The 144,179-nt window shown below is 39.0% G+C and overlaps 1 protein-coding gene across 1 annotated transcript; it reads left to right on the forward strand.

Moving 5' to 3' along the window:
• The first annotated feature begins 9,690 nt into the window (after nucleotides 1-9,690).
• On the forward strand, nucleotides 9,691-110,904 carry LOC150080047 (sperm-specific sodium:proton exchanger-like). The gene is made up of 9 exons (XM_090381643.1): nucleotides 9,691-9,918; nucleotides 24,731-24,878; nucleotides 39,323-39,463; nucleotides 58,904-59,174; nucleotides 67,905-68,048; nucleotides 71,980-72,145; nucleotides 81,198-81,279; nucleotides 90,206-90,387; nucleotides 110,803-110,904. The coding sequence occupies exons 1-9, from the start codon at nucleotides 9,691-9,693 to the stop codon at nucleotides 110,902-110,904; spliced, it is 1,464 nt and encodes a 487-aa protein (XP_090237769.1).
• The last annotated feature ends 33,275 nt before the right edge of the window (nucleotides 110,905-144,179 follow it).

The following is a 144,179-nucleotide window of genomic DNA, read 5'->3' on the forward strand; positions in this document are numbered from 1 at the left end:
AATGGTGGGAGGAGTTTTACCAAGATCCTTAATACACGAGTTGGATGAAAAATGGCATGTAGCAGGTCAGCTCTGTCCTTGGCTGAAGTGACAATTGAACCATTTGGTTTTGACAGAGGTGGGAGAAGAGATGGGCAAAAGTTGAAGTCAACAGCTTTGTCAAGAGACCAGAATGCTCGGCTACCATTAGGGCAAGAAGTAAGTTTTCTACTCTTAGCCTGTTCAAGGTTCTAGTTTGGACTGATTAATAACTGTTTTACAATTGTTGCGAGCTCTGGTTTTCAATTTCATTTTCTAGGCAGAAAATGAAATTGAAGAATGGGAAACAAGCCAATTACGATAAGTAACACTATTTTCTTGAACAGCCTTAGCACATTTATTGGAAAAGCAAGGTTTAGATAAGGAACGAGATATTAAAGTGGAGTTTGGCATAAAGGATTCCATTCCTACAAGAATAATTTCACTCACACGATCTGAGCAAAGGTTGATATCAGGAGTTTTAAAAAAAACAGTAATCCGAACAAGGAAAAGAAATCTCGCAAGTCATTCCATTCTGCCTTCTTGTAATGCCAAACAGCACGAGGTTGGGAATAGCCATGAGATAAAGGCTTCATTGGAGAAGAAACAATTACCAAGTTATGATCTGAGGTGCCTAAAGGACCATTCACTTCGACCGTGTACATAGAAGGGTTGTTTATGAGAAAAAGATCGAGCTTGTTGGCTGTATGGTTATGATTGTCCGGTATTCTGGTAGGTAAATTAACAATCTGTGCAAGGTCATTAGTAATTGCAAAAGCCACAGCATCACGACTAGCTGCGTCTGTGTGACTAGAAAACGGAAGTCAGCTGGAGTCGTGAACATTAAAATCACCAAAGAAAATTACCTCACTGTTAGGAAAGTTGGACTGGAGAAAGTCAAATTGCAAAGAGAGGAAGTCAAAGAGTTCTAAGTGATTAATGGAGTTGGGAGAACGGTAGAGACAACAGATGAATTTGACAGAATGAGGTAGGACGAGGTTAAGCCAGAGAAGATCGAAAAGGGGAGATTCCAAATTACCAAGTCTCTGATAGGGAATATCGGAACGGACATAAGCGCAAGTACCACTTTTGAGGCGAAAGGAATCATACAGCGAATAAGTTGGGCAACTGACATGAGCAGTAGATTCTGTAAGAAAAAGTACGTGGGGTTTGGCAAAAGTACAAGTGGAAATGGACTTCGTTGAGATTAGCAAGAGACCATGTATATTTGTTAAATGAACTAAGAAGTGTTTAGGCAGTTTAGATCTTTTCGCAGATAAGTTTTCTTTATGGGTTTGACAGATCATGGTGTATTCAGTAAGACAAGTGGGGGGAGGGACATGCAGTAAGAAGTAAAGTGTAAAGTGTATTTAGGGTCATACGGCACCAGGGGTTTCCCCCATCTCCGCGTTGTTTACATTGTGATGGGTTTGCCAGTTTGCTGGAAATGCCAGAGATTTAAAAGTATATGGATATTGTTCATGTGTAGTGTCTGGTCATTTAGCCGCTGGACCCCTACTGAGGCCCAACGTTGCCCCACTTTTGCCCCGTGGAGGCAGACCAGGTACACCAGTATTATAATTATTTACTCTGGCAGGTCCTGCCACCTAATTTCCTGAGATTTCAGTGGCTAGGACCTGAAAAAAAAATGCACATATACATACATACAAAAATGCATATACAGTAAGAAGTAATGAAATTTTTGGATATGGCGAACACATGGTAAGAATATACCCAGATCGTTAACATAACGTGGCCTCGACAATTTCCCCCATCCCCACATGCACACTACTCGGATCCCTTCACTCAGTATCTAGCAGAGTAGAGGCAGCAAGATTATACAATAACCGATCAAGAAGCCTCCTAGAGAGTTACCAACAGGTAGCTCTCTTGGAGGTACTAACTAGAGGCCGGCCTGCGAACACCGTTTCAGACCTGTACCTTCGAAACGTGTAAGGAAGTTTGGATCTCGCCATGGTGTTCATCATAACCTCAAAAGACATCAATCATACTGCATGATGGAAGAGATGGGGGAGAGTTGACTGGAACTTTGCTCTGGAGACTAAACGTGGGTTCTACCACTTCAAGCCTTAATAAGCAAAGTGGTGGTATTGCACTGGTTAATGAGAGTAATCTACCACCTAGTATTGCCTGGTAACACAAAGGGGCGGCGTTCCTCCATGTGGTGTGGGCGCCATACCTCGATCCATGCTTACCTTGCTTCACACCGTGGGTGGTCACCCACGGTGTGCTTGTGCATGGGGGTTATACTCAGGATTACTAACAGTCCCACCATCATGAATGTGCAAGCAAAGGATTTGGCTGTCACAGACTGTCCGTACTTCGCGGAATTAGGTCCACTTGACTTAACCCGAATATCAGTTCCATCAGCGTTTTAGACTCACAGGCAGCAAGTACAGTTTGTCTGGCATATCTGAGAGAATGTCTGCGACAGTCTCAACGGCCCAATTACAACAGGTATCGTGCGTCTATAAGCCGAATCCGCGACAGTCGAATTCAAGCTTTAATCCATGAATTCTTTAAATCTTAAAACTTATTTAATGAAATTAAAATCAATATTTCAGTAACAGAAACACTTAGTTTCAAATTTTAAAACTGTTTTAGAATATTTAGCAAAATAATTAAATTTGGTGTTTTTTTTTTTTAATTTAGTTTGATTAATTTAGTATTATTTTATTTCTACTGCTGTTCTGTTCTGTTCTGCGCATGCACGAGCATTGTTTATTTGATGCCTACACGCAAGACGATGTCAAGACAGCGACTATTTAATCGTTGATATTATTTATTAAAATGCAGTATTATGTTCGCAAAATTGCCCTTTAATATTGATACATTGAATGCATTTTAAATTAGATCCAAGACTGTGGTTGTATCGAAGGTGAAAATCGTAAGCCTGGTAAATATGAATGCCATTTTTTTTTACTGTTACTATCATATCCGATTGTTTACGTTTCGCATTAGGCCTAAATCTGCTCAAACGGTTTCAACTTCACTGAAAAGTACTTTATTGGTAGAATTAATTATTCAATATTGATGAATATTTATAAAAAAATGAATATTGCCGTTATCTATAAATTATCTCGAAGATATTGTAATATTGGAATATTAATAATTAAAATGATAATGCATTTTTAATAGAAGGTTCTCCAACTATCTGCTTATTTTTGTTTTGCGAACATTTATTATGTTTTTAATATATTTTGCGAACATTTAACGAAGTAAGGAAACGCATTTTTCCTGCATTTAAATTCTATTATCAGAGAAGCAAATAAAGCAGGATACCCTTATTTCTATTCCCTTATTCCCTTACTTCTGATAATTGAATTTAAGCTAATGAAGCAAGATTCCCTTATTTCTGCGCATTATGCATTATATACATTTAGAAAAACACATTTTCTTTTTTCCTTCGATGCTTCCAAATTTTGTAGACGAATAAGGCCTCTTTTATACATATTATTACAAATATTTGCATGCACATTCATGAAAAAGATATACGATACTTTTACAGTATCGTATACAGTGCTTAGTTTTTAGCAAATTTTGGAACAGTGACATTCTAAAAATAACAGTCTAGATCTTTATTTAGTTACTTGCAAAAGTATACATAACCAGGCAGGAGCGGTAACAAACCTATGTAAAAAATATTCTGTTGTTTACATTGTGGTCGTTTAAATTATGCGCCTAGGTAACTGAGAACATGAGGCACCAGTACAGTGCATCACTCATCTTTGAAATAAAGGAGCATGTATTTTACAGGCGATGTCTTTACATTTTCTAAAACGAACCCAAAAAACTAAGCCCTTGTAGCGGCGATTCGATGCCTAGGTTCGAGTTCCTTATAGAAAAAAGGAACAAAATGTAAGAGCCTTTACTCGCACCGTGGCCCAATAAGTCGGTCTGAGGCGAGAGATGCACAATCAATTTTTTTTCTTTCTTTTTTACCGGAAATTTGATTTTTCATCCAGAAACCAGATCATAGAATACGCGCATTCTACAAACACGATACACTGGTGCCCCTAGGCTTTAAAGCGGCGAAAAAACAAAATAACACCGAAAAGTTTAATTACTCGATATATTATGCGAAGTATTTTAAATTACTAGCAATTGTCTACGGGATATATTACCATTAATATTGAAGACGGTAACTGACTGCATCTGGATTATTCGAGAAAACACACTAAGTAATGATCCATAATGATTCTGATTACTATAAGATGTCTAAAGAGGAAAGACTTCGAATATGTGCGTTGCAGAGCTTGAAGACTAGGCACCTTAGAGGAGACTTGATTGAGGTGTTTAAGGCTCTGAGAGGCATAAGTAAAATGAATGAGGACGAAATTTTCACGGTTATTATTATTAGCCATGTGATGCAAGGAAGTCTGAGGAAGCCAGCCAAAAACATTTTGGCTGGTGCAGAGAGAGAGAGAGAGAGAGAGAGAGAGAGAGAGAGAGAGGTGGGGGAGAATCACCAAGAAAGAGGATGATGTATCCAGCTCCGGACCCTGGGTTTCCCAAGCCCATACGCACCAGATGTGAGCTCCTGGCTATAAATGATTCTAGAATTAGGGCCATAAATTCGTTTCTTGCACCTGTTTTTATGACTTGATTATAACGAATAACCAGAAACATCAAATAGAATTTCCCTTTCAAGAACGCATGCTGTGATATTAAAGATACCATTCCTATCGATATGTATTGTATTAGTATTAGGTACGTAGATCCAGGAAGCCACCAGCTTTTGCTGCTCTGGCCACAAAAAAATAAAATAAAATAAATAATAAAAATAGTTAAATGGAAATAAAATAACAATAATAAAAATGGCTAAATAGAAATAAAATAACAATTATAAAAATAACTAAGTCAAAATAAAAATATGTATAAATAAATGATAAAAATAAAAATATGTATAAATAAATTATAAAAATAAAAAATCTGTAAAAACTAAGAAGAAAATAAACAAGCTACGTATATATGTTTCCTTCCTCACATATGTAACCTTTGCTAAATCCAGCTGACTAACTTTCTCCATGCTGTCAGTCTCCCTGAGATAACTTATTCCAGTAATTAAAATCCTTCAAGTAAAAGAAAACTTCCCACAATTCAGTCTAAATCATCTTCCCTGCAATTTCAATTATGGCCTCTAGTTCGGAAATCATTTATTTTACTCCTCTTAGAGCGTTATAGATCGCAATGAGGTCTATTGAGCACTGTAACCTCACAGACCTAATTGATGCCAAGCTCTGTTACAAATGTCCATCATGTTTTTCGCACTTCTTTTGCGGACAGAAGAGACAGCGCATTTCCAGTCCAGGGGAATTGTCCCGTAGTCTAATGATTAATATCATTAATATTTTCAGCTGGCTGATACACTCGCATGCAGCGTTTTGTGGTATAATAGGGTGTTCCTACTGCCTGGAGATGCATTTTCCCTGCTCCTAAGTAGTTTTCGATAGATTTATCTCCGAGATCGCTATATCACTTATTTTACAAATAATCTGATTTCTTGTCAGTGTTTCCCATGATTTCCTTTCTGCTTTTGAAACGTCTGCTGAGTTTGCAGTCATCTGTATCGACATTAAATCGGCGTTCAACGCAGGCAACGTGCCTGCTTTGCTCTAGCCCTTGAAAAGCCGCTTCCTCAGTGGTGATGTTCTGCTCTTTCTCTCCTTGCTTCTTCATAAGAGGACAATCAAGCTTTTTAGCTAAAAAGAGTGCACACTGAGCGCATCAACTGGCGCGCGCTCATCTCCCCACCGATTAGCGACAGGACGGATCTCATCAGTTACTCCGGCGATATTAAGATACTCACGCCTATCACAGCCAAAGATAATCCTATACAGACAACAGATTCCATGAACAGAATTCTCCTTGACTGCCACACATCTGCAATTTGATTTGAAAATCAACCTCAGTAAGTCCGAGTGCATGCTTCTCTTGTTGAGACACATCCCTACCGCCAAGCAATCTATGCTTTATGGAGCCTCCATACCAATGGTATCGAGCCACACCAACTTCGGGATAGTGTTTGATCCCCAATTGCCATCTTTTCCTCACTCATGCTGTACGTGTTAAATGGATTGCCAAGCAACACCTTCAACACATTGACGATAGAGCAACCACAGACAACTACATTCAGACCATCCATCTCTTTTATACGCAGCTGAAATTTGGTCGTCTCCCTCTCCCACTACAATAAAACCCATCTTTGCATCGAAACTCTGGCTACATAAATAGGCTATTCACAAGAACAAACTTTCTTCCCACTGCAAAACAACAGCAATAGCTTAAACCCTCCAAATACAAAAGTTACTAATACATGCAGGCTCGTCGCTACAGTTAAGCTACGTATCAACCAAATTTCCACACCATCCTTCTCGAGTATGTGTTACTGGAGAGTTCCGCTTCCAGCTCTTAGGCACTCATGGGTAGCAGAATCGCCGTCCTTTTCACACCGGGTAGAAAAGACTTGAGTTCGAGTCCCGCCGAGTAATTTTTATGGGCCATTTTTACAACGTGACTGATATATAGCATGTTTTTTCACTCAGAAACTAGAGTTTTTCGTACAGCAAACAGAAAATCGATCACAAAACCCACGCAATTTACAGACAATATATACGGAGCAATATGGTCTTTAAAAACCCTACTACTACTACTACTACTACTACCACCAGCTCTTAGGGAAGCTCCCAAGCTCTCATAAAACTCGACTCCACCTTTCAGATTGTTTTCTGCCAGTTGAAATGCTTCCACTTGTCCAAGAGTTGGATGCCTACTTCAACATGTGGAGAACAAAATGTGTTGAAAAAACATCCTGAAACTTATTTTTCTTGAACAGTGTCCTTAATTGCTAGTTGCTACCAATTCTGCCGATGTCATTGGTCAGATATTTCTCTCAGTTTGCATAATGACATCTATGGACATTCTTGAAGATAAAACATCGCAGACTGACTCCATTCGATTCCATGTAATTCTGGCTGCCTTTCAGATTAACTGCTCAATCAATTTAGTTTTCTCTTAATGTTAAGTCATGCTGTGTAAATCTTATTTTTCTTTTATTTTTACGGATACGTAAATTCTTTTATCAATTTTTCTTTTTAATTGTGATGTGGACACTTTTTTTTTTTTTTTTTATGAAAACCCCAAACACGAAGGTATCAAAACCTATAGTACTTAGTACCGTGCGTGGGTTGAAGGAGAAGTATGGGGGGGAGGGGGATGCCGGAAACTTTGCTCTAGAGACTAAACATGGGTTTCACCACTTCAAGCCTCCAATAAGCAAAGTGGTGGTATTTCACCGGTTGATGAAAGTCATCTACCACCTTGATATGGAGCTCCGTCCTACCAAGTCATGTCAACTCTTGTAAAACGTCTGGCTTTTTGATCGTAAAGTTCAAACTGCGAAATATTTTGCCAGTTATATATAACATTTTGTACATATTTCAAGCAGTAAACGATATGATAATTAACCGTCATCCATTTCTTACTATATGAGTTTAACAATTGTTTGAAAAGCTATTTGGTATGTTTATCATTGGAGTAATTTCTTAAAACACAACTTACATTTAAGACAGTTTGTACAGTACCTTTCTTCAATTTTGTGTTATATAAGATAATTTTAACAGCTGTTGGCTTTTATTGTTAACCGTAAAGCACAATATTTGTCAGTAACTAATGAATTCTTATTCATTAATAATTTCTTTGCCATTCTTTAATTCTCCGAAACCAAAAACCTACGTAATTATGTCCTGTGCTCTTATCGAGAATTTTAGTTGCTTTAATTAGTTTAGTAATTGGAATATCTGTGTGCATCACCAGTAAATGTTCTTAGACTACGGCACTGCAGAGTTTATAGTTTAGTTATCTTAATGCAAACAGCAAATACCCTTGAGAATAATAGTGATTCTATGTGTTACAAAAAGCACCTTCGAGAGAAACACAATGCTTTAATGTTAATTTGGTGCAAATATAAACTAGCTTCGCATTCCAAGATGAACACTGTTTTCAGTTAATTGAAAGATAAGAAAATCGGATTCTTTCAGAGGCTTCTTATTTAACGGCCTCGAGATCCATTCTCAAGTAATTATAACTAGCTGGTTTGTGAATTTAGCGAATACTAACAGCTGTTGCAAAGACTGTTATAGATCCACACCATTCCGAATGTGCTAAATGCATTATTACAACTTGTTTAATTCTCTACAATTGATGTAGTGAAGGGAATATAACAGTCATATTTGATTAATTTGACTATATGTGTAAAAATATTAATGATTTGTTTATTATAAATAAGATATTTTCATTAATTTTCATTTCTCCAAGGTTAAAAGTGAAATACGATTTTTTAAATGTTAGTCAACGTTCCTTAATACATAATACTTAATGTTTCTTAATACATATATATATAGTAGATTCTTCCTTCAACGTTGCTATATACACTGTGCTGCCACTTTATTAGGTACACCTACCTAGTACCGTGTAAGCCTCCTTTAGCCTTCAAAACAACCTGAATTCGTCTAGGCATGGATTGAACAAGATGCTGAAAACGTTGTGCAGGAATGGAGTACCATGCAGACATGAGTGTCTCACGCAGTTCCTTGAGATTCAACGGAGGTGTAGGCCTGAAGCGAACAGCCCTTTCCAGCTCATCCCAAAGATGTTCAATAGGATTGAGATCCGCGGGCTGAGCAGGCTACTGCAGCAAAGAAAAGTCATTGTCATGTTCCCCGAACCATTCCATAGTGATTCGGGCTTTGTGCACCCGAGCATTATCCTGCTGGAGGTAACCATCTGACTGAGAATAAACTGTGAACATGAATGGATGCACTTGGTCAGCAATGATGCCTCGTGGCACACGTTGGACCCAACGTGTGCCAAGAAAACGTTCCTCACACCATTACACTGCCCCCACTACCTTGCACAGTAGTCGTCAGACATGACGGGTCCATGTTGTTTTCGCCAAATTCTGAGCCTTCCATCAACATCATGCACCAGGAACTTAGTGTTTTCTAATCCTCAATAGTCCAGTGCTGGTGTTGATGTGCCCACAGAAGGGGTACTCTCTTGTTCTTCATTGATGACAAAGGTACGCGATGTGGCCGTCGGCTGTTGTAGCCCATTCGCGACAAAGTGCAACTAGTGATCCTTTTGCAATATTTTGTTCTGCGCTCCAAGATTGTAATTCTGACGTGATGTGCGACATTGTGGCTCATCTGTTTGTTTGCACAATTCTAGCCATCCTTGTCTGACCTCTCTCATCAACAAGCGATTTTCTTCCACAGGAGTGCCGTTGAGAGGATGTTTTCTGTTCGTTGCACCATTCTCGATACACCCCTGAAAGTGTGGTGCATGAAAAGTTCAGAACTGCCGTTTCATAGATGTCCAGTACGTCTTGCACCTACTACCATGCCACGTTCGAAGTCCTTTAAATCACTCCTTTTCCCATTATTGCTACGGTTTATACGCTTAACTGATACTAGAAAGGGTGTTCTGCTGCATTTATATCCACGTGGTCATGTGACTTGCAATGTTGTGGGACAAACGATTTGTGTGCACAGCAGGGGTGTACCTAATAAAATGGCAGCACAGTGTATATATATCTATATATATATATATTACTCAGTGATCACTGAATAATTATGAGCACCCCCGTCTATAATGGACTTGTCGCATTGTTCGCAGTACAAATTGGCAAACAGCTTCCTGCGCTACAGCAGTGGTAATGTGCATCTGGTGATGAGAGTCGAAGTATCAGTTATAGGACGTAGTAAAGATATCACGGAGTTTCAAAAGCACATGATTGTGGGTTGTGGGAGCTCGTGCGTCGGTGCTTTCATGTCGGAAACATCATGTGTTATGGATTTCTCCCGACCCGCTGTGAGTAAGGTATACAAAGAATGGTGGCGAAGGGTCAAATCACCTCCCGCCGACACCACTGTAAAGGATTACTCAAAGTGGATGTTCCTCGTCAGCGAAGGGCACAGCGAGTTGTACGGGCAAGACAGAGAAAAGCACCTACTCGACAGTAAAGAGCAATACATTGCATTCTCCAAATTCGCAGAAGACCTCTACAAGAGGAGACGTACCCTCATTGTACAACAACCAAACCGTGACCAACAGCAATAAAACTAATTCAAGCTGAGAACTGAAAACGACAAAGTGTCATGACTGCCGCATCGTGGACCCTACAAGGAAACGGATTCTACCAAGAATAAAGGACACGGCTTACAACCATTAGAATGACTACAACCCTGGACTTTTCAAAGGAACACACCGACCTGGATCGTGCAGTTCACTGCCACCAAGCCATTTTGGCGAACAAAATCGAGCACCTGACTCGATTACTTTAAACCCAAACCCAGGCGGGAAGAGGGGAGACACCCTGTTCCCCCCTCTCTCCGCCGACCCTCCTTTTCCTTCTGGTGAGGCATGGACATGCCTCACTGACCACCTGGGGACATCTACTCTGTCGCTCCCATACTTCTACCTTTACCCCCCAGCCTTCTGCCTCTCCTCCCCCACTCTATCTATACACGATGGAAACGCCCTACATCCTAAATTAATCAAATCAAAAATAATTTTCGCCCAGTCTCGGCCTATCATATCCACTGCCCTGCTCTTGCCGTTTGAATGCATGGACGCTATGCGCTGTATGCAAACATTCAAAAATAAATTACAACCGCATGTGCATATATATATATATACACACTTATATATCTTCAATTTTTTTTTTTTTTTTTTTTTTAGGTCCTAGCTGCCGAAATCTCAGGAAATTAAGCGGCAGGACCTGCCAGAGTAACTTAAGTCAAGTGAGTTCCTGGTCTGCCTCCATGGGGCGAAAGTGGGGCAACGTTGGGCCTCAATAGGGGTCCAGCGGCTAAATGACCAGATGAACAACGGTACACGACACCACACAAATACAATTCCCACACACTTTTAAATCTCTGGCTTTTCCAGTCAACTGGTTCACCCACAATGTAAACTACGAGGAGATGGGGGAAACCCCTGGTGCCGTTGGACCCTAAACACACTTTCACTTTCACTGTACGGGCAAGTCACTGTGCGGCTGTTGACATCGCAATGTAATATGGAGAAGGTAAGGACAATATCCCAAATGAAGATGCGCTACCACTCATCCATATTAGAGTTCCACAGCAGACGACCAAAGCGACACCCCTCTGCTCACTGCTGATTATCGTTGACAGCGAATGCTGTAGTGTCAATAGTCCAACACGCTGATTGGACTGTTGACACCAGAGTCCTCTAGTGTTCAATATGCTAGTTAGACACTGGAAGATTAGAAATAAGTGTGCTGGTCAGATGAGTCCAAATACCTGGTGTAACACGTCGACGGCTACCTTGGGGGTGTAGTGAAAGAAACACGAGTCCATGGACCGATCATGCATGGTGCCCGCTGTCAAGGTAGGCGGCGGCGGTTGCTTAGTATGGGGCATACTAAGTATAGCAAGTCCCATACTTAGTATGGGACTTGCTATATGAGAAATATTTCCCATATATACAGTAGTAGCAGTAGTGGTAATGGCATATGATGCAAGAAAACAAACTTATAAGAGAATGAACCAAAAAAAAAAAAAAAAATACTACACACTTCATCCATCCATACCCTCCAAGGATTTGTTTGTTTAGTTCTTCCTTGAATTCATTCAAACCATCCACTTCCACAACAGATGAAAGCTTGTTCCAACAATCTGCCACCCACTGGCTGAAGGCAAGTTTCCTCAACTTGAATTTATGCCCCCTCATGATGTATGTAGTCTCAGCAAGAGGAAGAATGCCATTCAAATTCAGTTTATTCAATACATTTAAGACTTTAAGCACTTCAATTGGATCTTTCCGCAGGTGCCTAGTCTCCAGATGCTGCAATTTCTAGAAATGAAACCTTTCTAGGTAAGGACACCCTTTTGTTCCTTTCACCAATCTGGTTGCCCTTCACTGTCCCTGTTCCCACAGATCTACATCCTTCCTAAAGTGAGGACTCTAGACCTGTATACAGCACTCAAGGTACGGCCTGACCATGGCCTTGTACAAAGGGATAATCACCTCCTCATCGCTGCTAGTAGAGTTTCTATATATCATTGACAAAAATCCATGAGCTGTCCTGGCAGCCCGTCTGCACTGCTCAGAGAATCACACAGTACCTTGTGTTTGTCAACGTTAAACACTGTCTGCCATTTCTCAGCCCATCGACCCAATTTTCCTAAACTTCGTTGCAGTAGCTCGCCCTGATCACTGTGGTTAACCATCCTGCCAGTCTTTGCATTATCTGCATACTTAGACATTAAGCTTGATATACCTTCATCAATTTCATTAGTAAATATTGAAAACAAGGATGGACTCAATACTGAACCCTGGCGGAAGGCTTTTGATACTGTTGCACACTGCTCCAGTTTATACAGCAGTCTTTTATGTGCAACTGTACCAAAACCCTTTCTGAAAACCAAGTATATGATATCAAAATTATTTTTTGCATCCAGTTCCTTGGTCACTGCATCATAGTAATCTATCAAATTGGTTAAACAAGGCCGCCTCTTAACAAATCCATGTTGTGACTGCAGTATAATAATTTAATTCCTGTTCAGATGGACATGCAACAAGTTATAAATAAATAATTATAAGATTATTAAACATAGTAATTACAGTAAATAAAAGATCCCCCACCACTTATAGAAATTTTCAGGAATCTTTACCAGCCTGGACGCACAGTTACATTTTAACGTTTAATTTCAAACTATATACTACTTCTTTCATAAGCTTTTGACTTATCTGTATCTAATCTTCAGCATTCATGGCTGTTAGAGCAAACTCAAAAGCAAATTGGTAACCAAGTTGTAACTACTGTAAGGAGCGAATGGGATCCTTGCTGATGTTCAACAACTTCTTGCCATTCACCTTAAAATTCAAAATTCAAGATTCACCTTAAAAATCAATGTCGTCTGCCAACGAGTTGAGCAATAATTCAAGAAAAAGCCAGGAGTCTGAGCACCATAAAGGAGGGCGGAAGAAGAGTTCTAATGCCACAAATACAGTACTTTATTCCTTCAGTAATTTTTTCGACTTTTTACTTTTTGATAATGTTTTTCCAAGTCATTATTATAACCCATATTAGAATAATGAGATTATGCCTGGGTACGACATTAAGTTTGGTTTTATGAACTAATTAACTAGCCGCCTACAATGGGAACATTATCCAAATTATTAATATTGAAAAATGCTGTGACTGCATCTGGCTCCAGCTTCAAACCCGATTTTCAGGAAATATCATGCTAACTGTCAGGACTGCCTATAGGTTTAACTTACTATATGAATATCAGCACTCCTGACATTTAGAGGCACTAGGAGGTAGGAACCATGTTTTCTATCTTAAATCTAATTTCTTCTTCATTCAGCAAAAATAACTAGACACGTACCTATGATCCCACGGCAATAACAGTTTGAAGATTAGTAGTAGTGGCATGTGATGCAAGAAAGCAAGTGTATGAGCTTATGCAGCATCAGCCAAAAAAAAAAAAAAAACAATCACACCATTCCCTTCAAATGCCTGTCCAGTTCCTCCTTAAATTTATTCAATCTATCAACTTCCACAACGACAGATGGAAGTTTATTCCAGCAATTAACCACCTAGCTAAAGGCAAATTTCCGCACATCTATTCTACATCTGTCTTTTCTTAATTTGAATTAATGCCCCCTTAGGTTCGTAATCTGAACAAGTGGAAGGATCCCGTCAGAATTGAGCGTGCTCAACCCATTCAAGACCTTATACACCTCAATCAGATCACCGCGCAGGTGCCTAGTCTCCAGCCACTGCAATTTGCAGAACTTAAGCTTCTCTTGGTAAGAGAATCCCTTCATTCTCCTCACCAATCTTGTTGCCCTTCTCTGTACACGCTCAAGTAAATCTACATCCTTTCTAAAATGAGGCCTCCAGACATGTACGCAGTACTCAAGGGGTGGCCTGACCATTGCCTTATACAAAGGGACAATCACCTCTTTCTCCCTGCTAGAAAAATTCCTATATATCATTGACAAAACCCCATGACCTGCCCTGGCAGCCTGTCAGCATTGCTCAGAAAACTTCATATCTGACTGCACAATTACTCCCAGGTCTTTTTCATTTTCTACCACCTTAAGCGTAGTATCACACAGTTGGTACGTTTCTCTGGGGTTACTTCTACCGATATGCAGTACTTTGCATTTGTCAAGGTTAAACTTCAGTTGCCACTTCTTAGCCCATCTGCCCAAATTATCTAGATCAAGATGCAGAAATATCACCCCACTCTTCATTGAAAATCTTACACACACACACACACACACACACACACACACACACACACACACACACACACACACACACACACACATAAAATAGAATTATATATGTCTCTAGCATACCCCGAGATTAATCGTAGGACTTTGGGTTCCGTTTATCACCTATAAGTCTTTGATTAGCCTGAGAATGGATTATTATTATTATTATTACTCATATTATTTCTCCCTGATTGGGACTTCCACCTCATGACGGGTATTGCTACCAAGTACACAGGGTGGTTGTTGTTATGTCTGATGTTACTGTTGGTCGAGGAACTCTCTGACTATCCTACAGGTGTTCAGGATTGCGACTTTCTGGAGTTCCTTGTAGGTGTTCGCTGGGAGAACTATTGCTGCTAGGCTGTTATGTAGGGTCTTTGGCACCATACCTGTGGTTGACACGATGATCGGGAGGGTCGTTACTTGTTGCGTATGCCACATCTCTTTGATCTCCTGTCTTAGGTTTGTGTACTTCCATATTTTTTCCCACACGGGTTTTCTGCAGTTTGCCAATGTTGGGTACGGCTATGTCAATCAGATAGGTAGCCTTTTCTTTTTGTTCACAAGGATTTTGTCCGGCCTGTTGTACAGGATTGTCCTATCCGTTATTATGGCGCGATCCCAGTACAGCTTGAGGATTGGGCTCTCAAGTATTGCCTGGGGTTCGTACTTGTAGTACGGTACACTTTCTTCGATCAACTGGTATTTCCTTGCTAGCTTCTGATGTATTATCCTGGCTACCTGGTCATGTCTATGGTGTACTCAGTCTGGGTGATTACTTTGCATCTCCCGGTGATGTGTTCAATCATTTCTGAGGCCAGATAGCATCGTCGACATGTGTCACCGGATACTACAACTTTCCTTGGCGATGTATTTTCTATAGTTCCTGGTGTTGATTACCTGGTCTTGGATGGCGAGCATGAATCCTTCAGTCTCTGGGAAGAGCGTCCCGCTCGCGAGCCATGCATTGGAAGCAATTTTATCTATGTGATCTTGATGGAGATCATTGTAGTGTCTGCCATAGAGTGTCTTCTCTGCCCATCTTTCTAGATTCGTTTGTACCTCCTGGTTGGGGGGGAATCTCCTCGCTTAGGTTGAGTGGGCTATACCGCTTGTCTATCTTCCTTATGGCTTGGTGGAGTGTTGCTGTGTGTTTCTTGAAGTAATCCTTCAGGTTAACAATCGCTGTTTTATGTTGTTCGATTAGGTCTATCAGGGGCCCCTTCCTCCTTCTTTCCGAGCAATTGTCAGTCTCTCCACGGCTGACTTCTTGTGGTGTTGGCGGCTTCTGTTATTATTATTGTTTCTCTTATATTATTTCTCCCTGATTGGGGGTTTCCACTCAGTGACGGGTACTGCTACAGCTACACAGGGTGGTTGTAATGTCTGGTGTGTTACTGTTGGTCGAGGAACTCTCTGAATATCCTACAGGTGTTCAGGATTGCGCCTTTATGGAGTTCCTTGTCGGTGTTCTCTATTCAGACCTATTGCTGCTAGGCTGCTATGTAAGGTCTTTGGCACCATACCGGTGGTTGACACAATGATCGGGATGGTTGATACTTCTTGCATATGCCACATCTCCTTGACCTCATGTCTTAGGTTCGTGTACTTTCTAATTCCTTTCCTCGTGGATTTTCTGGACATTGTTAGTGTTGGGCACTGCTATGTCAATCAGGTGGGTAGCCTTTTCATCTTGTCCACAACGGTTATTCCAGTCTGTTGTGCGAGATGGTCTTATCCGTTATTATGGCGCGGTCCCAGTACAGCTTGTGGGTTCGTGTCTCTCTAGTACTGCCTGGGGGTCGTACTTGTAGTATGGTACACTTTCTTTGGTCACCTGGTATTTCCTCGCTAGCATATGATGTATTATCCTGTCTACCTCGTCGTGTCTATGAGTGTACTCAGTCTGAGTGATCACCTTGCACCCCGTGGTGATGTGTTCGATCGTTTCTGAGGCCAGGTGGCATCGTCGACATGTGTCATCTGACATTTCGGGCTCCTTTGCAACGTATTTTCTATAGTTTCTGGTGTTGATTGCCTGTTCTTTGATGGCCAGCATGAATCCTTCAGTCTTGGGGAAGAGCGTCCCGCTTGTGAGCCATGCATTGGAAGTAGTGTTATAGATGTGATTTTGATGGAGGTCACTGTAGTGCCTGCCATGGAGTGTCTTCTTTGCCCATCTTTCTAACTTCGTTTCTTGTGCCATCTGGGCAGGAGGGGGGGGGGGGTTCCTCACTTAGTTTAGCAGGGTATACCACTTATCTATCTTCCTTATGGCCTGGTGGAGTGGTGCTGTGTTGTTCTCGAATAATCCTTCAGGTTAATTATCGCTGTTTTCTGTTGCCCCTTCCTTCCTTCCTCTTTCCGAACTATTGTTAGTCTCTCTGCTGCTGATTTCGGGTGGTGTTGGAGGGTCTTGGTCATCATTGTGCTTGTCTTTCGCATGATATCTTCTAGCTCGGTGTTAGTCCAATCTATGACTCCGGAGGTGTATGTTAGTACTGGAGCTGCATAGGTGTTTATGGCTTTAACTGTGTTCCCTCCGTTCAGTTTTGCTTTCAGCAGGCTTCTGAGTCTCGGATGATATTTTTCGGTCAGGCACTTCTTGATTTCCTTGTGCTCTAACTGCTGAGCCTGCATCATCCCTAGATATTCTATCCTTCTGTCATAGCTTAGATCTATTTACCACTCAGCAGCTGATAGTTTCGGCCAACTAATTTTCCCTGATGCAGTGTGTGAGTCTTGCATTTATCTAGACTAAATTCCATCTTGATGTTCTTGCTGAATTCTTCTGTGATCCGGAGTAGTTGCTGAAGTTGCTTCTCGGTTGCCGCGTAGAGCTTGATGTCATCCATGTACTTTAGCTGGGTGAGGGTGTACAGGTTCTTTCTTCCTTCTTTGAGGTTATATTTGAGGTTATTTTTATTATTATTATTATTGCTCTTATATTATTTCTCCCTGATTGGAGGGGTTCTACTCCGTGACGTGTACTGCTACGAAGTACACTAGACATTACAACCACCCTGTCTGCATAGGGTGTGTTGTAATGTCTGGTGTTACTGTCGGTCAAGGAAATCTCTGACTATCCTACAGGTATTCAGGATTGCGACTTTCTGGAGTTCCTTGTAGGTGTTATTTGGGACACATATTGCTGCTAGGCTGCTATGTAGAGTCTTTGGTGCCATACCGGTGGTTGGCACGATGATTGGGATGGTTCATACTTCTTGCATATGCCTGAGACATGAGATCTCCTTGATCTCATGTCTCAGGTTCGTGTACTTTCTAATTTTTGGGTTTTCTGGACATTGTAGTGTTCGGCTCCGCTATATCAATCAGGTAGCTAACCTTTTCCACCTTGTCCATAAGGGTTATGTCCGGTCTGTTGTGCGGGATGGTCTTATCCTTTATTATGGCGCGATCCTAGTACATCTTGTGGGTTCGGGTCTTTAGTACTGCCTGGGGTTCATATTTGTAGTATGGTACACTTTCTTTGGTCAACTGGTATTTCCTCGCTAGCTTCTGATGTATTATCCTTGCTGCCTGGTCGTGTCTATGAGAGTATTCAGTCTGGGTGACTTGCACCCCGCAGCGATGTGTTGGATCGTTTCTGAGGCCAGGTGGCATCGTCGACATGTGTCATCTAACATTCCGGACTCCTTTACGATGTATTTTCTATAGTTCCTGGTGTTGATTCCCTGCTCTTGAATGGCCAGCATGAATCCTTCAGTCTCGGGGAAGAGCGTCCCGCTTGTGAGCCATGCATTGGAAGTAATGGTGTCGATGCGATCTTGATGGAGGTCATTTTAGTGTCTGCCATGGAGTGTCTTCTGTGCTCATCTTTCTAACTTCGTTTCTTGTACTGTCTGGGCAGGATGGGTTTCCTCGCTTAGGTTGAGTGGTGTATACCACTTATTTATCTTCCTTATGGCCTGGTGGAGTGGTGATGTGTTGTTCTCGAAGTAATCCTTCAGGTTAACTATCGCTGTTAACCTGTTAACTATCGTTATTATTATTATTATTATTATTTTTTTTTTAATTTTTATTATTCAGGAAGTTTAATGGAGACTGAACTGTTTAGTTTCTCATTGCAAGTTGGTATTTTCCAATGACAAAACTAAAGTGAGAATGAACAAAGAATGTACAAAACAGAACTGAGAATCAAGATGCGAACTACTATTACAGTCATATGTTGTGATAGTAGGATATTACATGTGTATATTGTCTGTAAATTGCGTGTGTTTTGGTGCCGATTTTCTGTTTTCTGCACGGAAAACCTGAGTTTCCGAGGAAAAAAACTATGCTAACCTCGCGTGAGACCGTAACTCAGCCACGTTGTGAAAAAGCCCCATAAAAATTCCTCGCGTCATCTACGAGACTCCAACTCAGATCAGGTCTTTACCACCCGGTGTGGGGAAGACAGCGATTCTACCAACTATGTTACCTAGGAGGGCTTATTATAGTCATATGGGCTGCTATAATAGGCACAGTGCCTACTCCTTTGTAGTGTAAAGAGTATCTTACTGAATAATTAATGCCGATCTTGAAACGTGGTAAATGTGAAGTCATAAAAAGTGTATTGGAGATAAAGAGAGAGAGAGAGAGAGAGAAACAGTGACGTTATCTGCCTTCGGCGATGGAATATCGTGTTCATTTGTACATTGAGACAAATTTACTGGCGTACTCTTGTAGTTGCCACAACAGATATTAGACTTCACATAGCTCTGTTCTGACATACATGTAGGACAATTTGTTGCGGAGAACTTCTGGATTAACTCACAGCAGCTAATGAAGTTAGTTTACCATTATGTATCCTAATTAGCACAAATAATTGCCACTTTGCTACAACGACTGATATGCAGATGAATTAGATGCGATAAATTTAGGGAAACATAGGTCTTTGGTGAACGGAGATGCGCAGTAATTTTCCCAAACTGTCCGGCGAATGGTATGTGACAATAAAGGACACTGCACATAATGATCGGCGCTAACGATGCAGAACTCGCACAGCCTGTGTATCGTTAAGGGCCCAAGAGTTGCATTACACTCCCGCAGAACAGCCGGAAACTGTCGCAATTGTCCGGTATAGTCATAGCGGGAGATTTGTTTATAGTGAGCTCCTGCTATCTTTTATCACATTGCGAACATTTGATTCGAAACATTTAATAGTCTTGAACAATGCGAAAATTCTTCTATTCAAGCTTCAGAAAGCTACACATTTAGCAGCTTCTTTCGCAGATCCCGTGACAACCAAACTGTACTTTAAATTTGGAAATATAACAGTTGGACGAAAAATCTAAGTTTTCGTGATTTCGTCCAACAAATCCATCGCGTAACGGTTTTTCTCTAGCATCCCTCACCTAAGACTGGCTAACTCAGACATTGTGTAAAATGTACAAATGCAAAATACTACAAAGTACAGCAGTAACCCCAGAGAAATGTATCAACTGTACGGTACAACACTCAGGATAGGGGAGAATGAAAAAGACCTGGGAGTAAGTGTGCAGTCAGATATGAAGTTTCTGATAGTGCAGACAGGCTACCAAAGCAGGTCGTGGGGTCTAGTCGATGATATACAGGAATTTTGCGAGCAGGATAAGGAGGTGATTATCCCTTTGTATATGGCAATGGTCAGGCCACACCTTGAGTGCTGGAGGCCTCATTTTAGGAAGGATGTAGAGTTGCTAGAACGAGTACAGAGAAGAGTAACAATACAATATTGGTGAAGGGAACAAAGAAGTGCTCTTACCATGAGAGGCTTAAGTTCTGCAAATTGCAGCTTCTGGAGACTAAGCATCTACGAGGTGATCTGATTGATGTATATAAAGCCTTGAATGGTTTGAGCAGGCTCAATGCAGATGGGATTCTTCATTTTGCTCAGATTACGAACCTAGGAGAGCATAACTCAAATTGAGGAAAGAAATTGTAGAATAGATGTCCAAAAATTCGCCTTTAGCCAGCGGGTAGTTGATTGATGGAATAAACTTCCATCTGTCGTTGTGGAAGTTGATGGCTGAAATAAATTCAAGGAATAACTGGACAAACGTTTGGAGCGAATGGATGGGTGAAATGAGAAGTGTTGTTTTTTTTTTTTTTTTTCTATGCCTCTACTAATGTTAAGTTCATAAAACTTCGCGTCATTGACGGGATTCTAACTGCAGCCTTTTCTACGCGGTGTGGGAAGACGATGATATAACTACTGTGCGCGAAGGCTTTTCATCCAAGCTTGGTTTTATCTTTTCTCATGACCACTCTCGTGTGCATAATCTATTCTGTAGCATGTGATCCAACACTGACCTTTCAACTAGATCTTAATCCATCGTTGTTAAAACAAAGTGAGCTCCGATGCCTGTGAAAATTTTCATAACGACAAGAAGAAATTACTTGGATCTGTCGTTTCTTATTATGCAAAAACTCTATGCTGTACTGGGGACATACTGTTATTTTGATGCGACCCGTTTCTACTTTGCTACGCTTTTATAGATTTTAATACCACTTTTATAGTCCAGAATTTTATAGCTACGGTATATGAAGAGCATTTGAACTAAAGGTCGAATATCGACTTTACAGCCAACACATGTACCAGTTTTAAAAGATTTAAGTTTACTTAAAGCATTGGCAGTCGCTTGCCTATTCGGAGGTAACTTCAGGGAAAAAAAATCTGTTTGCAGTCGTGCCGAGAACGTCGTTATTGGACATTTGAACAATGGAAAAGAGTTATCTGGTAGGACGAATCACAATACACTTTGTTTTGCAGTGATGATAGGCACAGAATGTAGCGATAATCTCAGGAAGCGAAGCACCCTGCTTGCCTTGTTAAGACTATCCAAGCATCTGATCGTGGTATCATAGTATGGAGAATGTTTTGTTGGCACGAACTGGGTCCGTTGATATCTGTGGAAAGTCAGATGTCAACCAAGGAGTACTTGAATTTCGTATCACATTTACTGTACCCGTACATGTTACACTTCACTTTTATCCCGAATGTGATGGCCACTTTATGGATGACAATGCAAAAGCTCACCATGCGAGAATCGTGTAAGGATGGTTCGGAAAACAGGACACGGATTTCCACCATCTTCCCTGGCACCCACATTCACCTGATCTCAACCTTAGTGAGAATGCGTAGGATATGCTGGAGAGAGCTGTTCGGCAACGAAGTCCTCTTCTTTCTGCATTGTCGCAGCTACGAGATATTTTACTGGAAGAATGGTTACAATTAGACCAAAACACAGTTCTTCACATCATTGACGCGATTCGAACCCGACCTGTTTTCAAACCGTGTGAAAAAAGGCTCGGTTACCAATGATGTACCCGCGAGGGTTTAATATTATGAATTTCAAGATCGGAGAAGAGTTAGCGAGACACCATATTATTGGAAAAGGACAGCTAAGTTTCTCTCTCTCTCTCTCTCTCTCTCTCTCTCTCTCTCTCTCTCTCTCTCTCTCTCTCTCGCTGGATTCTACTGACTTCTCAGTAATGGACACTGACAATTTTTAATGCAAGAAAATAGAATATATTACTATTGATCTGAAAGGACCAGGGTCGAGGCGGGGCCTTTTACAGGTTTGAGTACTAGTTCATTCCAGTTTTAATTCTAACATTTGTTGGTGGCATTGCTTAAAACAAGACCATGATAAATTATGGTATTTGAAAAATGGTTGTTTTCATAGTACTGTGAAATGTAAGGTTCTACATTTGGATAATAGCAATCCCGATTATCTTATTACTTGAGAAGAAACAAACTTAAGGCAGTTTACAATGAAGAGGACTTAGGAATATTTGTGCAATCGAAATGAATCTCTTTCAGTAGAGTAGAAGGCTGTCAGGAGAGAGCCTGTAATATTTTATCATATCATTTATTGTTAAAAATACATATACAAAATGTATATATAACAGGTATAATGTTTAGCAATTTTACCCTTCGAGGCTTAAAGAGCAAGGGTTTTACAAGAAATGATAGATGAATTGGTAGAGTGTAGCCCAACATCAAGGTAAAGAACTCCACATCGCGAGTAAAAAAAGAGAAAAATTAGATGTAAAATAAATAAAATAATATGTATATTATTCCTAAAAATAAACGATAAATATAAACAATATTTACACATCATAACTTAAAACTTAACATGAAGAGTAAACTAAATTTACTGAATATTTAATCTGAGCAGTCAGAATAACATGGCCCCTCGAATTGAGTCAGTCTGTGGTATTTTGTCTTTAAAGGTCCACAAATGATAACATTGTTCAAGCTGCGAGAAATATCTGACCAATGGCATCGGCAGAACTGGTGGAAACTAGTGATTAAAACGGACTCTGTTCAAGAAAAACGTGATTTTGGATGCATTTTCGATATATTTTATTCTCCACAAACATGTTGAAATCGGCATCCAGCTCTTTTTTTTTTTTTTTTTTTTTTTATGTGAACCCCCAAACACGAGAGGTATTAGAACCTATAGTACTTAGTACCATGCTTGGGTTGGAGGTTGAGAAGACGAAAGAAGATATTTGTTGACATTGGACTTGAACTTCTGTAGATTGTAATTTTCAGGAAATACGTATGAAGGAAGGTTGTTCCAGAAAACGGCAGTTGAATGAATAAATGAGGAAGATGAAAAGTTGGTTCTGTGGGTTTGAAGTTGCACAGTAAATGGATGTTGGCTGGTGGCGGCACGTCTTCGGACTGTTTTGAAAGAGAGAGCGGGAATTATAGAAGCCAATTCAGAAGAACAGTGCCCATGGAAGTATCTGTAGAAGAGGCATGCAGCAGAAACAGTACGTCTATGAGAAAGCGAGTGGAGAGACTCTGTTAGAGATGAATCATTAATTAACCTAACTGCCCTCTTCTGAATGGAATCAAGAAGCTTGAGAGAGGTTTTGGGGGCACCGCCTCAGATGTGGGAACAATATTCCATGGCAGGGCGAATTTGCGATTTATACAGAGTGAGCAGCTGTTTGGAAGAAAAGTAACGCCGAGAGCGAAAGAGAAAACCAAGTTTTTTAGATGCAGAGGAAGCAATATTTGTAATGTGCTTTTGTTCGTGGACAAGTGGAAGCGTATGAGCTGGCAGGAAAAGATCTGAAAGGTAGAGTCGAGTTTTATTAGCACATGACGTAAGACCTATTCTTGTACACAACAGATTATGTACAAGAGAAAAGATTATTTCCTTATATAACGCCTTTGTTTGCTACGCCGTAAGTATTATTTATAGTTCTGAGACTCATTTGAGGAAATATGTGTATTTGCTGGAAAATATGCGAGTTAGCCATTGATGTAAAGGAGTTATTTCTTCAGAAAGACCATTGAAAGATTAGTTATTCATATGTATAAGCTATTCTTTAGAAAAGTGATTAAAAGATTTACTATTGATAGGGAACGTTCTTCTTAGAGAGCGAGAGAAAAGAAGACCAGTTTTGTAGACGCAAGGTGTGGTGACGAGACGTCTGCGTGGAGGCTTAATCTAGGCATTTAAAGTTTCGAAAGGCGAGAATAAACTACAATTCTAAAAGATTAGATGGTAATTTGTTCCAAAAGTTGATTATCCTTTGGCTAAGATAAATTTTAATATATCCAGTCTACAGCTACCTTTCGCTGATCTCTGTTTTCTATTTGCGCTGTCTACAAAAGAAGGTTTCCCCATTATCAGGTTTACTGAAGCCTTTCAATGCCAACGTGTAAGTCAGTGCTTAAGCGCCATTTTTATGCGTAGCTAACCATCTCATATTCTGAAATCGTACATAAAAATATCTTTGTGCTTTTCAAAGCTTTAAATATTCAACCTAGATATCTGGTCTAGACTTTGTAATCCGCAAAGTTTCCACAAAGCGAAAATACATTTTGGATGTAAAAGTGAAAATAAACAATTTTTTATTCAAACATGTGATAAGGAATCTCATTATTTTCAACACTCTGCCACCGTGAAATTTATATATGGTTAAAATTATGTCTTTTGTTCCTTGAAAACACCTGAAACAATGAAGTACAGAACCACTTAATTTTAATTATAAATAGCCACTTTATAATTAATAAAAAAAATTCCATTTATTAATCAATTAATGAATTTCAATACAAATGGACATGCTCTTAAAAATTTTATATAGACAACCTTAAAGCACCAATTTTATACGATGATGACCCTTTATCAACTTCAAATTATTCCTTGTATTAAAGGTTGGAGAGCACTACTTTATGAGATTAAGAACTGGATACCGCGCACTTCACCAAACAGCATCGAGCCGACCCATTAGGAAAAACCTTACGGCTCTTTATTTTTGCTGGCTTCGGTCTCCCAGTTAAATTTTGTTGTCGCAAATTAAATTCTTTTCTGCTAATTATATAAAATTATAAACTAACGAATGCTATTTTCTTTGTTTTCAGGATAAAATGTTTGGTAATTTGACTGAGGCATTGCACAATAATAAGACTGTTCAAGAACATAATGGACACAGTGGACACGTTGGTACGCCTGACTATTACAATACTATTCACACACTGGCATTTTTGTTCACAACTATATCTGTGGGAGGTAAGGATCATATCACTAGAAGATTAGTTAGCAATTTCTTGTGAAAATAGAAAGTATCTGGTAACAAGGGGGGAGGGTTGATAACTGATATCACAGCGACCAAATATGAGATTTTAAGTACAGTTCAGTACAGTGAGCTGCTGTTGCATGCATACATTTGTTAAGTGTGAATGGGCGGTTCGAAATATTCAAAGTGAGTACAAGCACCTGTGCGTATGACAGAGAGAGAGAGAGAGATATGCTGAATATTGTTATAGCTTATGAATTCAGCGAATGGTTGCTGTTAAAATGTAGTCAGTGTGCCTATTGAATAATACTAAATGAATTCCAGATATTTGGATAAATTCTCTTTATTTTTCTTTCTCTTTATTCTCTTTATTTTCCCATGGCACTGCTATGGGACTTTTGTGATACCCTACAGTGCATTTACGGGCCAACAGGGATCATGGGGGCGAACTGACCACAGAGTACAATGTGGGACAGTCCACAGCACTTCAGGAGGACTATTCGACGTATTCTCCACCAAATAAGGTAGGAACGTCTGTTCGACATGCCCTACTTACTTGAGAAACACCTGCCTCTCAGGCGTTGCTGCTAACATCGCAGTTGATCAACAGATGACTGAGAGAGATTGTGGTCGTCAAACGAATTGTGTTTCATTTTGTATAATGCTGATGGAAGAGTACATGAGTAGCAACCAAAACAAGAATCGGTATACCCCAGATGCATAGTATGTACAAATGAGGCCTTCGTAACAGTGTTCTGGTTTCAGGAATGCCCCTGTGACAGTATAATGGTCTTGCCACTTGTACAAATATAATACACAATGGTGCAATATGATCTAAATCGCTCATAAGCCTTAAATCCAACAATAAATCTGGAGTGTTTGCCGCTGATATCTCTGATACTTGTGACAAAACGTTTGTAGGTAAGGACTTATCACACCATCACAGCCAACCATGAAAACACGTCGATATTCTTGTTGCAGCCTAGCAGTAACAGCGATAGCGTCTGCCAGCAGGATAAGATTATGTATCGTGATGCCGGCCATTGATGTGTGTATGAATAGTTTTCTGAGCACTCTGCAGACCATCTTCACCCTTTCCAAATTCCCCTGACTACCCTTATCGTATATCTGTGGTAGGAGGTCGAATGGGCTGGCAGACGTGTAGCTCCCCTACCCTCCAGTGCGGAACAATTATAGAACACATTACACATAACATGGTGATCCATATCTCCGGATGTGTTGAGAGACCATGGAGGCCAGATTCAATAATCGCTAACTGGTCCTATTGCAATGTTTTAATAATTAGTAACTGGCCCTATTTCAATGGCTATATTGTTCCCTACCAAAAATATTTGGACATTAGCATTAATAGTGGCATATGATGCAAAAAGTAAGCATATACAGTATCACCTTCCCATTTTATCTATCCATTTGCCCCGAACGTCTGTCCAGTTCTTGAATTTTTTAAGCTATCAACTTCCAACGACAAATGGAAGTTTGGTCTAGCATTCAACAAATCGCTGGGTAAATGCAAATTTCTGCAACTGTCTTTCCTCAGTTTGAATTTATATCCACTCAAGTGCATAATTCCTTTCTGTTGTTGGTAAATCTGCTGATCCTGGAGCTTTTAAAATTTATCAATTGTTCACTTCTACATTTTACTACAACTCACAAATATTTCCATGGTACTGTTCTTCAGAATTGGCTTCTATAATTTCTCCCTCTCTCTTCCAAACCAATCCAAACATGTGCTGCAATCAGTGAACATCCATTTACTGTCTTACTTCAAACTCACAGAACCAACTCCTCTTCCCTCTCATTCATCCTTCAACTTCAGCCCTCTGGAACAACCTTCCTTCATATATATATCTCCTGAAAATCACAATCCACAGAAATTCAAGTCCAGTATCAATAAGTACATTCTTCTGTATTTTAAACCTTCAATTCATGCACAGTAGTAAATACTGTAGGTTATATTACCTTTTGTGTTTGTAGTTTTTGTTTTAAAAAAAATAAGATTTTTTAAATCATTAACAATTAGCGCGGGAACCTTAATTATCAGAGTTATCTGTTAGGTTACCTGTCATCACTGCCAAGTTAATCAATGATTAAAAATCTGAATTTTTTTATATCTTACTAAATATGTTTTTATACCTTTCTAAATATAAAAAAAGTTTCATACCTTTCTGACTCACCATCGTGTTCACAACTATCAAGATTTGTACTTGAAGAATGGTGTCGTACCAGACAAGTGCTGATGCTGATGCTGTTTGTTTATAGTATTAGGCTACTTGTTTTTTTTTTTGTTTTTATCTCGATAATTCACTAGTGGACAGACTAGCGCCAGTGCATCACATGCACGCAGTGAACCACCAAAGTAGACAAATTGGCATCGCTCCAATGATATCTCACATTGTGACAACTCCTACAACGAGTCACCACACCACCTCGAACAAGCAGCGTCACCAATGGAGAAGACTTTTTGGTTTTTGGTTTTTTTTTTTTAGGAGCATTAGCAACTAAGGCCATATTGCTCCGAGATATGCGGTGGTCATTCCCTGACCTTTCCGCATCCTCAATATTTGGTGGTGACGGGCTCGAACCCCGGTCTAATCAAAAAGCGTGTGCTACGCACTGCTGCTCCTACGGAGGCGCCATGGAGAAGACTAATGTTAACTATTCTCGGCGGATACCACCACCCAGATGGCACCGCTTCAAGGCTCGTTAAGTTTTAAGTTATCAAGTTTTGAAAAAAAAAAAAGAGTTTTAATGAACAAATTAATAAAGTGTAGAATCACTTTGGTATTTAGCATTAGTAGAGGCATATGATGCAAGAAAGCAAGCTTATGCAGCATCATCCAAAAAAAAAAATAAAATAAAATAACTCCCATTTCACCCTTCCGTTCGTTCGAAATACCTGTCCAGCTGAGCCTTAAATTTATTTAGGCTATCAACTTCCACAACAAGGGATGGAAGTCTGTTCCACCAACCAACTACCCGCTGGCTAAAGACAAATTTCCACACATCTATCCTACATCTGTCTTTCCTCAATTTGAATTTATGCCCTCTCAGGTGATTGTTCTGAGCAAGAGGAAGAATCCCATCGGCATTGAGCATGCTCAAACCATTCAAGGATTTATACACCTCTGTCAGATCACCTCGCCGATGCCTAGTCTCCAGACGCTGTAATTTACAAAACTTAAGCCTTTCTTCGTAAGAGCAACCGTTTGTTCCAATCTCTAATCTTGTTGCCCTTCTCGTTCCAGCAGCTCTACATGCTTGTTGAAATGAGGCCTCCAGACCTGTATACAGTACTCAAGGTGTGGCTTGACCATTGCCTTATACAAGGGAATAATCACCTCCTTATCCCTGCTAGAAAAATTCCTGTACATCATTGACAAGACACCATGAGCTACCCTTGCAGCCCGTCTGCACTGCTCAGAGAATTTCATATCTGCCTGCACAACCACCCCCAGGTCCTTTTCATTCTCTACCACTGTCAGTGTAGTACCACAGAGTTGATACGTTGCTCTGGGGTTACTGCTTCCAATATGTAGTACTTTACATTTGTCTATGTTAAACTTAATTTGCCACCTCTCAGCCCATCTGCTCAATCTTTCCAGATCCTGTTGCAGCAGCATAGCGTCAGTAGTGACCTTAACAACCCACCCTGCCAACCTTTGTATCGTCTGCAAACTTGGACATTAAGTTTGATTTACCATCATCAATATCATTTAAAAATACAGAAAACAACAATGGACCCAACACTGAACCCTGAGCAACTCCACTAATAACATTAGTCCACAATGAGCAGTGTACATTGATTACCACTCTCTGTCTTCTCCCCCTCAACCATCCCTTTATCAATAGCAGCAATTTGCCTCCAATGCCACACTGCTCCAATTTGTGCAGCAGTCTTCCATGTTCAACAGTATCAAAAGCCTTTCTAAGATCCAAGTTATTCCCTGCATCCAGTTCTTTTGTGACTGCATCATAGTATCCAATCAAATTGGTCAGCAAGACTTTCCCTTAACAAATCCATGCTGTGTCCGAGCTATAACGGAAGTCTTGTCCAGATGATCCTGCAGTGCTTATTTAACCAGTGCCTCCATTAATTTTCCTGGAACAGAAGTTAAATTCACAGGTCTGTAATTACTTGTGTCAGCCTTTGATCCTCCTTTGTGAATTGGGGTCATATTTGCACATCTCCAGTCTATGGGCACCTCCCCTGAGTCCAAAGAAGCTCTCATAATAATGGTTAAAGGTTTGATTACTTCCTTTGCTGCCTCCTTTAATATAACTGGATAGATCCCATCCACTCCGGGTGCCTTTTTTATGTTTATCCTCTACAATTTCTCCTCCACTTTCCTCTCAGTTATTACAAAATCATCTAGCTCACTGCTGAGTTTACTTCCCCTCTGGCATTCCCCTTCCTGAATATCTCTTCATGTGTGAATGTAGATGCAGAATACTCGTTTAGTTTTTTAGCCACCTGAGCAGGATCCTCAACTGTTAAACCATCAATATCCAGTGGACCAATCTGATTCATCCCTTTCCTTCTATAGTTTACATAGGTAAAGCGCTCTTTTCTGTTTTTCTTTGCATCCTTTGCCAAGGATTTCTCATAATCTGCCTTTGCCTTCCTAATCTCCTTTGTAACTTGGTTACAGACCAGCTTATATCTATCATAGGCTTCCATGTCACCCATTAATTTATATGTATCCCATGCATTTTTCTTCTCTGCCATATGTTTCATTAGTTCATCTGACATCCATTTAGGCCTAAACCTTGTACAATATTCCTTAGTTGGTATGTAAAGCCTAGTAGCTTCCAAGATAAGTTCTTTGAATGCTTCCCATTTTGAATTTGCTGTTGGTAACATCATCAGTTGGTCTCACTGTATAGGATTTAAATGCTGTCTCAGACCATCATAGTCGCCTTTACTAAAGCAAAATCCCTCCCCTTTACCCCTTATGGTAGTTATCTCTTTGAGTAAATCCCACTTCAGCACACTGTGATCACTGCCTCCTAGTGGTTCCTTTATCTGCAGATTCTTAATGTATGAAGAATCACTACTGATAATCAAATCAAGAGTATTACTCCCTCTAATTGCCTCCCCCGAACAGGCTGATGTAGAAAACAATCATCCAATATATCCACAAAAGCCTTGCTAGTGTGTGAGTGACCAACCCACAAATTCCAGTCAATATCTGGGAAATTAAAATCACCCATTATAAGACTCTCTGATTTACTAGCCGACTCTATTTCCCTGTACAATTTCTTATTATACTCATCAGAGTCATTAGGCCTATAGCACACTCCTACTCTCAATTTTGATCTCCCAATGCTTATGTCACACCAAACTGACTCGACACTGCCCTGTCCAGCGATGTCGACTGGCTTCGATTCCTTGGATTTTATGTGTTTCTTAACTAATAACATAACCCCTCCTCCCTTCCTATCCTGTCTATCCTTTCTGTAGATGTTGTACTCCCCAAATTCCGGTTCTGCATTCCTTATATCTGTGTGACACCACGTCTCTGATATCCCAACAATATTTGCCTTTGATGTTTTGAGCAATACCTCAAATTCATTTACCAAACTCCTAGCATTGGTGTACACGCAAGTATACATGCACCTGTTCCTATTCTTAACTACCCTAACACAACCCATGTGTTTACTCGTACTGCAATGACTTCCCAGCAGTCTCTGAAATATCCTGCAACTTGTTTTCCAGGCTGCTGCTCATTCCAATAGAAGCAGTGCAAGAATCACTTTCACCTCTGCCAGTGGCTACTGTTAATCTATTGGTCCTTGTATCCCCCCAAGCTCGCAGTTTCCCGACGCACCCAACACTACTTCGATAGCGTCAGCAAATATTATTCAACCCTTTCTATTTAAGTGAATTCCATCCCTGTAGAAGCAGTCTCTCCTGTTAACAAGTACAGACCAGGCTGAAAACAATTCTACCCCTTGAGCCTTGCACAATCTTTCCAGGGCCGAATTGATCGACAAGGCTCTCATCATATACTCCCTCCTATCGTGTCTGGGCAGAATTGCAGAATTTAGTGACAGCACCAATGCATTGTGGAATACTTTCGACCAGTTCTTTGTGGCAGGCAGCAGGTTATTTTATATCCATTCCTCTTTCAGTGTTGTTGCCAGTTCAGCTGTAGAAGAGGGACGTATCGATCTCAGCCTGATCCGGTCTTTCAGCTCATCCGAAAGGCGTTCCATTGGATGTAGGCTTGCCCTCTGAGCTGGGCAGTGTTGTTGAGCATAATTTTCCAGAAACCAGATTTTACCGCAATTGTCTGCGCGTAAGAGCATTATAACACTGGAAGACTCATTTCTACGAAACTGCTAGAGTGTGGGAAAACCCCCAAATTATTTACAATGTCAGTATGCTACTTGTCAGTAATGGTTTTTCGCACTACAACCAACGATCCGAATCCGAAACCATGCGAAACAGCGGACAACATGACCGGATTTCGTTGTGATGTGGGGGGGGGGAGAAAGAAGAATAGTCACGGCGCCAATTGTTGAGGGGGAGAAAAGCTGAAGCTAAATAAAAGGAAATTAATTATAGTTACGGCTAATTACGGTACCTTTCATCGTGTATGTTCTAGGTAACTGGTCCACCCCCCCCTCCCACAGGTGTTACCTAGACCTTCTGATGTGGCACTTGCATTACGCCTTCGCACTTTAGAAAAGTGGGATGCTCCCAATATTTTGCACCTTCAGTGTAGATTCGGCGTAATGTGTTCGTCTCGTGGTTTTGATTAGGACCAGGTTTCGTATACTCTCAACATAGGAGAAAGGAGAGAAACTCACCTCTCTTAATGCCGCAGCTTGTACCTGTTAGCGTTGTGTAAATATTGAGGAACTTAATGAAATTAAGTTCATCAATATGCAATAACCCTTATCATTTTGATCTTATTCAAGTCTGGCAATTACTGGTGTGATTAAGAGCTTAGCAATGAGGCAAAATTTTAACATAACAAACGTTTATTGAATATATAAAAAAACACATATACACATCACTCACATTCTCTTCCTGATTAAAACTTCATTATCAAAACATGAATTCCACCAATACAAAGTATTACAATGATTCATTTGGTTATTTTATATCCTTTTCCAAAGGGTCATACCATTAACATAGTAATATAAAAACTCTTATATATATATGGCCATCGCCATTACTTAAGTATCAACATCCTACGTTTAACCTATCCCCTCTGTATAATATTTAAGTGATTTTTTTTTTTTTTTTTTTTTTTGATTTGGTAGTTGTTGGCGCACCGGCTTCTGTGGCCATATTGCACCTCCCAAGGTTTTTGCAGTACTTTGATCCAAGCCCGAGGCGAGAATCGAACCCGCGACCTTTGGGTTGCCGGGAAGGTACTTTACCCACTCGGCTAGCCCGGTCGGCCAATATTTAAGTAAATGGGATAATTAAACCTTTGTATTTACCATTTAATATCCATGCTATTCTCCAAAATTATGTTCCGCGACATATAATACATATCATGCTTAACATAATAAATCATAGGAAGGAATCTTCTTCTTTTAAAACTTAGTTATTCCATTACTATTCCATTTAAAGGTTTGCCCTTCACACACACACACACACACACACACACACACACACACACACACACACACACACACACACACACACACATAATAAAGCTTTTCTGCTTACCCCTCATCTTCTTTCTTGACTCTATGGGCTGGCTTCTCTACTCGGGCGTTTCCTCCTTGCTTCCTTGCTTCTCTGGAATGGCACTGGCACTTAGCTAACTCTTTACCGCGCTTTTCACTTCGACATTTAACACACTACCAAAAGACTGACCGACAACCTCTTGTCAACCACGCGCACAACTACCAAGAATAACTCTTTCTTTTACAACACTCTTCAACCCCTTCTCTCCGGGTCTCGCTAAGGCCCTCTTTTTAAACCTGGATTAGCTGTATATGTTTAGACAGCTACTCCCCCTCATTGGATGTTCTAAGTCCGGGGTCAGATCCCGAGTGTCTGAACAGCGCGTGATGGATAAGGAATCATCACCCCATCCTCCAGAAATTTCCACGACCATCGAACCATGGGTACGTCACAACTCTTTTGGTATAGTTACCACTGTGGCTCTGCGCATCACATGCACAATCTTGACTATTTTTGGCAAGCAAAAATGTTACTTAACACCAAAAACACTTACAGAGAGCTCAAGGTATTTGCTGTACATGTGGGAAAACAATTTTCCCCCACTCTACACCCCGCTCTGGTGTCATCCCATGTGAAGCTCTCGCATGTTTATAAGGGAAGATAGTCTTTCTTGACCCTTTCCTGATCTTACAACGGAAATCTACCGCTGTACTGTGAATGCAAACCTAGGCTTATGTGGCATGTACATCTACATGGCTTCTTCTGTACTAATTACGAGTGGGTGGGCTTTTTCTTAAGGTTATTAATATTTAACTCTAATTTTGAATAATATTTGCTTGATTCTACTGGTTTCCGGAATTAACAGATTATTGATTAAAATACAGGTGCTCGATTAATAATATAGATATCAGCAATAAAGGAAACCAGGCTAATATTGGTTTTATCAATTAATAAAGGTTTAATTCAATTAAAAGAGATAGGTGGGATTTATACCACTCGTAACAGTGAGCATAATGCGCTTTCCCCACACATTATTCTCCACACCCGCACTAGAAGATTTAATTTGACGACTGTGTAACTCGATCTGTTGTTCCATAACACCTACTTCTATTGTTCCGTGACCCAAGAATCGGCTAGACACCACTGCAAATGAAGTGCATGGGACGTGCAAGCAGCAGCTCAGCCATAAAAACCCACATCTTGCGCCCACGATCCCTATAGCGGGGACACACTTATGGACATCCCTTTGATTATCTGGAAGTTAACGTTTTTCAAGGATGTCCCTTAGTTCACTTTCGCTGTTTTCTTCACAGACCGACAGTTCCGTGAAGAAAGCAGCGAAATTCCTATCTGAATAGTTTTTTTGGGCTACCGGACCATTTACACAAATGTAAATCTTCCTCGATCCTTCATCTTTTACTACATCGGCTACGGTTCATTTTGCGAAGTTCAATCGTACGACTGCAGCGTTCCGCGAAAAAGTGTTGGGATTAATCCGTTTTGAAACACCATGAGTACCTTGCCGCGGCTAATTCCTGGTTTATGATATCTTTGCTATTTCCACACTTTTAAATCTGTTCCTGCTTTGCATACATCTCGTTCGCTGTTCAGCGATATGTTCATTGAGTAAATTCATTGTTTAATCAGTAGACGTTTATGTTGTTCATCTCGGGATTTTAGAAGCATCAGTAACTCAAGCCATAATGCTCCGTATGTAATACGTCTGTAAATTCTGTGGTCCATTTGCTTTTTCTGGATGAAAAACCCTAGTTTCCTGGAGAAAAACTATGCTACCCTCGCCTGAGACGGGCTACTTCAACCACTTGTGAGAAAGATCCATAAGTAGCCATCGATCGCTAGATGATGGCTACTTAAAGAGAACCACTGATGTCTAATGATTTATTTGTATAATTGTAAATTATACAAATAAATCATCAATTGTAAATTTAACATGAATGAAATTACGAAACGAAAATCAATAAGTATACACCGATGAGCCAAAACATTATGACCAGCGAGTCGTTATGAAAATTGAAGCAACTGCAGGTGAACTACGGCGCGTGCGCAGGTCGGGACACAGTGTAAAAAACATCTGATACTGAGCTCCGTTAATCAGTATTACTCTTGTTCTTCAGATGGGAAAGGCAGCGGACTTAAGCGAGTTTGACAAAAGCCAAATTGTAAGGGCGAGACGACTGGGTCAGAGCATATCCGAAACGGCACGGCTGGTGGGATGCTCACGGTCAGCCGTGGTTAGTAGCTACCGAAAGTGGTTCGAGGAGAGAAAACCAACGAACCGCCGGCGAGGTGTTGGACGACCACAGCTCATCGATGCTCGAGGTGAGCAAAGGCTCTCCCGGATGGGACGTGGCAACAGAAGAGCGTCTGTGGCGCAACTCGCCGGCAATTGGAATACTGGTGACGGGATTAATGCGTCACAACACACAGTACACCGAACCCTGCTTAAAATGAGGCTTGATAGCCGCAGGCCGCTCCGAGTGCCCATGCTAACCACGGTTCACCGGCTACAGCGCCTACAATGGAACGCGAGCATCGAAACTATACCTTGAGTTATTGGAAGAAGGTCGTCTGGTCCGATGAATCACGTTTCCTGTTGAACTATGTGGACGGCCGGGTACGTGTGCGTCGTTTACCTGGAGAAGTGATGGCGCCTGGATGCACTGTGGGACAAGCTGGTGGCGGCGGCGTCAGGCTTTCTGGCGATGTTCTGTTGGAATACCCTGGGTCCAGTCTTCCTGGAGGAAGACTTCCAGGTATTGCCCTGGCCTCCAAATTCTCTAGACATCAATCCCATCGAACATCTGTGGTTTGTGTTGGAACAGCAACTCCGATCTGCGGCGTATCAACCACGGATCCTACAGGAGTTAAAGGATCTGCTCGTTACGTGTTGGTACCAGATACCACAAGACACATTTAGAAATCTTGTAGCGTCCATGCCTCGCCGGGTACGAGCTGTTTTGGCTGCACTTGGAGGACCAACATCATATTAGGTAGGTGGTCATAATGTTTTGGCTCATCGATGTATTCAGCAAATGTACAAAGGACCTTGCTTAACCTTAGGACGTACGGTTTGATTTCACTTATTTATATTTGAAAGAAGATTACACTGGTTTACAGTGTATCTGGGGTTTGAGAAAAAGTATGTAGCAGTTATTTATGCATGTTTACTGATTACTAAACCGAACTCCGTTTGTTTTTGTCACGTAAAGATTTTTCACAATTCATTAACAAAATGTTACCTAGGTAGTATACGCAAATGTGTACATAACTATAGTTTCTGCAATGGTTTACAAGTTTTGTAACCCTATATTCGTAATCAGTATCAAATATTTGCCTCAAATACAACAGATTGTGCATGTATGTTTAACCCGTAACTACACACACTGTAGGGTAGGCGAACTTGACCCAGGAAGGTAGACGGCACCCCCACTCCGCTATTCCGGCCCATCTGTGATAAATCCCAGAATTTTAATTTCCGAGTGGAGTCTGGGAGACTCCTGTGTGTAGTTACGGGTTAAACTTGTCTGAGCATGCACTCACTTGCGTGTACAGTCCGCTGAACCACAGAGCCTATATAAGTGGCACATCCCTTATGCGGTCACAGTACTCCTGTAAAAACCGTCGTGAGCTCTCATTGTGTGTTAGTTTTCTTTTAGTATGACAACCAGAAAGAGTATAAACAGTCCCGACATATTTTGAAACATATGTGGTTGTTTTGTTCCTGTAAAGCAGAGGTGAAATATTACCGATTTTGTAAAAAAAATCGTATTATGCATACTTTTACATAAAACTAGGCGATCAGGATAAATCGTGGACACCGCATAAAGTATGCCATACATGTGTCGAACATCTTAGAAAATGGAGTCAAGGAAAAAAGGTGTGCTTGCCATTTGCTATTCCTATGGTGTGGCGCGAGCCAGTAAGCCATGCCGAATGTTACTTTTGTGTATGTGACGTTAAAGGTTACATTTCAAAAAATAAAAAGGACATCAAATATCCAGATCTACCGTCAGCCATAAGACTGGTTCCGCATGGACCTGATCTGCATGTAAAACCTCCACCAGAAACTTTGGAGTCCACATCTTCTTCCACCGAAGCAGAAGCTAAAGAGATTAGTGGGGAATGTTAACAACCAGAAAATATTTTAAAGCCAAGGCAATTCACGCAAGTCGAACTGAACGATTTGTAAGGGACTTAGGTCTTCCAAATTATGCTGCTGAAATTCTGGGATACAGACTTCAAACGAAGAACTTCAGGTACATCATTTTCCTGGTACAGAAATCGTGAAAGGGAGTTTATACAGTATTTTTCACAAGAAGGTCCTCTCATATATTGCAGTGATATCGCTGGTTTAATAAGTGCCTTAGGAGCTCCATCATATGTTCCTAGTGAGTGGAGACTATTTATAGACTCTTCTAAGACTAGTTTAAAAGGTGTTCTCTTGTATAATGGAGATAAGTACACATCTGTGCCAGTTGCTCATTCAGTCTACTTATAAGAAACTTATGACAATCTAAAGTTGCTTCTGGAGAAAATTAAATATCAAGATCACGAATGGCAACTATGTGGAGACGTAAAAGTGTTATGTTTTTTGTTGGGGCAACAGGGTGGGTACACTAAAATGTCACGCTTTATTTGTGAATGGGACAGCAGAGCTAAAGCGCTGCATTGGACAAAGAAGCAATGACCTCGGAGCCACAATCTTACACCGGGGTCAAAAAATATTGTGCACGAAAGTTTGGTGAAGCCAGATAAAATACTTTTACCCCCACTGCATATCAAGTTAGGCATAATGAAGCAATTTGTTAAAGCATTGAATAAGGATGACAACTGCTTTAAGTACCTTTGCAGTAAATTTCCCGGTTTATCTGACGCAAAACTTAAGGAAGGTATCTTCATTGGTTCCCAAATTAAAAAATTGGTTTTAGGCGATCAGTTTGAAACTACTATGACTGAGGTTGAAACGGAAGCCTGGATTGCTTTTAAAAGTATAAAGAAAACTTTCTAGGAAATCATAAATCACAGGATTATGAGAAAATTGTTCAAAGTATGCTCAAAAAGCTTCGCAATTTAGGTTGCAATATGAGCATCAAAATTCACTTTTTGCATGCCCATCTTGATTTTTCCCCCGAAAATCTTGCACAGATAAGCGAAGAACATGGGGAGAGATTCCATCAGGACATGAAGGAAATGGAGCAGAGGTACCAGGGAAGGTGGAATACAAGCATGATGGCCGACTACTGCTTGTGTTTAAAAAGAAACCTGGCACTGTACATAAAAGAAAAACGATTAAATGTTCTTTTCAAACAAAGATACGAAGGTGTGATTAATGAAAGTTTCAGAATTTTGATTAATACTTGTTAGTATTTACGTATTTTTTGATATATGAAAATGTAATCCTATCAATTAGTCATTACTAAATACAATACAGAGATATACTTTCGTAAAAAACAATACTTTTTTATTTCTTAAATTGTGATGTATCTGGATGTGATAGAAAAAAATCTAAGTCATATTTGAAATCACAGCAACATATTCGGCAGTAAGACCTGTTGAAATTCAAACCCCAGTGAACAAACTTAAATTTGTAAACTAGTGTTATTAAAGAAAGAGGTGGCTGCGTCTTCCTCACATATTTATGGTGTTATACAGTATAGAATAAGCAAGTATTTCGTTTTTACAGTGTATAGTTATTTATTATTATTTTTTTTAATCCATTTAAAATTTGTCTGCGCGACTGTAAAGAACAGAATATGTAACATCAAATTTGGACTACTTTTTTGAATCCATTATGCTTATTTATTTGAACACCTATTGATCAATAAAATAACTGCAGTAATATAAATTCTTGTAATCAGGCAATGCTTCGAAAATGTTTGGTATGTAAAACAATTTCTCATTGTAAATTCGGCCAGCACATACTAGTAATGCAATAAATAATAATAAATGAAAATGATCTACCACATATTTTATAAGTTTGTACTTTTATTTCTGAGGATTGTATGGCTAATATATTGTATTTATTTGCAGCGCTTGTGAGAAATTTTTCGAAGATCGTCAACCTTCCCTATACCGTAGTTTTGTTCATCGTGGGTATCCTATTTGGTCTCGTCTCCGCGAATTATAGATATCTTCAAGCGTTCACCAAACTGACCAGGTTAAGTCCAATGGCCATAATGCATATATTTTTACCTACTTTAATATTTGAGTCTGCATTTGCTATGGATTCTCATATGTTCATGCGATCGATACTGCAATGCCTTTTGTTAGCTTTGATAGGCCTGGGTAAGTGTTTATTCAAACTTTCAGCTTGAGTAACAAATTTAAGTAGCGCGCTGAAATCATGTTGAGAAAGACAATGCACTGCTTGCTGAACGTAACATTAAATGCATCTTAAAAAGATAAATAACGAGCGAAGCTGAACTTGTACGCTTATTATTCATGAAAGTCCTCAAATTATTAATACTGTAAGCTGTTGCAGAATTTAAATATTTTACAGAAAGATGCTAGAAATCTGCAATGTGTTGTTTCATAAAAGCTTTTTGTTTAAATTTTAAAAAATATTCGAATCAAAAATCTAGAATCTTATTTAAATATGCCTATTTTATAAATAAAACCGCTTCAAAGAATCTCCAAGATGCCGGCTTTGATATTTTATTTTTTGGGATACCTAATGTTGCTTTTACTTTCGTTTAAAATTTCTATTTTTGTATGCATAATGTATGTTTAGTTCTTGTTCTTCTATAGTTTTGACAGCTGTGCTGACAGCAGTATTCGCAGTGAATCTGTTTACGGTGTACAAATGGGACTGGTTGACTGCCTTGATATTTGGTGTTATTCTCAGCGCTACAGATCCAGTTGCCGTTGTGGCCCTACTAAAAGACCTTGGTAAGGATTTGAATACAGAGGTAATCTAAAACAACTAATGTATTTCGCTTTGAAAGCTTTACTGAAACTTTGATTTAAATTGCATTTTACTTGGAAGTTATCATTTATATTAATGCTTATTTTATATTATTTCATTAAATTTCTTCTCTCTCTGAAAACGTGTTAACGCGACATTCTTTGGTACAATATAAACAAATTTCAAACAATATTTCTTCATGAATTTATAATTTACATTTTAAACTTAAATCTTATGTTACTTAGGAACATATTCAATGGTTTTGTGAAAATTCAAGAAGTTGCGCTTGACATTTGAAAGCTTTTCATGGTTTTTAGCATAAAGATCTAAAAATGTTTTCATTTTATGGATTGCCGACTTTTTTATTATTAGAAGAAGAAATCTTTATTGTACTGTATTGCGTACATGGCAAACCACATCACATATATGGTCCTTATTCAGCAAAGATGCAATATGTGCTCGCCACAGCCAGGAGGCCAGGGACTTTACAAGGTTATGGAGTAACATTAGTATTAGTAACGGCCGTATGGTGCAAGAAAGCCTATGGCTTATGCTGCACCAGCCAAAAAAAAAAAAAAAAAAAAAAAAAACAATCCGAACAAAACAATGATAAACACAAAAAATAAATAAATAAATAAATAAATAAATAAAATAACTAAATAAATAAAATAACTAAATAATAATAATTAATAAATTAAAAACATAAAATAAAAAATAAATAAAAAGGAAATTAAACCTATCATCCTATGCGCTTCCCTTACCCGAAAGTACTATCCAGATGACCTTTGAATTTCCCCAAACTGTCGGCCTCTACCACCCATGAAGCCAACATATTCCAGTAATTTATAACTCGCTGGCTAAAATAAAACTTCCTGCAGTCCAATCTAAACATTTCCCCCCCGTAACTTGAATTTATGGCCCCTAGTTCTAGCATCATTTATAATCTTGAAAATTTTGTCCTCATTCATTTTACTGATGCTTGTCAGAGCCTTAAACACCTCAATCAAATCTCCTCTAAGGTGTCTAGTTTCCAAACTCTGCAACCCAATATTCGAAGTCTTTCTTCATAAAGACGCCCTTTTGCCGATCTCACCAGGCGAGTTACCCGTATTTGCACCCTTTCAAGAAGCTCGATGTCTTTCTTTAGGTGCGGTCTCCATACTTGAACACAGTATTCCAAGTGTGGTCTAACATAAACCTTATATAATGGGATTATCATGTCCCTATCTCTACTTGCAAAAGTTCGATAGATCATCGATAGGACACCATGGGCCTTCCTTGCAACCTGTTTACAATGCCCAGAGAATTTCATGTCTGACCGTATCGAAACACCCAAGTCCCTTTCCTCCAGTACTGGGTTTAGTTGAACTCCACCAAGTGAATAAGCTTTTTTGGGATTACTGTTTTCCAACAAAGTGCTACCTTACACTTTGTTGGATTAAAGCACAGCTGCCATTTTTCTGATCATTCCTGAAGTCTATCTAGGTCTCTCTGAAGAAGCTCAGCTTGACAGTGATCATTAACTACTCTACCAATTTTAACATCATCTGCAAATTTAGACATCACGCCCTCTATCCCTTCATCAATGTCGTTTATGAAAATTAAAAACAACAGTGGTCCTAATACTGATCCTTGGGGAATCCCACTTCTTACATCAACCCAATCTGATGAATAGCGTTTATCACAACCCTCTGCCTCCTGACCTGAAGCCATCCTTCTATCCATCTAAGGATTTTCCCAGTGATTCCAACCTGTTCCAGCTTATAAAGCAACCGCTCATGTGGAACTGAGTCAAAAGCTTTGCTGAAATGTAAATAAACAATGTCGAAATTATTCCTTAAATCCAGCTCGTAAGTGACCCTTACGAAATAGCGAACCAAATTTGTTAAACATGATTTTCCCTTTACAAAACCATGCTGAGTATCTTGAGAATTTCAGTTCGATCCAAATGATCCTGAATTCCACCCTTGATCATTGCCTCCATGATTTTCCCTACTACTGAAGTCAGACTGACAGGTCGATAATTTCCAACTTCACTTTTAGAGCCACCCTTATGTATGGGAGATACATTTGCACTTTTCCAATCCAAGGGAGTCTCCCCAGAGTCTAGTGATGCTCGCATAATTAGCCTCAATGGTTCAATGCACTCGCTTGCCGCCTCTCTTAAGATTATAGGGTATATTCCATCAACTCCAGGAGCCTTACTGGTCTGTAGGCTCGAAAGTTTTTTCATTAAATAATCTTGCGAAATTTCAATATCATTAATTACATATTTTTTAACTTCGCTCCCACAATTTCCCATTGCCACAAAAGGTTTTTCATTTGTAAATATCGATGCAAAATAACTGTTGAGTTTATCTGCAACGGCAGCTGGTGTATTTAATACTATCCCCTTTCCCTTACGTAAAGGTCCGATCTGGTTTGTCCTGCTCTTCTTGGCATTTATATATGTGAAGAATTCTTTATCCCCCCTCTTTGCTCTGTTTGCTAGTGATTTCTCATAAAGTGCCTTTGCCTGTCGAACCTTTTCTGTGGCTCTATTACACATCACCTTGTAGCTGTTATAGGCTTCAGTACTTTTTATTCCTCTGTAACCTTTCCATGACACCTTTTTCTGCTCAAGTAATTAATGCGGCAACTTCAGTATTCATCCAACTTGAAACCCTCTTCGTGGAGTATTTTTTTAATGGTATATACGCATTCAAGGCATCTGTGATTAATGTTTTAAAAGCATACCACAGTTGAAATGTATTCATTCTCTGCGCAATATCTACCCAGTTAATAGAGGCCATGTAGTACCTTAAGGCATCGTAATTTCGTTTTCTGAAATTAAAACCCATTCCTTTGCCTTTTACTTCTGCTACCTCTCTCGTCATCATCCACCGTAGAACTCCGTGATCACTTCCTGCTACTGGTTCCTCTACTGTCAGCCCTGTTATGTCATCTGATTCATGGGTGATGATGACGCCTAGGATATTCTTTTCTCTAGTACTTTCCCTGACATGTTGATATAAATAACAGTCATCTAGTTGATTTAAAAATTTTGCTCCCCATGTCGAGTTTCCTTCCCATTTACTCCAATCAATTAGAGGCAGATTGAAATCACCCATAATAAGGCATTGACGCTTACTTGCCCATTCCATTTGCATGTAGAGGCTTTTGTCATAATCTTCACAATCACCTGGTCTGTAGATTACTCCTACTCGCATTATACCTTTGTTTCCAACTATCTCACACCATATAGACTCTATACTAGCATGTGAAATGTCTGAATCCGGGAAAGCTATCGTCGCACTCAGGCTACTTCTGATAAGAAGCATAACCCCACCACCCCTTCTATCTACCCTATCCTTCCTAAATACATTATACAAGCTGTACTGAAACTCATCATCATCCCCAGTTTCTGGGTGGCATCACGTCTCTGTAAGCCCTATTATGTCCGCGTTACTTGTTTTAACCAGCAGTTCGAATTCGCTCATTTTATTGACGACACTACTAACGTTACTGTATAAACAATTAAGATTTACTGTTCTTGTATATTAACAACCCTAACACAACCCTTGAAGTTTTTTAGGCTCTCTTCCCTGATATTAACTACCCGCTCACGTGAAATGTCTTTGTCCCCAGAACATCTAGATAATACGTCCAGTTGGGGTAACATATAAGAACTCTTAAGGTATGTGCAAGAGTTACATTGACCAATCATCATCATCAGCCATTTTCAATCCACTGCAGGATGAAGGCCTCTCCAGCAACTTTCCAGTTCCTTCTGTTTTGAGCACTGGCCATCCATTTACTACTCGAAAACTCATGAATTTCATCTATCCATCTCCGCCTTTGTCTTCCAGGTTTTCTTCTAGCTCCTCTTGGGTACCATTCTGTTATTTTCTTAGTCCATCTGTCATCATGTCTTCGAGCTATGTGTCCTGCCCAAGACCATTTTAGTTCTTTAGTTTTGATAAGAATGTCCTTTACTTGAGTTTGCTGCCTAATCCATGTGTTTCTCTTCTTATCTAACAGTCTGATTCCCAATATAATTCGTTCCATTCTTCGCTGTGTAGTTCTTAGCTTCTCTTCCATTCTTTTGGTGAGTGCCCAAGTTTCACTTCCATAAGTCATGGTGGGGAGTATACATTGATTCATTATTTTACGTTTCAGACAAACTGGGATATTGCTCTTCAGTATGTGACTATATTTCCTGAATGCTATCCATCCAAATTTTATTCTTCTCTTGACTTCCAGCCATTTATCATTATTACAGCTGATAACTTGTCCCAGATAAGTATATGACTCCACCTTTTCAATTACTGCTCCTTCAATCATTATTTCCCTTTCCGTGGCATACTTGTTCATCATTACTTTTGTTTTAGCCATATTCATCTTTAGTCCAAAATCCTTACTAACTGTGCATAACTGATTAAGATTTTCCTCTAATTCTTTGGGATCGTGGCTTATGACCACAATGTCAACTGCAAATCGTAAATGGTTTAGGTACTCTCCGTTCACATTGACTCCTTTCTGCGACCAGTCTAATCTTCTGAAAGCTTCCTCAAGGGCAGCAGTAAACAGCTTCGGAGATATTGTGTCTCCTTGTCGAACTCCTTTCTCGATTTTAAATTTGCTACTGTCTTTGTCTAGTCTAATAAAGGATGTAGCACTCTCATATATTTTCTTCAAAATCATAATATATGGAGTATCTATGCCTTGCACTTTCCAGTGCCCGAAACATTGCCTTATGCTGTATGGAGTCAAATGCCTTTTCATAATCCACAAATGCCAGGCATAATGGTGTTTCATATTCATTTGCTTTCTCCATTAGCTGTGATATTACGTGAAGGTGGTCCATAGTTGAGAATCCTGTCCTAAAGCCAGCTTGCTCTTTCGGTTGATTCTCATCAAGTATTCTTTCTAATCTGTTAGTAATGACCCTTGTGAACAATTTGTAGATATGGGATAACAAGCTAATTGGTCTATAATTTCCAATTTCTGATTTATCTCCTTTCTTATGCAGCAAAACTATGATTGCATTATTCCACTGCTTAGGCATCACACCTTTTCTAATGCACTTTGTGAAGAGCCTTGCCAGTTTTTGTGTTATGTCTCTTCCTCCCAATTTTAACAACTCTACAGTAACTTCATCTTCCCCCGGGGCTTTCTGATTCTTCATTTTCTTCAATGCATGTTCTACCTCATCAGGAAGAATATCGGGTATGTCGTATGTGTTGCTACTTTGCAATCCATCTTCCCCACTGCTGGTATCATTCCCTCGCTCCTTGTATAATTCTCTATAGTAGTCTTCTGCTATTTGAATTATGCCTTCTCTGCTGTTTATAAGTACACCATCGCTATTCTTCAGTTTCAGTATCATTTGTCTTTCTGTATTACTGCTCATGGCTGCTAAATCCTTTGTTTTTCCTTAATGCTTGTTCTACTTTTCTTGTGTTAAATCTTCTTATGTCCTCTCTGAGTCTCTTTCTAATGGCTTTGCATAACTCAGTATACTCAATTTTCTCCCTGTCAGTGTTTTTCTTGCTCTTCATTTGTCGTCTTTGGTTCATCATGACAAGTGTTTCTTGACTAATGTTTTCTTCTTTGGATTTCTGTTTCCCTACATTGACCAATATTATCAGATAAACGCGTGTTAGTATTACCCACATCCCCCCTAACTAGCAGTTTCCCTGAACCTTTAAGGTATCCTCAATAATACTGGCAAAAACTTTTGCACCACCTTTGTTTAAGTGTATCCCGTCTCTACAAAACAAATTCCTTCATTATAAGGCCTTGAATGGATTGAGCAGGCTCAATTCTGATGGGATACTTCCACTTGCTGAGATTAAGAACCTGAGGGGGCATAGATTCAAATAGAGGAAAGACTTGTAGGATGGATGTGCGGAAGTTTCCCTTTAGCTAGCGGGTAGTTGATTGCTGGAACAAACTTCCAACTGTTGTTGTGGAAGGTGACAGCTTAAATAAATTTAAGGCTGAACTAGACAAACATTTGGAGTGACCGGATGGGTGAAATGTGAAGGGTTTTTTTTGTGGCTGATACTATATAAGCTTGCTTTCTTCCATCTTATACCTCAAATAGTGCTAATGCTAATACGTATTTCTTGAAAATTACAAGCTACAGAAATTCAAGTCTAATGTCAAAAAGTATATTTTTTCATCTTAACCTTCAATCCACACATTGTACTAAACACTATGGGTCTAATACCTTTCATATTTGGTGTTTTCATAAAAAAATCCTTAGCATTTGTTTCTGGTAACTTCTTATTAACTGCTGTTTAACGTAGAAAATAATTCGTATCACTTTTGAAAATTCAATGGCCAAAACTCCACAATGATGCGACTGCAAAATAGTGTTTTAAATTGATTAAATGTGTTAGGGAACTTGATATGAAATCTTGAGCGAACCTGGAAATCTGGAAAACCTATGAAAACTTTCATAGGTTTTTTAAATGAATGAAACTTTAAGCATATATCAGGAACTTTCTGCATGGCAAATCCTTTTTCGTTTTTCGAATAGTAAATGGCTTATTCATCTTTCATTACAAAATAATAATAATAATAAAAAAAAATAGAAATTAAAAGAAATAGGCGCGTTGAACCATGAACAAGAGGGCGAAGTACAAGATTAAAAAAAAAAACTTTTTATTGGCAATGTAAAATAGCATTATCTATTTTACTCCTGTAATAAACTTTTAGTTACGATAAACACGGTGTAACCTCTATGGGGTCTTATCTGAACAATAATAGCTAAAAAGATTATTATTTTTCTTATTACAATAATTTCAGATGAATTTCTCATATTTACTTTGATTCTTTATTTATTTTGCCTCAATTTTTAAGCATAACCCACGTATATTTAAATTAGATTTGTTTCGCTTTTTCACAAAATGATTTCTTTCACAAATGTAATAAACTCAGTTAAGAAAGAACTCTCCACACATTCAGTTCACATCCAAATGCCGAATATCGGTGAAAGATTTCCAAAACTAAACGCCATTTTCTCTCATTGCCAAAATCTAACAAATACTAAAATTTAAAGTTTCAGTCTCTCGGGAAAAAATACAACTTGCTTTCATTCATGTTCATGCAAAAATATTTAAAACTGAAATTAAATTTTGAAAAGTTGGGGGAAATCCCGATGCCGCTTGACAATATACACTATGTACCTTGTAGCACAGTGGTTATAATCACCGCCTTGTAGCACGGTGGTTATAATCACCGCCCTTCCCACATCCAGTGGAAAAGGCCCGGGTTCGAATCCTGTCAGTGACGTGAGGAACTTTCGGGCTTTTTTCACTCCGTAGCGGAGTTAGTCGGTCTGAGGTGAAGTTTTTTTTTCTCCCAGAAACTCGGGTTTTTCTTCCAGCATAACAGGCAAATCGACAAGAGATTAGCATTAAGTAAAGAACTCTTTGCTGTTTTTCTTTGCATCCCTTGCCAAGGATTTCTCGTAATCTGCCTTCGCCTGCCTAACCTCCTTTGCAACTTGGTTGCATATCAACTTGTATCTCTCATAGGCTTCTGTGTCATGTGTTAATTTGTATGTATCCCATGCATTTTTCTTCTCTGCCATATGCCTCATTAGTTCATCTGACATCCATTTTGGCCTAAACCTTGAACAATATTTCTTAGTTGGTATGTAAAGCCTAGTAGCTTCCAAGATAAGTTCTTTGAATGCTTCCCATTTTGAATTTGCTGTTGGCAACATCATCAGTTGGTCCCACTGTATAGAATTTAAATACTGTCTCAGTCCATCGTAGTCGCCTTTACGGAAGCAATAACCCTTCCTTTACCCCTAATGGTAGTTACCTCTTTGAGTAAATCCCACTTCAGCACACTGTGATCACTGCCACCTAGTGGTTCATTTATCTGCAGATTCTTAATGCATGAAGAATCACTGCTGATAATCAAATCAAGAGTATTACTCCCTCTAGTTGCCTCCCGAACATGCTGATGTAGAAAACAATCATCCAATAAATCCACAAAAGCCCTGCTAGTGTGTGAGTAACCAGCCCCCAAATTCCAGTCAATATCTGGGAAATTAAAATCTCCCATTATAAGACACTCTGATTTACTGGCCCACTCTATTTCCCTGTACAGTTCCTTATTATACTCATCAGAGTCATTAGGCCTATAGCATACTCCTACTCTCAATTTTGATCTCCCAATGTTTATGTCACACCAAACTGACTCCACACTGCACTGTCCAGCGATGTCGACTGGCTTCACTTCCTTGGTTTTTATGTGTTTCTTAACTAATAGCATAACCCCTCCCCCCTTCCTATCCTGTCTGTCCTTTCTGTAGACGTTGTACTCCCCAAATTGCAGTTCTGCATCCCTTATATCTGTGTGACACCACGTCTCTGATATCCCAACAATATCTGCCTTCGATGTTTTGAGCAATACCTCAAATTCATCAAATTTATTTACTACACACGTAATATATGGAAATTATAATAAACATGGGTCGATGACATCGTTCTCGGCGGCCCTGATATGATATTTTTTTGTCCCTTTCTGCTTTTACTTAATATATATTAACCCGTAAATGGTTAATGTAGATTGGGTTAGTGTAAGAAGTAGGGTTCCCCAAAGATCAGTATTGGGCCCACTGTTGTTTTTGATTTTCTTAAATGACATCGACGAAGGGATAGAGGGCTTGATGTCTAAATTTTCAGATGATGTAAAGATTGGTAGAGTAGTTAATGATCACTGCCAAGCAGAGCTGCTTCAGAGTGACCTAGATAGACTTCAGGGATGGTCAGAAAAGTGGTAGCTATGCTTTAATCCAGCAAAGTCTTACACCTGGGGAAGAGTAGCCCCAAAATAACTTATACACTTGGCGGAGTTATAAAGTCAGTAGTGGAAAAAAGGGACTTGGGAGTAGCAATACGGTCAGACATGAAGTTCTCTGAGCATCGTAGACAGGTTGAAGGAAGGCCCATTTTTCCTATCGATGATTTATCGAACATTTGCTAGTAGAGATTAGGACGTCATAATCCTATTATGTGAGGCTGTTGTTAGACCACACTTGGAATACTGGGTTAAAAGGACATCGAGCTTCTTGAAAGGGTCCAGAGAACCGGTAACTCGCCTGGTGAGATTGGCAAAAGGACGTCCTTATGGAGAAAGACTTGGAATATGTGGGTTGCAGAGCTTGGAAACTAGAGGTGTTTAAGGCTCAAAGGCAAAAGTAAAATGAATGAGTACATAATTTTCACGGTTATAAATGATTGTAGAACTAGGGGCCATAAATTCAAGTTATGGGGGGAAATGTTTAGACTAGATTGCAAGAAGGTTTGTTTTAGCCAACGAGTTATGAATTACAGGAATAAGTTACCTACATGGGCGGTTGAGGCTGACAGTCTGGGGAAATTCAAACGTCAACTAGATAGTAACCTACGGGAGGAGGGAAATACATAGGTTGTATATTTCCTTTTCTCTTGTTATTATTTATTATATTTAGTTTTATTATTATGATTTGTTTTTAAATATATTGGTTCACACAGTTGCAAGTAAACTACTCGAACGCTTCCTCTATGGACGAATATAGCAATATTATGACAGGGCTGACCTGGCCTCACCCAACCAATTTGGCTTTAGGAGGCCGTAGACGCCTTAACGCACAAACGTAAACAAACTCAGCCGTAGACGCCTTAACGCACCTACAAGAACAAGTAAGAAGATGCACCAAGAAGTATTTCCTTGTGATTGCCGTGAACTTTGCTGGGTCGTTCGACTCACTTTGGTGGCCGAGCGTCTTAGCGAGGTTTCGGGTTGCTAGGATCCCAGGCAACCTGTACAGCGTCATCAAGAGCTACCTCACAAACAGATCCATCAGCATTGTTGCTCCCTATGGGGTCCTCTCCAGGAATACATTTCGCGGCCGTCCACAGGGTTCTATACTTGGACCACTTCTGTGGAATGTAGTAATGGACTCCTTCCTAGCCATAGACCTTGACGAGGTAAAATCACAGGCCTTTTCTGACGACCTCATACTAACAGTGTCAGCGGACTCAAGAGCACATCTGGAGTCATTGGAAAACCAGGCTCTGGCCACCCTGCAGGAATGGGCAAAGCAAAATCAACTTAGAATATCCCCTGCAAAGACCAACTCCATCCTACTCAAGGGGTGCCTCAACCTCAGGCGGCCTCCACAAATCAAGATTGACCAGAAAACAATTAAATTCTCAAAGCAGCTAAAGTACGTAGGCGTGATCCTAGATCCGAACCTATCATTTCAGGACCACCTGAAATACTTGCGCACAAAAGTCAGACGTTACACCGTATTGGTTGCCAGAGTCACTCGCAGAGGCGGGCCTAGACAGACGGGTGCTACATCTTTTCTATGAAACCATTTTCACCACAGTAGTCACGTATACATCTGGCGCATGGTATCACAAAGCCACAACTGTTGTCAATAAAAGAAACATTGACTCGATTCACCGATCAGTCCTTCTGACCATTACTCGAGCTTGCAGCACAGTGAGCACGCATGCCCTGCAAGTCCTTTCTGGTGGCCTTCCACTGGACTTAGAGATCATTCAATGGGCCTCATGCACCACCTGGACAAGGGTATCCCACAGACATTTTTGGGATTCACCACCGACATCACCAATAGCAAGACTAGAAGAAGAAAAAGCCGCATGCTCATCTGCTGCAGGTGTGGCAGGATAGATGGGCCACCTCGCAAAAAGGAGAGATCAGAAAGTTTCTGCTCAACATTGGCCTGGTTTTACCAAACTCCCCACCCTGGTTCTCCCCGGGCCTACAAGTAACGTACCTTCTGACAGGACATGGAGCTTTGAATGCAAAGCTGTCCCTACTCGGAATACAGGAAGATCCCACTTACACCTGCGGGGGCTGGAGAGCTGGCAGTACCTCATGCATGATTGCCAGCTCTATGACGACCTCCGAAGAGCATTCATCACCAGAATACAGTATCTACCATACGGCCAGGAGCACCACATCTTGGACACCTGGGAGGAATATCAGGCTTTCTCCAACTATGCACTGGCCCTGTTCACAAGACGGAGAGCTCTTATCGCAGCGAACCGCAACCAACCACTGACACAATAAGGAAATGAACAAACCTCGAAGGCAATCGTCCCACAGAAGACGCTTGGAACCCAATGGCCTCCGATGATCAAGGCACTAAACCCTGAAGTGGACCTAAAATCGAATCAATGAGAAATTACTTTATAAACAACAGTGATGCAAATACCACATAGATGGGAAATAATGCAAGGAAGACCCCACAAACGCCGACAAACAAACCCGCACGTTCTGACTGTAAAGATTTTTTTTCTTTTTTTTTTGCCATTTATTTTCACACTCAAATATTATGTACAATCTCAAGAAACATATACAATAATTTATATACAATTTTATGTACATTTTCATTCTCATATATTTGCCATGACCATGCGTCGCACGTATGGGATATACCATCAGACGACCCCTACGACATCCTCTCCTAACCAAGGTTCATCGGCGTAAAAGACTCGCTTGGTGCAAGGAGCATGCAAGTTGGACGTTAGAAGGCTGAAAGAAGGTGTGCTGGTCGGATGAGTCACGTTATTGCTCCACATCGTGGATGGTCGTGTACGGATTTGGCGTCAACAACATGAGGCTCTTGATCCATCGTGCATGGTATCAAAAGTGTTGGCCGGTGGAGGTGGTTGTATGGTGTGGGGCATGTTTGACTAGCAGGAACTTGAACCCCAGGTGCATGTGGAACAACGTATCACTCGTCTCCGCTGTTATCAACAGCTTGCTAACTGTGTACACACCTCTATGTTTCACTTTTTCCCCAATGACGATGGTGTTTTCCAAGATGACAATACGCCGAGCCATGTGGCACTTGTGCAGGAACGGTTTGAGGAACACAGTTCTGACTTCCAGCATATCGATTGGCCTCCGCACTTCCCTCGTTATCAATCCCACAGAACACTTGTGGGACACTATGGAAAGGTATATCAGGCGTCTGGATACACCAATCACCTCCATACCAGCATTGCTGGCCGCATTACACAGCTTGGTTGGTCATACCTCCCGAACACTTCTGACATCTTATTGAATCAATGCTACGTCGGATGGTTGCTGTACTGAGGGCAAAGGAAGACCAACGGAGTATTAGGTAGGTGGTCATAATTCAGTGATCACTCAGTGTATATATACATATATAAAGTGTGTGTTGTTTATTCATGAATATGAAATAAAATATTAGCATTATCATATATTGTTTGCATAACTGCAAAGTACATTTATTTAAATAAAATTTTAATGTTTTTAGTGGCCGTTTTGATTAAATGAAAAACATTTTTTAGCGCAAACAGTTTCTGAGATAAGTTCTCCTAACTTTGTTTAAAAAAAAAAAAAAAAAAAAAAAACAATCGGTATGTCGGGCGGCAACGATTGAAATCATCACCAGCTGCCAATGTTGTTATTTAGCTGAGCAGCCGAGACGATCCTTCTATATGTCCATGAGAATTATCAGAATAAATGAATTGGGAAAATCGTAGAAAGATATAATTTCCCTTTGAAATCGCGAAATACTGTAAATATTTCTGCACTCTTAGCTTGTTAAGAAATTCTTCACGATTAGTGTCTAAATATGGGCCGTTATAGCATTTTAAACGAACTCTATTGATCAAAAGGCCCGAAATGAAGACGCGCAGAGTAGAATAATGAAGGGAAAACAGAAAGTAAAGAAGTAAATTAATGATTATCATGTGCTGCTATTCAGTGCTTTCCTTTTCAAGCAGTCTGTTTTATTTCTAGGCAATTTGCTTTGATTTACCACAATACACACAGGAAATTTCTGTTCCTCGAGACGGCCTATATCTAATTGATTGAAAGGTCTTCACAAAGGGCACATACTGTGAACTCTCAGAGAGAAAAAGGATTCAAGCAGTACAATGGTCTGCATTCTCGTTCAGGCGTGAATGGCATTCAATAGAGAACGGAGCACGCTCCAACAGAGCAGAGCACTTCATCCATTATGCTCCAAGGTCGAAAAGAGAGCAATGTCGCTGCAAGAGGAAAAGAATCTTCTCACAAGCGGGAAAGCCATCATGGGATTGTTCATACCCATCCGTTACAATGTAATCGGCGCAGGAAGACAACCGCTTAATTGTCGAGTAGTAGTCCCCATTAATGAACTAAAAATATCGAGCATCTTGCTGCAGTTCACTTGTTTCTATTTTTCTGGAATACAGCTCAACAAAACTTCTTTAAAAGTGGAAATCACCATTAGAGTACACCTGCCTGTAATTCTGCATTGTGGAATGAATGTTGGATACTCAACTCCCATTTTGTTGTATTTGGGCAGCTTTACAGATGGAATTTTATTATTCGTCACTTTGTGAAATTCAAATTTCAATTTCCTGAGGCGACAAATAGAATTTCTTCCGATATTGCTAATGAGACATCTTCGTGCTTCTTAATAATTCTTACTGCAGGTATCCTTTCACTACTTATGTCATACCGAATTCTATTACTTCCCTGGCCATGCTGCGTTCACTTTAGCCACGCCGCCTTCTTTATAATTATTTATTACCTTGTCATTCTCGTGCATTCCTTCGCTACTGATCTTTAATTCCGATGTATACATATTCATTAACCTCAATTATGTAACTCTTCGTGTCTTCTCTCATGTTCTTTCCATTACTCTTTATCAGTAGTTGTATTGGATTTTTCTTGATTAAGTTCTCTAAATACATTTCCGTTACACGATAATTCTCACAACAGTCTCATGCTATTATCATTTAGAATGAGCAAACCTCATTTTAATCTTCACACAAAAATTCGTTAATATTAAATACTTTTCCATCCAAGGGGAAACTTATGCAGTCGGAAATTGAAGAACATATCCTTTTCACAGCTAATACTTATTGAATTTCAATACAATTTTTTCAGCAAAGAGAGAGAGAATGAAATTACAAGAGTCCTAATCTTATTTTAAAATTAATCCTATTCTTTTCTTCTTTGTGGTTTTTTTTTTTTTTTTTTTTTTGTTTTTTGTCTTGACAAAATAAGTGCCTGTAAATGGGACTTTTGATTATAAATATTTTGGTAGGGGATATTCAATTTATAATGTGGGCAAATCTTGCAGTGAATTTTGATGATTTCAAATTACTTAGATTTATCTCTTTTTTTTTTTTTTTTTTTCACAGGGGCATCCGAATCACTGACAACACTCATGGAAGGCGAATCCCTTCTAAACGATGGATCGGCGATTGTTATTTTTGATGTGCTTGTCACTCTCTTGAGTTCCGAAGCCCAACACATGAACAGTAACTTTACTATTATTTTTTTTTTTTAATTTTTATTTCACTGAGGAAATTCAAAGAGATATTGAAATATCCAGAAATATACTATCCTGTTAAAAAGCATAGTATATTCATCTGATTACAGGATGTGAATAAGAAATGTTCAAATATTTTGACCTATGAAGGTCATCAGGAATTCCTTCCGAACGTACGTAGAATCCTAACTGTATTCAGCGTTCTGTGTACGTTCGAAACCGGCAACATGCTAATGAAATTGAAATGCAAAAGTCAAGTGACACTGAGCTCAGGAAATGGCCAGACAGGCTTAAAATACTTACTGATAGGAGTGACTCGCTATCAGAACCGTGAGAGTCGAATTTGAAGCAGCGAACGGTCACAGGCAAACCTGTGTTCCCACGACACCTAAAAAGCAGCATACTATGAATGTTCATGGAAGAGCTGCAGTCAACAAGCCTTTGATAACAAAAACAAGCGCACAACATTAATTAGCATGCCACACCAAACTCAGATAGTGGGGTCAATGGAATTCGGCTCTGCGGAGCGATGAGTCACGCTACACGTTCTTCCGGTCTGATGGACGTGTTTGAGTATGGAAGATGCCCACTTCCAGAGTACGCACGTATATAAACGTTTTTATTGTTTGTGACGGAGGATCCATAAAATCTGTTTTCTTGCTGAAATCAATTATAAACTGAAAGAGGTTGTTTATGCATGGGTATGGCACTTCCATCATTTCTACTACAGGTAGTATGAATGCATCGTTTATTCGAAGAATCCAGAGAAGTGTTTAGTTATCCAGAGAAGTGTTACTTATTCGAAGTAGTGCAATACCTAGGCAACTCGTTGTGAAGGTGTTCACAATATGAGATATGAATAAACGATATATTCATACTACCTGGGTAGTAGAAATGATGGAAGTGCTATACCCATGCATAAAACAACCTCATGCAAAGACATTCAGTCAAGAAATATTTTTCAGTTATAAACTGTGTCTACAAAGAAACAAGATGGAGATCGAGCTCAGCCATTGTTGTCCGAGTTTGGCTTGCAAAATCGGTAATTAACTGTAGTTAAGATCCGAAATTGATGAAATGGAATAAAATAATACAAAAAATTAACTAACGATAATGACTTTAATTCATTTTCGTGATTATTTTTTGAATTACTTTCCTATCATTTTTGTGATTATTTTTTGAATTACTTTCCTATCATTTTTTGAATTTTTGAAAAATTCTGATTTGATTTTATAAATAATTTCAATCTAATATAGTCGCGAAAACACTCACTACTCAGGATCCACGCAGTGTTCATATACACTCCTAAGAGTGTATACCTGTTTTTTTTTTTTTTTTTTTTCCTCTTCTCCTGATGTGGATTAGGTGAAATTCGTGAAACTGAAATCATCAGAGTTGCTGTATGCAACTCTGGTGACTTTAGCAAGTACGTAGTTGTTTTTGTTCCATATTTTCCCGCTCCCACCTCATTAGAGGCGCCTCCGTAGCCAGGTGGGAAGGAGCAGCAGTGGTAGCACACGCTTCTTGATTATACCGGGGTTCGAGCCCGTCACCACCAAATACGGAGGATGCGGAAAGGTCAGGGAATGACCACCGCATATCCTGGAGCAATATGGCATTAGTTGCTAATGCTTCTAAAAACCAAATAACAACAACCTCATTAGAGAGAGAATCTGCCACTATCGGTATGGGCATTCAAATATGATTCAATTTAGTTAATAATTGAAATATTTCCTTGATTTTTAACAAGGAAAATTTTTCATTTTTATACGTTTATAGAACATTGTCATATATTCATAAAATACGTTTATATAAACGTTCATTTATCATAAAATGCGTTTATAGAACATTGTCATATATTTTCAAAGTTTTTGTCATAAAATAAGACAATTTACAGTTATGCTAGAAATTGAAATGAGGTATTCAATATATTATGCATTCTTATAGTGATGTCATTTGATATTAGAAATACTACTGTTGTAGTTCACTATTTTCCCCTCAGTGTAATTCGATGATTTAAGCCTTCTGTATTTTTTTTTAATCTTGACTATAGAACATTACCAGAAACTTAACCCGAAAAAAACGCCAGATATTAGATTTTTGTGTGAGAATAGTAAAGAAATAAGCGACCATGAGAGCATTCTTTTGCTAACGCCCTTCTAATGTGTGATAAAAACGGTGCCATGTGATATGGTACTTATTAAGTTCATTCCGAACTCCCATACGTTTTTTTTTTTATATCTTATCATATTACAAAGGAGGAAGTTAAAAAACAAAGTGCACTGCTCCACTAAGTTTTGAATTTATGTCACTTCCATGACATTCTAAATTCTTTAATGCATATTTTATACGTATGATGGTATGCCCAATTCCTTGCTTGAAGGTTTCACGGAGTTCTTGAAAAACTTTCCTGAAAATAGCGTTCAATATCTGCCAATCAAATTTCATGCATCCGAAATTGCTTTAATAATCTCCCTTCAGGATCGATGTTTTCTGTTCAGAGAGTGAGACTGGCTTTTCACTTTTTTAGGAACAGGAAAAGCATTCAACTTTTTATTTTTAAAATTGGAATTACAGCAAATTCCAAGTTATAAATAAAAAAGACTGAAGGCCTGTTTACCTTTAATTTCCTGCATCAATATATTATACACTGAGTAGCCAATTTATTAGGTACACTACACCTATCCGTTTCATGAAATGAAGCGCTCCTTCTGCAACAGCATCGCCTTTTCGTACCACCATGCGATATAAAGTAGGTGGCCAAATAAGTAGGGATGTTGGATGTGCGCAACGCAACGCAAGAAGTGAAAATCTGCAGATTTAAGTGACTTTGAAAGTGGCATGGTAGTGGCGCCAGACGTGCCAACTACCATACCACGTTCAAATATATTCATACAATATAAGCATTTCTGGGGTTTTACGTACGACTATGTCTCGAATATATCGAGATTGGTGAAATAATCGAATATCAAGCAATGGGGATCCTGTGGCCGAAAACCTCCAATGCTAGAGGCCAACGGAAGCTGGAAGACTTGTGCGGATAACAGAAAGCTACGTTCAGCCAAATTAACCCAGCACAACAATGGTAACCAAATAGGCATTTCAGAACAGATAACTCGTCGCACCGTGGCACGATTAGTGTGTTGCAGCCTGTAAGGTTTGGATACTTGGTAGGGTTACAGTTTGCTCAGTAACAGTAACACTGGACAGGGAAGAAAACACATTGCCTAGTCTGGCGAATTCCGATTACTGCTGTTGCACGCCATAGGGAGGACCAGAATATTACGAATACAGCATGGGTCCATGGATCCATCCTGCCTGGTGTGAACAATACTGCTGATAACGGTGTAATAGTTTGGGAGTGTTTTAATGGTGCATATTGGCCCTCTATACAGTATAGGAACATTTCAATGCTGCACATGACCTGGAAATTGTTTCCAACCAGGCGTCCTTCCAACAGGATAATGCATCATATCATACATAAGATGAGAAATGTATAGAACTGGATCAGAAACATCACAGTGAATTCAGCCTACTGCGGAGACTGCTCCAGTCAACAGATCTCAATCGAATTTAGCACTTTTGGGCGCATTATAGCCTTAGTCGCTAATGCGCCAATAAAACCCAAGCAAGCACTTTTGGGATAAAGTGAAGCGAGTTCTTTGCATTAGATTTGCAACCATTTAATTTGTAACAACTTTGAGAATCAACATGAATCATCTCTGTTGGCACCCTTTTGGCGCCTCGTTAAGTTCATTTTATTTCGTTAAATTCAACGAAATTCAACTTAGGTTGAATTTGGTTGAATCTTTACGTTGTCATACTGGTACTGATATAGTTTTAATTTTTTTTCTTCATAAAATAGACTAGGTTCATTATTTAACAGTTATAAATAAACATACATATAATATTCAGGATATAAACAACAATACGTCTTATCAAATATCAATAGGATGGAAAGGCATGCTGTATAAGCAGCACAACTGTAAAATTTGGATCAACCAAAACTGCAAATTCTTGAGCCGATTATCATATAAACAGCCTACAATCCAATTATTCTGCAACAGAACTTAGCCAACTTGCACAGTCACAAAACCATGACTCTCAAATAGATTCGGCAATAACCGTAATGAAATTAAATTAAAATAATAAACTATTATTATATGAAGCTTTGGCTATTGAATGGTTCCGTCAGAATTCGCAAAATGTGATTCTCAATACGAAATTACCAGCTAACCTTTCGCCAATATGGCGTCTAACCCATATAAAATTTCCAACATGTGCTTTAGCTGTGCATCCTGGGAGTTAAGGTTTCTATAAAGACGCACACAACTTTATTTTCTTGAAATAACCAACTGACGACGTTTTATGAAAGTCTTCCGTTAAGAACCTTGGTTACTCGGTTCCCATCACAGTTTTAATTATGTACGGTTAGCATAGTTGGTAGAATCGCTTTCCCATCCACCCACACCCGGTGGAAACGACCCGAGTTCGAATCCTGTCGATTACATGAGAAATTTTATGGGCCTTTTCCACAACGTGGCTGAATTAGTTGGTTTCAGGCGAGGATTACACGGTTTTATCTTCCCGGAAACTGAATTTTCGTCCAGCAAATCGATCACAGAACAAACGCAATTTACAAACATAATACTCGTATATACAGCCCAATATGGCACCTCACTTAAAACCCAACTACAAACAAACAAAGTGCCATATGATCTTAATTTGGTTGCTATCTTTGCTTTAATCATGGCAAAAATAAAAAAAAAAATTCTATGAGAAAAAATTAATAATGCGACACTAATATATCACGTTATATATTAATAATAATAAAAAATAGGTATTATGTCGCGTGATATATTAGTGGCATTATTATTCCTTTCTCAAATGATGAATAATCACGTAGCACCCCACTACCCATTAGTTAATAACTGAATTGTGTTTGCTTACTTATACTTCATTAATAATCTTGCCAAATATGTATATAATAAGGATAATAAGCAGTTATTAGCATATTAGCGAGAGCTGATTGCATTATTTTTAAATGATTTTAAAACTAACTTTCTCAACAAATAGCATCCTTTAAGTATATTTTTGTTTATTTCAGTTACCACACTTTTACTGTTGTTCTGCCGTATCACTTTGGGAGGTCCACTTTTCGGCTTCATCGTTGGAAATGTGGCTATTTTCTGCCTGAAGCACGTTTACAATGACGCCATTATTGAAATAACTATTACTTTCTGTGCCGCCTACCTTACATTTGGCGTTGCAGAAGCAACTCTCGAAATTTCTGGAGTTTTAGCGGTTCTTGTACTTGGAATTGTCATAAGTGCCCAGAAGAGTTCAATTAGCCCTGAAGCTGAAGAAACTGTACACAAGTAAGTATAAATTAGTCATTATAGTAAATGAAATCTTCGATTCCGTTTAGTATCATGAAATTTACATCTTCAATAGACAGTCAGTCTTCGAATGGTACCTCCTGGATACTCTTTGAAGAGGTAATAGACAGTGAAATTTGAATGTAGTCACATTGTATTACAGATAAACAACATGCGTAAAATACAGCTTATTTCCATATACTGTTTAGAAGATATACAAGATGAACAAAAGCTTGTTTGATTAAAACAAAGTCTTAATACGAGGATATTGAATGCGGTGTTGTTGAACTACATTACAGATATTGTTCTTGATGTTGAACTACATAACAGTACGTGACAATACTTAACAGTTCTAAGAGAAGTATATTATTAGTCATCAGTAATGGTGCTACCTTCCACACGGTAATGGTGTATGCCTACAAATTAGGCTATGAGACGTCAATGTATTATTGTCTGCTTGTAAATTGCGTATATTCTGTCTGTCTATTGGCTGGCAGAAAAACCTGAATTTCCAGGATAAAATCCACACCCTCGACTGAAACCAATTAACTCGGCCACTTCGTGAAAAGTAGTGTTTTTGTTTGTTTTTTTATATAAACCCCAAACACGAGAAGTATTAGAACCTATAGTACTTAGTACCGTGATTGGGTTGAGAAGACGAAAGAAGATAGTTGTTGACATTGGATTTGAACTTCTATAGACAGCAATTTTCAGGAAATACGTATGAAGGAAGGTTGTTCCAGAAAACGGCAGTTGAATGAATAAACGAGGAAGAGGAAAATTTGGTTCTGTGAGTTTGAAGTTGGACAGTATATGGATGTTGGCGGCACGTGTTCGGACTGTTTTGAAAGAGAGAGCGGGAATTTTAGAAGCCAATTCAGAAGAACAGTGCCCATGGAAGTATCTGTAGAAGAGGCATGCAGCAGAAATAGTACGTCTATGAGACAGCGAGTGGAGAGACTCTGTTAGAGAGGAGTCATTAATTAACCTAACTGCCCTCTTCTGAATGGAATCAAGAAGCCTGAGAGAGGTTTCGGGGGCACCACCCCAGATGTGGGAACAATATTCCATGGCAGGGCGGATTTGCGATTTATGCAGAGTGAGCAGCTGTTTGGAAGAAAAGTAACGCCGAGAGCGAAAGAGAAAACCAAGTTTTTTAGATGCAGAGGAAGCAATATTTGTAATGTGCTTGTGCCAAGAGAGATTAGAAGTAAGGATAATCCCCAAAAGAGATATATCATTTTGCCTAGAAATCGGAGTGTCACTAAAGATAAGCATAGGAGCAGAAGAATCCTTTTTGCGAGATATAAGACAAGATTGAGTTTTAGAAGGGTTGAAATCAACTAAGTTGTCTTTGCCCCACTGGAGAATTACCTGAAGATCGGCATTTAAGGAATTGGCAGCAGATTTTCGAGAAGTTGAGCTGATTGAGCAGGACAAGGTTTCTCAAAATGGAAAGTTGAATGCAATGTGCTATCATTGGCAAAACTATGGATAGGATTTCCAGTCAATGGAAGAAGGTCATTGATATACAAGAGGAAAAGAGTGGGGGAAAGAAACTGAACCTTGGGGGACACCGGCATTAGTGGAGAAGTTAGAAGACAGAGAGCCATCTACCATCACCCTCAGTGAGCGATCAGAGAGAAAACTGGATAACCAATTACTAAAAACAGTTGGCAAACCATAAGATGGAAGCTTGTTTAGAAGACCTTTATGCCAAACACGATCAAAAGCCTTTGAGATGTCAAGAGCAACTACTTGTGTTTCACCGAACCTTTCCATTGAATTACGCCATAAATGGGTAACATAAGCCAGAATATCACCAGTGGATCGACACTGACGGAATCCATACTGGCGATCGTTGATCAGAAGGAAGGTTTCTAGGTAGTTTCCGAGTTGACGGTTAATTGATTTCTCCATTACTTTAGAAAGAGTAGAAGTAATTGCAATGGGACGATAATTGGATGGGAGGGATTTGTCACCCTTTTTAGGAACTGGCTGGATATGAGCAAATTTCCAAGCAGAAGGAAAAACACCTTTGGAATAAGAAAGTGAAAAAAGGCTGCAAAGAATAGGAGTAAGTTCAGGAGCACAGGTTTTGAGAACAAGTGGAGAAATACCATCAGGACCCGGAGTTTTCTTAGCATCAGGATTCATCAAAATCCTTCTGACATGCTTTTGACGGAAGACCAAAGGAGGCATTGAATGAAGCGTGTTGGGAATGGTGGGAGGTGTTTTATCAAGATCATTAATACATGAGTTGGAAGAAAAATGGGATGCTAGTAGGTCAGCTTTATCCTTGGCTGAAGTGAAAACAGAACCATCTGGTTTTGACAGAGGTGGGAGCAGAGATGGGTAAAAGTTGCGGCCAATAGCTTTGGCAAGAGACCAGAATGTTTGGCTACGATTAGGGCAAGAAGCAAGTTTTCTACTCTTAGCCTGTTTAAACTCAAGTTTGGACTGATTAATAATTGATTTACAATTGTTGCAAGCTTTGGAGTAGGCAGAAAATGAAACGGAAGAATTAGAAACAAGCCCAACGATATGCAACATTCTTCTCTTGAACAGCCTTATCAAATTTATTGGAAAACCATGGTTTAGATAAAAGACGAGATTTTAAAATGGACTTTGTGATAAAGGATTCCATTCCTTCAAGAATAATTTCACTGACACGATCTAAGCAAACGTGACATCAGAAGTTTTGAAACAGTAATCCGACTAAGGAAAAGAAGAAAAGAAATCTCGCAGGTCAACCCATTTTGCATCCTTGTAATGCCAAACAACACGAGGTTGGGAATAGCCATGAGATAAAGGCTCCATTGGAGAAGAGACAATCACCAAGTTGTAATCTGAAGTGCCTAAAGGACCTCTTACTTCGACCGTGTACTTAGAAGGGTTGTTTGTGAGAAAACGATCAAGCGTGTTGGTTGTATGATTAGGATTGTACGGTATTCTTGTAGGTAAATGAATAATCTGTACAAGGTCATTAGTAATTGCAAAAGCCTCAGCACCTCGGACAGCTGGGTCGGTGTGTCTAGAAAACGAAAGCCAGCTGGAGTTGTGAACGTTAAAATCACCTAGGAAAATTACCTCACTGTTAGGAAAGTTGGACTGGAGAAATTCAAGTTGCAAAGAGAGGAAGTCAAAGAGCTCCAAGTGATTAGTGGAGTTGGGAGAACGGTAGAGACAACAGATGAATTTGACACAATGAGGTAGAGAGATTTTAATCTAGAGAAGATCAAAAAGAGGTGATGCCAAATTGCCAAGTCTCTGACAGGGAATATCAGAACGGACATATTCACAAGTACCACCTTTGAGGCGAAAAGAATCGTACAGCGAATAATTTGGGCAACTGAGATGAGCAGTAGTTGAATCAACCGATAACTGAGATTCTGTCAGACAAAGTACATGGGGTTTGGCAGACCGCAAGTGGAAATGGACATCGTTGAGATTAGAATTGAGACCACGTATATTTGTGAAATGAATTAGGAAGTGCTTGGGAGGTTAAGGTCTTTTCGCAGATAAGCTTGCTCTATCAGTTTGACAATTTATGGTGTATTCAATAGTAAGAAAAGTGGGTGGGACATGCTGTATGAAGTAATGAAATTTTTGGTTATGGCGTACACGTGGTAAGAATATACCCAGATCTTTGACATAACGTGGCCTCGACAATGCTCCCCGCATACACACTCCTCGGACTCCCTCCAGTCACTATCTGGCAGAGTGCACCGTTTGATGAGAGTCATTTACCACCTAGTACTACCTGGTAACATACAGGGGCGGCATTCCTCCATGTGGAGTGGGCGCCACACCTTGACCCCTGCTTACGTTGGTTCACACCTGGGTGGTCACTCACCATGTACTTGTGCGTGGAGGTTATACCTAGGATTACTAACAGTCCTACCATCGTGAAGGTGCAAGCAGAGGATTTGGCTGTCACAGACCGTCCGGACATCGCCGAAATTGGGTCCACTTGACTTGAGTGTCACCCAAATTTCAGTTCCATCAGCGTTTTAGACTCCCAGGTAGCAAGTACAGCTTGTCTGCCATATCTGAGAGAATGCCCGTGACAATGTCAAGGACCAAGTTATATTTGTGTCGGTGATTATAACCGCCTGCTAACCGCGAGAGGCCTCATAGAGCTTTTGGTATATTATAACACCTCATTGGGTGTAAGGGCTCACAGGGAGGCACCCAGCGCATTTAACTCCCTCAGTAAAACGGATACCGAACAAGGTTGAGGGGAGGTTAGCATGCTTAGTACCCTAGAATATTCTAACATCACAACCGGCTTGATGAAGTTCGTCTTACGTTCTTCCAAACTCCCCCGCAAGTTACTATGCAAACATTTGTCCATATATCTATGATTTATTTATAAATAACTTTAAAATAATTGCGATTTGTACATTTTTCTCACACCTTTTATTGTTTTAATCAATGTAACTGCTTCTTATTTCTGTCGATTTATTTCATCCACGATTTATTCCATCGATTTATTCCATCATTCAAATTTCAAACCCCTAGCCATTCTTTCCCCACGAAAGGACTGTGTGTATTTTTTATCCACCTCAATACAGTTTTTTCTAGTTATTAACGTTTTTTATTTGAAACAAGCTACAACTTTGTTTATGTTTACCAATCTTTTTGTAGGAAGTGCATGATTGTTTTTTAAGGAGCATTAGCAACTAAGGCAATATTGCTCCGGGGATATGCGGTGGTTATTCCCTGGCCTTTCCGCATCCTCCGTATTTGGTGGTCACGGGCTCGAACCCTGGGCTAATCAAGAAGCGTGTGCTACGCACTGCTGCTCCTGGCTACGGAGGCGCCGGAAGTGCATGAAAATGCACATAGTTTTATAGTTCATTCTTTTGTAGACGACAAGTCTTATGCTGTGACTTTTTTTTTTTTTTTGAGCTTGTGTACCTTTCGCGTCTCTGATAATTATGAGTGAAAGCACAGCTGATTTGATTTATCAGCTGTGACACTGTAACATTTAACAGGTTTGCACTAATTGGTACCTTGCTTTTCACCGATAAATGCCGAAAAGTACCTAAACGGCCGTCTGGAAGGTGGCAATATAACTACTAGGTTACAACGTGCGTCTTTTGGAAAAATTATTACTTACTAATAGTGCAATGTCGAGACATCTTTTATGATAATTTAGCAGAAAAGACCAGAGATTAATGGCATTGTTTTAAGACTACCTTAATCAAAGAAGCTTTTAATTATTCTGTTTACCAATCTTTAGAGGAAGTACCTAAAAATGAAGCGCTTCGTATAGTTTATTCTGGGGGTAAAAATCGGGCTCATGCCCTAAATTATCTATGTTTGAGCTTGCCCACCTTTTTTCATGTGAATCACAAGTATAATTATCAGAGTATAGTATATGTTGGTCTTGCTTAAAGTCGCCTCACTTAAAATAAAAAGAAAAGTATATTGTCAAAGGCTTCAAAAAGAACCTATCAAAAATGTATCATTGTAAGCGCAACTTGCGTTATAACAGCATAAATTGCAACCATGACTTAACTGTAATGTACCTTAAAACGAGTTACGTCATCTTAAAGAGAACAAAATAAGCTTCAATATTAACAAAGGAAAAAACACAACGTCGAGTCAAAGAAGAACGTCTTTTTTTTTTCTGTGGCCATAATACACCTCCCAAAGTTTTTGAATTTTACTCTGATCCAAGCCAGAGGAGGAATTCAAATCCGCGACCTTTGGGTTGCCTGGCAGGCACTTTACCTACCTGGCTAGCCCGGTCTGCAGAAGAACGTCTAGATGTCTCATTATCTGTAAGTTATATTTATTCTTAAAATATTTTAACTGATTTAAAAGAGAAATCAATATGTACCTTTGGGTAGCGGTAGCTATTAGTTTCTCGACTGGCCTGGTTGATCGACGCTACACCATAATACTATCAATCAACAGCTGGATGTACTTTAAGATACGATTCTCCCGCCCACATCCGAATACAGTTGCAAGCTATTCAATAAGAAATGTGTGGAGATTTCGTTTTCCACAGGGCCCTTTTACTGCTGTGGTCAACACTTCTCGCCGGTAAAAATCGTCTGATCTGTTGGTTCTGGGATTATACACGGTGGTCAATGTACTGGGAAAGTAGTATGTGACGCCTCAGTGTTTGTAACCGTCAGAAATGCCCAGTACCTTTTTTGAAAAATCTCTAACCCTTTCATATATGCTATTTTGTATATACTAATCATATTATTATCTCTAGAAAACTATTACTACAGAATGGGATTCAGTTAGCAGTCATTTAAACAAAATATTCGTTCTTCATTCATCAATAGCTTTCTAACGCCATTTCCCAAGTCCATCTTCCATTTTTTCAGTTTACTTTAAGGATTTCCATTTGCCTGTTAATTTTCTCTCGTTCACATTTCCGAAAAACTTTAACAACCCATTAGGAGGTTTCCTAGAAATCTGAAATACTCGGGATTCGTTTCCTTATCCCCGGGGTTCGCCAGACTCTCCCCCTCCCCTGATCAAACGCACTTCAACCAAGTTTGTTTAATTTCTGACAAATGGAACTGCCCTCTCAGGTTCAACGAGCAGCATCGAAACCGGAAGGCAATGCTTTTCGATTTTTTCTATCTATTTCTCTATCGTACCAGTTTTTTTCCCCCTTCAGTTCGTAGACACCGCCCTATGTGTATTCACTGTAACAGAAGAAAATCAACATCTCAAGTTTTCGTTCTTATACAAACCTCGATATCCGAGCTTCTAGCAATCACTACAAGTGGGATGGACTAAAAGTAATTCGCTGTTCTGTTACAGAAACAACGCAGTACAAAAGGTACTGCGAATACCTTGTCATTTCACACTGCTGATTTTCAATTTTTCGCTTGAGAGGATAAGCAAATAGAGTTATTTCTTTTTTTATCGTTCTTTCCTGTGTCTCTGTTTGTAGATTTATTCCACTTTTTGCTAGCTATTTGTCCACAATGTTTCTCCACGACTCACCCGTACTTCGGTACAAACTAGTTAAAGCACTAAGAGACGAATGAATTTCTTTATCTGCGATAAACTCTGATATTATGAATTCAGTTAAGGCTGGAACACGTGTTTTATCGTGAATTGATCCGTCATGCGTGCTTCTACCTCATTTTGTACTTATGCTAAGTTCTGAACTGGTTTTTCGGTGACAGTAAAAATGCATTATAAAGTCGCGATGGTATTATTACACATTTAAAATCGATACTGTGTGTTCATCTATCTGGAAGTAAGCTGTATTAATTAATGTGACACAGGCGATAATATTCTTAATCAGGACTTTCTTCAAAACTGATAACCTTGTAAAAAAACTTCAGATTCCGGCTTAATGTTCCGACTAATACCCCCAATTAATGGGGATGAAAAATTGACACGTTGTGGTCTTAAGCGTTGTGTACTTATCCAAAATAATCCAGCTCTAATGGAAAGTGACCTCCAATGTGCGCTGTAAGAGTTTTAGCATCTGGACAAGTGTATGGCCACATCACAATCATTAGAAAACATTGGAATTCAGAGCCCTTAAAGTTTATAAAACCAAGTAATGAGCCCTAAACAGTATTTTCGTTCATCATTCGTAATCCAATTCAGTCGTGGAGATTCCTAAATCCAGCTGGGCTAAAAGGGCTAAAAACAGCCCTTTACAATATGTATTTCAGGGCAACAAAATCCGACCACAATTTTAGTTCAACAAATTCTAACGATAAGGTCAAAGATTTTGGAAACTCACAAGACTTTATAGTATTCCCGCTCCCAAACACAGTTGAAATTTATATTGCTTTAGCATCCTGGATGGATAGAAGTCTGCAATCCTAGAAGCGGATTACTAAATTTGTAGGTTGTAATTTTCAAGAACATACGCAACTGGAAGAACAGCTGAATGAAGAAGAAAATTTAAATTAGTCAGATTGGAATTGATCTGTAAATGAATAGTAACTGGTTTCTACATGTGTTCTAAAGGTTTATAAAATAAAAAGAAACTAATAGTGAAATTACAGATGCCAACTTTGAAAGAACAGTGTGAAAAATTAACTATCCGGAAGAAATATATGAGAAAATAAAGAGAAATCATTGATTAACTGCATGATTTCCTTTTTGAAGAAAGTCTAGCGGATTTGGGGTACTGCACTACACGAGATATCAGAAGAGTTTGCAGCGAAATGAAAACAAAGTTTCTTTGTGGAAGTGGAATCTAAAGGAAAATAAAACAGCTTTTCATTCACGGAAAAGCGGCATAGAAATCTCGATGATTATCCCATTTCTCAGTAACCATGACTGCTTCACAACTACAGATCGTGAATTGCTACTGCGAACTATACGAGGTATCCGCAATTTCCTGACGTTACTTTGCAGAATAAGAATTCATACTTTTCTTGCTCTTACCATGTATTTTATGATCTAAACAAGGATATATTTATAAAAATATAAATATTTATAAAAATATACAATTTCGACTTTCATTCACGAACACTGAAAAGAAGAGTGTATTTATATGTTTATTTTTATATAATTGAGAAAATTTATATTAAAATGTATAACGGTCAGTAATTCCCGCTCTTCTTAAGTATATGTTTGTCAAAAGTATAAAGAACTATATACGTTTATTCAGCCAAAGTTCAAAATAGATTTGTGAGATATTTGCTGTAAACAGTATTATTGGAATTGTTTGCTTGTTGTATTCTACTTTAAAATGATATATGTGTATGTGTTTTCGCCCCTTAGCTTTTGGGAAATGCTCAGTCATCTGGCCAACACCATCATATTCGTCACTGTAGGTGTGATAATCACCGAACAGGCGGCAGTTTACGTCACTGGACAGGACTGTTTCCTCGTTTTGGCCACATACATCGCCGTCACCGTGTTCAGGTAGGAAGCAATCGCGATTATATTAATAACGGTTGCAGAACCATTACAATAACTCTCTAATTAATTATAGTTAAGAGCTAATCGACGACATAGTACACACAGCAGGCATGCAACATCCATCAACACTTATTGCTGTAAGAGGTCAAAACAGAACAATCTGTCGATGGTCTGTTGACGGACTAATTACAAGTTCCTGATCAATAGGCTGCTTGATTTAATTACTGATACATGAACTGCGGAGACAGTACTTACAGGTGATGCATTTAGCGCTGATTCTACCGAGCGATATATACATATACTATTAGACGAGTTGGGACACAAAGAAAACGCAACGCAGTAATTTAATGTGGTAGGCATTTGGCATGCAGTGTGAAAGAACTGAGTTGTTGAGAGCGCTGCAATATTGTTCCTTTTGCAAGATAATGCCTGAGAAAGAGTCTAATACGTGAAAAGCATGCTGAAACCAACAGACGGCCATCACCGTGTTTCGCCATAATTCAGTCCTTTTCAAAATGTTTTCCGAATAGGCACCACCCCTAGGTTCTGCCACTTGATGAAAGCAGCATATTTCGGTATTCATTAATCGATAGAATACATTCCACTCCTCCACTGGCCACGTGCTGCCACTGCACATTTTCGCTATGCATTATTGTTATTATTAACTTCCTTTGTTAAAATTATCCTTCTGTTGAACAGCCCTTCGAGCTAGGAGGTTGTACAGGTAATATAGATGTAATTAAAAACAGTCATAAAGCAGTTACAAATACAGTATTATACAATTTCAATGTAGAGAATATATCAATTACATAATCAGTAAAGGTATGATATTGATATCTATACGATTTGCATAAATAAACAAATGAAAATCACCATAAACAGGCATGCCGTTTTCAACTCTGGATTGTATATTGTATTATACAGTATAACAAACAGTTTAAAGACGATGTCCGTGATCCAGAGGTGGTGGTTGTTGTTATTTGGTTTTTAGGAGCATTAGCAACTAAGGCCATATTGCTCCGAGGATATGCGGTGATCATTCCGTGACCTTTCCGCATCCTCCGTATTTGGTGGTCACAGGCTCGAACCCCGGTCTAATCAAGGAGCGTGTGCTACGCACTGCTGCATCTGCCCACCTGGCTATGGAGGCGCCCCAGAGGTTGTGTATCGCAAGTGGCAGCATAAAGAACTGGTTCATGAAAAGGGCATCACCGCTGTGGCGGAAATTTATAGAAGTCACTGAGCATTTATTTTCTGCAGGTTTTTCCAAAGAGAACTGCTGGAGATTGATGAAAAACGTTTTTGACAGTTGCTATACTATTGACTAGAACGGATCAATCGATGCATCCGATGGCGATATATTCGAAATGGAGCCGGTGGTTGTTTCGTGTAAATAGTCCATTTGTGTCGTCGTAAGGGTTGCGGATCAGGTGGGAGAGATGCATTTGATGGGTGATAGGTTTAACCAGGATTTGTACATTTCTGGAAATGATGATAAACTGCAATAGACCGAATTATGAGAGTAGCATGAATATAATATGATAAACGGATTTTGATATGATAAAAGGCCTTGTAACTTTGTTTAGCTAATTTCAAGATCCAGTACTCTGTTCCAAAAAACCTCTGGGGATATGAAAACGAACTTGCAGACCAAATATGACACGAATAGACAGCGTGGGATAGAGGCATTTGGTTGCATAAAGAATAATTTACTTATTTCAGTGATTCCTGTAAGCTAATTTTATTTGGCTCAGAGTGAGCATAATTAATATTTGCTATGGTAGCCTCGAGTGGTCTGAGAACTTTACTGCATCATTTGAAATTTCTCCAAGGTCGCAGTGCAGTGAAAAAAAATTTTTTTGGATAGTTTTTCTCTTAAATGTAGAACTTTGTTGTTCTGGAATCCTTTTCTTGGTAAGCAGTATTTCAGCTGATTTTTGTTGGATTAAGCGAGATATAAGTATTAGAGATAATTTTGGTGATTTGCAGATAAAGTTTCCAATTTGTACATACGGATGTGAACTGACTCTCGCAATCGATCTAACGACCAAACGGATCAAACCCATCGCCCTTCACACTACTACCAAGACAATCACCATCACTCCGCGCTATAGATCGTGGTGGACTCCCCAACTCAACCAAAGTTTCCACTACAAACAATCATTACACGCCAAATGGAATATATAGGAAAGCTTCTGGCAATATCCAAGACCGCATTGCATTCCTCAAAGCCAAATTCAACAGAAACAAATCAGCTGCAGTTAAGAAGCACCAGGTTAGTTAAACATGACTTTCCCTTAACAAAACTGTTTTGTGCCATTCCAATGCCATTTCTATCTAAATGTCTCTTGATTGCATTCTTAATTATTGGCTCTAAGATTTTCCCCACCACTGAAGTCAGACTAAGAGGTCTGTATTTATCGACTTCACTCGTAGAACCATCTTTACCTTTGTGTATCGGCACTTCTCAAATCCAAAGAAGTCTCCCCGGAGTCCAATGATTCCTTCATAATTAACCGCAATTGTTCAATACGCTCTCTAGCTGCCCCCCCCCCCCCACAAAATTACTGGGTATATGCATTCAACTCCAGGAGCCTTACTTGCCTTTAGCTCTACAGGTTTTTCTAATAAACCGTCATCCCTAATTTCAAAATCACTAAATTTCAGAGTTTGAGCCATATGAAAATATGGTTCAGCCTCTCCTTAGCATAAAGGATGATCATTCCTGAAAAACCGGTGCGACTATTCGAATTATCAGCAACATCAGCTGGTTTATCTAGCGCTTTCCCATTATGCAAGGGTCCAATCCTATTCGTTTTCTTCTTCTTTGTATTCATATACATGAGGAACTATTTTCCCCCATCCTTTGCTCTGCTATCCAGTGCTTCTCATACTCAGCCTTGGCCCACATAACCTTATCTGTGGTGCTATCTATTACAGATCAGCTTGTAGCTGTTGTAGGCTTCAGTACTTTTCATTGTTCTGTTATTTTCTCATGCTGTCTTTTTCTGCTCTATTATAACTGGCCTGCTCTGTAATTCACCCCTCCCGGCATCCCCCTCGTGCTATTTTTTAATGGTACTTGTGCGTTCATGAATTCGGTGATTATTGCTTTAAAGGTATTCCATAATTGAAATATATTCGCCCTCCCTGTGCAGTTCTCCCAATTGAGAGATGTCATGTAGCGCCTGAAATTGTTATAGCCCCCTATTCGGAAATTAAAACCCTTGCCTTTACCTTTAACTACTGCAACATCTTTCTTAATCTTTCAACTAAGATCTACGTGATCACTACCTGCCAATGGTTCCTTTAAGCCTTGTGATATCATCTGATTGAAAGGAAATTGCTGTAAACATATGGAAAATACCGATAATTTGCCTTTCTGGTTTTTCGCAGGAGCTATTTGAGATTGTCCATGAACAATAAAATTCACTTATTAATATGGTCTGCAAATGTAATTAAATTATTAAAGAAACCCTCTGAGATGCACTCCACTGTTTGGAGATTGTAATCAGAAAAATCTTCTCAGGCTCGAACCAAAACTATTTGGTTATGGCATCTTTCCTGCACATGTTGGTTCCCCTCTTCCGGTCTTCGTGGGTAGCACAGTTGGTATAATACCGTACTCCGCACACCGGGTGTAAAAGGTTTCAGTTCGAATTCCATCCTTGATGCGAGGAATTTTTATGGGTCTTTTTCACAATGTGGCTGAGTTGGCTGATCACAGAACACAGGCAATATAAGAATATATTATATATACGGCGCAATGTGGCCTAAGTCGCTGATACGCCTAAAACCTAAAACAACAACAATAATTCTTTTTCGGAATACATTATATAATCACCAATTTTGTGTAAAATTTTGTATTAAAAAAATAAAACTATTCTGGTTTCTCAGAATACATTTGTTTTTAATCCATTGTATTTCTTCTTAGGTTAATAATGGTAGGAATACTCAGTCCTGGTTTGACCAGACTTGGATACGGTTTAAACTGGCGTCACGCTATAGTGCTTACTTGGGGTGGATTAAGAGGAGCAGTTGGATTAGCAATGGCACTTAACCTTAAAGAAAAGGCTATATCGGAAAATGTCGCTAACAAAGTAAGATAGGTATCTTGTAGCTAATTTCTTAAATAATGCTATATATATATATATATGAAAATATAAATTCCTTAATTAAGAAATCCAGTCATTAAACAGTTTTATGTTCCTGATGCTAGTTAGTATCTTGTGAATTACAGTGTCATATATATTTTCTAGTGGTATGGACTATGGCTCTTTCCCATCCTAGAACTCTAAAGAATAGTACAGTGGTTATGATGGTTGCCCTTCCGCATCCTGTGAAAAAAGCATTTTCACAGTTCGAAGCCAGTCAAAACATAAGGAACTTTTAAACATATTGAAACATTAGCGATGGAATAAACTGCGTTAGCATTTAGACCACGCCGCTGAACTTTGTCGCGTTTATACGTAGTTCAACTTGGGCGAGGTAATCTGCAAAATTGAATGCAGGAATAAACTGATTCTTCCAATGATGGTGTGACCAGAGGCTTGTTGGGGGACAATCCTCCAGAGAGCATTGCAGTCTTTTTTCAAACCAAATACACATAATTTTCCTTAATTTTAATTTATTTGAAATTATGCTATTATTTTATTATTGAAATTAAAAAAGTGTAGTAGAGAAGCTGCTTTTCAGCTGTACTCATCTCATAGCCATTTTTAAATGTACACAAACAGCAGTTTCTCTCAGGATGATTATGATTTCTTAATTAGATAGTAGACGTAAAACTACTCAAAGAGGAACCAGAAATATCATTTCAGAGTATCTCTGTAAACTATTCCGAAGTTCATTTTTCAATAAATATTCAATTTTTCATTCGAGTAATAATTAGATAAATTTCCAAAAGAAATTGATACCTGCGTGCCACATTTCTTGTCAACATGTAAAAGATGAAGCCTAAGTTCTCCACAGTCTGCTTATCATTCCTTTTTTTTTTTTTTAATTCTTTAATCTCACGATGTGCCAAACAGCCTTACTTACTGCTGACTCAATATCCAGAGTACGTAAAACCATGATTACAATGTTATTAAACTCTAAAGTTAATTATTAAATGTCGTGTCCAGAAGCAAAGCTGTCTTGTGGTTCATGATGCAGACATAGTGGAAAATCATTGAGAACTTTGAACTGGCTGTTAGCTGAGACCTTTGGGATGGCAGATAATGACTAATTTCTGCCGGCTTCTAAGAAAAATGACCTTTTCTATAACATTCATTAAACACACACCATCGCAAGAATCAGCGCGACTAGTCACAACTAAGGATGTACCACGGGAAACATAATGTAGGGTTCCAAAGGCTGTAATTTAGCAACTTTCACTTATTCGTTATTAATCAATCATCACTAGCTGTAACCCTGTGACAACCTTGGGATTTAGCAGCGACACTAGACGCATTCACGTTCCCTTAACTTCTTACATTAATAATGTTTTCGTCTTCTTCCAACGTTTGAATCAGCTGCCTTCTGTCTTTCGTTGACAGTAGCTGTCGGCATGTTTATGAGGAACTATAACATGGAAAAAGTAGTAAATATTGAGTGTTAATTATATCATCTATCATCTCAGGATAAAGAGCTAGCCGAGCTCCTCTATGTCATGCGCAGTGTTTGAGAGGAGATAATAGCTTTATTCTTAAAAAGAATAAATCACTGGACCTTCCGGTTGCAGCTTAAATCCCCATGTGGTCTCGTCGGGATTTCTGGTATTGCACTGATCAAAAACAGACAGCAGGTTTTGCTGGAAAACAACTTGACAAAGTATGAAGTCAAACCCTTGGGAATTTCAGCTTGCTGTTAAGTCAGAGGAGTCTAGCATGAAGGAAATTTATAGCTTTTGTCTAAAAAGCTGACGAGCAAACCAATTTTTCTCGTCACCGATCCACTCCTCTGCTCATTTTTCACATTTTAGTCCCAGACATGCACAACTGAAATGCGTTGGAAGCCAACCATCAAAGGTTTACATAAATAATGAGGACCTCATTCCATCAGAGAAAAATATCTAGTTTAAGCATGTCACTTTTCAAAGTCAGAAATATGTACGTCTATTATAAGCGTGTTATTCAGGTGTTAAAAAGGGCGACGTTTGCTTCAGCGCAAAAGCAAATACAAGTTCGTATATGTTAAAGTATGGAGGTAGATAACAAGTTTCTGATGGCCGTGTTCTTCGCTTCCTATTCCGTATCAACGCCGTGGAAGGAAATTGGTGAGTAGCTTTGAGCTGCCCATTGTTTTTTCTCCTTGCTATACTTTCCAAACTGACCATTAGAAGACTAGTGGCGTGTCGCATATTAGAAGTGATATGCGACACACCAATATGCAGTATTCATGCGATAATATACACGAACTTTACATATTATCGCAGAAGTACAGCACAGTCTAGAGAAATCCAAGGTTTGAAAATTGAGTACAAAGACTGGATCAATTTACAGATACTATTAGAATGAAAGAATGAAATGATGTTAGAATGAAAAAAAAAATAATGCTCAAATTTTTAAAGTAATCGTATTGAGCAGCGATATGCCTTTGAGATTGCTTGTAGAGCTCCTCAAAACATTTTTAAGCGCATTTGAATTGACTCCCACCAATACCATTGTTGGGGGTCAGTTCAAATGCGCTTAAAAATCAAATGGGTTCAGCGTGGATTTGGTTTGAGACGTGGGAACAAGAAGTAATCCGGGAAGAGATAAATCAAGGGAATGAGGGGGATTAGCTATATAGGCCCACGCTTTGCCAAAAACTCTTTGATAATCATCATATAATGCGTCATGCGTGGACGTGCAATAGCAACTAGCCGCCTTTGATTCCAAACTGAACGATACTCGACAAATTATTTTAACCAAACGAGTCAAAACTTAAGCATGATACTATTCATTCACATCTTACTTAGAACAAATTCCTTTTTGCTGTCGAAGAAAGTATATCAACATTAGTTAGTTTTTTCCCCTTCTGTTAATGTTATCTGCAAAAAAAAGAAAATTTAGTTTTTGATTTTTGAAATTATTATTTTTTATATATATATTATTATTTTATTTATTTATTTTTTTTTTGTTTCGGGCTGCTCGTTGAACGCTATTCCATGTTTTATCTTTTTTGTGCATCATATTCCGTATTAATGCACAGAAGTCTGCCCAAATGACCATAAGTTACAAGCAGAATAAAAATGGCATCTCAATCTCTGTGAACGGGTCTAGTGTGGAAAAAGTGCACTCTCACCTGGACCTGGGTCTTAAGTGGGATGACAGACTCACCTTTGCTCAACACTTCGCCCATATGAAGACAAAAATATTCGCCGCTTTATGGGCTACTAGGCAGGAACTGGTAGGAATTAGGGATCCTCAGCTAGCGACCAAGTACATTTTAATGTGTGTCCTGCCAATTGCAATGTATGCCTCGCAAATCTGGTCTTCAGCTCCAGATTCACATTATAAGTCCGTCCTTGGGATCGAGTACTGGTTCTTGCGATGGCTTAACAGAGTTGCTGGCCACCCTTTTACTATCTCAAGGGACATTCTCTACTCAAACCTTAACATCACACCCTGGATGCAGCGGACAATTAACAGGAACATACACACTCTCGCACAAATGCTCACAGGCAGAGTGGATGCTCCAGTCCTGGATAATATTCTAGTTAAACCGCGTGCCACTGCTAGACGTTGCGGAGAACTAAATAATCCACTGCGTTCAGTCCTGAACAATCTTAGTAGCCTGCAAAGATTCTTCCCATCAAATGCAGCGAGAATATTTAACTCACTACAGATAGATGCCGAAAAACTGTGTGAGGATGCAACATACCGGAAAGAGATCTTCCAGGATTCGTACAGACTTACCGAAATATGAATCGGCCGCAAAGTACTAAAGAATTGTGAATAAAAGTGAAGCTTTCTGCTTTAAGAACAACAATAATCTGTTGACTGTAAAAATATACCTTCTGTAACAGTTATGTTAATATGTAAGTTATATGTGGAATTATTAATGAATTGTAAATATATGAGCTGTATAATGTTTGTACACAATCATAAATGTGTAAATACTGTATGTATTAAACATAAAATGTGTATATAATATTTCGGGACGAGACTACGTGTTCAGTATATGTAACCCACTGCACGTAGTATCTCGTACCCTGATATGTACTTAGCACCCTCCTGGCACTTTGCCGTCCCGGGGTGGTTTCCTTATGGAAATAAACAGATAATAATAATAATAATAATAATAATATTCGAAATACGTTGATTCGCCACCTATTACGATCGAATCGACCAAGGATGATTATCATTAACAGCTTAAATGAGCTTTTTTGCAGATAGCTTTTGCTAATCGGTATTTCTAAGACTGTGAAATTCTTTAAACCTTTTCTAGAACTTCTAGAAAAGGATTCAAAGAAGAGCAGTCACGTTGTTAAGGGGTGCTAATAGTTGACCATACGAAGAACAGCTTAGAAGGCGTGGACTAAGGCTTGCCAACTGGTTTAGTAAGGTATCTGAGTAAAGCCCTGAAGGGAATCAGTAAAGTCAAATAGGGAGGTTTTCACTAGCAGAAAAGAGAAGAACCAGCGGGGCACTAATACAAAACTTGGAAAATGACGGAAGGCTGGATCTCATGAAAGTTAATTTCGGAAGCGTATTGTAGATCACTGGAATAAGATTCCTGCCACAATGGTCGTAATCAACACCTCGCCTCTTTATGCATAGCAATTTTTGCCAATGGGGAAAATATTTTTTTTTTTGGCAAATGCAGATAATTTCAGCTTTCACATTGTTTGGCGATTACAATACTATTATTAATGCAGTAGTGCGGAATATCAGAAAGTTTGCCTGTTAATGCGAAGCTGTTCTTCCATCATTCGAAGAGTCATTCGATGTACAAGTGTTTCCTGCCGTTTTTGGGGTTCAAATCGTATTGAACAAACGCAGCGCTTGTTATCTTCCAAATCCTCACAGCCATCCCGACATTATTACTAGCAACAGGAATAAAGGAAGCACAGCTTATAGAGCACCAACCGAAAATCTTGCAGATCAGCAAAAAATACGTCAGCGAAATAGAGCATCGTTACCACAGACTTGTGTTAGCAATTTGAAGATTTCAGCCCCACTTTTTGTCAACTTGAGATAGAATTTAATGCTTCCTCTTTGTTCCATCACGTAACACAATGAACAATACTCCAGCTGTAAAACAACTGCGTGCGAACAACTCATGATACTCAAATGACGCCATAGAGCGAAATAACCGAGTAGACCAGTTGGCACGGCGTACTGCATCATGATCCTACGTACTTTGACATGTGTGCAACGTGTTCTGTCCTGGAATTCATTTTCAAACTCTTAAAAGGCGGTTGCTGCTCTCCGCATTTCAGAAACATTATCTCCGAAGAGAATTATGTCTCTTGACATAAAAATGCAGCAGGCTTCATTTATTACCCGTAAAAGATCCTTCATTCACACCAGTTTCATTTCCTGCTGAACTTTGTACAGAGCTTTCTAGCACGGATGGAAAAATAATTATTATCAAATTATTATATTAGGATTTCCCGTAATTGACTACATAAACCTGTATTTGTGTCTGTAAATTGTGTGTTCTGTGGTCGATTTGCCTGTTTTGCTGGACGAAAAAAAAAACAGTTTCTGAGGAAAAATCCATGCTATCTACGCCTGAGAACGACTAATTCAGCCATGGAGTGAAAGAAGGCCATTAAAGTTCCTCCCATCATTAACGGGATTCGAACCCGTGCCTTTTCCACCCGGTGGAAGTAGGACTGTGACGATACCACTGTGCTACCGCGCAGAGCGTGAATGGAAAACATGCGGGCATTGGCTTTGAGTATCTGTGGTGTGACCAGGTACACTTCCACAATAAATCTAATTCGTATGCGATCCATGAAAGTCCGCTGCTTTTACCCTAACGTGAGTGTCGTGCGGCTAGACTGCCGTATTTCGAATTTATCGTTACAATGAATTCGAATTTATCATTACTTTAACGAGATCTAAAAAAAGTATTAAATAAATAAACAAATAAATAAATATTTATTCCCATCACGGAAAGTTGCCAGGAATTTAAATGTAAATGGATATTTCATAAAAACATAGCATATAAGAGAATAAAGAAAAACAAACATATCTTGTAATGATGAGAAGGTACAACCTAATGAATTTGTGCACCGGGGAAGACTTAAAAGTCTTATGCAGGTAGCCCAGCTCGAGATTATGACGAGTTGTCCATCCACAGCTGGTGCTTAAGCCAGACATGGACATGGACATGTGGACATGTGTGTATATGTAAGGGCGGCACCTAGAACGTTTGTTCAACTCCGCCTCGTGTCTCTGTGAAGAACAGTATCACTACAAATGGGCCAGATATGTGTGTGACGTACGTTTGTGTGTTTTATGTGTGTGTTCTGTTGTTATGTTCTGGCCTCTTGGCTACCCAGAAGCATCAGTCACCTGGACAGATGATTCTGGGTACTCGTCCACACCACGGGAAGGTGGTGTGGACGAGTACCCAGAATCGTCCACACCACGGGAAGGTGGGCCAGTCCCAGAAAAACACGTAGTCTCAAGAGAGACTCTGACCCACCTAGTGTTGCCAGAAGGTGGATCAGATTCCTCTGGGGGCCCATTCCAGAGGGAGGAGATAAAGACAGAAGAGCCAAAAAAAAAAAAAAAAAAAAAACCACCCGTGGTGCAGTTAGGGGAAAAAAAATAGTAATAATAAATTGATTAATAAAATATATGTATATATTAAATAATAATGATAAAAAGTAAATAGAAAAAGAAATAATAATAAGAAAAAGAGGAAAAAAGAAAACGATGCGAATAAATTGGCTGCACTAGAGTGGGAACTCAAGGCAGAGCGCGTGAAAAAAAAAAAAAAAAAAAAAAAATAGGAATACAAATAATAAAATAAAATAAGAAATAAAAATAGTAATAAAAATAATAAAATAAATAAATAAATTGGCTGCGCTAGAGTGGGAACTCAGGGCAGAGCGCGTGGAGAACAAATTAAATAGTAAGAAAATAATAATTTAATAAGAATAAAGAAAAGAGTAATTTGATTTAGAAAATAAAGAAAAGAAAAATAAATAAAATAAAATAAATAAATGAATGAAATGAAATGAAAATGAATGAATAAATAAACTGGCTGCACTAGAGTGGGAACTCCAGACAGCACGTGGAGTAGAAAAAAAAAAAAAAATGAAGAAGATGGTGGCATGCGAATATAGAACTCTTTAAGTCACTGAAGAGGTATTGTTAGGTGCAGTAACAACTCTGTAGCTCTGCTTCCTGCGCTCAAAGACTTCGGATGCATAGGATTGGAATGCCTTTAGATTGTCAGGTGTTTGGAGTAGAGGCTCTGGTTGCTGTTCTGAGATACCTGGCACAGCCAGATATCTCAGAACTATGCTTAAGCCAGATACAAACCAGATCAGAAATATGCTTAAGCCAGATACAAACCAACAAGTATTGAATGAATTATTCCACACAGTTATGGTGACGAATTAGCTGGGGAGCTTTCCGTGAAAAGCACATAGCGCCTATAAGCTGCGGTCATGGCAAATAGATAAAGGTCAGCGTCGAATTCTTGGATTCTGTCAAGCATCTGATTTGGTAAAAAACGGTCTGATAAAGCAAGTCTGCTGAAATTCTCACCTAAAGTTGGCAAAAACCAGAGTTTCTTCTCAGAAACCATAATACACACAGGTAGAAGACGCAGCTTCCCCCCCCCCCCAACATACGCTTTATGGATGGCGATGTCTCTCCACATATCACGAATAGAGTAAAAGGTTTGTTTATATGAGAAAACTTTAATAACGACAGAACACTGAGTCGTGGGTTTTCAACATCGTTGCCGCCGAATTTCCTCTGTTTGAACTCCTGCGGCGTTCAGCTCTGGGATTATTTAAAAGACCAGATCATTTTAAAATTGATATCCTTATGTGCATGTGGGGGGGGGGTTAAGCGCCATATCAGCTAAGGCTATGAGGTGTCAATATACGAGTATTACATCCAAATTGCGTATACTGTGTAGTCGGAAAAGAAAAAAAGTTTTTTGCGGATGAGACCATGCGACCCTCCATCTGCCACTTGAGGAAAAAAGCCGATAAAAGTTGTTTGTGTCATTGACGAGATAAACTGCCCATTGCTTGTTCACACAGTTTCAGATAAATAGATCCAGATCCAGTTTCAAGGCAATAGCTGTTCAGTGTGGTGACCAAAACCCGGCCACTACATTGGACAGCTGTTGACCTGACACTGAGCATCAATCTTGTTGTCGCTGCACTGTAGTGGTGAGTTTGGAAGTAATCTTCTTCCATTAGTCTCTTCTGCATCCTATGAAATATATTATTCCAAACTTGGAATATAAGTCACTCAACCCTTAAGGGTAGAACCTTCAGAGCATAGAAACTTTAATTACGACGACCACCATATTTTAAAACCATCTTTCAATTACGCCATCGAGTAATTACCTATTTTATAACTCACTTAATTTTGATTACTTATTATTGGCTGCTTCAATTACCTTTTTTTTTTATAACGTAACAGTATGTGGAGAAATCAGTAAACACAATAAGTAGCCGTAATTTATGCATCCAGTAATCCCTAGCGGTTGAATGCGGGACTTTCTTATTTATTATGAACATCATTTACGTTAAATTATTCACAAGCTAAGCACGTATTTCTCTAACTTAAATTTAGGCATAATAATAAAATAAAGAAACGAATTTACTCTTTGCTTACGATATATATGCTTCTCTCTTAAAATGATTTAATTCAAAGAAATCCGTTTCTTTTTTTTTTTTTCTTTTTCAGTATATCTACTACATCAGTATTATTGTATATTTGGGGGGGTTACTTTCAGTCTGAACCAGATTCTGATTTTCTACTCTTTTCTTTAACCTGGTACTTGTTGAACCGAACTCGTATATTAAAATATTTTAACCAATCTTAAAATTTTTCAGTATTTGCTCAAATTCCTTCCCACCAATTGAGAAACACTGATCTATAAGTTCCCGTATATCCTACATATTAGTGATATACTTCTTTAATGATGTGATATTTTTGTTGCTGAAAATAGACTTTTTCTAATTTAAAAATAACGTTTCAGATTATAATCCATGTGTCTGGAATTGTCGTATTAACACTCGTGGTGAATGGGACAACCATGAAAGTGCTGCTGAATTTATTAGGTGAGTAATCCTAGTTAACAGTGAGACATCGATACAAAATATTAAATTTCGTTAATCATTGAGTCATTTTCTAGATACAGAACTGTATCAAAAGAGTAATTTCCCAGGAATTTTCATGGGGGTGGAAATCGCTAATGACGGTATTTCATAACATTTCAAATGGACCTTGGCTAGTTACAGTAAAGGCTGTTAGGCTACAAATAATATAAGTTCTTTAATAGAAATTGTAAACATTATAAGTTCACTTCAAGTTTATTGGCTGTATACAAAATGACGCTTTTTCTGTATTGTTATTCAGTTTCCAGCATGTAATAACCGCCAATCCAAAGTGCAGTTAGTCCTCAATTCCTTTTTATGGAACCCACTTCCTCTTATAGTACTCAGTTGAATATTTAGATGGTGAAAATAATCAGAGAATGGAGTGGATTGTCAGATCCCAGACTTCAACACAAAACAAGTTAATATTCGCAGTGCTTTACATTTCTAGCACATTAGCAAATATGTATACCCTGTCTATGGTGGCTCCCAGACAAATTGTAAATCTCCACCTATTATCACTGTGAAGGAATAGAGGAACCTATAAAACGGGCCTGACTTATAATTAAATGTGTGTTTGTAAGACTTACACTGTAAGTGTTAGTGCATATTCTGTAGTATGTGTTGTTTATGCCAGGCGTCTTTGCCACCAGGGAACAGCCAACGTCTGCGCAACTTCTGCTTGGTGCCCGTCCCCGGCACAAGGAACCGAGCGTGTATCCAACACTACAGCATCCACTGGATGGTAGTGCTAAACCAATGGATGCAATAAATTTCCTCTCTTCTTGGTAACCCAGGTTACCAAGAAGAGAGGAAAAAGGAAAAAAAAAAAAAAACATCCAGCCCTGTCAGTGCACTTTGTCCACATTAGCAAATAGTGTATAGTGTTTCTTGTCAAGCAGTACCGGGGTCCCCACTCCATAACTCCGCGTAGTGTACTCCGTGTTGCAGTACAAACTCTGTAAAGGCCAGAGAACTTGTAAGTTTATATGTAGTCTTTTTAATATATTATTGGGTTATGTTTGTCTGTTCTTCCTCGGGCCGTTTGCCGTGGGCCCCATTCGTGGGACCCTGTTTCCCGTCCAAATCTCGGGAAGGTTTGGACGGGCATCTGGGTAGTCTTAATTGCTAAGATTATAACTTAATAGAACACTTAATAAAACTCTATAGTTTTAATTAAAACTTAAACTTAGTTAAAACTCAATAATTTTCTCGCATCTTAGCCGTTCAGTTTAATTACAATTGTATATTTATTACTTCTCTGTCCATATACGTTTTTTAAGTCTCTTTTCTCTGTATATACGAGTATGCATTTATACTGACCAGGTTCAGGAATCGTAGAATACAATACAAACTAAGCGTGCACGGATTGTCTAACGCTAATAACAGTGCATTAAAACTACATTTGGTCTATGCATGTATTTTTTAATAAAAATTCAAATTTATTTTGAATTTGTATTAAACAATTAAAAAAAAAGAATTAAAAAAAAAGAAAAAAAAAAAGAAAAAAAAAAAGAATTAAAAAAAAAAGAAAAAAAAAGACTATAATTGCCGGATTTTTATTTGTGTGATTTTAGTGAAATTCTGGTTGGCTCCATATATCTTTATATATGAACCAAATATAAAATTTCAAGAAAATCTGTCTAGTAGGAGTTCTGTGAAGTGCGGACGGACAGATGGAAATGAAGAAGATGTTGTTGTTGTTATTTGAAAGCTATTGGCGCAAGAGCAGCTTAGGCTATAATGCGCCTAGCCTAGGTAGGAGAGTTTTGTATATCAGCATTTTTTCACTTTACTTGTGGTTTATGGCAGAACCAAGACTTTGCTATATATATTGTGTAGTTTCTCTATAAAAGGTGTACTATTAATTTTATATGTTTTGAAAGTATCCAGTTAACTTGAGGAAGAAGAAAACTTCGGTTATATTTGGCCGGTCATCTAAAATTGTTTTAAGCATGAGATTGTTTTGTTTATTCATTATTGATTGAAAGGCTCTTTGACGTTCTCTATGAAATTTTGGGCAGTTCACCATGAAGTGATGTATAGTCAGCGGAACTTGACAGTTTTGGCATTGAGGGGGATCTTCACCTCTGAGTAGGTAACAGTGTGTCATATGTGTATGCCCGATTCGCAATCGAGCGAGGATCACTTCTTCCTGTCTATTCGATCGGAAGCTAGTAGACCATGGTCGAAGTGTTTCTTTTATTAGGCGAAGTTTGTTGTTAGTCTGATCTAGCCAGTGTTTTTGCCATTGTTTTATACTGCTTTGGTGGATCAAGGATTTGTAATCTGTATATGGCATTGTATGAAAGGCATAATCAGATGTGGAAGCTTCTTTTGCTGCTTTGTCTGCTCTTTCGTTTCCAGTTATTCCTGTGTGGCCTGGGATCCAGCAGAATCTGATATTGTGATTTCTTTGTAATACCTTTGATACTGAAAATTGGATATGTTGTAGGATTGGATGTCCTTTGGTATTTGCGTTCTGCAAGGCAGTAACAGAGCTAAGCGAGTCCGTGAAAATAATGCTGTTTGCTATCTGTTTATGTTTGATGTGGTTTATAGCCATTGAAATGGCTTGTAATTCAGCAGTAAAAATACTGCATTCTTTTGGGAGTTGTTGGATGAAGGTACGATCCTCAAAATGAATTGCAGCTCCTACACAAGTCTCTGATTTAGACCCATCTGTATATATGAAAGTGTGATTTGGATATTGTTCTTTGTATGCTGCATATAACTGCTGGTAGTTTTTTCTGGATAGAGTGTTTTTCCCCCAGGTTTGAAAATACATATCATATATGGGTTGAACTATGCACCATGGTGGAATGGTCTGTGCAATTGCAGTAGCTACGTTGTCATAATCAAGCTCTCGGCTTAGCAGTAAATCTTTCAGACGGATGTTGGCAGGTCGATTCATCCGTGGATGGGCTTGGTATATGTTTTCCCAGTTATATGAAAACAGAAAGACTCTATTTGGATGATCACTGATAGATTTTATCTTGACGGCATAGTGCAATAACAAGTTCTGTCGTCTAAGCTGTAATGAAGGTTCATGGGCTTCTGCATAAAGGCTTTGTATAGGTGAAGTTCGAAAAGCGCCGAGTGCTATACGGAGTGCACTGTGGTGTATGGGGTCTAACCATCTCAAAGCACTTGGTTTAGCCGAGTCGTAAACAGCTGCTCCATAATCTAGTTTGGCACGAACTATAGATCGATAAAGTTTGAGAAGTGTATATCGATCTGCTCCCCAAGTTGTTGCGGAAAGAACTTTGAGAATGTTTAATTTCTTTAAGCAAGAAAGCCTGAGTTGTTTAATGTGATCAAGGAATGTTAGTTTCTTATCCAAAAGAAGTCCTAAGAATCTTATGCTTGGTATTACTGGGATAATATGTCCGTCAAGTTTCAATTCGGGATCAGGGTGTAGGTTTCGTTTTCTACAGAAGTGTATACACGCAGTTTTTTGTGTGGAAATCCGGAAGCCATTTGTTTGAGCCCATTTGCTTATTTTGTTTATTGTTCCTTGTAGCTGACGTTCTATACTTCGCATATTCTGAGAGTGATAGGAAATGCTGAAATCGTCAACGTATAAAGCAGCGTCAACGATTCTTGGAATGTGCTCGGTTATTGTATTTATTTTAATAGCGAACAGGGTAGTACTAAGCACAGACCCCTGAGGCACTCCTTCTTCTTGGATGAAAACCTTTGAAAGGATTGTCTGCAGCCTAACTTGGAATGTCCTGTGTTGCAAGAAATTTTGGATATATTTAGGAAGATGTCCACGTAAACCAAGGAGGTGTAGGTTTTGTAGGATTCCATAACGCCATGCCGTATCGTAAGCTTTTTCTATATCAAAGCAGATCATGACGTGATGTTCCTTGCGGATGAAGGCATTCCGTATACTGTTTTCTAGTTTTATAAGTAGGTCTAGTGTTGAGCGATTTTTCCTGAAACCATGCTGTGCCGGGTCGAGAAGATTATTACTGTTCAAATACCACATTAAACGAGCGTTGATGATTTTTTCCATAACTTTGCCTAGGCAACTTGTTAAAGCAATTGGACGGTAGTTGCGTGGATTGGAAAGATCCTTTCCCGGTTTTGGGAAGGCCAGAATTATTGCATGATGCCAACTATGTGGAAACTGGTTTTCTAGAAAGATTTTGTTGAACAGTTCAAGTAATGCCATTTGGGATTGGTGGTCAAGTTCCTTTATCATCATGTAGTGAATTTGGTCTGGTCCTACAGCGCTTTGCTTTGTCTGCGACAGAGCTGTTTTTAATTCATGGAAAGTTAACGGAAGGTTGTACTGTTCGTCATTTCTTGTGGAAAAATTCAGTTTGTGTTTTTCTATTCTTGCCTTGTATGTTTGAAAATTAGGAGTATATGATGTGGTTGCTGATGTTTTGGCAAAGGTTTCACCCAGTGCATTGGCTATTTCTGAAGGCTGTGCGGTGATTTGTCCATTCCAGTTTAGGATTGGGGGTGGATTAATCTGGTATCTGCCATTCATTTTTCTGATTTTATTCCAGACAGTTTGAGATGGTGTGGGACTTGTTAAAGTGGATGCAAATTTTATCCAGGATGCTTTGCTACTGGCTCTTCTAACATACTTGGCTCGCGCTCGTGCCTTTTTGAATAATACTAGGTTCTCTGTAGTGGGACATCTTCGGAAATTATTCCAGGTTTTAATTCTCTCTCTTTTAGCGTGTGAACATTCTTCATTCCACCATGGTTTTGGATGTCTTGGAAGGTGTGGTGATGTTTTTGGAATAGTCTGCTCAGCAGCTTGGATTAGTTTATTTGTTACATATTGTACTGCTGCATCTAAAGGCTTTTGCTTGATAATATCTGCATCTAATTTTACAATGGATTTATACTGTTCCCAATCTGCTTCATTTACTTTCCATTTGGGATTTCTACATGACTGACATGTGGTTCCTGATATCATGGAAATGATTATTGGATAGTGATCGCTGCTGAGAGGATCTCTGTGTACAGACCAATCAAGTATTGGAAATAATGTTGGAAAGCATAATGATAGGTCAATAGCTGTGCTGTTTCCCGATGGAAGATGCGTGTATGTATGTGTGCCATCATTCAACAGGGTTAAGTCATTCTGTTCTATCCATTTTTCGATCTGTTTTCCTCTCCGGTCTATGGCTGTGTTTCCCCACATAGGACTGTGTCCATTGAGGTCTCCCAGTATACAGTAGGGTGGAGGTAACTGAGTTAATATATCTTCCAAGTCTTGTTGTTATAATTCTTGGTTTGGGGGAACGTAAATTGTTATAATGGTTATGAGAGATTTAATGGCTATGCGTACTGCAACCGCCTCAAGGGTTGTGTTTAGTGGAAGAACTTGGGAAGGAATGTGTGATTTTACCAAAATTGCCACACCACCATGGGTCGTGCCACCTGTTACTCTGTCTTTACGGTATGTGATATAGTTCTTTACTGTGGGAGAGTCTTGAGGTCTGAGATACGTTTCTTGCAGGCAAAGACACAGCGGGGTATGCTGTGCAATCAGATCATATATATCATGTATATTAGTGCGGAAACCTCTGCAGTTCCATTGGATTATAATCCCCATTATTTGGTTTTCGAGAAAGTGTCAGACTGTTTCTTAGCTGTTGCTTTAAGCTTTTCAAGTTTATGTTTTTCCTTGGGAAAATATGGTTTGCCGGTATCCATCTCTTCTTCCGCAAAAATCTCTAGTACTGATTCCTCTGCTTGATTGGTCAATTCTGTATCCATTTGTTCTGTTGGCTTCTGGCTTATGACATTACGTTTTTCTGTGGCTTTTGTTTCTATGTGTTTTGCATTCGGAGGTACAGATAGTGGTGTGTTTGTGACTTTCTCTTTTTGTTTTGGCTGGGATGTGAGAAGTAGACCTCGTGCCCAGTCTGAAATAGACTTCTTTGGGGGAATCGTGAAATCTGTTTGCGTCTCTATTGTACGCCATTTCTTTATGACCTGTGCATAGGAAGGTCTGTTTAAAATAGTCGGGAGTACAGTTCTCTTAGCTTCTTGGTATGTTACGGAGTGTTCTACTTTATATCGTTGAATCTGCTTTTCTCTTTTCCAGAATTCGCAGTTCTTAGAATAGGCGGAATGATCCCCCTTACAATTTGGACACTTTGGTTGCTCGGCTGGACAGTTCTGATTGGTATGATCTTGAGATCCACAGTTGGAACAGATAGGAACTCCACGGCATGCCATTTGTGAATGACCATACTTTTGGCATTTAAAGCAGCGGAGAGGATTCGGAATGTATGGTCTGATGTTACAATTTAGATATCCGGCCTTTACCGATGTAGGTGGTTTGGGAGTGTTAAAGGTCAGTATCAAATTTCTAGTTGGAGTAAGTATACCATCTCTAGTAACATTAATCCTTCTCACCGCAATGACGCCTTGATCTTCTAGCTCATTTTTAATTTCTTCTTCTGAGACACTAATAAGGTCCCATTCAGAAATTACTCCTTTTGATGTGTTTAGGCTGTTATGGGGAGAGACTGCTACTGGGATCCCTCCAAAAGTTCTCATCTGAAGCAGTCTTTCTGCATGTTTGGCACTGGCTGTCTCGACTAAAATGTCGCCTGATTTCAGTCTCTTGACATTTTTTGGTGTTCCAGCTACACTTTCTAGGCATTTTTGTATTACAAATGGCGACAGTTTTCCCAATGGCTGTTCTGATGTTGAGTGGAGGACTAGAAAGGTAGGTGCATGAAGCGATGTTATCTCCTTTTTTTGTCTTTTGGTAACATTTGTCTCATTATCCTCATTTTTCCGACTCAACGGAGTCGGATCTTTGGGATCTGTGGTTGTGATGTTTGGATCATTCATGTTTGCTCCTTTTAGCCCTGGGAGTGAGAGCTTTTCCTCCCAGGTTTCCGGCCCCGCCACGGGGAGGCAGGAGCGGTGCCACCTAGTGACCAAGCGGAAGTTGATTAGTAGTTAGTAAACTAGAAAATAAATAAAAGAAAGGTGTCTTTCCTTTCTTAGGATTCTTTGTGCTGGTACTTTTCAGCAACTATATATATATATGTACAATAGAGAATTTTCTTTAAACTCTATAAACGTGTATCACTATCACTTTAGAAATCGCTTTATAATCGCAGAGATATCGCCTGATCACTAGAAACGCTTGGCACTCGGGGCCAATGAAGAAGATAATAGGCGCTTATGCGCATATACACTGGTATTCAAAGAAAGCGCATCACCCCTTAAAATTGTAATTGTCGTCCGAATAACGTAAGTATATGGCAATATTTCTTACAGATTGCATCAGATAAGATTGACACGCGTAGGTGATGACGTAATATTGCATAAGCTGTTACTTTCAGCTGTATAAGCACGCTATGCAAGAGTTGCAGTCATTCCTTGCTTCTGGCAGGATGGCGAGTTACGTGCAGTTGACGCCACAAAGAAAGAGTGCTATTGTTGCTTTACGTGAGGAAGGATGTTCTTTCCGTCATATTGCTTATAGAGTGTCTTGTAATCAGTCGACAGTGAGTAGATTTCTTTCCAAACTCAAGAATACTGGTTCTGCTAATAGGAAAAAAGGAAGCGGATGCAACGAGTCTACGTCAAAACAGGACCGGTTTTGAAACGCTCTTGCCTTAAAAACCTTTAAAGCTTCTTCGTCTGAGCTGAAAAGAGAATGGGAAGAACTTACAGGAGTGGCAGCAAGTGCAGAAACAGTGAGAAGACGCCTCTTCAAAAAGTTACTTGTAGTCCCTGGTCCCAAGAAGCCCCTCCTCACACAAAAAATGAAAAAGGCCCGATTAATTTGGTGTAAGAAGCATGTCAAATGGACTCCCGAGCAGTGGAAGTCAGTTATTTTCTCGAATGAGAAGAAATTCAATCTGCATGGCTCTGATGGGAGACAAACGATTCGCCGTAGACGTGGTGAAGAATACCATCCAGACTGTATGGTGACTACAGTGAAATTCCCTACCTCCCAAATGATATGAGGGTGCATTTCGTATCGCGGAGTAGGTCACCTGCAGTTTATAAAAGGTTCCGTAAATGCCAATGGATGCCTGGCTATATTGGAAGGTAAATTGCTGCCAACCATTAGAGATCATTTCAACCTGCCAAGTAACTGCATCTTTCAGGACGACTCTGCTCTTTGTCATCGGGCGAAAAGTGTAAGTAGGCACTTCTGTAGTTACTTTAGATTCGTTTCTGCATGAGAGGTTCGACAGTAATATGTTTACATTTGTTACAGGTGAAAAAATGGTTGGAAGAACGGTCCATTATAACTCTTAGCTGGCCAGGAAACAGCCCGGACCTGAATCCTATAGAGAAGAATACCATCCAGACTGTGTGGAATCTGCAGTTGCCAGAAAGAAACCAAAGATCCTTCGTAAACTTCATAATTCATGTTTGGAACCACGAACTATCAGTTGATTATCTTCAGAAATTGATCTTGTCAATGCCTCGACGGTGTGCTGCTGTCATCAGGGCCAGAGGCAGTTCAACTAAATATTAGTTTGCACCTGGTGAACTTTTCATTTTGTTTTCCATTTAAAATGATAAACTGAAGCAAACTGAAGCTTCTGATAACATTTCAGCGAATAACGCATTGAGAGCACCTGTCAAATATTACTTAGCTTTGCCGTAACTATTAATATCTTTTGTTTATATTTCTATTTGTGATGCTAATCATTAATGCAACATATCATCGCGAAAAAGGATTAGAAATGTGAAATTCCTAGATGATGCACTTTCTTTGAACACCAGTGTGTATATATATATATATATATATATTAACGCGCCAAAAAAAAGTCATTCGCATTTGAACTATATTTGCGGCATACAATAATTAGCTATTCATCATATAATTAGCTATTCATAGTATATTATATATTTTTTATCAATTTTTCTATTTTAGATATGACAAAATTATCATCTCCTCGACGAGCTGTAATGGCCAATGCAGTTCGTTATATCAGAGATACCGTGTTAAAATCTAGACGAGTACAGCGAACGGATAAATCTCTTGCAGGAGCAAACTGGACGTGGGTAGCATTTCAGACTACTATACATGACCCCTATGCGATGGAGGAGTTGCAGGTAAATCTTAAATAATTCAAAATAACGTAAAGGAAATGCAAAGTTTAAATACATTGTTAAATAAATTTGAACTTTGCATGATAACAGTCAGTCATATAATGTTCGAAGTAGGCGTTGAGCTTTCAGGATACGATGCCATCGCAACGAGTTGCCTTGATTTTGCATTACAAATAATTTGCGCATCCTGTACTAGAATCTTTGTAATTACGAAGATGTGGAATTCTTCAATTCAGAAGAGGAATTTGAGATTCTTTCACACAATGGTTGATTTAGTTGATCTGGCAGTAATTTAGTTTTTTTTTTTTTTTTCTAATTCAAAAACCCGAAGTTTTCACACCGTAAACAAGCCTTAGAATTTAATTTACGGACACAAGATAATGATCCCTCATGGCTCTCCCGGCACTTATTCAAACACGTTAACTAGCCAGTGTGAGGTGCTGTTGGGTTTTACGAGCTGTTGTTGTAGTTGGATTTTTAAGAGCATCAGCGACTAATGCCATATTGCTCCGTGTATATTGGCTATAAATTGCGTGTTTGTTTTGAGGTCGATATTCTGTTTGCTGGAAAAAAAACTCGACTTTCTGGGAGAAAAAACCACCCTACCCTTGCCTGAGACCAACTAATTCAGCCACGTTGTGAAAAAGACACATAAAAGTTCCTCCCGTCATCGACGTCATTCGAACTCAGGTCTTTTCTATCCTGTGTGGAGAGGATGGCTATCCTAGATATTGACTGGAATTTGGGGGCTGGTCATTCACACACTAGCAGGGCTTTTGTGGATTTATTGGATGATTGTTTTCTACATCAGCATGTTCGGGAGGCAACTAGAGGGAGTAATACTCTTGATTTGATTATCAGCAGTGATTCTTCATGCATTAAGAATCTGCAGATAAATGAACCACTAGGTGGCAGTGATCACAGTGTGCTGAAGTGGGACTTACTCAAAGAGGTAACTACCATTAGGGATAAAGTGAAGGGTTATTGCTTCCGTAAAGGCGACTACGACGGACTGAGACAGTATTTAAATTCTATACAGTGGGACCAACTGATGATGTTACCAACAGCAAATTCAGAATGGGAAGCATTCAAAGAACTTATCTTGGAAGCTACTAGGCTTTACATACCAACTAAGAAATATTGTTCAAGGTTTAGGCCAAAATGGATGTCAGATGAACTAATGAGGCATATGGCAGAGAAGAAAAATGCATGGGATACTTACAAATTAACACATGACACAGAAGCCTATGATAGATACAAGTTGATATGCAACCAAGTTACAAAGGAGGTTAGGCAGGCGAAGGCAGATTACAAGAAATCCTTGGCAAGGGATGCAAAGAAAAACAGCAAAGAGTTCTTTACTTATGTAAACTCTAGAAGGAAGGGGATGAATCAGATTGGTCCACTTGATATTGATGGGTCAACTGTTGATGATCCTGCTCAGGTAACTAACAAACTAAATGAATATTTTGCATCGACATTCACACATGAGGAGTTATTCAGCGAGGGGAATGCCAGAGGTGTATTCAACTCCAGCAGTAAGCTACAGAATCTTGAAATAACTGGGAGTAAAGTGGAGGAGAAACTGTTGAAGATAAACACAAGAAAGGCACCCGGGGTGGATGGGATCCATTCAGTTATATTAAAGGAGGCAACAAAGGAAGTAAGCAAACCCTTAGCCATAATTATGAGAGCATCCTTGGACTCAGGGGAGGTACCCATAGACTGGAGATGTGCAAATGTGACCCCAATTCACAAAGGAGGATCAAAGGCTGACACAAGTAATTATAGACCTGTGAGCTTAACTTCTGTTCCAGGAAATTTAATGGAGGCACTGGTTAAAGAAGCACTGCAGGATCATTTAGACAAGACTTCAGTTATAGCTCGGACACAGCATGGTTTTGTTAAGGGTAAGTCTTGCCTGACCAATTTGATTGGATACTATAATGCAGTCACAAAAGAACTGGATGCAGGGAATAGCTTTGATATTATATACTTGGATCTTAGAAAGGCTTTTGATACTGTTGCACATGGAAGACTGCTACACAAATTGGAGCAGTGTGACATTGGAGGCAAATTGCTGCTATGGATAAAGGGGTGGTTGAGGGGGAGAAGACAGAGAGTGGTAATCAATGGACACTGCTCATCGTGGACTAATGTTATTAGTGGAGTCCCTCAGGGCTCAGTGTTGGGTCCATTATTGTTTTCTGTATTTATAAATGATATTGATGATGGTATATCAAGCTTAATGTCCAAGTTTGCAGACGATACAAAGGTTGGCAGGGTTGTCAAGGACACTACTGACACTATGCTGCTGCAACAGGATCTGGAAAGGTTGAGCAGATGGGCTGAGAGGTGGCAAATGAAGTTTAACATTGACAAATGTAAAGTACTACACATGGGAAACAGCAACCCCACAGCAACGTATTAACTCTGTGGTACTACACTGACAGTGGTAGAGAATGAAAGGGACTTGGGGGTGGTTGTGCAGGCAGATATGAAGTTCTCTGAGCAGTGCAGACGGGCTGCAAGAGTAGCTAATGGAGTATTGTCAATGATATACAGGAATTTTTCCAGCAGGGATAAGGAGGTGATTATTCCCTTGTATAAGGCAATGGTCAGGCCACACCTAGAGTACTGTATACAGGTCTGGAGGCCTCATTTCAAGAAGGATGTAGAGCTGCTGGAATGAGTACAGAGAAGGGCAACAAGATTAGTGAATGGAACAAAGGGGTGCTCTTATGAAGAAAGGCTTAAGTTTTGCAAATTTCAGTGTCTGGAGACTAGGCACCAGCGAGGTGATCTGATAGAGGTGTATAAAGCCTTGAATGGTTTGAGCATGCTCAATGCTGATGGGATTCTTCCTCTAGCTCAGAATAATCACCTGAGAGGGCATAAATTCAAATTGAGGAAAGACAGATGTAGGATAGACGTGCGGAAATTTGCCTTTAGCCAGCGGGTGGTTGGTTGGTGGAACAGACTTCCATCCCTTGCGGTCGAAGTTGGCAGCCTAAATAAGTTTAAGGCTCAGCTGGACAGGTATTTTGAACGAACAGAGGGGTGAAGTGGAAGTGGTTTTTTTTTTTTTTTTTTTTTTTTTTTGGCTGATGCTGCATTAGCTTGCTTTCTTGCATCAAATGCCTCTACTGATGCTAATGCTAATGAGTACAATGAACAATTGTACAGAGAAATAGAGTGGGCTAGTAAATCGGAATGTCTTATAATGGGGGATTTTAACTTCCCAGATATTTACTGGAACTTGTGAGTTGGGTACTCACATAGTCAGACTTTTGTGGATTTATTGGATGATTGTTTTCTGCAGCAGCATGTTCGAGAGGCAACCAGAGAAAGTAATACTCTTGATCTGGTTATCAGCAGTGATCATTCATGTATTAGGAATTAGGAATCTTATTGTAAAAGTCGGTTGTTTAAATAAATTTAAGGAAGAATTAGATATATTTATTAGAGAGGATGGAAAGATGAAATTGGGCAGTTTCCTCCTCCCCACCTTTGGCTAATGGTCTATAAGCTTGCTTCCTTTCATCACATGCCACTACTAATACTAATACTAATATTACTAATACTACCTACTGTACTACTCACAAGGGCGGTTTTGGTTTGGTTTAAGCTTTATCGGCGCATTAGCAACTAAGGCTATAATGCGCCAAAATCACGTAAGGGAAAAGATTATGGTTAAAATATTTCAGTGACCTAAAAAATTAAATCTCTTCGTCAAAAGGGATAACGATAAATGTAGATCAGTGGTATGTATAAATTATATATTTTAAATAAGGCTAAAAGGGTTTAAGGCCTTTAAATAATTAAAAACGGCTGGCACGTGTTCGTTGTCGGATAAAATCTGATTGAGTGTATAAGGCTCAGTCAGGTGACTAAAAACGTTAAAATAAAAAACACGTTCATGTCTATTACGGGGGCACTCAATTAAAATATGCCGAACGCTTAAAACATTTTCACAGTTCTCACACATAGGAGAGTCATCTGCCATCAGCATTAACGAGTGTGTAAGATGACTATGTCCTATGCGGAGGCGAGCGAGAACAACTTCTTCTCTGCAATTCCTGCACAGGCTAAACTGCCATAGTTTAATTACAGACTTTATCTGATAGATTTTGTTCATGGTCTGCCCATGCCAAGGTTTGCCACTGGGATAAGAATTTAGAGTGTATCATATGCATGTAGTCTGCATAGGGGACTAACATGTTCACGAGAGCGTTTCTAGGAGGATCAGCGACTAAGGTTCATTGCTCCGTTTATACTTCTGTAAATTGCATGTGTTCTATGGTCGATTTTCTGTTTGCTGAACGAAAAACTCAAGTTTCAGGGAAAAAAACCATTTTCTCTGGTCTGAGACCGACTGACTGAGCGACGTTGTGAAAACGGCGAATCTTCAGTTAGTCATATGTAAGTTTCACTTTTTCAAATTAGAAGAAAATAGAGATATTGTCCCCCTTCGTTGCGTTTTTCATACTTAACTCGAATCGCACAGAAATACTTTGTTTAACGGGATTAAACTGTCAGAAAATCCGTATGTAGCACATAGAAAGCGAATGAGAATAATTTTAAAGTGTTCATTTAGATAAGAACAAAATTCTTAGAGTTAGATTCGTAAAGAAACAAATTTTTCTCTAAACAGAAATTTCAAGATATATAAACGCTGTTTACAGCAATTCTAAACATTCACTACAATTACAATTGATGTTTCTACAATCACGTAAATCAATAAGTTTTCAGGAATTGCGTGAATAGGAAAGAGAGAATTAAAAAAAAAAAAAAAAAAAAGTGTCATTCCGAACTGTAACATGAAGAGTGCGTCAGTATCTGATGATTAAAACGTCCTGCATACCGTATATTTATAGGCTACATCTTGTCTGGAAGATGTATTTTCACTCTCTCTCTCTCTCTCTCTCTCTCTCTCTCTCTCTCTTGATGGTTGAGACCTGTCTTGCAAAGCAATCCTTCAGTTTCACTTATTTAATAAAATTACACGTGTATAATAACAGTTGAAGACATTTGCATGATAACTGCCAACGTGATGCTCTAATCACCTTTCATGACAATGATTTATTGCCTTAGCGAAAACTAATCGATAACTAAATGGAGTTTGAAATATTATTCTTCGACTGAAAGAAATGCTAAATATGGCTTTATCAATTGAGAAATTTTTAAAAAAAAAAACAGTTTTTTTTTTTTTTCGGTTTTCTGAACGCTAAAAGAATACAAAAGAGGGCAGTACTTGATGGATAAAATGTTTGCTTAGTCGCAAACGGAGGAGAGCCAAGAAAATGGCTCTACTTTATTTCTGTCTGCTTTACATTAAATAGAGAAATTAGTTTTCAGTGTTCATTACATGATTATAATAACAGGCACTGACAATGGATGGTGTTAAAGAGTAAAACTAGAAAGGGAAATATCACTTCGAATAATCTGATATTAATGTGACATCTTCTTACTGGAGTATCATATTAACTGCTATAACCAAATAACGCGATTTATTCAGAATAACTAAATTAACTTGCTTTAAAAAAGAATGTTCGTTAGCTTTCTTCAACTAATTTAATTATTGTTTCCGCGAAACTCTTCTAGTCTGGGTTTGAAGATGCCGAAGGATATTACCACACAGTTCGTAACGTTATATGTCCGCAATGTCGCTTCGAACATCAGGTAGAACCCAGTTCCTTAGAGATGGAAGAAATGTTCAAGGAAGCAATACTTAGGATGACCAAAGCCCTAAAGGTGATGAGTATTTTTTGATTTTTAGTAATGATACTATACTCATTAAGTTAAAACTTCTTTTGATAAAATTTTAAAATCTAACATAAAATTTTAAATTAGAAGCTTTTCTATATAGAGATTTTCTATATTTTTGGATTGGGGGGACGCTTTTTTGTTTTCATGAACCACTTTTTTTACGAAATATGGACAACCCAATTTTATGATAGATCTTGTTTATTTTCACTTGATCTGGAACTTCGAGGGCGTGTAAAATTTATGAAAAATTTTAAGTGGGCTGAAGGTATAAAAGTTTTGGAACCTCTGCTATATAGGCGGATAATTTAATTTGCGGAATGGCAGCGCCATCTTACAACCTCTAAAATTTCGGCAGACTGCCTGTAGATAGCATGAGAGCATGCCCAAGAATACTCTGATACAGCTGCAAGTTCAGGCTAACATTTCTGTTAGTGTGAACCGCTTTGTGATCTACAAAATGCAAAGTTTGAAGACAGAAACGTTTTGTTATTCGCTGTTGTGCTACAGAGACTGCGAGAGAAATGTCAAGTGTTTAAAGAAAGCAGAAATTTTCAAGTGGTATAAGGCACATTAATGAAGGTCAAGAATGTGTGACTACAACGACCACTGTCAACGCGTTTTCAAGGAATTCTGCTGGATTACTTCTACGAGTGGTTTCATTGATTTCACAAGTGTTTCTAAATAGTTGCGGGAGATGATTTAGAAAAGTAAAGAGCAGAGGCAGACCTCAGCGATGAAGAATAAAAGGAAGGCAAGTCCCTGACGCGAATTAAATGATCAGTCGACGTACGCGATGTGAGTTCTTCTGCAGGTTTTCTCGAGGAAAACATCTAAACAACAAACATCAACTGTGTGTGTGTGTGTGTGTGTGTGTGTGTGTGTGTGTGTGTGTGTGTGTGTGTGTGTGTGTGTGTGTGTGTGTGTGTGTGTGTGTGTGTGTGGCTTTTTTTTTTTTTTTTTTTTGTGGACTCTGTTAGGAAGCTCGGGCGACCCTGGCAGAGACAGCCAAAGATTTTGGGACTGCCTGGCTACCTCCCAGAGGTTAGTGGTGGGAAACGTGGAGTCCCATCAGGGGCCCCACATCGAAAAGCCAGAGGACAACACAACCCAACACTGCACTTCATAAAACAACACACTACTCACACTTCTGGCTTTCACAGAGTACTGTTTTACCACACGGAGTAAAAAAATGGGAAACAGAACAGAGGGTCTTACCTATATCCCCTGTTCTGTTTCTCCCATTTTTTTTTTTTTTTTTTTTTTAATTTGACCTCTGTCAGGAAGCTCCGGCGACCCCGGCGAAAGCCAGCCAGAGTATGATGGGCAGCCTGGCTCAACTCCTAGTGTTGGTGGCGGGCAGTGCTGGGTTCCACTAGGGGCCCCTGCGGCCAAGCAGCGAGAGGCACAACAACAGGACAAAGCACTACTCTGACATAAACCAGACATTACATTTTTCTGGCTTTTACATAGATTCTGTACTTCTTCACAAAGTACCATGATGTGGGAAACAGTAGGTGGCGCCTTCCACAAAACACTATGCGTGTGTTTGCATGCGCCGTCTCTTGTAAAAGTAATACTGAGAGGAAATTAGACTATCTCATTCTTAGTACTTCTGCGGAATCGAAAATCCTCATCCCACAAAAAGGATTCACAGCTCGGATTTACTACTGAAAACGAACTAACACAATCGTTTGCAGCAAACAAAATAAGATTCTCACGGAGAGGAAGAATAAGTAAACAATATATGAATAATAAATAGAAATCTTATCATGGTTCGAAGCATCAAACCCTGTCAGTTATTGCACCGCTCTTCCAGTTCATTGGACCTTCTCGATGGTATTGTATTATGCGCTTGTGAACTGGAATCTCATTCCGCGAATACTATCAAGAAAGGGAATCGGTGGTGATACGAAGAAATCTCGAGCTACAAATTGGATCTTCTCGCCCTTGTGAAATACTGCAGTGCGTCACTTACTCGACAGTAGTGACAGGCCTTCGAGCGCATGAACATCAAACTGTGACTCTCCGTGCACATTATTAAAATTCGGAATGCTTCCCCGAGAACATTACACAACGCCATTCAACGGAGACAACCTCCCGGAGTTCATTTCTTTCAAATATCGAAGTGTTATGAAGCCACAGTCTGTAGTAACGACCTGCAGAAAACTTTGAACTGCCTTCTCTTTTGTCAAACTGAGATGTTGCTCTCGTTTCACTGCTTCCAGTCGTTCTTTTTTCCCCCTTTCAGCATTGCTGGAGTTCGTGTGGCACCGATTAAATGGTCAGAGCGGAAGAGGCATCGTTTATAAGGTTTCGAAGTGAAGTAAGTCCTTCACAAAAGAAAGACGAAGTTTGAAAACATACAAAGAATACCTTTTTCAACTTTCAGAAACAAATTAAGGAAATCGATTGGAGCACAGATAGCCGAATTATCTCAAGAAAGAGCACCTTTGCGATACTGTCAGTCAACTCTTGTAAAATACGAGCCCCAATTATGTTCACATTCATGTTGTGAGGTATCCTGGAGCGAACATCTCAAAAAGAAAGGCTAATACAAATTTGTACGATATTGCTCTTTACATTTTGACGTATTCTAAAAAATAAACCACTTGTGTGTTAATAATGAATTATAAAACTGCATAAACATTGTATTGGCCTCTCTTTCTCTGTGTTTTTTTTTTTTTATATATATTGTACGATACATACTGCTCTTTGAGGTTTTCCCAAAAAGAGCAGTACGTGTTTGTATGTATTTCCCCAAAAGAGTATATTTCTCATTTCGGGAAATCACCAAAAATGTAAATTTTACGATAATACTAGCAGCAATAAATTATTCGTGTTTTGTTTTTACTTACTTTATACATGGAATTTTATATTATGTTATGAGATTTTAGGCACATCAGCGACTTAGATCATATTGCACCGTATAATATGCCTGTGTAATCGATTTACCTGTTTGCTGATCGAAAAACCCGAGTTGAGGGGAGTTTTAAAAAAATAATAATATGAAACCGACTAACTGAGCCATGTTGTGAAAAAAGTCTATGAAAATTTCTCGCGTACTTAACAGAATTTGAAACGGGCCCTTTTCTACTTGATGTGGGGAGGACAGAGTTTGTAGTAACTGTGTTACTTCGAGGGCTTTATATCATATGAGGATTGTTTCTTTCATAAGTTTTCTCTATATGATCAGTACACGCTACAGTTAGTAATCATTAGAATCAATAATCTTCATCTATATATATCCACTACTCAATATTATCACCCACCATGGTCAACGCTCTTCTTCAATCGGTGAGACACACTATCAATCACAGCAATGATATCGGCTGCACTGCAACATAATAGTCTCTCTTAATAGTACTGACAGCGCCTATACATTGAAACTGATGTACACTTCCCGTATCCCTGAACTTACCCCGACATGGGGTAAGTTCGTGGTATCAGGAGGATGTATAGCAACACCTTCCTCCCCCCCCCCACAAGATTCACAGAATCTTGGAAGAAGAGCAAGAATAAGTAAACAATATATGAATAGAAATCTTATCATGGTTCATGAAGAATCATATTCGGTCAGTTATTGAACCGCTCATCCATTTCATTGGTAAACAGCAATCGTTAAACATATGAATCATTTCCAAAACACATTTACTATGTCAGGAAAATTTCTCTGCTGAAGTTAATGATATTCGCCCATCATCCCACAGTTTCACACGAAGAGGTGCAGGTTCCCAAGCTTTCCTTCGATAGGTTGTGACATTTGCGTGGCTTTTATTTATAGCGATACATGAAACTTAATCACAGTCCAAACATCTCTAAGCATGAAACTCAACTGTACTGTTTTCATTTCGTTTATGTAATGAACAGTCAATATAAGGGCTATACCTAACGTTCTCTCGCCCAAACCATCACACATATTCGCTATGAATATTTTAAAATTATATTTGAACCCAAACGGGTGGTAACGTATTTCTGGTAACGTATTTTTGATAAAAACTTAAAAAAAAAAATACTGGAACACTTATCTACCACATTACCCTGACTTACCTTCTCCGCATGTTTTCGTTTGAAAAATTTGGGTTCGAATCCCATCGCAATGGCTAAAAGTCTGTTCAGTGGAGTTTCTTCCGTATTTATTATTTCCGTGACTTATTCTGGCTGGATTGGTTTATCAGCTCACATAATATACAAATCATTCTGGACCATAGAAACTAGCATACCATATGAATTGGCGCAGTCTGAACAAAATAGTCTCGGCGCCAAAAATAAATAAATAAATAACACCCGAATCATAATTTTTTGCTGCTAACTCTGACCAGAAAAGCGGTTAGAGGACAGACAATAGGGATCCCTTTCCCTATGTTTTTCCATTCCCACCACCTGAGGCGGTTGTTTCCTTCCCCTACCCCTTCTTTCGCCTGGTGGCGCACCCCACCACACACTCAAATCCCTCTCTGGGCCAGGATAGGCATCCTGTACCAGGGGTTCCCTTACTAACTCCACTTTAAAATCAGAAAGGCGCATCCACTACTGCTGCCTTGGTCCTTCTACATCTTTTATCCCACCCTCTTGCTATCGCTCCATATTTCCTTTCAACATAAAATTTATTTTTATTTATTTTTTGGGCTCTCCCTGGACGTTTCGGCCACCCCAGGGATCGCTCTCGCCAGTGCTTTCACTCCCTACTGGCCCGGTCGCTTTCTCGTGGCGATGAGCGTTAAACTAGGGGCTTTTGTGTTACCACAATTCTTTTGTTCATCCTGCTAAGAGACCGGATGAACAACATACCAACACAACCCTCACTAACACTATCTGGCCTTTACAGTGTTTGTATTCATCACAGAGTTAAACACTTATGTTGCGGGAGAATCCCCAGAGCGGAATTACAAGTAACACTATACACTGATTAGAATAATAAAATGTTAAAATACGACTATGGACAAAATACCTATTAATAAAAAAAATTAAATCATAGCAACAACGGGTTATATAATTTATAGAAAACAAGCTCGCGGGGCGGACCAAACAGGCAGGTTACCTTACCTTTTCTGACGCATGCGTGAGCAGAAATAGTGAATAACATAAGGTAAGCCAATTTGCACACCGCCATCTTTTTGCCAAAGTACTTCGAAAAGCCCAGAATCTGTGAAAAGATTTTAAAAATTGTTGGATAATACTTGCTGCAGGTACGACTTATGGAGGTAACCATTGGTTTTATGCCTTTTTAAGCAGCTGCACATGGACAAAAGTAAAAAAAACAAAAAAAAAAAAAAAATCCAGACTACATTCGCTGTTAAAAAATATACTCTTCAATATGTATAAACACATTCCACTTAATACCTCTTAATCATTTCCGCAGAGAATTGATTGCGTTCCATCGAACAAAAGTCTCACTTACCAAAATAAATTCAAAAATTTTTCACCTCGAACGAAAGGTTGGTCTTATCTCGCACATACAACCGGGAAACATCATGAGATTCGACTTACCTACTGGCCCTGTCGATAACAGTGCTGAAAATATTGGCGAAATTTATTTTTCATTCTGCATTTCTACCGAGAGAACATTCTGTAAGTATCGCCAGATAGCCGGATGGGAAGCTTTGTGTGTAATATATTGCAGAGTGTGGTGTAAATTGATAGCATACGTTTCAGTGATATAAGAAAGCAAACAAGATCATTTAATAAATGCAAATGGTCTCGCGTAATGTCATACATAATGCATGCTAGACAAATCATACGAAATAAGGTCAGGGTGAGTGTTTCTCAGAAGTCTTGATTTCACTATCTGTATTACACTGCGGTACATTATTAAAGATAATGTCAATCTGCTACAGGATGGAGGCCTTCCCAACAAGTCAAGGATTCTCAACACAACAATCAAGGATTCTCAGCATGGTTTTGTAAAGGGAAAATCATGTTTAACAAATCTGGTTCGCTATTTCGAAAGGGTCACTCACGAGCTGGATTTAGGGAATAATTTCGACATTGTTTATTTAGATTTCAGCAAAGCTTTTGACTCAGTCCCACCTGAGCGGTTGCTTTATAATCTGGAACAGGTTGAAATCACTGGGAAAATCCTTAGATGGATAGAAGGATGGCTTCAGGGCAGGAGGCAGAGGGTTGTGATAAATGGCTATTCCTCAGAGTGGGTTGATGTAAGAAGTGTTGTTCCCCAAGGATCAGTATTAGGACCACTGTTGTTTTTAATTTTCATAAACGACATTGATGAAGGGACAGAGGGCGTGATGTCTAAATTTGCAGATGATGTTAAAATTGGTAGAGTAGTTAATGATCACTGTCAAGCTGAGCTTCTTCAGAGAGACCTAGATAGACTTCAGGAATGGTCAGAAAAATGGCAGCTATGCTTTAATCCAACAAAGTGTAAGGTATTACACCTGGGAAACAGTAATCCCAAAATAACTTATTCACTTGGTGGAGTTCAACTAAACCCAGTACTGGAAGAAAGGGACTTCGGTGTTACGATACGGTCAGACATGAAATTCTCTGAGCATTGTAAACAGGTTGCAAGGAAGGCCACGGTGTCCTATCGATGATCTATCGAACTTTTGCAAGTAGAGATAGGGACGTGATAATCCCATTATATAAGGCTTATGTTAGACCACACTTGGAATACTGTGTTCAAGTATGGAGACCACACCTAAAGAAAGATATCGAGCTTCTTGAAGGGGTGCAAAGACGGGTAACTCGCCTGGTGAGATCGGCAAAATGGCGTCCTTATGAAAAAAGACTTCGAATATGTGGGTTGCAGAGTTTGGAAACTAGACACCTTAGAGGAGATTTGATTGAGGTGTTTAAGGCTCTGAGAGGCATCAGTAAAATGAATGAAGACGAAATTTTCAAGATTATAAATGATGCTAGAACTAGGGGACATAAATTCAAGTTACGGGGGAAAATGTTTAGATTGGACTGCAGGAAGTTTTATTTTAGCCAGCGAGTTATAAACTACTGGAATAAGTTGCTTTCATGGATGGTTGAGGCCGACAGTTTGGGGAAATTCAAAGGTCATCTGATAGTACCTTCGGGTAAGGGAAGCGCATAGGATGATAGGTTTTATTTCCTTTTTTTTTATTAATTATTATTATCTATTTATTTTATTTTTTTTTTTTTTTGTTTTTATCATTGTTTTGCTCGGATTTTTTTTTTTTTTTTTTTTTTTTGACTGGTGCAGCATAAGCCATAGGCTTTCTTGCACCATGCGGCAATTACTAATACTAAGTCCTGTTGAGAGAATGGACCATAATCTGCTACTCTGGTCCAGTGCGGGTTGGCAGATCGACCGCATTTAGTAGTTAGAGGCTTTACCCCCGGTCTGCTCAAAGAGCATGTACTATTGCACTCCCGCTCCTGACCACTCGACTTAATTCTCAGTAATAAAATATAAAGGACTCCATGATTTTTTTGAAACCTTGGAGTTCGCGTAATGAACAAAAGTATAAGTTGTCAAATTGAACAAGAATGTAAATAGAAGAATTTTATTCTTTACCGTTATGCTCTCTGGACCTCTAAATATACAAAAGTTGTTTTAAAAAAAATAGTGATAACACTGCTGTTTACAGGCAGTGTAACGTGAGCTAGAATAACATGGTGTCGCTTGTGTATAAAAGAACACATGAGAGTTGTACGGAGCAGTAATTTCTTAAATGTACATTAACTGGAAAATTGTTTTCACTGGAACGGAGAAGTGTAGGCGCGTGTTATATGCTATATTTTTATGAAGAAAGATCTGGCTGCCTCCAGCAGATTTCACGGTTAGGACAACACATTCTGTCCAGACAATCTCCAAATTCCAACATATCCATCAGAAGGAAACACTACGTACACTGCTCAACAAAATTAACAGAACAAAATGATTTTTATGAATATTTGATATAATAGGAATCCTGGCATGCAAATTCCGAATATCCAATAGAAATCCTACCATCTTACAGAGCCGCACATTATGCAAATTATTCATGCCTATAAAAACACGGGTTGCGACCACATCACTTCAGTCCCGTTTTTTGTATTACTCAGTGAGATAGCCACATCTCCAGTACTCGGGATGGCAAGCCATCATCGTTTAGATCAGCGGTTCCCAACCTTTTTTGACTCGCGAACCCCTTTCAACATAATGTTTTATCGTGAACCCCTTTCAACGAAAATATATACAAAATCATACGAAATAAGGTCAGGGTGAGTGTTTCTCAAAAGTCTTGATTTCACTATCTGTATTACACTGCGGTACATTATTAAAGATATCAGAAAATATTTTTAAAGCGAACAACTAAGCCTATATTCTCTGAAATCGTATAATATTTCTGAATTTTTATTACAAAATATTTCTACTACTACGTTTTTATAAGCGACATAGCATAAATAATAATTATTATTAAGTATCATTTATACTTTGTAAAGCAGTTATTAATCAGTCCAAACTAGATTTGGAACAGGCTAAGAGTAGAAACTTGCTTCTTTTCCAATGGTAGCCGACCATTCTGGTCTCTTGCCATAACTATTGGCTGCAATTTTTGCCCATCTCTGTTCCCACTCCTGTCAAAATCAGATGGTTCTGTTGCCACATCAGCCAAAGATTAAGCTGACCTGCTGGCATCCTATTTTATTTCCAACTCATGTATTGATGATCTTGGTAAATCACCTCAAACCATTCTCAGTACACTCCATTCAATGCCTCTTATGGTCTTCCGTCAAACGGATGTCAGAAAAATTTTGATGAATCTGATGCTAAGAAAGCTCCAGGTCCTGATGTTATTTCTCCACTTGTTCTGAAAACCTGAGCTCCTGAACTTAACTTACTTCTGTTCTTTGCTCATTTTTTCACTTCCTTATTCCAAAGGTGTTTTTTCTTCTGCTTGAAAATTTGCTCATATCCAGCCAGTTCCTAAAAAGGGTGACAAATCCCTCCCATCCAATTATCGTCCCATTGCAATTACTTCTGCTTTTTTCTAAAGTAATGGAGAAATCAATTAACCTCCTTAAGCTATCTAGAAACATTCCGTCTGATCAACAATCGCCAGTATGGATTCCAGCAGTGTCGATCAATGGTGATATTCTGGTGATATGTTCTGGTTGGGTGAAACACAAGCCGTTGCTCTTGACATCTCCGAGGCTGGCTTTTTTTCGTGTTTAGCATAAAGGTCTTCTAAGTAAGCATCCATCCCATGGTTTACCAGCTGTTTTTTTTGTAATTGAGTATCCAGTTTTATCTCTGACCGCTCACTGGTTAATGGTAGACGGTTCTCTGTCTTCTAACTTCTCCACTAATGCTGGTGTTCTCCAGGATTCAGTTCTTTCTCACACTCTTTTACTTTTGTATATTAATGACCTTCTTCCATTGACCGGAAATCCTATCCATAGTTTTGCTAACGATATCATGCATTCCACCTTCCTGTTTGAAAAACCTTGCCCTGCTCAAACAGCTTGAATTTCTCGAATATCCGCTACCATTTCCTTAAATGTTGATCTGCAGGTAATTCTGCAGTGGGGCAAAGACAACTTAATTTCAATCCTTCTAAAACTCAGTCCTGTCTTATACCTCGCAAAAAGGATTCTTCTGCTCCTCTGTTTATCTTCGATGACACTCCCATTTCTAGGCAACATCTTGGGGATTATCCTGACTTCTAATCTCTCCTGGCATAAAGAACATTACATATATTGTTTCCTCTGCTTCTAAAAAAACTTGGTTTTCTCTTGGCGTTACTTTTCTTTTAAACTGTTGTTGAGTCTGTAGAAATTGCAAATCCGGTCTACCAAGTAATATTGTTCCCACATCTGGGGCGGTGTCCCCAAAACCTTTCTCAGGCTTCTAGATTCCATTCAAAAGAGGACAGTTAGGTTAATTAATGTCTGATCTCTAACAAAAAAAAATGATATTAGAGTCACTTAAAATTCCTCGCCGACGGGATTCGAATCCGGATCTTTTCCACCCGGTGTGGGGAGGACCGTGATGATACCACTGTGCTACCGCTCAACAGTCTTATCTCTAAGTGTCTCTCCACCCTCTGTCTAATAGACCTTTCTACTTCCATGTTCTTCTAAATTGGCTTCAATAATTCCCGCTCACTCTTGCAAAGTAATCCGAACACGTGCCGCAACCAGTCAACATCCTTTAACTGTCCAAGTTCAAACTCACAGAACCAACTTTTCTTCTTCCTCATTTATTCATTCAATTTTCGTTTTTTGGAACAACATTCCTTTTTATGTATTTCCTGAAAATTACAATCAACAGAAGTTCAAGTCTAATGTCAACAAGCATCTTCTTTCAACTTTTCAACCTATACACGGTACTAAGTACTATAGGTTCTTAAAAAAAAAAAAAGGAAAAAAAAAAAAAAAAGAAAAAAAAAGTACCTTACATAACAATGGTCTTTGAGAATCAAAAAATAAAATTAGTATAGAAAACATTTATTTAATATGATATACTGTAAGATAGCAAACTAATTATAAGGAATTGTGGAAGATGTCGTTTCTTTCTTTGGCAATTCTTTACTTTTTATTTAATTTGATTTTACTTTATGGTTTATTATTAGTTATATTTGTAGTTTACAACAATATACCTATGTAAATCTAAGCAGACGCAATTATAGGATTTTTAGTGCGAACCTCCGATTGGGAACCGCTGGTTTACATGATTCTTTCAGATTGCGGGATGTTAAACGACTTTAAGCCGGGCAGTCGCAGGCGGCACGTTGGCCTAATGTGTCAAACAGATTCTAGACGTATTTCATCTGGAGACAAAGAGGAATGCGGTACCATCCCTCCAACATCAGAGAAAGGGACATTTACGATGGAGGCGGTGTTTTCGTGTGGGGCGGAATAATGGTTAATGGCTGCACCCTCCCCTTCATGTTTTTGATAGAGCTACCGGAACTGCACAGAAGTACCGAGAAGAGGTCCTCGAACCCTCTGTGCCAGATTTTCTTTTCATTCACGACAAGGCCACTGCAATAGATCGCAAGTAGTGGAGGAATTTTTTGAATATCTTCAGTTTCATTATCTTGAAACTGAAGATATCCAAAGACTGCCGGGGCCAGCACGATCCTCGACTTAAATCCGATCGAACATGTATGGGACCGCTTGGGCGTCGGATAGCACGCCAACAGCCAACTCCTCGGTCAGTTGGGGAGCTAAGGTCTGCGCTGTTGGAAGAATGGGATTTGTTGCCACAGAATCTTATGAACATCCTTATGTCGAGTGTGATTCATCACTGTTAGGCCTGTTTAGCCATTAGAGTGGATTTAATGCCGTACTGGTGTCATGTGACAATATTTTTGAGCATCTTGTACCGACTTCTGTAATGTGATCTTTTTGGTAATTCTTATACAACCCCTATAATTGTGCCTCATACCTTTCCGAAGTTTCTTCGCTTTCTCCTCATTTCATCGTTATTCTACGGTACACCATCTTAGCAAATTTTGTCCCGCTTCATCGCTAGCTGCACAAGTTACATCACGTTTTCTACGTATTCTGTTAATTTTGTCGTATCAGTATTCTACGTACCATAGAACCCTCTGCCACTATCTTCTTTATGCTTTATCGAACTCATTTCGTGAGTTTGTGAGGCCGTCCAGACCATTTCGTTGAGGTATTAACTACCGTCTTCCATCTTTGATTAACATCCGCCACATTGAATTGTTGAGAGTTGCAGTTGTGTGCACCGGAAGCTTACCGATGTGGGACCCGAACTGTTTTCACGTTGAGAATCCATTTTAGTGAACCTTTCTTGTTAGCCATTGAAAACTATTACTAGTTCCATTTTGCTATATCAAAAAAGCTCCTCGTGGATTGGGAGAATCGCCTTCCTCTCCACACCGGATGGAAAAGACCTCAGTTATAATCCCGTCGATGACGTAAGGAATTTTATTGATCTTTTCACAGTGTGGCTAAGTTAGTTGGTTTCAGGTAAGGTAGCACTGTTTTTTTCTCATGGAAACTCGTGTTTTCGTGCAGCAAACAGGCCCATAAAAATTCCTTCTTGTCATCGATGGCATACCCAAAACACAAGGAGCTACCTCAGCGACATAGTTCTAATCAATACTGAAACTCTCATGCATCCTCAAAGTAATAGAGAAATACCTGATTCTCATCTTAATCAACCAAAATTCTACCATGATGTTCTCTATACACCGATGACCCAAAACATTATGACCAGCGAGTCGTTATGCAAATCGAAGCAACTGTAGGTGAACTACGGCGCGTGCGCGGGTCGGGACACGGGATAAAAAACACCTGATACTGAGATACCGTTAATCAGTATTACTCTTGTTCTTTAGATGGGAAAGGCAGCGGACTTAAACGAGTTTGACAAAGGCCAAATTGTAATGGCCAAACGACTGTGTTAGAGCATATCCGAAACGGCACAGCTGGTGGGGTGCTCGCGGTCAGCCGTGGTTAGTACCTACCGAAAGTGGTCCGAGGAGAGAAAACCCACGAACCGCCGCGAAGTGTTGGACGACCACGGCTTATCGATGCTCGAGGTGAGCGAAGGCTCTTCCGGGTGGTACGTGGCAACAGAAGGGCGACTGTGGCACAACTCACCGGTAGTTGGAATGCTGGTGACGGGAGTAGTGTGTCAACAACACACAGTACATGGAACCCTGCTGAAAATGGGGTGCATAGCCGCAGGCCGCTCCAAGTGCCCATGCTAACCACGGTTCACCGACGACAGCGCCTACAATAGGCACGCGAGCATCGACCTTCTTCCAATCACCTTGAGTGATTGGAAGGAGGTCGTCTGGTCCAATGAATCACGTTTCCTGTTGCACCATGTGGACGGCCGTGTGTGTCGTTTACCTGGGGAAGTGAATGTGCGTGGATGCACTGTGAGACGAAATCACGCTGGTGGAGGCGGTGTCATGCTTTGGGTGATGTTCTGCTGGGATACCCTGGGTCCAATCAGCCAAGTGCTGGGCATTCTGACGTCCACCACCTACCTAATATCATTTTGTTAAATCTTTACAACAAGTGCCTCTTGGAGGGCATATTCCCTAATTTCTGGAAGAAGGCACTAACTAATATTATTCAAAAACCGGGAAAACCTAATACCGACCCAAGAGCGTACCTCCCAATCTCTCTGTTACCCAACCTGGGAAAGCTGTTTGAAAGAATTATTGGTCTCAGAATCCAAACTGTCCTAAACTCACAAAACCTTTCATCCAACTCGCAGTATGGCTTAAAGAAAGGATGATTGCAGAAGATGTCATTGCAGCCCTTGTAAAACACTGTACACATTCCACAGCAGTCTATGAGATTGCTATCTTTGTGGATTTTGAGGGTGCCTTTGATACCCTTTGGTGGGAGAGTTCCCTCAGGTCCCTTAGACTGGCAAACTGCAATCAATATCATGATAAGATCTTTACAAAATCATAAGATCCTACTTCAGTAACAAATCAGTTCGGATCACTGCCCAACACCTGCCCTATTCAAAATTTATAAACAGAGGTTGCCCACAGGGGTCAGTGCTAGGACCACTCCTTTGGAACTCCGTATTTGACCAGTGGCTCACCAGAAGCTTTGACAACTGGGTCAATTTCGCCTACGCAGATGATTGGTTCAGTTATTTGGCAAATAACTGAACCACAGTTAATTTTTCTTGTTCCGAATTATGGTTGATTATTATGTATGTCTGATATTATGATTTTCATCCAGGGCCTGCATTGTAAGCCCTGGATGCTTTTCAGATGGTAATTGGTATCTGTTTAGCCAACTCACTCGTCAGTATTTCACTCCTAGGAAATACCTCGATGCTACTCTCAGAGACCGATGACCAGATAACTGATGCATACAACGGAATTGGCGTAACACGTTTAAAACTATACTGGGTTATCAGGTTTCCAAGGCCTGTCTGAGCACCTGTCTAGTGATCGAGACTGCTGCACGAGTCTTCTTTTTTCAATTCCTACTATTAGTTCACACTCTCCTTATATATATTTATATATCTTGTTCAAATTTTCAATCGTTAATAAAATACTTTTTATTCATCCACTCAAGTTCAAATAATTTTTTTAAACTTGTAGTGGATGACACTTGATGTTAATACAGTTTTTTCAAATATTAATTCATTAATTAAATTTAATTAATTAATTTTAGTTTTATATGGGAGAAAAAAAATTTCTCTTATATAAGATATTTAGCAGGATATAAATTTAGGAATAAATACCGTCAGTGGCGAAGCGTGTAGATCGCTGGAAAAAAATTTCTTTTCAGATTCTTTTTTCATTCTGGGTTCTAGTCTGAGTCAAGGAGGGAACAAAATGGAAAATGAAACATGTGAATAAAAATAATAGTCCAACACCATATATAGAAAGGAAAATGGAAAATTGCAAGGAAATTCGCTTTCTATTTTGCCACTTAATATTGTGATTCTGTCATATGTATATACATATTTATATTAATTGTAATTATTTAATAAAAAGTAACTAAAATAAAATTTTTCTTTGTTGACCTAAGTAGGAATTGACTTTAAATTTTTTTTTTTATATTACTTGTTACAAATTCAATATGAGTTATGAGGGTTAATCCTTCATCTCGCTTAAGCCCCAGGTCGACATGCGAACGAACGTTTTGTACTATGTTGAGTTCGCATGCCCAACCACACAATAACTATATTTATTATTATTTTTTCTTTTTCAGATTAATTATTGGAAACAATTCGAATTGGGACTTCTACAACGGGATTCTCTCAAAAAACTTATCAGTGTAGCAGATACCGCTATAGACAAACCAGGCGAGTGAGTACATAACTTCAAATGTAAAACTAAATGATTTAAGAGCAAATTTAGCTCTCGAAAACTCATTCTTTCAGTTGCAGTGTATTGAATCATATTGACTGTGTTTTCAAAACATTCAGCCAATGTCTTACGATTAACATAACTAAACACCGAGTGGCTACTTTATTAGGTAAACACACTCTTTTCTCGAGATATAGCGCTTCTTCAATAACAGCAACACATGTTCTTACGATGCAATATAAAGCAGTTGGTTTGTTCTGCTCAGTTTGTTCAGTTCGCGCACTGAAACGTGCGCGAACATGCAAAGCGAAAGATTTCAGATTTTAATTGTAGCAGGTGGACGATGCCAGACGTGCGGGTGCGAGTATCTCGGAAACTGCAACCCTTCTGGGGTTTTCATGTACGACTGCCATTCGGATATATCAAGATTATTTTAGTAACGAAATAATATCCAGCCATTGGCAATCTTGTGGTAGGAAACAGCTCATTCATGCAAGAGGCTAACGGAGGATGACAAAACAGGAGTTGGGTAACAGAAAAGCTACAATCAGTTACATAACAACCCAGTACAACAGGGGTAACCAGAGAGGCATTTCAGAATGCATCTTGTTACAGATGAGGTGTCGCAGCCAACGACCGAACCAGGTTCCACTCCTGTTAGCAAAAACAAGAAGGTATCGACGATTAGAGTGGGCGCAGGATTACCTACGTTGTACAGAGGAAGACTGAACAAAACTTTTGCTGGGCCGACGAACCCCGATTCTTCTTGCTGTTTCTCACTGATGAGAGACCAGAATATATATATATACAAAATTAAAAAAAAAAAAAAAAAAAAAAAAAAAACGTGAGTTCATGAACCCATCATGAGAAGCCAGTTGTCAAAAATGCAGATTTGTGGAGTGCGTTCATGTTGCACGTTGTGCCCCCTGATACCAGTGTAGCAACTTTCGGATGGTAAAGGTTATCTGAAATTTGTTTCGGACTAGGCGCATCCCTTTATGGGAGTATATCCATCTGTGAAATGGCTCTTCCAGCAGGATAATGCGCCATGTAAGGTGGCCAGAACTGTACAGAATTAGTTCAAGGAACATGAGGTGAATTCATCCCACCAGCAGTGGCCTCCTCAATCACAGATCATAATCCATTTGAGCACCTACAGAATGAGGTGGAACGAAATCTTCAAAGGATTTGCAACTATCCAATTTGTCACGGTAGACTAACACCCGTCTTTCGACAAATGAGGTATCGAAAGCACTTTCGACACCTCGTTGAGTCTAAGCCACGACGAATCCAGGCTGGTGTGCGGACTGAAGTGGAACATACACGCTTTTAAGTAGGTGTATACCTTATAAAGTCGCCACTCAGTGTATTTTGAACTGCGTTAGAAACGTTATCTTCTTTTTAGCTCTGAAAAAACGGTACAAGAGTTGATACTCTCGGAATTCTCTTCTTATATTTAACTTAAAATTTTATGAGATACTTTTGTTTCTGTTTTTGATAATATTCTGATTCTAATCATCTAGGTTAGCTGTGTGTGTTAATTGTCAAAGCAACTAAGATTATGACGCATCAGTATATTTTGTTTATAATTGTAGGTGTCCTTCAGTGTGGTTGGACGGAAAACAGAAAACAGCAACCAAACACTAAAAAGTAGTGGGATGCTGAAGTAACATGGAAAGTAAGTGAAGTTGTTCCAAAGAACAGCTTTTCTTCCATACCCCGAACACAGAACTGGAAGTTTGAGAAATAGTTTTATCCACAAGGCAACAAGGATGACAAACATATTCGGGTCACCTTTTTCACTGATATAAATGAATTTCACAGAGCTCTTAAAAAGTGAAGATAAAATTTCACCCCCTCAAGAGTAAAGAAATGAGATTTTATTTTCTCACTTCTGGAATGCTTTTGTATACATCTATCGATTAAGCCTTCGATCTTTACGTAACATTTTACCAACTGTTTATATAACTTTTGTGGGTACATTATTATGACAAAATATTCATAACATTAAAATGACATTTATTCTGGTAAATTTAATGCGAGCATGAAATGTAATGTTCCTAAGCCTACGTCATCAATCGAAAATCCGTCTAACATTGGAAAAAAGGAAGTATTAGGACTAGCTAAATTAGTGAACTGTTAATCCTCTAAATTAGGAAATACTGTTAATCCTCTTTTCACATAACTTGTACACCGAGTTTTGAGATTTCTTTTGATCCCACTTCATTACAGTATCTGTTTTACTGATGGAAATCGCCACAATGTTCGTGTTCGCGTACATATGTTGGGGAGATTTTCTAATTGGTCGCCATGGCCTTTCGCGTCGTTTAGCTCAGTTCCATCGTAACAGCTTTGAAGATATTAAACGGATCACAAATTAATTTTTGAAAACGGTGTTGATGTACTCGTGTGGTCAGCTGTAAGCATATGGAACCGATGCTCTCTCTCTTATTGGACTTCCAATTCTTGGTTTCTTCCCAAAACAGAATTGATTAAACTATACGAGTAATTACTCCTCTTTCTTAATTATTGAACGGGAAACTTAAATTTGATTTTACGTGATTGCATAAAACATCGAACGACTTTACTGAAGAGGACAAACAATTAATATATAGTATTATTATTAGCTATATGGCGCAAGGAAGCCCTAGGGTTTTGCTGCACCAACCAAAAAAATAAATAAATAATTAAATAAAATAGTAATAAACTACTTATTAGATTCATTCCTCACGTAGGTATCTATCCTGCTGAGCTCTGAATTACCCAGGCTATCAGCCACAACCACCCATGGTGGCAGCTTATTCCAATGATTAACAACCCATTGCTCGAAGAAAGAAAATTTCCTGCAATCTAAACCTCCCCTTAATTTAAATTTATAGATCTACAGAAAACAATGAAGGTGATTATACTTGAATATGAATACAATATGAACGTAGGGATGATGTTAATCTGGAGGAAGTAGGGTTTCTTCCCTTGAGTAATTTTTAGTTTTTCAGCCCACAGAACTTGCAAATCGGCCTGATGAACACACACACACAGTAGTACAGTTTCAAAAGAATCAACAAAAAATTTGCTGATAGTTGAATTTATAGCGGCAGACGTAACTCAGAGGCACTAATGATCTTGAAATTCTTGTGGGATTGTGGAAAAAATTGTACTAAAATTCTGTCAGCAATAGAATAAACAGAAGTCTACATTTTAAGATTGTCAGCAAAGAACTGTTGCTATATACCAATAGTAATAGGTAATTCTCAATAAAATGTTAAGAGCAAATAGATGTAGAGTTGTCCGTGAAGTGTGCCTTCAATATATACATTATAAATGTAATCAGCTTGTTTCTCCAATTTTATGTGTGCTAACCACAGATATAAGAATGTTTTGATTCTGCAGTAAGATTGTTAGAATAAAGTGGCCAAGATTTTCTCCAGAACGTATTTAAAGAACAATAACTAGAACATTTCCCAACTGTTGGCTGCCTGAAACAACAACCCTTTCATGCTTATTTCCTCGAGAGAAAAGTCTGACTTGAAGCGCCCTTCACATCTTAAGCAGAAAGGTTTCTAATGACTTCATTGTCAGCAATCAGTGCTTCCATTTTCTGTTTAGAATGCCGGATTTAGCAACGTCTTTATCTGTTTCCTTCCTGAGAGCTGTTCACATTTGGGTTGCTTCTTCAATAACTAATTTTAAAGTGGCAGACTTTGTAAAGGGAAAATAATGCACGTATTCGAAACACGACAAACTTAAACAAGAGGGATTTATTCAGACTTAAATTACTGTCAGGTAGCAGACAGGAAGTGGAGAGTTGGAGATCCGAAGTAAACTAAGTGCTGAAATCGCGAGGAAACAATGAACACGAAAAGCAAGTAGCATCTGGGGATTCAGGTAATGATAATAATACACAGCAATTGAATTCTAGAGAAAAATTACTTTCAATACGTAAAAAAAATTACTATTTAGAGCTGTATTATTGTACTATTTAGAGCTCAACTTACATTTATTAATAGTGCAATTACATGTTTGCCAGCGGACTCGGTACTGATTTTAGAGGAAGAACATTTTTCAAGTGCTGGAGTATTTTTCATGTACTCGCTGAAATTTTGTATTCTGAATGATCAGGATAACTGAAATCATTCTAAGTCCAATATCAGTTGAGCTGATAGACGAGCAGCATTTTACGCGATATCCAACCGCGCACCCACCCATGTTCAAGGGTGGGTGCTCAAATTAAAGTCTACTCCATCAAGGGAAGTAGACCTTAACTTGATTGTATTACTACACAGTCCGTATTAATTGTGTCCCAAGGAAAAAAGGCGATGTTAGAAAGATAGAGAATATCTTTATTGAAAACAGTCAATTATATATATAGATAAATTGAATAGTTTTGCAAAAGCCCTTCCTGCCATAAGGGGATTACAATTAGGGTGTATGAAAAGTATTGAAAATAATAAAGAGAAAATGTCGATTATAAAAGGCAATGAGATTATAACCCTAACAATAGTTGTACATTTAAATTCAGGATTAAGTGTGAATGAGAATATTATAAATTAGATATAAAATAGATATAGAAAATTAAATATTAAAATATTACATAAATTGTAAAATTAGAAACGAGTACACATAGTTATCTACATTGTTCACGAGAGCGAGAAAGAGATGTCCGGAGAAGTAAAGTTCCAGTAGTAGTAGAGTTTCAGCAGCATTAGGGACTACGGCCATATTGCTCCGTGTATATTGTCTATAAATTGCGTGTGTTCTGAAGTCGATTTTGTTTTGCTACACAAAACAAAATCGACTTTTTCTCCAGAGTTTCCGGGAGAAAAAACCACACTACCCTCGCCTGAAACCGATTAACATCGACGAGATTGTTGCGGTTTTTAATTTAGTGAGTAAATTAGCATTAGCATTAGTAGAGGCATATTATGCAAGAAAGCAAGCTTATGCAGCATCAGCCAAAAAAAAAAAAAAAAAAAAAAACCACTCCCATTTCACCCCTCTGTTCGTTCGAAATACCTGTCCAGCTGAGGCTTAAATTTATTTAGGCTATCAACTTCCACAACAAGGGATGGAAGTCTGTTCCACCAACCAATTAAGCGCTGGCTAAAGGCAAATTTCCACACATCTATCTTTCTTCAATTTGAATTTATGTCCTCTCAGGTGATTATTCTGAACACGAGGAAGGATCCCATCAGCATTGAGAATACTCAAACCATTCAAAGTTTTATACGTCTCTATCAGATCACCTCGCCGGTGCCTAGTCTCCAGACACTGTAATTTGAAAAACTTAAGCCTTTCTTCATAAGAGCAACCCTTAGTTCCATTCACTAATCTTGTTGCCCTTCTCTATACTCGTTCCAGCAGCTCTACATCCTTCTTGAAATGAGGCCTCCAGACCTGTATACAGTACTCTAGGTGTGGCCTGACCATTGCCTTATACAAGGGAATAATCACCTCCTTATCCCTGCTAGAAAAATTCCTGTATATCATTGACAAGACACCATGAGCTATTCTTGCAGCCAGTCTGCACTGCTCAGAGAACTTCATATCTGCCTGCACAATTACCCCCGGGTTCTTTTCATTCTCTACCACTGTCATTGTAGTACCACAGATTTGATACGTTGCTCTGGGGTTACTGTTTCCCATATGTAATACTTTACATTTGTCAATGTTAAACTTCATTTGCCACCTCTCAGCCCATCTGCTCAACCTTTCCAGATCCTGTTGCAGCAGCATAGCATCAGTAGTGTCCTTAATAACCCTGCCAACCTTCATATCGTCTGAAAACTTGGATATTAAACTTGATATTCCATCATCAATATCATTTTTAAATACAGAAAACAATAATGGACCCAATACTGAACCCTGACGGACTCCACTAATAACATTAGTCCACAATGAGCAGTGTCCATTGATTACCACTCTCTGTCTTCTCTCCCTCAACCATCCCTTTAACCATAGAAGCAATTTTCCTCCAATGCCACACTGCCCCAATTTGTGCAGCAGTCTTTCATGTGCTACAGTATCAAAAGCCTTTCTAAGATCCAAATATATAATATCAAAGTTATTCCCTGCATCCAGTTCTTTTGTGACTGCATCATAGTATCCAATCAAATTGGTCAGGCAAGACTTTCCCTTAACAGAACCATGCTGTGTCCGAGCTATAACTGAAGTCTTGTCTAGATGGTCCTGCAGTGCTTCTTTAACTAGTACTTCCATTAATTTTCTTAGAACAGAAGTTAAACTCCCAGATCTATAATTACTTGTGTCAGCCTTTGATCCTCCTTTGTGAATTGGGGTCACATTTGCACATCTCCAGTCTATGGGTACCTCCCCTGAGTCCAAAGACGCTCTCATAATTATGGCTAAGGGTTTGCTTACTTCCTTTGCTGCCTCCTTTAATATAACTGGATAGATCCCATCCACCCCGGGTGCCTTTTTTATGTTTATCCTCAACAATTTCTCCTCCACTTTCCTCTCAGTTATTACAAAATCATCTAGCTCACTGCCAGAGTTTACTTCATAACCTCTGGCATTCCCCTTCCTGAATAGCTCCTCATGTGTGAATGTAGATGCAAAATACTCGTTTAGTTTGTTAGCCACCTGAGCAGGATCCTCAACTGTTGAACCATCAATATCCAGTGGACCAATCTGATTCATCCCTTTCCTTCTAGAGTTTACATAGGTAAAGAACTCTTCGTTGTTTTTCTTTGCATCCTTTTCCAAGGATTTCTCATAATCTGCCTTTGCCTGCCTAATCTCCTTTGTGACTTGGTTACAGACCAGCTTATATCTATCATAGGTTTCCATGTCACCCATTAATTTATATGTATCCCATGCATTTTTCTTCTCTGCCATATGTCTCATTAGTTCATCTGACATCCATTTAGGTCTAAACCTTGAACAATATTTCTTAGTTGGTATGTAAAGCCTAGTAGCTGCCAAGATAAGTTCTTTGAATGCTTCCCATTTTGAATTTGCTGTTGGTAACATCATCAGTTGGTCCCACTGTACAGAATTTAAATACTGTCTCAGACCATCTTAGTCGCCTTTACCGAAGCAAAAACCCTTCCCTTTTCCCCTGACGGTAGTTACCTCTTTGAGTAAATCCCACTTCAGCACACTGTGATCACTGCCACCTAGTGGTTCCTTTATCTGCAGATTTTTAATGCATGAAGAAGCACGATAATCAGATCAAGAGTATTACTCCCTCTAGTTGCCTCCCGAACATGCTGATGTAGAAAACAATCATCCAATAAATCCACAAAAGCCTTGCTAGTGTATGAGTGACCAACCCACAAATTCCAGTCAATATCTGGGAAATTAAAATCCCCCATTATAAGACTCTCTGATTTACTGGCCCACTCTATTTCCTTTACAGTTTCGTATTATACTCATCCGAGTCATTAGGCCTATAGCACACTCCTATTCTCGATTTTGATCTCCCGATGCTTATGTCACACCAGACTGACTCGACACTCCTTGGATTTTATGTGTTTCTTAACTAATAGCATAATCCCTCCTCCCTTCGTGTCTTGTCTATTATTTCTGTACACATTGTACTCCCAAATTCCAGTTCTGCATTCCTTATATCTGTGTGACACCACGTCTCTGATATCCCAACAATATCTGCCTTTGATGTTTTGAGCAATACCTCAAATTCATCAATAAAAAATGCATTCAAACTTTGTTGGTTAATAATTATACCATATTGTGAGAAAGCCGCGTTTTGAAAAAGGCCCATTAAAATTTCTCCACCATCTGCTGCTGCGGCTCAAGTTACAGAGCTCTCCGAAGCAGCTATATGCGATACATGTGGTTACTACAAACTGATATAGAGTTGATGAATACGCGAGGTGCATGTCGGCCAGTTCAACGTTTGAATACTCGTCCATCCTACTGCCTCGGGAACCAGTTCGCAAATGCTGACTTCCAGCGGGATCGCTGTTCACGCGACCTCGCGTTCAACGTCCTCTACCACATGACGAAGGCATTTCGACCCTGCAATGCTATGTGATTCCGATTCGTCTTTGTGTCCCCTGCTCCTCCTGCAAGTTTGTCACACTGGTAGTGAATCACCCTGTATCTGGTCTTTGGGTTAGAAAGAGGGAAATTATAGCAGTAAAGGGTAAGGCAGAGAAAACCTCTCCTTGTATAACTTCTGTAGATATCTGGCAGAAACAATTTCACCAATACAGAGTATGATTGTCTGGAGGAGAGGAGGAGGAGGAGAATAAATAAAATACCAATGAATCTCCACCAATTCAAAAGTGGTGTTCATGCAGTCGAAGGAGAAGAGATACCCGATCGGTATCAAGTGCTTCTTAAATGTCGAAATAGGTGATATCAAATTATTTTCATTCAAACTTTGAAGGGATACTGAATAGTTGACCTGTTCGATAATGAGAACGAATTTGAAAAAAAGCATCTGCGAGTTACTGCTAAGTCAAATGCCTGTTTATTTTATTTTTTATTATATTAATTTTTATATTAATTTAGTGTAAAAGTTATGTAAATAAATAGTTCTGAACGTATTATAACCAGATTAACTTATTTCCCATATTTTATTTTCCGTTTTTATTTTCTGCTTATGTACCAACCACCTGTAAGGCACCGGACCACCCATCGGCTGAATTTCTTGAAAAACAAATATCGATTTCTGTAGTTTTAAATCGCGTTCCCCTTGAAATATTTATTTACCTGTTACTATTTTTCATAAAAATCAGCGATTTTCCTGTCATACAACTGAATCAGTTTCTAGAAGTTTTCCTCAAGTTTTCTTTTATCTTATAAGTTTAACTAATCCTTATGTTGTTTGTTTCCTAATGAGACACAAATTTAGCTTTTAAGGGAAATGATTTTTCTGTTTTGGTACTGCTTCAGTAATGAAATGTAAGAATTACTGTGCACTCGTGTTACTTTAAATAAAACCAGTGAACGTTATTCCTTCAAGTTAAAGTTAACTTCAGTTTCTTATTTTTAATTATTGTATTCGTTATAATATGAGAAGTTTTAAACATGGATGGAGTTTATATTCAGTATAATACCTCCGTAGCCGAGTGGTCATCAGGAGCGGGAGTGCAGTAGCACACGCTCTTTGAGTAGACTGGAGGTCAAGCCCCTGACTGCTGAATACGATCGATCTGCCAACCCGCACTGGACCAGCTTGGCAGATTATGGTCCATTTCCCTCAGCATGAATTGTTGAGGAGGCTTCCATCCTGCAGTGGGTTGATAATGGCTGCACTTTACCTTTATAGTGATAGAAGAATTTCCACACATCTATTTTTGCAACATTTCGTTTCCAGAATAGATGTGCGAAAATTCTCATCCAGTCAAAGATTGATCGATTATTGGAATAACTTCCACTTGAAATTTTGTGTGGTTAAATAGTTTGAATAAATTTAAGGAAGGCTTGGACAATTTTTTGGAAGGCGTTTGGGAACGAAGTTTTTTTTATTATTATTTTTGGCTGATGCTGTATAAGCTTTACTTTCTTGCATCATGTTACCAATACTAATAGTGTAGAGATGTTTGAAAGTTAACAGTTGGTTTTCTGGATGGGGATGATTCTGAATGCATCTTAATTCTTATTCAGCACAACATGACTACTGAGTCATGTTCTGCTGATTCATAACGCATTAGAGGTAGAAAAACGCAGTGTTGGACGAATATAATATTATAATTATATAATGGACAGAAAAATTCTTCTAAAACCGATTTAAGTTTGTAAACTGATGTCTGTTTTCGAACTGTTCGGCCTTTATAACTGAAATTTTTCAGTAACAATTATTTTCTCTGAAATTTTCTCTAATCGTATTTCAATTCAGTTTGCTCGAATTTTTAAGAGCATAATTACAACAAACCAATTTTTTATAAATAATTACATATCAAATTTTTTCAAATATAATTAGTTTGCCTTACAAACTAAAAATTTCTTTGAAAAATAAATGAAGAAAAGTGTTATTAATTCTTATTTGCTTTTTGTTTAACGTCTTCCAAAACGTTCGTAGAACGTTCTTAATTTAATACATTACTTATTTAATCCTAATTTATTCCAACACGTTCTTTATTTTGAAGGTGACTTTTCTGCGTTTAACTGCAACCAGTTTTCTAATTAACTTAAGTTGGCCAGTTTGATATAGCTGACAACCAGACATAATGCTAACTAGACGTGGAAGGTTGGAAATTAATATCTTTATTGAATAGTTCTTTCGAAGATAACAGAAAACTGGAATGACAAGTGGTGTCTTAATTTATTATTGAAATTAATAAGATTATTGTGAATTTTTTTTTCTCTCTTTGCCACATTTATTCTTGAATACGAGCTTGTATAACCAAGTTTGAAAGGCGTGTGTGCTAAAATAACTAAAGCTGTGAGGCGTCAGCATATTATGTCTGTAAATTATGTTCATCTGTGGTCGAAAAACCATGATACCCCTGCCAATAAAAATTCGGGTCACTGACAGGATTCGAACCCAGCGGTGACAATAATTACATTCGCTGTGTTACGCCTGAGGGTTTGAAAGGCCTACATCGTAACGAATAGAAGTTTGTATCTTAACGTTTACTTGTTCTTTTACTATATAAATTTGTTTATCTAACAGTATGTTGTTCAAAAATTTTTATGCCGATCATATACTCAGTGTTTTTCCTCCTTTATAGATATATTAATGCAGAAGAAATTGTTAGATATATGGGCCAAAATCAGTGGCGTATTCGGTTGGTATGTATCCCATTTTATCATTCTTTATATTCCGTTATCATAATACACTGCCCTACCATTAACCCCGACATCCTCCATGGATGGGGAAACAGGTCCTATGCATGCAACACATCACAGAACCAGATATAAATATGCACACTGGGCTTCGAACAGACAATTGCAAAAGTGGGCATGCAAGATGACACGTTCAGCAGAATTACCTCAACAGTTCAACAGAATTGATCACCTCAACAAATGCTAGACGCCGATTAACATGGTGTAAGGAGCGCGAATCCTGGACTGTAGAGCAGTGGAAAACAGTCCTATGGACAAACGAGTTAAGGTTCACATTCTACCAGTCTCATGGTCGTTCCTGGCTGTGGCTAATGCCAGGGTAACAGTGCCTTTCTGATTGTATCCTCCCAACAATGAATTTTGGTGGAGGCAGTAGTGTCATGGTTTGACTTGGGCCCATTAGTCATTATCGACAAAACCATGAATGATGTGCAATACCAGGACATCCTGGACAATTATGCACTTCCAACATTATGGCAATACGTTGGGGAAGACTCATACTTGTATCAGCAAGACAACGCGCCATGCCATACTGCTCGGGTCGTAACTGAGTGGTTTGAAAACATGGGTGTGGAAAAGTTAGATTGGCTAGCCCAGAGTAATGATCTGAACCCCATCGATCATCTTTGGGATGTATTGGATCGTGGAGTACGTGCACATCGAGATCGCCCAAAGAACAACACCGAACTGGTGGCTGCGTTAAAAGCCGAGTGTAGGAACGTGTCACCTGACATTTATAAAAAGCTGATTGAGAGTATGCCACGAAGGTTGAAGGCCGTCATAAAAGCAAAACGTTTCAGCACAAAATATTTAATGACACAATAAAAGCTCTTTTTTGTCTAAAGGGGGTTGTCCAGATATTAATGATAGGGCAGTGTATATAATGCAAATACGTATTTTGTTATACGCACACAGTTTTCCGATGTTTTTGAGCAATTTGATTATTACATGGTAAATTAACTTCCACTGTATTTAATTCAACTTGTGTGTGTAAAATGCATTGTAAGTTATCTACTTCAAAATGAAATACCTACATGCTCCGACCGATACACTAAAGTTGACATTTATTAAAGAAATACGACCATGACACATTATTTCTACGTGCTTGCTTTGCACATTGATTAGGTGCGTTTACCAGCACCCATTACAATATGCAGATAAAAGTAATTGGTACATTACTATCCATTGCTGTGTACTTTATACTAATATAATGAGGACCTAAAAATATGTCTTTATATTGCTTATATAAGCTAAAATGTATGGACGTTTAACGTGTGGTACCATGCCCAAGGGTGGTAGAGAGTGGGGGGAAAAAATCCGGGGATAATTGTGCAGTTCTCTGAGCAGTGCAGACAAGTGCCAGGACGGCACATGGGGTTTTGTCAATAATATACAGGAACGCTGCCGGCAGGGGCAAGTCAGTGGTTAGGCCACGTATTCACTGCTGCTTACAGGTTTGGAAGCCTCATTTCAGGAAAGACGTGGATATGTTGGAACAGGTGCAGGGAAGAGTGCTCTTGCCAGGAAAGCTTTCATTTCTGCAAATTGCAGCAGCGTCTGGAAACCAGGCACCTGCGAGGAGATCTGAATGAAGTTGTTTAAGGCTTAAATGAATTTGGTTAGCTAAATTCCGAAGGCATCCTTCCTCTTGCTCAGACATGCACATGACGAGGCATAAGATCAAATTGAGGTAGACTGGTTGCAGGCAGTGGTGAGCTGTGAATATTTTAACAATGGGCTCGCAGTTTTTCCAACTTTCTACCGAGTAAATGTGATCGGTCACGGAAGTGACGTCATTCGCGGCTTCCACTAGAGGCGCTTCCCACGCTTGCACTACTAAGACTGTGATTAGAGCGCGTGACGCATTTTTCGTGACCGGCATGATATCTCGAGTCAGGGGCGGATTTAGAGGGTGGTCAGATGCTGCTTATAACCCCCTTAACCATGCGTGTAAGTAAATGTGTAAAACGTTCCTAGGTCTATCTAAAAAAAAAAAAAAAAAAACACTTAAAAACCTGGTCGTCATGCCTTGCCTTACGATCATGGTTTGGTTTGGTTTGGTTTGTTAGGTTTTATTGGCGCATTAGCAACTAAGGCTATGATGCGCCAAACTTTACGATCATAACTGAATACGACAGTGTCTGGAGTTCTAATTTTGAGGATTTTTGAATAGTAGGACGTCACAATCATGCTTCCTGAAGTTACTACTGCAATAAGTATGATTTTTTTTTTTTTTTTTTTGTGTGAGCCCCAAACACGAGAGCTAATAGAACCTATAGTACTTAGTACCGTGCTTGGGTTGGAGGTTTAGAAGAAGAAAGAAGATATTAGTTGACATTGGACTTGAGCTTCTGTAGATTGTAATTTTCAGGAAATACGTATGATGGAAGGTTGTTCCAGAAAACGGCAGTTGAATAAATAAATGAGGAAGAGGAAAATTTGGTTCTGTGGGTTTGACGTTGGACAGAAAATGGATGTTGGCTGGTGGCGGCCCGTGTTCGGACTGTTTTGAAAGGGAGAGCGGGAATTATAGAAGCCAATTCAGAAGAACAGTGCCCATGGAAGTATCTGTAGAAGAGGCATGCAGCAGAAACAGTACGTCTATGAGAAAGCGAGTGGAGAGATTCTGTTAGAGATGAATCATTAATTAACCTAACTGCCCTCTTCTGAATGGAATCAAGAAGCCTGAGAGAGGTTTTGGGGGTACCACCCCAGATGTGGGAACAATATTCCATGGCAGGGTGGATTTCGATTTATACAGAGTGAGCAGCTGTTTGGAACAAAAGTAACGCCGAGAGCGAAAGAGAAATCCAAGTTTTTTAGATGCAGAGGAAGCAATATTTGTAATGTGCTTGTGCCAAGAGAGATTAGAAGTCAGGATAATCCCCAAAAGAGATATATCATTTTGCCTAGAAATCGGAGTGTCACTAAAGATAAGCACAGGAGCAGAAGAATCCTTTTTTGCGAGATATAAGAAAAGACTGAGTTTTAGAAGGGTTGAAATCAACTAAGTTGTCTTTGCCCCACTGTAGAATTACCTGAAGATCGGCATTTAAGGAATTGGTAGCAGATATTCGAGAAATTGAAGCTGATTGAGCAGGACAAGGTTTCTCAAAATGGAAAGTGGAATGCAATGTGCTGTCATCGGCAAAACTATGGATAGGATTTCCAGTCAAAGGAAGAAGGTCATTAATATACAAGAGGAAAAGAGTGGGGGAAAGAACTGAACCTTGGGGGACACCGGCATTAATGGAGAAGATAGAAGACAGAGAGCCATCTACCATCACCAGTAAGCGATCAGAGAGAAAACTGGATAACCAATTACTAAAAACAGTTGGCAAACCATAAGATGGAAGCTTGTTTAGAAGCCCTTTATGCCAAACACGATCAAAAGCCTTTGAGATGTCAAGAGCAACTACTTGTGTTTCACCGAACCTTTCCATTGAATTAGTCCATAAATGGGTAACATAAGCCAGAATATCACCAGTGGATCGACACTGACGGAATCCATAGTGGCGATCGTTGATCAGACGGAAGGTTTCTAGGCAGTTTAAGAGTTGGCGGTTAATTGAATACAGAGTAGAAAGAGTAGACGTAATTGCAATGGGGCGATAATTGGATGGGTGGGATTTGTCACCCTTTTTAGGAACTGGCTGGATATGAGCAAATTTCCGAGCAGAAGGACAAACACCTTTGGAATAAGAAAGTGAAAAAAGGCAGCAGAGAATAGGAGTAAGTTCAGGAGCACAGGTTTTGAGAACAAGTGGAGAAATACCATCAGGAACTGGAGCTTTCTTAGCATCAAGATTCATCAAATTCCTTCTGATATCCTTTTGACGGAAGACCACAGGAGTCATTGAATGCAGCATGTTGTAAATGGTGGGAGGTGTTTTACCAAAATCATTAATACATGAGCTGGAAGAAAAATGGGATGCTAGCAGGTCAGCTTTATCCTTGGCTGAAGTGACAACAGAATCATCTGGTTTGGACAGAGGTGAGAGCAGAGATGGGCAAAAGTTACGGCCAATAGCTTTGGCAAGATACCAGAATGCTCGGCTACCATTAGGGCAAGAAGCAAGTTTTCTACTCTTAGCCTGTTCAAACTCTAGTTTGGACTGATTAATAACTGCTTTACAATTGTTGCGAGCCTTGGTGTAGGTAGAAAATGAAACTGAAGAATTAGAAACAAGCCAATTACGATATGCAACGTTCTTCTCTTGAACAGCCTTAGCACATTTATTGGAAAACCATGGTTTAGATAAAAGACGAGATTTTAAAATCGACTTTGTGATAAAGGATTCCATTCCTTCAAGAATAATTTCACTGACACGATCTAAGCAAACGTGACATCAGAAGTTTTGAAACAGTAATCCGACTAAAGAAAAGAAGAAAAGAAATCTCGCAGGTCAACCCATTTTGCATCCTTGTAATGCCAAACAACACGAGGTTGGGAATAGCCATGAGATAAAGGTTCCGTTGGAGAAGAGACAATCACCAAGTTTTGATCTGAAGTGCCTAAACGACCTCTCACTTCGACCGTGTACTTAGAAGGGTTGTTTGTGAGAAAAAGATCAAGCGTATTGGCTGTATGATTAGGATTGTCCGGTGTTCTTGTAGGTAAATGAACAATCTGTGTTAGGTCATTAGTAATTGGAAAATCCTCAGAATCTCGACCTGCTGGGTCGGTGTGACTAGAAAACGGAAGCCAGCTGGAGTTGTGAACATTAAAATCACCAAGGAAAATTACCTCACTGTTAGGAAAGTTGGACTGGAGAAAGTAAAGTTGCAAAGAGAGGAAGTCAAAGAGCTCCAAGTGATTAGTGGAGTTGGGAGAACGGTAGAGACAACAGATGAATTTGACACAATGAGGTAGAGAGAATTTAAGCCAGAGAAGATCAAAGAGAAGAGATTCCAAATTGCCAAGTCTCTGACAGAGAATATCAGAACGGACATATGCACAAGTACCACCTTTGAGGCGAAAGGAATCATACAGCGAATAATTTGGGCATCTGAGATGAGCAATAGTTGAATCAACCGATAACTGAGATTCTGTCAGAAAAAGTACATGGGGTTTGGCAGACTGCAAGTGGAAATGGACATCGTTGAGATTAGAATTGATACCACGTATATTTGTGAAATGAATTAGGAAGTGCTTGCAGTGAATTAGGAATGATTGTAGCAATACAAATATTTGTCAAGAATTTCTTTTTTCGTTACATTCCATTGTTAGGTGCCCATAACAGCTGCGTATGTCGCTTCAACTACAAGATCGGTTCATCAATCGGTGCTATTTTACAGAGATAATTAGATACGTTGCACTCACAAGTATACATCTGTTACTTTAGTTATCATAAATCCATTGTATCTTCTCTTCCTGAAATTATGAAAAATCCGTGAATGATCAATAAAATATTTACAATAAAAAAGCCCTTTTATTTCGTAATCGATATATACAAAACAAAATAGGATGTTTCGCATAAACCATCTACCGCGCGTGCTCGGCACGCGCACAACTTTTTTATTCATATTTTTTTAACAACTAGGGAAATATAACGGATACATTTTTTTCATGATAAAATTTTAATATTGCGAATAAAAAATAACATGAAGTATTTCCCATATCACAAATAACATAAAAACTATCACAAAACATTCCACAAAATAAAAACAAATATTACATAAGAAACAAACTTTCTAGAAAAAGTACACAAAAAAATCACAGATTACATGAAAAAAAATTATTTCACAAATATTCAAGAAAGATTTATTCTAAAAATTGCCATGTAAAATTTACTTCTTTATTAATATTTGTTGTTGATCTACTGCTTTGCTCAATAGCTGAGCGATGATTACAAGGAATGATTTGACGTAACGGATCAAATTGAAGCAATAGTTTTCCATTTAGATGTATGTTCATCATAATCTGCAACGTGTTTAATTGTCACAATATTATTCATTACGCTGAAAGCTCACTCAGCTTCTCTGCTAATTGTAATGGTTTCAAAGGTATTTTCTCGCTTTCTTAATTGAAAATGGAATTTCACTCGATTTTAAAGATGAACTGTCTTCGACAAAATCATTAATTTTTATTTCACATTTTATCAGTATTTTTATCGTATTTTTTTTACTTTCGATTTTGATTCCTTCAAATTCTTTCCACTTCAACATACTCTCAATTTTAGATTCATAATTTCCTTCAGAATTTTTCAAATTTCTTATTCGGTTTTCACCGTCTTCCCGCCGAGATGAAAGTTCTTTCACATTCAACGATTTCGGGTAGTATGTTTAAAATTTCTTTCAATGGTATCGTTATTTTCTTTATTTAATTTAAAATCGCCCTGTTGCGTTAATGACTTATCCTTTAAGGATAAAACAATGCATTTAATAACTTGTCACGAGGTATTTTTTTTTTTACTTTCGATTTTGATTCCTTCAAATTCTTTCCACTTCAACATACAGTACTCTCAATTTTAGCTTCATAATTTCGTTCAGAATTTTTCAAATTAGCAATAGCGTTGATAGTTCGAATAATTAATTTATCTGCAAAACATTGTGATTCTGTAAAGCTTCTGGAAAGTAAGAGAGCTCCTGCAGGATGTCGATCATTAGTGCTAAATGATTAAGAAATTCCAAATTTAAAAGTCGATTTAATAATCCGGAATATTTAACTTCTGATTCAAAATGTTTGCAAAAAGCAGGATAATTTCTCCAACCCACAATTGCCGTCCGCTAGCTACAAGCTTCTCATCGTGGCCCGAACACATGACCGAGCTTTATAGTTTCCACATCAAGTTCTTTAGCAATCATCCTTAAGTGCCGACCGGGCTGGCCGGGTGAGTAAAGTGCCTACCTAGCAACCCAAAGGTCGCGGGTTCGATTCTCACCTCGGGCTTGGATCAAAGTACTGCAAAAATCTTGGGAGGTGCATTATGACCACAGAAGCCTATACGCCAACAACTACCAAAAAAAAAACAATATCCTTAATTCGCGCTAGTTTTTTGGTGATACAGTTTTTTTTAATTATTGTCTGCATGCCATTATATTTAAGAACATTCCCTACATACACAGTGAAAGGCTCGACAAAGTTTCAAAATTGCCAACATTTCATCTTCGTAAAGTCTATATAATATCTTAGTTGCCTCAATCCCAGCCCCCTCTACGTTGCTACCCTCACTAGTTCTTTGATTACAGTGCAGAATGTCGGAATCACACGGATATTCTGCTACTGTGACCATGTAAACATAGAGAAGAGAAATTTACTGGAAGGCGTGCATCACTCACTTATCCGAAAAACATATGCTCGTTTGTCGGAGTAAAGGGCAACCACAACACAGGTTGACCAGAGGCTATAATCAGTGACGAGAATCTGCTTAATCCTCTGACTGTATATGGAAAGCATGTTGACTAGCGCGACTTCTCGGTATGTGACTGTATAGGTTTTTCGGACCACTAACTTTGTGGAACGGTAATCCCTTTCAACCTTAATTCGCATTTTAGAATTACCTTTATTGCCTAAAGGCCAGAGGTGAGAACAATGCATACACAGTTGCCTCTCCTAATCTGTTCGTTACATGGAAATTTTCTTCATTCAACAGAAACTAATTAAATTTAATTATCAAGGGGAATCAAAAAAATCACTATAATCTGCATTAAACTGTAATTAATACGGTACTAAGTACTATAGGTTCTAATACCTCTCGTCTTTGGGGTTTACATAAAAAAAATAATAAAAAATGAAGCAATTTTAAAATACATAACCGATTGATTGCACCTTTAAAATGCTGGGACTGGGGTTCCGCTCGCCCCACCATAGTTTCGGCTCTGGATACTCAATAATTGCATCCAGGATTTCATTAGTAAAATAAATGATCCTCTCAACAATGGGCTCGCAAATTTTCAAAAAAAAATAACAATGAGCTCCCGCGAGCCCATGTGATCCCACTACAGCTCAACACTGGTTGCAGGGAAAAAATTTGCAGATGGAAATTTGTCTTCAGCAAGCGAATAGTTGATTATTGGGACGAACTTCCTCTGTTGTCATTGTTGTGGAAATGGGTGGTTGGAATAAATTTAGGGAAACACTGAACAAACTATTGAACAAACAGGATCTGGAAAGGTTGAGCAGATGGGCTGAGATGTGGCAAATGAAGTTTAATATTGACAAATGTAAAGTACTACATATGGGAAACAGCAACACCAGAGCAACGTATCAACTCTGTGGCACTACGCTGACGGTGGTAGAGAATGAAAAGGACCTGGGGGTAATTGTGCAGGCAGATATGAAGTTCTCTGAGCAGTGCAGACGGACTGCAAGAGTAGCTCATGGTGTCTTGTCAATGATATACAGGAATTTTTCTAGCAGGGATAAGGAGGTGATTATTCCCTTGTATAAGGGAATGGTCAGGCCACACCTTGAGTACTGTATACAGGTCTGGAGGCCTCATTTCAAGAAGGATGTAGAGCTGCTGGAACGAGTACAGAGAAGGGCAACAAGATTGGTGAATGGAACAAAGGGTTGCTCTTACGAAGAAAGGCTTAAGTTTTGCAAATTACAGTGTCAGGAGACTAGGCACCGGCGAGGTGATCTGATAGAGGTGTATAAAGCCTTGAATGGTTTGAGCATGCTCAATGCTGATGGGATTCTTCCTCTTGCTCAGAATAATCACCTGAGAGGACATAAATTCAAATTGAGGAAAGACAGATGTAGGATAGATGTGCGGAATTGTGCCTTTAGCCAGCAGGTAATTGGTTGTTGGAACAGACTTCCATCCCTTGTTGTGGAGGTTGGTAGCCTAAATAAATTTAAGGCTCAGCTGGACAGGTATTTCGAACGAACGGAGGGGTGAAATGGAAGTGTTTTTTTTTTTTTTTTTTTTCCGCTGATGCTGCATAAGCTTGCTTTCTTGCATCATATGCCTCTACTAATGCTAATGCTATTAGTGGGGATGGACTAGTGACATGTTTTTTTTTTTTTTTTTGGCTGATTCTGCATAACGTTGCTTTCTTCCATTAGCATTAGTAGAGGCACATAATGCAAGAAAGCATCAGCCAGTAAAAAAAAAAACCCTTCCCATTTCACTGATCCATTTATTCCAAATGGATGTCTAGTTCTGCCTTGAATTTATTTAAGCAATGAATTTCCACAACAGATGACAGTTTCTTCCAACAGTCAACTACCCGCTGGCTAAAGGCAAACTTCTGCAAATCTATTCTACAATTGTCTTTAATCAGTTTGAATCTGTGCCCCTCAGATTTGTAAACTGAGTAAGAGCAAGAATCTCATCAGCATTGAGCCTGCTCAAAACATTCAAGGCCTTGTACACCTCAGTCAGATCGCCTCGCAGTTGCCTAGTCTCCAGAAGCTGCAATTTGCAGTACTTAAGCCTTTCTTCATAAGAGCACCCCTTTGTTCCCTTCACCAGTCTTGTTGCCTTTCTCTGTACTCGTTCTAGCAACTCTACATCCTTCCTAAAACGAAGCTTCCAGACCTGTATGCAGTATTCAAGGTGTGGCCTGACCAGGGGGGGATGATTATCCCCTTATACAAGGGTATAATCACCTCATCCCTACTCTCAAAATTCCTGTATATCATTGACATGACTTCCATGACCTATCCTGGCACCATCCAGTTAGTACATTTCTCTGGGGTTACTGCTATCCATAAGCAGTACTTTGCATTTGTCAATGTTAAACTTCAGTTGCTGCTTCTCAGGCCGTCTACCCAACTTTTTCAGATCCTGTTGCAGCAGCATACTGTCATTACGGTTATTAACAATCCTGCCAACATTTGTATCATCTGCAAACTTTGATATTAGGCTTGATATACCTACATCAGTATCACTGATAAATATTCAAAACAACAATGGGGGCCCAACACCGAACCCTGAGGGACAGCACTAATAACATTAGTCCATATAGAGCAGTTGATTGATTGATTGATTGATTGATTTGGTAGTTGTTGGCGCATCGGCTTCTGTGGCCATATTGCACCTCCCAAGGTTTTTGCAGTACTTTGATCCAAGCCCGAGGCGAGAATCGAACCTGCGACCTTTGGGTTGCCGGGCAGGTACTTTACCCACTCGGCTAGCCCGGTCGGCTTCATATAGAGCGGTATCCATTGATTACCACTCTGTCTTCTCCGGTAGAGAAACAACGAATAGTGGCTCACATGTTGAAGATTTGGCAGCACAGATGGGAGATGTCGCCAAAGGGTCAAGTTACAAGAAGCTTCATACCGATAGTCGCAAAAATGTACCCAAAAGCCCCCTCGTGGTTCTATCCTGGGCTAAATACAACCTTCCTCCTGACGGGCCACGGCCCATTTAAAGCAAAACTGAACGCACTCGGAATAATAGAAGAGTCCACATGCACCTGTGGAGAACCTAAAACCTGGCAGCATATTATGCACGACTGTGAATGCTACGAAGAACACAGAAGTAGACTTATAACTGAGATTCAATACTTGCCGAAAAATCAAGAGTACCATCTACTGGATTCAGAAGATGAATACAAAGCCCTCAGCCGATTTGCACTTGACGTCTTCAATAGACGACGAACAGAAATAGCCATCCACAACGATTAGATGACCACAAATAATAAATAAAGACAAACTGATAAAACATCAACACAGAGGAAAGGATCGCAAAATACTAAGGACAAACGGCGTAATATGCAGCAGAATAAATGAAACAGCATCGACCTAGGAACTAATGGGAGTGGCTCCAGCCAGAATGTCGTCGCTCCCAGGATGAAACCACACACCTAGAAAAGGACCAAACCCCACCAACGAGTCATCAACAGACTGCACTTGCTGGAGAGCACTGCAAATTGCCGCTATGGCGAACTGGGCAGGGCTCCCTTGCCCAGCCCACTTTCACTCCCTATCCCTGGTGGGGTGAGGGGAAGGACTTCCTGCCCCCTCCCCACCCCACCACCCCTCATTTCCCTCTGGTGGGGCAAGGGCATGCCCCACTGATATACCTGGGGTCGCCTTCCCTATTGACCCCATACTTCTGTCTTTTCCCCCCAGCCTTCCGTCTCTCCCCCCTACTCTACCTATATCGCCAGCGAAAAGCGAATGCCCCACACAACGTAAAAATTTTAAATGCCAAACTCGACACACTTGCAACCTCTTTCGGCCTAATTAAATTCAAGCGTTTATCCCCCGCCCCTTTTTTTTTTTTTTTTTTTTTTTATATATAGGTCCTAGCCACTGAAATCTCAGGAAATTAGGTGGCAGAACCTGCCAGAGTACTTATCTAAAAATACTGGTGTACCTGGTCTGCCTCCACGGGGCTAAGTGTGGGCAACGTTGGGCCTCAGTAGGCGTCCAGCGGCTAAATGGCCAGATGAACAACAGAACACAACACTACACATGTACAATATCCATACACTTTTGAATCTCTGGCCTTCCCAGTGAACTGGTACACCCACAATGAAAGCAACGCGGAGATGGGGGAAACCCCTGGTGCCGTTAGACACTAAATACACTTTACACTTTACTTCTGTCTTCTCCCACTCAACAATCCTTTTATTCATTGTAGCAACTTACCCTTAATGCCTAATGCCATACTGCTCCAATTTGTACAGTAGTCTTCCATGCGCAACAGCATCAAAATATTTCCTGAAATCCAGGTATATGATATCAAAATTATTTTTTGCTTCCAGTTCCTTTGTGACCACATCATAGTATCCAATCAAATTGGTCATACAAGACTTCCCCTTAACAAACCAATGCTGTGTCCAAGCTATAACTGAAGTCTTGTCTAGATGATCCTGCAATGCTTCTTTAACCAGTGACTCCATTATTTTGCCTGGAACGGAAGTCAGACTAACAGGTCTGCAGTTACTCTTGTCACCCTTAGATCCCCCTTTGTGAATTGGAGATACATTTGCACATCTCCAGTCCGTGGGGACTACCCCCGAGTCCAAAGATGCTCTCATAATTATGGCTAAGGGTTTGCTGACTCCTTTAATATAACTGGATAGATCCCATCTACCCCAGGTGCCTTTCTTATGTTTAACTTCAATAATTTTTCTTCCACTTTGCTCTCAGTTATTACAAAATCGTTTAACTCCCTGTTAGAATTTGATAACCACCTGGCCCTCTCTGCCTCCTTTGCCACCCTAATAGTAATATTTGTTTCTTTAAGGGAAGGATATATTTATATTACAGATTTATACACAATAATATACACAATAGGCATGCACCCAGTTAAAGTGTACAGAGCAGAAAAATACATGAAGATACAATGATTATACATTAACATATAAATAAATAGAAGAATAACATGCTAAGTACAAAAATTGCTCATTACAAACGGGAAAAGTCCAATTCAAGGGAAAAAAGTCATGACATCATAACTCCAGTATTATGTAGAGAATCGCAGAGAGCAGGAAATAGCAGGGGACATTATCACACACAAGAATTGAAGGACACCTTTCACCTTGAACTCATCCATCAATCAGCCAGACTGCTTCAGATAGTTCTGTGAAACTCTTTCCTGTCCACAGCCATATCCAGATCATACTTGTTAATAAATGCCATAGTTGTTTAAACAGAGTTGTTGGATATCTCTAACCTAAAGTTGCTGATGTGGAACGTTTCTTCTGGTCAGCAGCCACCTGTGGAAAGTGAAGATCGATCTGGCAGATAGGTTGAACTAGTGAAGATATGATACAACTGTTTTAGATCCAGAACAGTTCGCCTAGTTTCCAAAGATTGAAGCTTGAACTACGAACAGAGATTCGGGTATAAAATTCTGTGGTAAAACGTAGTATTACGTCTGGAAAGATAGTGGATGAATTTCTTTTGCAGCGATTCTATTTGCTGTATCAAATATGTATAGTGTGGGTTCCATATAGGAGCAGCGAACTCCAGTATGGGGAGAACAGTTGCTCTGAATAGGAGCACATAGAACTCTGAATCTTGAAATCTGTATGTCTGCCGTTTGATGAAGCCAATTCGTTTTTTCGCTTGGTTTAATATATTACTAATATGTTTATCAACCCAGATCCAGCGGTAAAAGTAACTCTCAGATCTTTAACTTCGGCAACTCTGGTAATCAGAATATTCTTGATGTAGTATTGTTAGCTAAAGTCATAGTTTTCCTCGAAGCAGCAAAAGAAATTGTGCTGCATTTCCTAGGATTAACCTCCAGACCGTTAAAAGCAACCCAATTAGCAAAAGAATCGAGAGCAAGCTGTAGGTTATCTACATCAGCTTGACTATTGATCAGTGAGTAAAGTTTCACATCATCGGCAAATATTAAGAATCTTAATACCACCTTCCTCTACAAATTGCAGTAGATCATTAATGAAGATAGTGAATAAAAAAAGAGGCCCAAGAAACGATCCTTGTGGTACTCCTTTTGATGGAAAACATTCCCTTGAGATTTCCTGTTCGATGATTACCCTATATTTTCGAAACGATATATAACTCATCAGCCAGGAATGTAAAGGATCTAGTGTTCCATACTGGCTTAGTTTTTTAGCAAGACGATAGTGCGAGGAATGTAGGAGAAATTGTTGAAGTTAAACATAAGAAAGGCACCTGGGATGGATGAGATCTATCCAGTTATAATAAAGGAAAGCAGCAGAGGAAGTAAGCAAACCCATAGCCATAATTATGAGAGCATCCTTGGATTGAGGGGAAGTCCCCACGGATTAGAGATGTGCAAATGTATCCACAGTTCACAAAGGGGGATCAAAAGGTGACACCAATAATTACAGACCAGTTAGTTTCACTTTTGTTCCAGGGAAAATAATGGAGTCGCTAGTTAAAGAAGCAGGCAGGATCATCTAGGCAAGATTGCACTAATTCAGACACAGCATAGGTGTATTATGGGAAAGATTTGTCTGGCAAATTTGATTGAATACTATATGTGGTTACAAAGGAACTGGATACAAAAATAATTTTGATATCACATACTTCGATTTCAGAGGTTGTTGTTGTTATTGTTGTTGTGGGTTTTACTGCGCAACAGCAGCTAAAGGCCATTATGCGCCATTGGATTTCAGAAAGCGTTTGATACTGTTGCGCATGGAAGACTACTTTACAAATTGGAGCAGTATAGCATTAAGGACAAGTTGCTACAATGGATAAAAGGATGGTTGAGTAGGAGAAGACAGAGTGATAATCAATGGAAGTTGCCCTTCGTGGACTAATGTTATTACCCGTAGTTCTCTAGGTTTCGGTGTTGGGCTCACTGTTGTTTTGTATATTTATCAATGATATTAACGAAGGTATATCAGGCTTAATGTCCAAGTTTGCAGATGATACTAAGGTTGGCAGGATTAGTAATGGCAGTATGCTACTGCAACAGGATCTAGAAAAGTTAGGTAGATGGACTGAGAAGTGGCAACTGAAATTTAACATTAACAAATGCAAAGTACTGCATATGGGTAGAAGTAACGCCAGAGAATGTACCAACTGTGTGGTACTACACTTAGGATAGTAGAAAATGAAAAAGACATGAGAGTAATTGTGCAGTCAAATATGAAGTTTTCTGAGCAGTGCAGACAGGCTGCCAGAGCAGGTCATGGGTTGTTGTTAATGATATACAGGAATTTTGCTAGTAGGGAGAAGGTGGTGATTATCCCTTTGTATAAGGCAATGGTCAGGTCACGACTTGAGTACTCCGTACAGGTCTGAAGGCCTCATTTTCAGAAGGATGTAGAGTTGCTTGAGCAATTACAGACAAGGGCAACAAGATTGGTTACAGGAACGAAGGGTTTCCTTACTAAGAAAGGCTTAAGTTCTGTAAATTGCAACGTCTGGAAACTAGAATGCGAGGTGATCTGATTGATGTATATAATTCCTTGAATAGGTTTAACAGGCTCAATGCTGATGGAATTCGTCCTTTTTCTCAGATTACAAACGTGAGGGGGGCATAAATTAAAATTCAGGAAAGACAGTTGTAGAATTAATGTGCAGAAATTTGCCTTTAGTATAGTGGGGCGTCGATTGCTGGAACAAACTTCCATCGGTCATTGTGGAAGATGATATCTTAAATAAATTCAAGGAGAAACTGAACAAATATTTAGAGGGAATGGATGTGTGAATTTTTTTTTTTTTTTTTTTTTTTGGCTAATGCTACATAAGCTTGCTTTCTTGCATCCCATGCCTCCCCTACTACTACTATTACTGCAACATCAACCAGGTGATCACATCTCGGTACCAGCTTAAGGTCAGCAGTGGTCATTCAGCATTCCGCAGCGGTATGATTAAGAAATGCCCAAGTCTAAGATGATGATAAAGATTGTTACATGAACTAAATGGTGGAAAACGACCTGGAAACGATGGTCTGAACTGAATGCGGAGCCGGAATACGAGTAGTTCCAATATCTGAAATACCAGTGATGAGTTATTCACGTCTGGTTGAAGCCTTTATGAGCAAAATCTTGAAGAAAATTAATTGATTCACAGGCAGGAAAAATAGTTGGCACACAAAGACAGAGAATGGCGAAGATCCAAGCAATATTGACACGGAAAAATAACATACTGCAGTCTTCTGTGCTACCCAAAGTTACAGATGACTAAACATAGCAAGGCAGACAGATTAAACACTAAGTTTAGTGCCAAAGGAAACATGACAGGTTAGAAGGAAACAACTTGTACAAATCAGACTTTTAGAACTGGCTTTTGAAAAGCATAAGACACAAATAGGATAAATTTAAAATCGATTAGTATACGTCTTGATAACAAGCGTGCTGTTTCGCTGAATCGGTATAATTTATGTGAGGTACTACGATACTTATATGTCACTAAATTTGCAACGAAAATTTTAGTTGTAGTTTTTGCTTGTTTGTGTTAGCAACTGATTTTTTGGTTTGTTTGTTTTTTGTTTAGCTTGCAAGACTCACCGCATTCCAAAACAAACTGGATAACGTTACAAAAACGCAGGAAATCACCCAAGATTTTATGGAGGCTACCGAGCTCAGGGGACATTGTAGAGATTCGTGTTGGCGATTAATTCACAACTCAGCCTTTGATACTGCCATATATATCATCATTCTTCTCAATATTATTCCCGTGGTCCTTGACTTAAGCAGACCGGTGGAGAAAACCGGAAATAAAAAGCAGATATGGATATTCCGCTCCCTCAATTATTTTTTTGTGTTCATCTACGTTATGGAGATCATTCTCAAGGTAAAATTCAGATTAAGATTTCTGTATAGCTGAATACACGGACGAACAAAGTTAAGGTAACAGTTAAAAACAACAACAAAAATAACTTTTTTTTTCAATTTCTGAGATGCAAGGTGATTTAAAATTCATCGTAGCCCTGCATTTTTTCCCTATATTTCATGGATAAAAGTCTAAATATAAACATATGAATATCTCAAAACATGTCTGCTGAATAAATGACAAATACAGAACACCGTATGAAGAAGGACGTAGATTGCCATTGCGAGACAGGCGCTTTGCTTCAATCCCTTCCTCAAAAATATCAGGTCACTGACTTATTAAAGGTAGCTGATGGTCTGCATTTCATCTGCCTAGGACAAGATGAACTTCAAGATCCCTTTGGCAACTATATATTTGTGTGTATATATACTGTGCTGCCACTTTATTAGGTACACCTATCTAGTAACGTGTTCAGCCTCCTTTAACCTTCAAAACAGCCTGAATTCGTCTAGGCATGGATTGAACAAGATGCTGAAAACGTGCAGGAATTGAGTACCATGCAGACATGAGTGTGTCACGCAGTTCTTTGAGATTCGATGGAGGTGTAGGCCTCCAGCGAACAGCCCTTTTCCAGCTCATCCCAAAGATGTTCAATAGGATTGAGCTCCGCAGACTGAGCGGACCACTGCAGCAAACAAAAGTCATTGTCATGAACCTGGAACCATATTCCATAGTGATTCGGGCTTTTTTGCACCGGCGCATTATTCTGCTGGAAGTAACCATCTGACTGAGGATAAACTGTCAACTTGAACAGATGCACTTGGTCCGCAACGATGTTTAGGTACGATTTGAAATTCAGACGTGAATCTCTGGGTATCAAAGGATCCAACGTGTACCAAGAAAGCATTCCCCACACCATACCACTGCCCCCACCACTTTGCAGTAGTCGTCAGACATGATGGGTCCACGGATTCACGTTGTTTTCTCCAAATTCTGAGCCTTCCATCAACATGATGCACCAGGAACTTTGACTCGTCAAACCAAGCAACTGTTTTCCAATCCGCGATAGTCCAATGCTGTTGTTGCTGTACCCACAGGAGGCGTGCTCTCTTGTTCTTCATTGATAACAAAGGTACATGATGTGGCCGTCGGCTGTTGTAGCCCATTCGCGACAAAGTGCGACTAGTGGTCCGTTGCGGTATTTTGTTCTGAGCACCAAGGTTGTATTCTGACCTGATGTGCGACATTGTGGCCCGTCTGTTTGCTTGCACAATTATAGCCATCCTCCTCTGACCTCTCTCCTAAACAAGCGATTTTCTTCCACAGGGTGCCGTTGAGAGGCAGTTTTCTGTTCGTTGCACCATTCTCGATACACCCTTGAAACTGTGATGCGCGAAAAGTTCAGGAGAAGTGCCGTTTCAGAGATGCTTTGTTTACCACGTCTTGCACCAACTACCATGCCACGTTCGAAGTCTGTTAGATCACTCCTTTTCCCCATTCTTGCTACAGTTTGTACGCTTAACTGATACTAGAAGGTTATTCTGCTGCATTTATATCCACAACTGTGGTCAGGTGACTTGAAACATTGTGGGAGAAACCATTTGTGTGCACAGCAGGGGTGTACCTAATAAAGTGGCAGCACAGTGTATATATATTCGGGATTTTAGTACTCCTAGCTGAGCTCTGTGGAAACAAGCATATCTTTCATAAGCAAGGACTTGGCATCATTCATAGCTCAATCAATCAGGAAGCTTTAATTTTACATATTGAATACGATTGTTGAGATCAGTGCTATTTGAAATGTTATACATTAAGTACAGAAATTTTTAACACCATACCACTGCCGTTCATATTCAGGCTATGAACTTGTCAACCCCCCCCCCCCCTCATATAGCTCATTTATATTATTTTCTTTGTATTTCTATCGAAGCTAGTTAGGTCTGGTTATTTACGGGGTTTTTTGAAGTAATAGCCTTGAAATGAATTGTGTTTGAGACATTTTTTTATTTAATTATTATTTTTTTTTTTTAGATATATACCACGCTAATTTACAAGTGGCGATACAGTAGATCAATTTCGATTGATGTTTGGAATTTTTCATTTAAGGTGTTATTAACGTAACCGTTTTATTTATTGTTATAATTGATGTAATGTTGAAACAATTATGAAGAAAACTGTTACCTTAATTTTGCCACCAGTATATTTAACTGAAAGCACTAATTTCTTAACAGAATTTAATAGAAAAACAGGTTATCATCTTTGAGTAGCAGGTTACCTAGATATATCAACACTCTTAAAAGTTCATAAAATGAACAGATCTTCCATATTAACTCAAACTGAACAAAAGTGTTTCTTGGATTGCTGTTCTAAACACTCCTGCACATTGTGCAGAGAGTGTCCTACACTATAACAATTTAGTTCGTGTTTATTTATTTTTTTTTTGGTAGTTGTTGGTGCATCGGCTTCTGTGGCCATAATGCACCTCCCAAGGTTTTTGCAGTACTTTGATCCAGGCCCGAGGCGAGATTCCAACCCACGACCTTTGGGTTGCTAGGCAGGTTCTTTACCCACCTGGCTAGCCCGGTCGGCTTGTGTTTATGGTGTATTATGTTACTGTATTGTATGCTGTATGCAGTGTAGAATTATTCCCGTCAAGAGAGTTGTATAATCTAGTGATTGCTCGCATAGCATCAAAATACAGTGTTACATCCGGCTAGCATAAATATTTTGTTAATCGTTAGAGTATCTGATGCTCGAAATCTCCGAGCCATATAGAAGTGGGGGGGACTATAGCAGTAATATACTTCCCTGTTGGCTTTGTTATTAATATACAGTAGATGCTGCTTGACAGTCCAGCGAAGGCAACTGACACAGGTCAGCAAGTAGTTGAAGCACAATTTTAAATCAAACATTACCCCAGGTCAGTGAACATCAAGTAGCATGGGCTGGATAATGGATGGCACGTTTTTTCTTTTACAGAAAGAATAACAAGCACACTAAGATTTGTCTGAATTTATTCTAAGATTAGTGTATTTTGCTAACTGATGGAGTAATCCCATTGAATAAATCAATTGCAAATGATAAATCATCATGGACAAATAGGAGGGAGAATCTATCTTCAGCGTTAAGTGTTGTTTCGACAAAAAATAAAGGATTATAATACCTTATTTTTAACGGAAATTACCTCCTGAGTTGTTTCCGTTTGATTGGAATAAAATAGAAAAAAGATAAAGTATTTAAAATTAATTCCCACAAAGGAAAGTGCACTTTCTCCAGTTTTCGTTATAGAGAGTTTCTCCATAATTAAAAATATACTACAGAGCCAATATAAAAATATTGTAACAGTTTATTACAATACCTTATAAAATAAGGTTATTCTAAACCTTTCCTTTTTTATCAATATCTTCCTGGATCTAAAGCTTAATCCATAAAATAAGTCGTGTTGTTTTGGTCTAACAAAAGGAGAAATGAGCGCGATGATGATACAAAGGTTGGTGGGTTGTTAATGAAGTCCACATAAAATACGACCCTGTGAGAGTCATTAGCTGAGTTGGACGAATGCGTACTTGGGTTGATCTATCCTTTGGAAGAGATGTGAGGAACTACAACGTATTTGTGAAAATCATATCCTAGTTACATGGTGAAAGTTTATCAAATAGTGGTTGTGCCGGACTTTCAATATGCGTCTCTCGTGTGGTCTCCCAGCGCTTCCGACTTTATTAAACATATTGAAGGAATGCCGAAATCGTTATTTAAATACTTCTGTTTCAGACAGCATCTTAACCACAATAAAAAAAAATGCACAAATAACGGCATTGTGCATTTTAAAATATTGTGCTTAGAGGATTGCAAAGCACTTTCATGCTTTAAAATAAAATAATAAATGGCGTGATTCAGGTGATCGGACAACTGGTTGAAGTAAATTTTTATTGGCTCCCTCGACACGTCAAATACAATTACTGATTTTGATCTCTTCTGCCCTAAGGATGTTTTTATTAACAAATAAAATGAAAATTTTTATCGTCAAATATCTAAGATAAATTACCTTTCATGTAGTTCATCATATACCTTTATATTGTAATTTGTTATTGTCATTTATAAAGTTTACTTGTGAAGATAAAAAAAAAAAAAAATTATTTTTATCTAATTTCGACTTGCTTATAGATTTTACTTTGATATGTTGTTTATTAACGAAGTTTATTTACTGTTTCATGCTAGTTTTAAGTATTTATGTGTTAAAATATAACTAGTTTTGATTCGCTGATTTATTTTCTTTTTACTATAGGCTATACGTTTTTTCTGTTTTCTTGTTATCATAAACCTTTATTTATTTTGTTATGTATTTAAAAGTTTATCGCTGTCTGGCTGTTTTGCATCTAATTAAAACAATCCATGTAGGAATTTTCACAGAGTCAAAAGCAACCTAAGGATGGATGTGCGTAATGGGAGGTCAATAACATTAACATTCAAAAACAGACAGTATCGAGTTAACGGTGGCAAGAAGATGGGCGATATCAATTTGTGAGAATGATGATACTGGAAGTGATTTAGTTAAAGTTGGAAGAAGGACCTCGTCTATTATTTTGAGCAGGATTGGTCCATTTGAGATGAGCCAGTAGTGTTACTGAAGATTGGCGTTTTGATAATGGCTTGATCAGCGATTATTAAAGTTTCTGAATGACGTCCCTCATTAGCGATAGATATCAAGCAATATATCTGCTTCCTACTGAACATATTGGCAAACCTGTGGGAACGTATATCTATTTTATCCTAAATATTTGTATATCTACTTGATTCTTCTTCCATTATGATGTCTATTTTTAAAGAACAGCTTTTTCCAGTCAAATTTTCTTCAGGAGTTTATTTTTACCATCAAAATTGCATGCATTTATGATTTTTAAATTTTTCCTCCACGCAGGTTTGTGAATTAATATCCGAAGCTACTTTTCTATTTCCAGCTTTGTGGACTGGGCTGCTCTTTCTTTAGAAGCCACTGGAACAAATTTGATTTCGTCGTGGTCCTGCTCTGCGTGGCTGACTCCACTACTGAAATTGTCTGCATGATCGTGACCTGCAACCTTCCTACTGTAGCAACCTTCTTCAAAGTAATGATTTTTCTTCGTCTCTTTCGTGTTCTGCGACTACTTAAGGTAAGACATTTAAGAAATCATACGCTATGCTTATTCGTAACTGTGGCCTACTAAAATCCGTTCAGTAATCGGAAGAACGTCTGTAATACGATCTCCAGAAATTTTGTAACGTACATAATTTTATCAGTTAGTTGGCACAATTTTTAAAATCACCTTCTGTGAAATGCTATATACTTAGTATCTTAAAATAGTTCCCAAAATCTCAAGCTGGTATTTAAATAGTTTGCGCTGCGGCCGTAAGGTTTCGTGGGGCGTTGAAGTTGACCTTGGTTGCGCAGGCATGCAAGTGGGAAATGGCTCGACCACTTCATTCGTGTGTCACAGCTGATTGATTGCGGAATGTCTCAGTTTGAACAGCGTGCTTCAAATTCTTCTTTAAACTTGGAAAAGTGCTGCAGAGAGACGCTGCAAGCATCATTACAGAAAATTTATGGTGATAGTGCTGTGAAAAAAATAGCAGTTTACGAGTGGTTTAATCGGTTTTAAAAAGGACAGGAAACACTGGAAGATGAACCTCTCAGTGGACGCCCTTCGATCACGAAACGACGAAAATGTCACGAAAGTGAAGGAACTCGTGCGAAGTGATAGGCAAATTGAGATTGCTCATGAAATAAGACTATCTGCAGGCTCAGTATACACCATTCTGACGCAAGGTTTAAGGATGTCGCGTATGTGCAAAAGTTTGTTCCATGCTTGCTGTAGGGCAATCAAATGGACTGCAAGAAAGCTTCAACAGTTCCTGGCTGCGAAAAAAAACAGTCACGCAGCAGTCACCCCACTCTCCCGACCTGCACCATCTGACTTTTGGCTATTACCTAAATTGAAAATAGGGCTTTGAGATCATCGTTCCGCTACGATGGATAACGTCAAAGAAAACGCAAAAGCAGCCCTACGTGCTCAAAAAATAAAAATAAATAAATAAAAAATAACGGTTTAAAGAATATTTCAAATATTTTTTAAGATCAGTAACCCCAATATTCGCTCAATTAACTTTTATAGTAAATTCCGGAATATTTTTGAATGTACCTCGTACAACATGTATAATATCATTGGGCATAAATTTTAATTATTCTGTTCATTTACATGCCTACAGCATACCTCACGTTATTCAACTGTGAGAAATTAGAATTTTCGGCTTTAAGCCGTAAAAAACCTGAAATCGGAAAAGTTTCGCGAAAAGTGCATTTTAGGAGAATTAGCCAAATGACACACTCTCCACTTCCA

This window comes from Mastigoproctus giganteus, chromosome 9 (assembly GCF_048544385.1).
Source record: "Mastigoproctus giganteus isolate SK-2022 chromosome 9, ASM4854438v1, whole genome shotgun sequence".
NCBI classification, from domain to species: Eukaryota; Metazoa; Arthropoda; class Arachnida; order Uropygi; family Thelyphonidae; genus Mastigoproctus; species Mastigoproctus giganteus.

What these genes read in the sequence shown, in the direction of transcription:
- LOC150080047 (XM_090381643.1), top strand. Translation starts at nt 9,691, where the DNA reads ATGGACTTGTCGCATTGTTCGCAGTACAAATTGGCAAACAGCTTCCTG. An exon ending in CGGAAAATGTCGCTAACAAA is followed by an intron (nt 72,146 to 81,197) that starts GTAAGATAGGTA and finishes ATAACGTTTCAG; the next exon opens with ATTATAATCCATGTGTCTGG. An exon ending in AGTGCTGCTGAATTTATTAG is followed by an intron (nt 81,280 to 90,205) that starts GTGAGTAATCCT and finishes TTTCTATTTTAG; the next exon opens with ATATGACAAAATTATCATCT.